At 36.6% G+C, this 144179-nt stretch overlaps 7 protein-coding genes and 1 long non-coding RNA gene across 8 annotated transcripts; 3 read left to right on the plus strand and 5 right to left on the minus strand.

Moving 5' to 3' along the window:
• Nucleotides 1–3536: 3536 nt before the first annotated feature.
• On the plus strand, nucleotides 3537–37214 carry LOC121734603 (actin-histidine N-methyltransferase). The gene is made up of 9 exons (XM_042125188.1): nucleotides 3537–3992; nucleotides 4224–4442; nucleotides 5332–5420; nucleotides 5642–5784; nucleotides 25091–25205; nucleotides 31630–31757; nucleotides 35201–35433; nucleotides 36227–36407; nucleotides 36983–37214. The coding sequence occupies exons 1-9, from the start codon at nucleotides 3698–3700 to the stop codon at nucleotides 37077–37079; spliced, it is 1500 nt and encodes a 499-aa protein (XP_041981122.1). The 5' UTR covers nucleotides 3537–3697; the 3' UTR covers nucleotides 37080–37214.
• On the minus strand, nucleotides 6215–19185 carry LOC121734595. Its single transcript, XM_042125176.1, has 5 exons — nucleotides 18858–19185; nucleotides 9124–9819; nucleotides 7748–9017; nucleotides 7045–7599; nucleotides 6215–6860 (listed from the first exon to the last, which is right to left on the minus strand). The coding sequence occupies exons 1-5, from the start codon at nucleotides 18999–19001 to the stop codon at nucleotides 6346–6348; spliced, it is 3180 nt and encodes a 1059-aa protein (XP_041981110.1). The 5' UTR covers nucleotides 19002–19185; the 3' UTR covers nucleotides 6215–6345.
• Nucleotides 37215–39230: 2016 nt separating the features above from the next.
• On the minus strand, nucleotides 39231–68212 carry LOC121735039. The gene is made up of 13 exons (XM_042125706.1): nucleotides 68157–68212; nucleotides 60654–60696; nucleotides 59856–59984; nucleotides 57689–57736; nucleotides 51060–51192; nucleotides 50596–50679; nucleotides 49392–49525; nucleotides 48855–48991; nucleotides 46769–46923; nucleotides 44250–44328; nucleotides 42993–43155; nucleotides 41821–41968; nucleotides 39231–39403 (listed from the first exon to the last, which is right to left on the minus strand). The coding sequence occupies exons 1-13, from the start codon at nucleotides 68210–68212 to the stop codon at nucleotides 39231–39233; spliced, it is 1482 nt and encodes a 493-aa protein (XP_041981640.1).
• An 8818-nt stretch (nucleotides 68213–77030) lies between these two features.
• On the minus strand, nucleotides 77031–83151 carry LOC121734883. The gene is made up of 5 exons (XM_042125517.1): nucleotides 82868–83151; nucleotides 82034–82147; nucleotides 79850–80007; nucleotides 78526–78632; nucleotides 77031–77089 (listed from the first exon to the last, which is right to left on the minus strand). Exons 1-4 carry the CDS (start codon nucleotides 83024–83026, stop codon nucleotides 78536–78538), a joined length of 528 nt encoding a protein of 175 aa, XP_041981451.1. The 5' UTR covers nucleotides 83027–83151; the 3' UTR covers nucleotides 77031–77089; nucleotides 78526–78535.
• Nucleotides 83152–92691: 9540 nt separating this feature from the next.
• LOC121734880 lies at nucleotides 92692–98040 on the minus strand. Its single transcript, XM_042125515.1, has 5 exons — nucleotides 97698–98040; nucleotides 96824–96996; nucleotides 96011–96185; nucleotides 95856–95939; nucleotides 92692–95719 (listed from the first exon to the last, which is right to left on the minus strand). The coding sequence occupies exons 1-5, from the start codon at nucleotides 97728–97730 to the stop codon at nucleotides 93440–93442; spliced, it is 2745 nt and encodes a 914-aa protein (XP_041981449.1). The 5' UTR covers nucleotides 97731–98040; the 3' UTR covers nucleotides 92692–93439.
• Nucleotides 98041–100521: 2481 nt separating this feature from the next.
• Nucleotides 100522–101540, plus strand: LOC121734886. The gene is made up of 3 exons (XR_006036796.1): nucleotides 100522–100744; nucleotides 100910–101058; nucleotides 101171–101540. It is a non-coding gene; the product is annotated as an uncharacterized LOC121734886 (long non-coding RNA).
• Nucleotides 101541–102592: 1052 nt separating this feature from the next.
• Nucleotides 102593–109435, plus strand: LOC121734879 (putative leucine-rich repeat-containing protein DDB_G0290503). Its single transcript, XM_042125514.1, has 6 exons — nucleotides 102593–103316; nucleotides 105962–106179; nucleotides 106318–106462; nucleotides 106545–106788; nucleotides 106882–107084; nucleotides 107306–109435. The coding sequence occupies exons 1-6, from the start codon at nucleotides 102702–102704 to the stop codon at nucleotides 109166–109168; spliced, it is 3288 nt and encodes a 1095-aa protein (XP_041981448.1). The 5' UTR covers nucleotides 102593–102701; the 3' UTR covers nucleotides 109169–109435.
• Nucleotides 109436–110524: 1089 nt separating this feature from the next.
• Nucleotides 110525–143240, minus strand: LOC121734882 (organic solute transporter alpha-like protein). The gene is made up of 7 exons (XM_042125516.1): nucleotides 142996–143240; nucleotides 135373–135521; nucleotides 126599–126747; nucleotides 125479–125565; nucleotides 114705–114801; nucleotides 111958–112204; nucleotides 110525–111112 (listed from the first exon to the last, which is right to left on the minus strand). Exons 1-7 carry the CDS (start codon nucleotides 143150–143152, stop codon nucleotides 110934–110936), a joined length of 1065 nt encoding a protein of 354 aa, XP_041981450.1. The 5' UTR covers nucleotides 143153–143240; the 3' UTR covers nucleotides 110525–110933.
• Between the last annotated feature and the right edge of the window lie 939 nt (nucleotides 143241–144179).

A 144179-nucleotide genomic window follows, 5' to 3' on the forward strand; every position in this document is an offset into this window, starting at 1 on the left:
AAAAAATAGCAAAAAAAGTACGTTTGTTGTATGGGAGCCCCCCTTAAATATTTAATATTTTACTTATTTTGTTTTTAGTATTTGTTATTATAGCGGCCACAGTTATATTACACATTACACAGTCTGTGAAAATTTCAGAAATCTAGCTATAGCCCTTCTCGAGATGTAAACCTGGAGACAGACAGACGGACAGACAGACATCGAAGACTTAGTAGTAGGGTGCCGTTCGTTTTTCATACTAATGAAAGAGAAGACATGACATTTTAACAAGCCATATTTATGTAATAACACATAGTAACTGACGTTGGTGAAATTGTGTCTTAGACTATAAATAATGATCCTTTTAGTACAACACAGTGTTTGTATGCAGTTGATATTTTTATTACTAGGGCCTAACTACAATAATGAACTGCCGCATTTAATTAGACGTCACTGGCGAAGCGTTAAATTCTGGTGTTGAAATATTACATCCAGTTATTCAAAGGGCAGCGGGCCGATCTGGGGCGCCTTCACGATTCTGGGAACCGCCACGCGTCTGCCAAGACCGCCATTGCCATTGCCAGATACAGTGGGGACAATAAACTGTGATACCTATCCGATGTTTTTATAGCAATATCTATAAACCCCACTTTAGTTTAGCTCAGTGGTAACTGGTAAATGGTAAGTACTGAAAGTAGCTCTAGATTTATGTGTAGGCAGTATTATAGGCCTATGGGCGGCAGGCGGCAGCATCCTAGGGCATTCTAGGATGGCGGCAGAGTTCGTACATAGGGGCGGCAAAATTAAAGTGGCCTTAGATACTCAAAAAAAATCCGGCCTTGGCTGAAAGTAGTTATAGTATTTAGTACGGTAAGGAGTCAAAGAACTTGTGTTACGCAGTACGCTCACTGGTACCAGAAAACGCTGATTGTTATTTTTTATTTTATTATTATAAAGTCCATAATAAAGATTAAAGATCCATTGACAATTTTTAACGCCTCAGTGTCTTCGGTGAGTTCGGAATTCGGATATAAATCCACGAACTCTGGCCCATATACAGGGGCGGATCTTGAATTTCTGGGGCTCTGGGCTAATACTGCTTAGGGGCCCTACCTAATTACTCAACTAATTGCCATTTAGACAAGAAACTGTTTTCTGTAAAGTGATGTAGGTATATCGTATCCCTAAGTAGTCTGTGGGTATATCTGTACTTATCTATACTTACTTAATATTATAAAGCGGAAGAGTTTGTTAGTTTGTTTGAACGCGCTAATTTCAGGAACTACTGGTCCGATTTAAAAAAATATTTCAGTTTTAGATAGTCAATTTATCGAAAAAGGCTATAGGCTATATTTTATCATGCTACGACTAATAGGAGCGAAGAAATAGAGGAAAATGTTGAAAAAACGGGAGGAAATTATTTGAAAGGGCTTATTTGAACGCGCTAATCTCAGTAACTACTGGACCGATTTGAAAAATTATTTCAGTGTTAGATAGTCCATTTATTGGCAAAGGCTATAAGCTATATATTTTTTTTTAATTTATTTATTTATATCAGGCTACTTAGGCCCATATAATATATACCTTAATGACTAACATACATATAAATTATATACACTTAATAACTACACTTTATCACGATGTTATAGGCGACGTGAGGCACGCTTCATTCCGGAGTCTCCCCCGGAATCACGATACGACTAATAGGGGCGAAGAAATAGAGGGAAATGTGGAAAAAACGGGAGAAATTATTTGAAAGGGCTTATCTCACGAACTACTGGAGGAATTTTTCTGTTATTTGGCACAAATAAGAAGTAGACCACGTAAAGGATCATAAGCTATTTTTTGTGGACTAATTAGTCTGTGAAAAGCGCGAAGCCGCGCGGAACGTATATTAAGTACAGGAAGAAAATAGGAAAACAAAATATTTAATTTATTTATATGGGTTATAGATAGTTATGTTATACTAGACGTTCCGCGCGGCTTCGCCCACGTAAATTAGATATTTCACAGACAAATAAGTCCACAAAAATAGCGTATGATCCTTCACGTGGTCTACTTCTTATTTGTGCCAAATAACAGAAAAATTGCTGCTCCAGTAGTTCGTGAGATAAGCCCTTTCAAGTTTTCAAGTTTTTCCATAATTTCCTCTATTTCTTATCTCCTATTAGTCTTAGCGTAATAAAATATAGCATATAGCCTTCCCCGATAAATGGTCTACCCAACACTGAAAGGATTTTTCAAATCGGACTAGTAGTTCCTGAGATTAGCGCGTTCAAATAAGCCCTGTCAAATAATAATTTCTCCCCGTTTTTTCCACATTTTCCTCTATTTCTTCGCTCCTATTAGTCTTAGCGTGATAAAATATAGCCTATAGCCTTCCTCGATAAATGGGCTATCTAACACTGAAAGAATTTTTCAATTCCCGAGATTAGCGCGTTCAAACTAACAAACAAACTGCAAATTATTTTATTTGGTCATCGCATTGTAGGTCCTTTGTTAAATCGAAATTTATCGAAAGAACTGATAATGAATGATGACATTGTTGTCCTGTATTTGTTTTCTATATACGACATTATGGAGAAAGAATGCTCTGCTCCCCGTGTATTATATTTCTCTATGGCTCTGCTTCACAGCTAGTGATCGGCATCGTTAAAAAATCTTTAAATAATGAAATAATAGCAGTTTGGGAAAACATCAATAAGTTTATTTTCATAAATAAGCCAAAAAATTTGACTGCAAGAGGTGAAAGACTTAGACTGCAGTAAATAAGATTTTAACAGAATGCACTCATTCACTAAATGTTCGTCTACGGCATTAGGATAATGCGCCAACCTTATGATCGGATTTTTTAAAATTCTATATAATTTTTATTATTGACAATATCGTCTATTGGTTTCAGTTCGGTTGGGGGCCCTTTGTATTCGCGGGGCCCTGGGCTGCAGCCCAAAAAGCCTTATAGTAGATCCGCCCCTGCCCATATATAATAAAGTACTCTGTGCTCTGGCCTGAGCTGAGCCTGCGGCACTGAGCCACTAAGGCCTTGTAATAATTTTTAATACCAAATTAGTTGAGATGTACCATTATAAATTATTACAGCGAATGCATAAAACTATGTCAACATTAAAATAAAGTTAGCAACGTGCGTGTAGTATTTCTGTATTTTACTACGATTTCACTTTACTACATAATAAATACAATGCCATCTAGCGAAGAATAATTGCACCAGCTCATAAAATGTCAACGTGCAGTACGGTAAAAGTGTTTCCAATTTAATTTAGCTAGTCCCCAAGTAGTGAGGATGAATAGTTTTTATTATTCGTAGGGTGAAAATATGGTTTTAGCATTCGTCATATCTACTTTTAATAACATGATGGGTGTGGATAAACATTAATTTATTAATATTTACAATAATATTTGTATTGACTTCGTCAATTTTAGAAAAATAATGGTATTCTTTTTTTAGTATTTTAGGGAGAAAGGTATATTTGAAAAATAGCAACACCGTTCTATGTGTCAAATACTTGTCACTTTTGACATTGATGTGAGATGTCAAATGTGGTATCTGGTGATCGTACAATGCTGAGAAATAGTTTTTGAGATATTTATACTTTTACTAATTCCCACGCTGGTTTTTCCTGAATCTATAACCGTGGTTACAACCTAATCGAAACAAGGAATCAAGTGACGAAGGCTGTATATAAGATAAAAGTGAAAAATGGATCAAAAAGCGAAATCAAAACAGACTGAGCGCAACAATAAGAAAGCGAATAGATTTTATCAGCAAAAACAAAAGGAATTAATGAATTTAACTAGCAAATTAACCAGTATTATCAATGAATGTAATGTAAACGGCAATATTACCGTTTGGGAATGTCATTTACAGTTGCAGTCAATTATAAATGAGATTATAGAAATAGAAAGTACACTGACCAAAAGTAAACCAAATTCACGAAAGTTAAATTTAGAGAAGTATGTTACTTGGCTCCGTGAGAATAAGGCTGAATTTGAAGGTAAGGCTTGTAATTTGATCTTCTAGTATAAGTGTTTAAAAGTGGAGTAAACACTTTAAAATACTTTATTGTTTTAATTTATAATTCACTGCACTTTCCTTAAATACTATTGAATTTGAATAACTATTGAAATGAATATATTTTCCTTTGTAGTATAGTATATTAATTTAAAAATTCAGTTAATTATTTACCAATGTAATTTTTGTAATTTTTTTCTTTCTCGTGTTTCAGGCATAGAAGTATGTGAATTTGAAGGCTACGAGCTTGGACTAAAAGCAACAAAAGAATTTACAGAGGGTTCACTGATGCTAACTGTACCTCGTAAACTGATGATGAGTGTGTCAAACGCAGAGCAGTCTGAACTGTCACAGTTCCTAGAAATAGATCCATTGAAAGTTATGCCAAATTATATACTCGCTTTTTACTTACTTCTAGAAAAACAGAATCCAGGTAAAAAGATGTTTGTTACTACTAATATAAAAATATATATGTCTGTTTGTTACCTTTTAACACTTAATCCTTCAAACGTTGTAAAACCAGACACAATAGCTAAATCTATTGTTATCGCGGTGCAGGCGCTGCTTGGGAGTTGAAGCATTAAACAGTGAAACTAATTAAGTTTATTGTAATTAATGAAATAATTACTCAGGATAGTTTTGTTGCAAATGAATGGCTCCCATGCAAAAAACTGAATTCCGTACAATTGGAAATGAATGAAATGAAAATTAAAAAAGGGTTTATTCAAAAAAACAAATACAGCTACACATACATTTTTGTATCTGCCAAACTGTACAAAAGTTTGTAGGCAGTTAGTTACAAGCTTCATCTATACTCCACTCGTGCTAACTTGTCGCTAGCGGTCATTAACTCCCTGTCAAAAAGTTGTCATTTTCCATATAAAACCACGATTTACAATATCTGACACTTCATTGTCAATCGCGGTTTATACCCGAGTGGAGTACAGTGTTATTAACACTTCAACTCCCAAGCGGCCACATGTGGCAGCGAGAATATACGATCAAAGGATTAAGTTATACTTTATAGTTATTTTAGTATGTTAAGGGCTTGTTTCACCACTTCCTGATAAGTGCCGAATAGGCTATCCACCACTTAACCTCTTTCTTAATCTGACAAAAAAGCTGTGAAAAGCCTATTCGGCACTTTTAAATCAGTAAGTAGTGAAACAGGCTCAAATATTGTCTCTGCTTATAATATGATTTATGATTTTTTTAATAAAAATGTTTGTAAAAGCACTACACAATAGTTATTTAATTTAATTGTAACGAGCCAAGCGAAGCGCAAGGGCAATATCTATCTTTTCTCGAAATAATCATTTCAGATTCGTTTTGGAAACCATACATAGATGTTTTACCTGAGAAATATACCACAATTCTTTATTTTACTCCAGAAGAGCTGGCTGAATTAAGGGTAAATATGACAATTATTACACTATTGTAAATAGTCTGTCTGTCTGATCTGTCTGGCTGAACCTACAAAGATGTATTTGGTATGCGGATATGCTCAGGTTGAAGAGTACTAGAATATTGTGCTTGAACAGTTTTGAAAGGAAGAAGCTTCTATGACAGATAGTGTTTTAGAAATCTTTCATTTATATTATTTCTTTATAATAAAGCCTATTATATTTTTAGCCATCGCCTGTTTATGTGCATTCACTGAAACTATACCAAAGCCTTGTGAGATGGTATGCATATTTTTACAAAAGAATCAATACTATGGAACACTTACCCGTGATGAAAAAGCTGAAAGAAGTTTTTACATTTGAAAACTACAGGTAGTGTAAAGTTAATAAATAAAACAGTTTTGGCTGGACTATGATACATATTTATTTAATTAAATAAATAAAAAGCATGAATTCATTTTTGCTAATAGAATTTACAGTTTCATGATAGCTTTTTATTAAAATTTGCTTAGTCCAGCTAAACACAACATTGTGTTTTTAAATAAAATGTTGTGGGTATAGTTTGTAATACTAACAATACTGAAAAGCTTATGAAATAGAACATAATATTACACCTCCAAAATCAACTTAGTATATTAGACAGTATATAGTAACAATACTGAAAAGCTTATGAAATAGAACATAATATTACACCTCCAAAATCAACTTAGTATATTAGACAGTATTTCACACATATACATACTTTACAGTAATAGACATGAAAATGATCTTTTTATTTTCGTGGAGCAGGAATTCTGCAACACAAAACTACAACAGTAAATCTATCAGTAACTCAGGTCACAGTTTAAAAATAATAGTCTATTTAATATTAAGAATAAATTAGAGAACTTTACAAATAATTTCAGTCTAAGTCCTTAACTATATGAACTAATATTATTGGAATGGTTTTCTCAAACTGTCCCACATGTATTCAGGTGATTCATTCCCTTTATGCGTGTCCAAGGAGTCTATAGCGTAAATATTTGAGTTTGACAGCATCGGGCTCTTGCTTCGGGTGCTGCTATTCAGTTTTTGTCCCTTTCTATTCTCGAAAACGGGTGTCGGTACGTCTTCGGTTCTTCTACAGGAGTTATTTCTCATTATCTTTGCGTCCTGCTTCCACTTTAGTATACTATATGTGAGCAGGAAAAGGACAAGAGATAATCCAATAATAGAGGCCGTGGCTACCGTGACAGATTTGGTTGTGCTCATGTAGCTAGATTCTACTGTATTTAGCACTTCAATGCTGTCGTTTTCTTGGTATAGATTTAAGGCCTCGTTACTTTTAGATTTCGGTACCATGGGTCCTTCCAAATTGTTGGTTAAGTATTGCAAGTCTTGAAGAATGTCCAGTTTGTCGTCAAGCGAATCGTCACTCGCTTTAAAGCTCACTCTTTCCGTTGGGATTTCTGGAATTTAATGGTCAATGTTATTAGTATGTTTAATTAGTCGTTTACAAAAAAAATTATACTAGCTCTGGCACTTATTTAGTTTTACATTTAGCTAGTATTTAAACAATGTTATCAAATGGAATAATAATATTATGTAAGTTAGCTATAAAGTTTATTGCTTACAAATTATGATAATGCTTACCATATTCGATCGCCGTTGTAGTAGGCACAGTTTCGTTCTTTTCTTTATGCATGAAGTTGATTATTTCATTCCAAGTAATCAATGGCTTGTCAGCTTCTAAAGCTCGGCCTTCCCTAGGCTCAGAGATACTTTGTTTCTTCATACTCGGTGTAGTTGCTTTCTCTTCTTCCTTTTTCATTTCTTTATTTAAATAGTTTTTGGTAAAGTTCTGAAACAGTGACATGATACCCATATTTTCACTGTTCTCGTTAACATTATTACCAAAGTCCATGACTATTGGTTTGTTTCTATAATCTATCTGGTCTATTACAGGATCAGTTGTTGTTTTTGGATCATATTGGTTTGCTTCCAGTAGTGCTCGCAACGGATACGTCTCTCTAGATATAGGTTCTAGGAGAGATTTGGATAGGAAGGGCTCGGGTGGATTCGGTTCTCTCGATGCGTTGTGGAATATGTCTGCCAAATGCACATGACTCGAGCCACGTTCTCTTTGCTCGAACAACTCGTTCAAAGTCATGTTTCTCTCCTTCAGAATCCTTGATAGACGTTCACTAGCTGTAACATAAGAAATTGTATATGTACTTATAGTTAATATTTAAAAAAATCGAAATGATAGAGAAAAAATACTAAGTGCTTGATTTTACAAAAAAAATTGATGTTAATTACTACAGCATTCCAAATTGAGAATTAAATGTCTACTTACTTGTGGTGTCGTTAAGAATCTCCTGTATTTCGATCTTAGCAGTTACCTCTGTTGTGATGTGTGACTTTGGAGTGCTAGAAACACTGAAATTGCGATTGAAATTGCGTTTCCTTGATTTATTTCTTCTTCGTGTTACAGATGAGGACTCGGTAGTCAAAAAGTCTTCCAATGTGGTGAAATCGTCATCATCGGCCGCAGTAGTTTTAGTTTTAGTTATAAATTCTGACGCTGGTACTAAATTAGGAAAATTAAATATATCTTTCGTTTCAAAGTCTATAGGAGTTTCTGTGGTAGTTCTTTGTTTTGTTCTTTTACGGTTGAACCTATTGTCTAAGGTTTGTCGTCGGATATTTACAGCTGTAGTTGTAGGATAATTTTCTGTTGGCGCTTCTGTAGTACTTGTGTAAAATGTTTCTGGATCTAACTCAAAAACTAAAGCTGTGGTGGTTTCTTTGTTATCACAGTCCGTTTGCCTAATATTTGGTGTGTTTGAGTCTGCTGTATTTAATGTTTCTTGATCATCATTCTCACTTACAACATTCGTATCTCTAAAATATGTGATGGTAGTTAGTTCGTCTATTTGTTCATCAAATGTAGTTCTTGTTACTATTTCGTCTGGAATGAATGTCGTCGAGTCCGTTTCAGATTCTGTGGTATCAAAAACAAGAGGCTCGTTTCTTTCCGTTTTTGGTGACATCAATTCCTTAAAGTTTCTAAATCTGGTTGAATTTCGATTATTGTGATATTTCATAGAAGATAGTGTAATTAAGTCTCTACTGAGCTGTGCTTTGTAAGTATTGCTTAATACTGGTCTCATTCGCAACTTTCTTCTTATTGTTGGAAATCTTCGCCTCATATTTGTGTTGGATGCTTCCTTTCTATTGGAATTATTCGTGACAAATCTGTACCTTTCGTTTGATTCATTTACTTTTGTTTCCTCTTTCTTTTCATTCAAATGTTTTGGTTCTGCCGTTACATGAGGAGCTTCAACTTTTTTGTCTCTAATTATAGCCCTACTTTCATAATTTCTGTTAGGTCCTTGAGGGTTATGTTGTGGTATGTGTAGCTCAGGTATTTTCGGAATCTCTGTTGAAGTGATAGGTTCTTGGCTCTGCGGTAAATCTTCTTTCTTCAGAATTGAAACTGCTTGCTCTTTTCCGCTCAGTAGGTCCGATAAAGATAAATTATTTTGCTGTAGTATTTCACTTAAACTTTTGCCTTTCGATTTTTTTAATAGTGCCTTCAAAGCGAGTGGATCTATCTTTTTATTCTGTAATGAAAAATACCAATAATATAAATATCATTATTAACGTTACAAACTAACACATAATATTAATGATATAAATTATATATCTAAATTAAGAAGGTACAATTACCTGTTCGGGGATTTCATTTATTTCCTTTCCTTCCTTCTTTGTCCCTAAATTATTTGAGCTAAGTTTGTCTATGTTGTCATTTCTTTCAGTGCTGATATCTGGCTCGTAACTTTTCTCGTTATTAATAAAATGCGATTGATTTGTCTCTTCCGCTGGTTCTTTATTCTCGACTACGAAACGATTCTCTTCAGTTTTAACTTCCATTATATCTGTGTCGCCAAATTCCTCTTGAGCATTATTAGAGTAGGACGGGCGGTCTTCATTATTTATTTCTACATGTTCGTTTACTTGGTTTTGCTGTCCATAATCCGGTTCACCTACTTCTGCCCAAGGTTGAACGATAGGACGTTTTCTTCTTTGGCCTTTCCTTCGTCTATGGGGTCTCTCAATACTTTCATCTCTGCTAGTGTACAAATGTCTACTGGGGTCATCCTGAGAATGATCGACGTGATCGATCTTCTTTCGCCGCCTTCTCGGTGCTTCTGTGTTACGGTCGTACTCTTCTTGAAGCGATGCTGGAACTTCTGGGTTCGCTACTGGTTCAGAAAACTCGATATCTTCTAGAGACGGTACTTGAGGCCGACGCTTTCGTTTTCTTCCCATTCGTCGACGTCTCAGGGGTTCATTCGCCAGACTGTCGTGCCAATTATCTGCTTTTTCCGGCTGGATGTGCTCGACGTTTGTATCTCGCCATGGCTGAAAAACACGAAAGCTAACGTTATACAGAGAACATAGTATCAAGCTTTATTTCATATGTCTCGGAATTCTTACGAATATCATATTATGTGCGAAAGTGTATGTAAGATACATGTTACATCAAACGAAATATTTCGGCGCAACGAAGATCCGAGTAACATCTAATGTTGCTGTCTGTCACTATATTTTATTATGCTACTATCTTTGAAACTACGCAACATATTGGATGCATACAATATACATACATAGTATAGTAGAGAAACTAAATATTTTTGAAGTTTTATCAGGCCAAACATGGCCGGATCTGCCATATGGCTATTTGGGTTTAAGCCCAGGGACCCATGAGTTCAAGGGCCTCCGCCCCCAACTAAGTCAAGTCAAAAATAGACGATAATGCGAAATAATTCATAATGTTATTAAATTTTTGTCGGTATCCCTGAGAGTCCTACGATCAAGGTTTATGATACAATTTAGGTGTTGGTACTACGAACTGACAGTTAAAATGTTGTGGCCCTAAGTAGTTTCAGCCCAGGGCCTCGTAAGGTCACGGTCCGGCCCTGAGGCCAAAGATTTCGCGGGCAAGACGCGCAGATCAGCCAGTTAATACTTGATGGTAAATGGTAAATATAAGTTACCATTTCAATTGGATTGAGTTGGAGTAAAACATTACATAATATTTGCTTTACTAATATAATAATCTATTTGTCTGTTACCCCTTCAAGCCCAAATCGCTGAACCAATTTTTCTGAAATTTGGTACGTACTTTAAGTCCCTGGTAAGGGCATAGCCCATAGGATACTTTTTATTCCGGAAAAATGCACGGTAAGTGAATTTTGGCGCAAGAATTACGGGTGTTATCTAGTATTATGTAATGGCATTACTAGTATTGCGAATTGATTATATTACGAGTTGACCGTGTGACGTTCATTATCTCATCTGCCGAGTGCCGAGGAAAGCTGTTACACCATAATGGACGAAAGTTGAAAGCGGTGTGACCGGTTCTAGCGTTTGTCTTAGCGTAAATATTATAGCGTAGCTTCTGACTTCCGCGTCAGGTGGCTTATTGAATGGTCTGTTTTAGTAACCTCGTTGTGGTTTGGTTCTTGAATTAGGTTCGTTTCTTGAACTATAACCCGGCTACGTGAAAAATACGATTTTAGTTGTAGGTCCAGAGGGTGTATACTCATACTTATAATAAGTATGAGAAAAAGACAGGTTTAGAGTTTAGACTGACAATTAATACAGTTGATAGCGCATGGCATAGAAGATAATATGGAAATAGAAAATATAAATAAATAATACAGAAATTGTCTTTAGCGCAAAAAAAAACTTACACTCTCGGTACCTACCATCATTAATACTAACTAGTAACTCCTGACACCTTTTTTGCTAAAATAAGACCAGTAGTTAGGCTCTACGAGGCTTCATACCTTTATGCATAATTATACTAAGCTTGGCAAAATCCTTTTACCCTTCGCCAAAGTTCTGTAAAAATCAAAGACTTTTTCTTCTTTGTGTCTAAACACACCAGGCCGAAGTTACGCGGCGTAAATTCCGTATGATTACGCCCGCCCGTATTTTAAATTACCGATGACACACTATTACGTCGCGTTCCGTCCGTATTTTGTATGCGTTTGACATTGCGGGCGTAATCATGCGGAATTTACGCCGCGTAACTTCGGCCTAGTGTGTTTAGACACAAAGAAGAAAAAATCTTTTATTTTTACCGAACTTTGGCGAAAGGTAAAGGGTTTTGACAAGCTTAGTATATTATTATATGAATTAAAGGTATGTAGCCTCGTAGAGCTTAACTACTGGTCTTATTTTAGCAAACAAGGTCTCAATAGATAGTCAATAGTACTGAGATTGTAAGTTTTTGTTTTTAACTTTTTCTTTAAACACTTTACCTAATTCATGAGAGCTAAAGGTATTGAACAACTGTCTACTATACATAAACCACAAAAATTAATTAATTTGGGTATATCCTATGCAAAAAGGTTTACTAAATTAATATACGATTCTCGTATATATTTTAGGTTGAATGCAGCTCAGCCCAGGTAAAACGATTTCCCTGTTAGCGCGTATTATCGCATTGAAAGTGTTTTCGGTTTTTTGTTTGCAATCATTTTAACGGTGTGCGAACATGTAATAGTACGGAACACTAGCACCAATACGAGAAATTAAAAAGTATTAAATTGTTCTAGTACACGCAGCTTTATCCGATAATAATAATATTAATTGACTAACTGCCGCACTATGAGACGAATATTAAATATCAAAATATGAAGAGTTTCGACCATCATCTAGTATTATACAGGATGTAACAAAACTAAGTGATAATACTTTAGAGTGTGTATGTGTTCCTTGTAGAGAGTTCACTGTGAAAGTAGCAGTGCTGAAAGACTAATTTTTTTTTTCACTTTTGTAACTCATACAAAAGTCGAAGCCAAAAGCAGCGTCACGAGTTTCCCATATACAAAAGAAAAAAATAATCTTCTGTTTAATCATCTGAAATAATTAGGAGACATGGGTGTTCAGAAAAATAAAATAAAATCGGCCAAGTGCGAGTTGGACTCGCGCACGAAGGGTTCTGTACCACAATAGCGCAAAAATACGCTGAAAATTGTGTTTTATTGTATGGGAGCCCCCCTTGATTATTAAATTTATCGAGCAAAAAATAGCAAAAAATCACGTTTGTTGTATGTTTAATTTATTTTGTTTTTAACCCCCGACAAAAAAGAGGGGTGTTATAAGTTTGACGTGTCTGTCTGTCGGTCTGTCTGTCTGTCTGTCTGTCTGTCTGTCCAAACGGGTGGACCGATTTTGATCTAGTTTTTTTTGTTTGAAAGCTGACTTCATTGAGAGTGTTCTTAGCTATAGTTCATCATCTTCAGGCTGATGCCTGCTCCGTGCTGAAAAATCGCTGTTCATCTGGTTCGTGGAGGGCCGATTAGCAACTTGCAGTCGTTTGGTGGGCTTTATTGCATTCTAGTTCGTGACATTTATGAATATTTATACATTAATGGAAAGTTGACCTGGTGCTGCAGCATCACCTGGTAATCAATAGGATACCCAACTCCTCACCAACTTAGAGCAACGGTTTCGTGTTTGGGCTCATTTGAATTGCGACAACTAGGAAGACGTAGATAACCAATAAATTTTTGCATGCTGCTGCTGCAGCATCACCTGGATTCTATAGGAGCCGAGCTCCATATGAACCCAAAGTGGAGGTTTCATGTTTGGACTCATATTGACGCGTGACGGCCTCATCCAAAAGGACATTCCTAGATGGTATTCATTGGTATATATTATATATAATATTATGATCCTGTTGATAGGAATTATTTTGCACTATAACCAACACAAGTTTAAAAAGCATGAAATAAAATTAAATTAAGAAATTCAAAAAAAAACCCCTGCCAAACAACTTTAAAAAGTAATGAAATAATATATTTTACTGACTTTAAGTTTAAATAATTCCTAAGTGTAAAGTGATATTTTAGTCCATAATTGTTGTCAAGGTGTGTCGGGGGACCGTTAATGTAGATTTTTGATTTCACAAAACATTATAGTATCGAGACAATCAGTGACATGGCGATACAAGATGTAAAAGACACTGTTGGCGGTCCCCCGACACACCGTGACAACAATTATGGACTAAAATATCACTTTACACTTAGGAATTATTTAAACTTAAAGTCTGTAAAATATATTATTTCATTACTTTTTAAAGTTGTTTGGCGGGGGTTTTTTTAAATTTCTTAATTTAATTTTATTAGTATTTGTTGTTATAGCGGCAACAGATATACACAATCTGTGAAAATTTCAAAAGTTTTCATAGCGGTTCTTGAGTTACAGCCTGGAAACACACAGACAGACAGACGGACAGACATCAAAGTCTTAGTAATAGGGTCCCCTTTTTACCCCTTGGGTACGGAACCCTAAAAATGGTTTGTATATTCGAAGTGTATGTAATTTATTCTTAGAAACTCTCCACGACACAGGGAATCCTAGTGTGGAGAGCAGTGTTTGTTTAGGATTAGCGTGTAAAATTCTTCTTGAGTGAAATAAAGATTTGTTTGTCTGTTTAAACAACATGAACTTCAAATGTTTAACACAGAGCCTGCTAACATCTTAGAAAAAAGATCTCTAGGTTTTACTGAATTTAGACTACAGTTTGGCCATAAATAGGATCCTTTTTATGTCAATTATGCAATAATAAAGTTGACCTCGTATCAAATCCACAACCCAATAATGTAAGCTTCCGTCATATAATTTGTCTTAATGTAGACATTTACTGAAATGAAAGTGTTCTGTCATGCTGCGCGTGCGCATTGAAATTCTGCGAATCATTCAATCCGTAAAATTCGGAATAAGATATTACCACTCATTATAAATTCATTTTTTATTACGCGTTTTAGGGTTCCGCAGTAAACAGTCACATTTTTTGAACTGGTTTGTGTGTAAACGATTTATTTTAACTCTTAAATATATACGCGAATTTAAACATTGCGAGATTTTTTGTTCGGATGTGCTGCCAAAGTTTTACCAATTTAAGATATTGCAACTTTGGCAGCTGAAATCTTCGAAATTTGACACTTTACGTGGTTTTGCCCAAGATTATTTTTTGTTTATATGGATGTTAGCTATCCATTTTTGAAAAAAATATTCGTGAACGCGGAAAAACACAATGCAGGTGGTCGGCCAGGTTCCATATAAAATCTTCATACCCCTATCACGAGAATATTCCTACTGGCCCCACAGGACAGGCTATGCCTAGTGTGAGGATTTGTCATTATCTGAACTTGTATGTTGTATTTTTCATGAAATAAATTATTTGTATTGTATTTATATTAATTTTTGGAAAGGTCGTAGGTATTCGTACTAAATTAAATACTTTTTTAACTGTAAGACTTGGTCGTTAATTTCCAAAAATTTTATGTCGAACTATGTTTATTGTATGTATTTAAATATAATAAACAGTATATAAAGCGACGCTTCCTACCAAGCGTAAGCACTATTTACTATACTTACTTATTTTATAACGCCTCCGTGGTCTAGTGGTACGGAGCGCGGCTCTTGACGTCGTGGGTCGTCGTCGTCGTGGGTTCGATTCCCGCGTTGGAAACATGTTATTTCCAAGTTTGGTTAGGACAGTGCAGGCTGATCACCTGATTGTTTGACAAGTAAAATGATCCATGCGTCGGATGGGCATGTAAAAAGTGGGTCCTGCGCCTGATCTCTCGCCGGTCGTGTCGGTCTTCCGTCCCACTGGGTTATGAGAGTAAAGGAATAGAGAGTGCTCTTGTGTACTGCGCACACACTTGGGCACTATAAAAATTACTCCTGCGTAGCTGGCCTGGTTTCAATGAAACCGGCCACCGTCACCGAAACCGGTGTGGGAGCTATTATTATTTTATAAAAAATCGTTAAATTATAGAGCCGTTAGGTATGTTTTAAAATTTACTCTCTTAGTTGATAATTGTATTTAATCCACTTTAAATTATTGTACAAAAACTAGCATAAAGAAAATTCTACACGACTCGCACTTGGCTAGTTTTAACGTAATATGTCGTGTTCATACAGCAGCGCTTTCACAATCCATATTATCGCTGTTTTCTTGTCTTGTTCTTATTGTATAAGATTTTATAGCTTTTCTTTCAATTTTATATAACTTCTTTATCGATGCTGGAAAGGCAAGCCGTAGTAATCGGCAATATGGGGTCTTCCACTGCCGGACTGTTTATCGCGCGGGAACTGTACATTTTCCGGGATAAAAAGTATCCTATGTCCTTTCTCCGGGACTCAAAGTAGAAAGTATGGATGTTAAGGACTTAAGAATGCACCTGACCCTAACTTGACTACATACATATTTTGAGATCTAGGTCTCAAAATATGTAAGGTCTAGAAAACTGATTTTTTGACACAAGTAACTTCACTTCATGAAGATTAAATGCACAAGACGAAAACACGATTACTGAAAAAATGCTCGATAGTTTATTTTTTACAAAAATGAAAAAACCTTGTTTTAGACACATTTTCGCTTGGATCTTCGAAGTTTGATGTTTTTTCTTTAATATTTTATAATATCTAAAAAGGCATTGATAAAACCTAAATTTACTCAAAACACTTTTTTCATAATCATTATAGGTCTTTTATTCAAGTAAAACTAAGTTGGCGATGATTCCGCGCCGTCCTTTTTCACCTGGCATTTGAAAGACCACATGATATGAGTGTGAAGAAGGACGATGTTTGATTTTTTTGGGTCAGGAGCGCTCTTAAATAAAATTGTGGACATTTATAAGTATCGATAGAAACTATCGCGTTAGAAAATATGGGTGTTGTGCGAATTGGAGCGTGACCTAATATGCCGGGTATAATATTGACGACTCGTAATTGATACCTATTAAATCATTATCTCTCCATTCATAACATGTTAAAACTTTGACATCCGTAGTGGAATTTGAATAGTGTCGGCTATCTATCCTCTGAACTGCAATCTGTACCTAACTCTTATGTATCTGTAACCAACTATGAACGTCCGTCTGGGCCTGCCTATGTAAACATCTTATCAGTTCTAACTGATGCAATCGGTAGCGTCATGCCGATTGGACGATAGGAAGGATGGTGTATGGCCAGCATTACATCTGTACGGTGGCCTAAGACCCTACAGAATTCTGAAATAGTCAGCCTAGTTAAGAGAGGAATGACTGGTTAATACGTCTTCTGGAGCCTTTCTTGCGGATTTTCACGTAATATATTCGAGATTCATGCGTAACATTAATACAAGTAAGATTATAAAAATTAGATCCAAGTATATTAGAGGTTTGAGGAAATGTATATTGTATAGGTTCCTATGTCGCATAATTTATGCTATTCTGAATTTGTTTAGTCACAATACTATCATGACTAAACTTTTTAAATAAAAAGAACAAGACAGATAATAAGATGATACTCCAATTTCAACTAAGGAATAACTAGAACCCAGATCTACAATAGTAGGCTTACATTGCATTAACTGTAAACATTGCCACGCGGAATTTCCGCGACGGAACTGTGACTATTCCGTCAACGAGTAGGTTTTGTTGATTGTATTTTAACAATATGAATATCTATAATAATAATTAAATGTCACATATTTTATAATATTTACGCTATTTAATTTTTGTTCTTGTTGGTTGTAGGATAGAGAGTTTGAAAATTATAGTCCCATTTTTTCAGTCAAAAGTTAGTAAACTAACTTTTGACTGAAAAGTAAACCTGGTAAAACTGGCGTTTTCAAAGGAGCTATTTACAGACTACAGAGCAATGAAAGAAGTACCTATATCGCGTAATAGAGATTAAAGTTCATACTTCTAAGCCACTGGCGCAGATCTGGGTTAAACATTTCATTAAATATCATGACGTTATCTTTCTCGTCCTTCGTATTCATAAAGAGATAACAATACTTAAAGTTAACCCAGGTTTACTTTAATCCAAAACCGTGTAAGTGGGCCTAAAAGTCACGACTCTCACTCTCTGGCTCTATCAAGAGATTTACATCAATTTCTTTGGATCACGACCTATAGATCAAATTCGTGAGCTTATGTTATGACTTATGATGCTCCTTAGAACTTTCTGAATAGTAGAAACATCTTTACTAATATTATAAGTGCGAAAGTGCATTTGTTTATTTGTCTGTCTGAAGCGATTTTCATGAGTTATAGTTATGTGATTCCCACTCCGGGAATCACAAACAAAGAGTGGAGTTAAAACACCATTTCTTAAATAAGCCTTAAATTTGCTTCTAGATTATTTGATAAGTAAAATGTTAATTAACCTTACCTGGTTTGTACACCTACACGATCTTCTCAATCTCTAATAGACAATTCGATAAACAAAAGGTTAACTGGAAGAGATTGCTCATTAGCATTTAGCAATAAGTTCGCCTTTTGTGCATCATCAATTCATCATACATGTTGTTTTTATGTAAAATTGTTTAATTTTGTATTTTCTTTGGTGTGCAATAAAGTGTTTTTGTATTGTATTGTTTTTAGCATGGAAATACACGCCAAGTGACGACAAATTGTATTATAATTTCTTATTCACACTCTACGATTAACAAAATTTAGAGAGTATGGTATGCTTTAATATAAAGAAATTAGATGTTGATGCATGAATAATTTACTTGTAAGGCTTATGCAAATCAGACAATTTTCATATTTGCTCCAATCCACGACCACGACTATAGTAAAAAAATGCTGGTATGTCTTTTGTTAAATATAGATATTTTTAATTAGTAACTATTTTGCTACTCATTAATAAATTGCAAATATATTTTTTTCGATAACAACATTGCAAAGTGATAACAACTATTACCAGTTGATTAATTACTATTACATAAAACAGCATTACGATTATTAATAACCAGTTATCAATTGAGTTAATTACATAAAGTCGTCCAAATAGGGGAAACGAGGAACAACGTGTATTTCAACGATTTAACGAAAATAATTGCGTAACCGTACACGCCAATACGTAGAAAGTAAAGCAACAAAAGTGATTGGTAATGGTCTAAATTACCAAAATTTGACTAATTAACTCCTAAAATAATTATATGCCCATAAGTATTTTTAACTGACGAAAAAAGCAAAGATTCTCAAGTCAATTTGTAGGAAAGTTTTGATAAGTTCGTGATTATTAAAATATCAGCTTATGTATACGCTATATATTTTTTTGGAAATAAAGGAAATAAGCAGATACAAATTACGACCCCAAAAATGTTTAATGATGTCTGACAGAACTATATCTTACAAATTATAACTTACACACACGCTAATTTACACCATAACTAGAAGTTAGGTGTTTTGCGCGGTAAACGTACATTTTGCCCAATTTGTCTGTATGTATGTATCTTAGGTCGTTCCTTGTAGCTGTACCTTTTGTCTTTGCCAAACTTAATTAAAATTGACCCATTACTTTCGGAGCCTAATCATCACTAACTATTCCTCTTCATAATAATTAGTAGTACTTACTTAAAGCTATTAAAAGCCACCTACCTGTTCATAGCTCACAGGAGACGTGTCCAGAGCCCTCGGCCGGTAGTCTCGATAGTCCGGCTCGAAATTCTCCTCCGCGGAGTGCACAATAATAACCAGAGCTGCCAAAGTACTTAGGAGCGGCATTTTCCCCAATCTACTCATATTACACCAGAACAGAAGCACAACACAACACTAGAAGGAGAAGAGAAGAAAAGGGTCCAACGTTTCCCCCGTTCTCTTTTGTTTTCCACACAACACAGCGTCGCTTGAATAACTGAGCGAGGAAAATGCGAGGTTTCTCGATGTTTTCCCCCTATATTTTTTTTTCGTGCGTGAAAGTGAGCGCAAGCGTTAGCTCGCTTCTGATCGCCGCGATTGAGTGACGAGCCATGAGAAATTTACTAAAATGAGTGCCATAATCTTATGTAATATTTGCAGTTCACGAGTTAAAGTGATTTACTTAGCGTATTAGTTATATATTCAGCGTTTATGTCGTAATTATATAAATTACTTTTATTGCTGGATGTTTGCCTCTTACTTTGTCGTGATTGTTAATCGTCGCTTAAAGTACCTAATGGGCAATTAAATAATTTTTATTAACAGAACTTTAACTATATCCTCAATATTATTATGTTTGCTGACAGCCTATTTATGTTTGTTTCACAGGGCCTAAACAAGTGATCCGATTTTTATGAATGAGGAATTCATAAAAATTGGATCAGTTTGGTCAAGTGGATCAAGATTATTGGAAATAATAAAAAAAAAATTCCAATAATTACTCTTAATTTTATTTTGCACCTACGAGCCTTATACGGCCGACGCAAGGCTCAGCTTTATCGTAATAATGCGTAGGATACAGTTGGGTTAGGACTCAGGTTAGGTTCAAATTTTCATCATCTGCACTATTAATACTCTGTGAGTATAATTGCCTACAATATAATAGGATCACGACGTAATGACCCCTACGTACTCGACGTAGGACTCCCATTGCCCACAATATAACTTACAAAAAGCTTACGATTCCTCCTATGTACAAAAAAGTAAAGTTTTAAGCTTACTATTAACCAGGTAACTTTTACCAGGTTTTATTACTCCGATAATGGTATCCTTTGCGTTGTATTAATGGAAGACTTTGCTCTCTGAGTCCCATCTCTCGTGCTACGAATTTATTGGTGGATTCTCAATCCAACTTTATTATAGCTCCGTGGTCCAAACTGAGTATGTTTCGGGGATGTTCGGGAGATGCTATCCCACTCGCGCGATTAGGATTTTGAGGCTATTCTTCTAAAAATATTTACCGTGAAAAAGTGATCTTTGTATGAAATTATATGAAACCTCGCACATTCGTCCGCACCGTACGCGCCGAATTTCGTGAACTATGCGGTGCATTCGGCGCATACGGTGCTGACAAATACCCTTTCCTCTAGTCTTGCCTCTATTATCATCGATGCTGCCATGAAATAATATGATAATATCTAATATTTCCATGCGTATCGCCATTCGACACGTGAAACGGTATGTGCACGCGCGGCGTAGCGTGCAGTATGCGACGACTACATTATAGCCCATCATTTTCCACTTTTTGTCTTGTCCATTTGATAAAGAAATATGTCTAGTAATATGGTATTCGAAAATGTTCGTTTTCTGTTCTGTTGCAACTTGCATATTAGTTTAGATAGTTTAGTTTAATATTATTTACATTTTTTTATTATCTTTATACTTAGCCGATTTTTATAGCAAGATATAATAGCCTCAAATTAAAAGTGCAATAACCGTGATTCAATATTTAATCCATGTTTATATTATGTATGTATGATTGTAGCTTTTGTTGGCTGTTCCTAGCAAATAAATAAATAAATTATTCTTAGTGATTAAGAAATATAAACGCTTGTGAATAGCAGCGGAAATGTTTCTTAGTTTCTAAAGGTGGGTTGCACCAACTAACTTTAACTGTAACTACAATGCAAAATGTCAAATCTTTGGTTAAAGTTAAAAATGGACGCCATCAAGACGCCATATTTAACCATAACCATAGAGCTCGACAAGGTTTTAAATGCACGTGGCGAAAAAAGGAACTAACGCTGTCATCATACAAAAACGGCATTTTTGACAGTTCTCCTTTACCAGCAGCGTCCCCGCCCACGTTCATTTATAACCTTGTGGGACCAGCTGTCATCTGTCAATTTCTCCGGTCAAAGTTAAGGTTAAAGTTAAATTTGCTTTAACTATAACCATAACTTTAACTTTAACCACGCCTCTGGTGCAACCCACCCTAAGACTCAGTTGCGTTATAAGTTCGAATAGAATATAATAAATTGATAAAATATAAGGATGACTTGAAGATCGCCTGTTTTATTACCAGAAAACATGATAGGCGAAATTATTTATAGGCTTTCTTACATTCAAGACTAGATATTATGTAGTAGTTAGAAATACATTATATCTAATACCAGCCCTGTACTAAAAAGTAATAACTAATATTAATATTTAAAGAGCCGATTACTATTAAAATACCTATTTTTGTCTATCTTTTCTAATAGACGACAGAGTAAAGACTTAAGTTTTCATAAAACAAGTAGCTTTTCAAAGTTTTTATCACTTTGCATCTCTGATCTCACGCATCTAACGAACTCCTATTGTGGATAATTATACAGAGCAAAAAGAGAAAATGCAACAAAGAGCGCATAATAGTGGCTAATCAATTATTTATGTTCGTCAGTTAATTTAAACAAATAGTGAAAGTGTTATGCAAGTTTTCATTGACATTGGAATAAATCATTTGAAGTAATTAATCGTGATTATGTGCATATAGGTTAGGCGGACTTCGCAGTTATAGTAAACTAGATGACAGCCGCAAGTCTTTTGCGCCCAAACTCGTTTGGGAACCGTACAGTTTTCCGGGGACTAAAAGTATCTCCATGACAAATTTCAGCAAAATCGGGTCAGTGGTTTGGGCGTGAAGAGGTAACAGACAGACGGACAGACAGACACACTTTCGCATTTATTATATTAGTATGGATCTTAAGAATTTTTATAATACTTCTTTACCATTTAAGTATGTTGTATAATATCAAGACAGCTTATAGCCCAAGTTAAACATGACCGTCAGAACTCGGAAATTGTAATACTTACATAAGTACTATCAGGAATATTTGATCGAAGCATACTATTAACTATACATACTACAAGCGCCAGACAAGCCATACCACAGAATATATATTACCATACTAATATTTTAAATGCAAAAGTGAGTCTGTATGTCTTTCTGTTTGTCTCTGTTACCTCTTCACGCCCAAACCGCTGAAACGATTTTGCTTAAATTTGTTATGGAGATACATTGAGTTCTGGAAAAGGACATGTGATACGGTTCCCGCGCGATAATATATAATTAATAGAATTTTTGAGCAGCCGTGTCATCTAGTAAGGAGTCACGATAGGTCCTTATGGGTCGCAGTGACTCAGGGCTACGCGACCTGCCTTCTTTAAAAAAAAGATCATCTAGTAGATTAGTGATTACAAGTTACAACTTATAAGTACTAGATGACTTCAGCAACTCCGTTGCGCCAACATTCCTTTATCCTATGTCTTTTCCCATCTCTTAAAGTATATCGATACCAATTTTATCTAAATCGGTTCTGTGGTTTAAACGAGAAGAGGTAACAAATGGTTTATCAGGTGCTTCTCCTGTGTAATCAATACCATAGAACGACGAGTGTTAAAAAGTCAATTATCATGTTAAGTGTCGTATAACCAGGTTTCCCATGTGTGTGATGGTTTTTGCGACCGCGAAGTACAAACTCGATCTTGTCTGTTATGTCTTTGTTTATTTTTCACACACTCTTACTTTCCTCGATAATCACATAACAGATAAAAACTATCGTTATACTTCCATTTACTACGAAATTATATCGCTTCCAAGATTTGTAAGTGATGGATATAAAATGGTGGAAACCATAATGCACGACAAATGCGTAGAAAACATTAAACTAGTTGTGAGCAAAATTACTCGCCACTACTACAAAAAAAACACTAAAATACTCAAAATTTTAGTAGGTATGTTATTTTTTTAGTAAGTAATGTTCCGCGAAATAAACCTCAACCTGTAAGTAAATGAGTGAGTGTACGCATAGGCATGCGTACGGCACCTCCTCGTCCCACACTGCCTATGCGTACACTCGCATGCAAGAACCTGCAAACACCACCACACAAACAATAATGTTAGCAAATACGTGTAGGGCCCCTCACCACCATGCAGGTTGAAAACCTCACGCCCGTTTCGACCCAACACCGAAGCATCCTCAGGACTCTACGAACAAGTAGAGTTCGGGCGTTGTTCGTAGAGTCAACTTCCTACTGTGTCACCCTCGTCAGTCCTCTGGCAGTCAAATTCAAAAAAATCGAAATATTTTAATAACTACTCTAAAAAGTGACTGACCCGATTTGCAACAATATATTCCTTATACTACCCATCTTATAAACCCAAACTTGTCTTTTACCATAAAAATTACAGTAAATCAAATATCCCTAAAAGTTACCCAACTTCTGTAGAACCACCCACCCATATGACAGACTTTATAGTAAAGCATATGAACAATGCCTTACTAAAAATTGAATCGGATTTAACAGTCACTAAACAGTTACTAATAAATATGGAATAAGTAATGAGTAAAATGCTGATATTACGCAACATAATTTGCGGCTTACATAATTTTATCCTAAGCATTATTAACTTTCATTCCGCTTATAGAAATGTATTATTCGCGTAAAACCACAACGGTCGCTTTCACTACAAAATTCGTGTTTACAAATCCCTGTTATAGTGCGAAGATGGAGCAAGATAAAACCATTGTGTGCTTTCCGCGCCATAGCAATTACGATTACGGCATAATTCCTATTAGGTACCTACTGTAGCAGAAAAACGTGTAATAGTCACAAATGAAAACTGTTTAGAAATTGTGTGTAGAGTTGTGAATAGAGCTTGCCATAAAATGCGACACAATATTATAATGTTATATTGTTAAGAGGATACAGCAGGGGCTAGAGAAATGAAAAAAAAAGTACGTGTAATATCTATAGCTGTCTCCCTTACCTCAAGCCTATACCGCGGAACGGGATAGAGGCAACTGCAGAAAATCAACGATTCGTTGTCCCCTGATTCCTTCTCCAAAACTTAACCGATTTAAGTACTTTTTTCATTAAAGATTAAAGAAAGGCTTGAGCTGTGTTCCTATGTTTTATTCTAGCCAAATCTGTTTTCTGGATGTTTGAACAGAGCGGAAAATCCGGCCATTTTTTTGGGTTTTTAAAAGTTAAAAAAAAACATAGGGACATTGTATTAGTGGCTGTAGATATTCAGGAAAAAAATTATAATTCTACTAGCATTATCCAGGGAGGAAACAGGGGACAACGTTTGTATGGAAAAAAGGGCGGTGTGGACTCCTCTTAAGGAACCCACAAAGCTATAACGCATGATATACGCGCCAACTCTTATACAATTGAAGTTGATTAGCACTTACATTGCTAACAGTGAAGACACATACAATATTAGCTACACATATTATGCTTAGTAAATGGTTGTAACTTACATTAGCGTAAAAACTGGGTAACATAGCTGACTCTTATCAAACTATTGTGGCTTCAATGTGTACAAATTATTATTTTAATAATGTGACTTTTCGTGGTCTCTATCTACAAAATATACAGTAGAGACGCCTCCGTGGTCTAGTGGTTAATAGAGTGGCTCTCGACTCGGAGGTCGTGGGTTCGATTCGTTGGAAACGACGATGCAGGCTGATCACCTGATTGTCTGACAAGTAATATGATCCTTGCGTCGGATGTGCATGTAAAAAGTCGGTCCTGCGCCTGATCTCTCGCCAGTCGTGTCGGTCTTCCGTCCCACTGGGTTATGAGAGTGAATGAATAGAGAGTGCTTTTGTGTACTGCGAACACACTTGAGCACTATAAAATGACTCATGCGTACCTGGCCTAGTTTCAATGAAACTGGCCACGGTCATTGTAATCGGTGTGGGGAGTATTATTATTATTATTTAGTAGAGAGTAGACCATCCCCATACTATACTTCGAAAATCGGGCATATGCATTACGCACACATTAGCGTGATTTCAGATTTACGCACACATTAGAGAACTTGACGCACGTGTTAAACTTTCCTTTCTATAAGCTAGTTATTTCGAGAACATTAGATAATTACTCAACAGTACAATATTTACAACATACTACGTTTTCTTCAGATGGGCGATATCATCAGTGATGACTCGTCAGAACAACATCCCGGCGGCGCAGGAGGGCCGCGACGATACCGCCTTCATACCGCTGTGGGACATGTGCAACCATGAGGACGGCACGGTAAATACTTTCTATTTATGTTATGTAAATAAGAATTAACACCTCCATCGTGGGTATCGCAGGCACAATAGATTTTGGGCTAGAGTCAGTTTGGGAAATGGGAGGTTATAAGGGTACCAAACGAAATGTCTTTACATTGCGCGACGTATGTATTACGAGCTTTTGCCCGCAGCTTCGCTCGCGTTAAGAAGTATTATTATATACAAACTTTCATCCCCTACTTGAACCCCTTGAGGTTGGAATTTATCAAAATCCTTTCTTAGCGGACGCCTACGTTATAACATCTACCTGCATGCCAAATTTCAGCCCGATCCGTAAAGTGGTTTGGGCTGTGCGTTGATAGATCACTATGTCAATCTGTCAGTCAGTCCTTTGAGTTTTATATATATAGATGCAGATATACCGTTTCTGACATCCACGGCAACGAGGATAGTTGTTAGATGTTAAACATAATGCATGCCAATTGCCATCTGTGATAAAATGTAGCAACGTGTTAGTGTATTGTAACTTTTTTTGACATAAAAACAATATTCTGTGTTTCTTTATTAGGACACAAAGTACTTATTTCCATACTGGTTTTCATGCAACTCGGTTTGGCGGGGAACGCTTCGGCCACACCTGCGCGTCTGTAACGCGGGACGCGATGCGGGAACGTCTGTAGCGCGAAACTGGCGTGCACACCTGCGTGACTACGGTGCGAACCGTAGATCATTTCTGCTCTGCCGACGCGAACGCGCGCGTTGCATACTGTTAGCGGATGTCAATGGACAAGCTACATGATATTATATTTATTTATTTAAATCGGTATATTATGTTAGTCACTATATATAATTTTAATAAGTGATTATTATATTTTAAATATTAATAAGTAAGGTACTTGATTTTGACAATTAGTTAGTTATAAATGGGCGGGAGGATTATTTACTTCCGTTATAACTTCCTCTTCTCATATTATCTAAAATATGAGAAGTACATTAATTAATATTTAGAATTATGTAGGTACTTAACTTATTCTTAGCCATTCTTAATTTTAATGTATTTCTTTATGATTTTGCTATATTTGAATTGTCAACGGAAGTTCGTTTCTTTTGTGTAAAATGGTATAAAAGCCAGCCATATTGCATTGATTGATTCATTCTGTAATTAACTTCGAGACATGTAAGGTGAAACTCTGCTCGAATAAATATCGCTCAATGTATAATTCAAGACTTTTATTATTCTCTAACATCTCAGAAGTGGGATTATTTCAAAAATGTCCGGTCCTTATGCTGCGGGACTTGGCAACCGGAGAAGAACGCCCAGACTTGCTCAGACTCTCTGCGATTGACAGCGAAGAAAGTGATTTTTTTTTTCTTTTTTTTGAACATAAACAACAGTGATTGTGATATGTGAACCAGTGATAAAACGACGCAGAATTACTCAAGCTGATGCAGAAGTGATACCAAAGTTTGAACCAGAAGACGACGCTTGTAATGTAGCTACATGGCTGCATAAAATCGACCACCTAGAAGAGGTTTACGGAACAGTACCTACCGATCGACAGTTCATCATGCAAATGCGTTTACGTGGGTCCGCTAGACAATGACTGCCTTGAAGCTATGATGATTCAAACGAAGACTGAAAGCGGGCTGCGGGCCGATGACCAAATATTAACGATAAGTCTCTCTGCTTAAGAAATGCAACATCCAGGGCGAGCATGCAATATCTTGCGTCATAAGAGGGTTACCGAATGAACTACAAGCCAATGCGAAAGTCTACTTGGAGGAAAGGTGCAAGTGATGGAAAATCGACAGCAGCTCTCCAGCCAAGAATAAACGCTGCTACAATTGTCGAACTTTTCAACGCCTCTGTCATGCGGCGGCTAACTGCTGGTTCGCGAGTACAGCAGGAACAACTCGGCAACCGCAGATTTCAACACAAGTAAGTAACACTTTTTATACTTCAAGTAATATCTTAGTAAATAATAATATTTGCAAAAAAAAAATGTGGGTAGGAGCCAATGAACAAGAATAATGAAAATGAAATCTAAAGTTGACTATAAAATAGAGCAAGTGTGTCTTAGTGACCATGTAGAGACTGTTCAACAACTGCCAAGTGACATAGACTTAATTATTGGCCAATCAATGATCAACCAGCTTGGTATTAGTTACTACAGCAAATTCTGCCACTTTTACTGAGACTTATAATTTGTTTGACAGTTACAAACAGCTGACAAATATAAGTGATAGATTTTGGTGATAGATATAACTAAAATGTTTTGCTGAAACATGATACAATTTCACCTAAAAATAGTTGCTGTAATATTGATGTAATTGTAGATATCGATCCAAATGAGAAACAATTCAATGGAACAAATCCAGTTTATGTACTATATAATTCCTATATTTGTGTTATATAATTCCTGGAGGAGCTGTCATTTAAAGGTTATAAATATTGATGTAATTGAAATAACTTGGCCTGCAATATACGTTAATTGCCCGGGCTGAAATTATTAATATTATCGACTCGAATACCTCTACTGAAAATATGACTTTATCGATTGAAACACAAATAGCATTGAATCGGGAATTAGAGGGTTTAGGTAAGGTAATTGGTGAAAGTTTAGACAAAAAAAAGATGATGATATTAGATAGACAAAAACATTTATTTACTAGGGATACAAAAGATTTAGGGTACACAGATTTATTACAAATAAAAATAAAAACTAATAAAGTCGTACTTGGTTAGCTCTATAGGATATGTCTTAAAAAGAAAATGCAATAGTTGATGAAAATATTAACGATCTTTTGGAAGCTGTTATCATACGTCGCTCTATATCTGAATATGCTAGTCCAGTGATTCTAGTTAAAAAAAAGGTGAAGGTTACAGGCTGTGCATTGATTACCGAAATTTAAATTCAGACTCTCAAAGATACTCATATTGAGGACCAAGTGACAAAATTGTGTGGCTGTGGTCTCCAGGTTAACACGGATGCTAGAAAACTAGGCTTAGGGGGTATACTAATACAAATACAGCAGGCCGGCACATTTAAACCTACAGCCTATTTTGGTAGTCACATCTAAAGAACGGTTTTACTATAGTTCGAGTTAAAAACATTAGCTGTTGTGGAATCTTCGGAATTTGCAGCGTTATGCACAATCCTTAGCAAAAGATCTTGCTCCTTGTATTGCTCTATGGTGGCTTATCATACAAGATTATGACCTGCAAATTGAGTATCATCCAGGGAATAGAATGAGACATGTAGACGCTCTTAGTAGGAATCCCGGTCACGAAACAGTATACTTACGTCATTAAGGAAACTGATTGGTAACTAACATTTGGATATTAATTTACAAAATATTATTTCTCAGTTAAAGGGATACGAACCGATACCCTGATAATATAGTGATTAATTTTTAGGTAATTAAAGAGGATATACTGTTCCGAAAAAACTCAAATGGAGAACGATTTGTTGTTCCCAAATTGGCAAAATATGGCTTATTGCAGAAGTATGACCCCTGACATGAAAGACCATAGAATTAGAACGTATTTTGATATCGTTGTGAATGACACCCTGGGTTCGACATTTTTGGTTTCCTAAAATGACCCGATATAATAAGGAAATTCATCAATTCCTGTATTCAATGTGCTTTCGGTAAGGGAAAGTATGGAAAATCTGGAGGAGAAAATTTACATCCTATAGGAAAAGTACCTGTACCTATGCACACCGTTTATGCCGACCACTTAGGATCATTTGTAAGACTAGGACAGCTGTGTGATCAAATTCATAGTAATATTATTATCTATAAAGGATGGCTGTGTGATCAAATCCTAAAAATCAACACAATAATAATATTATCTATAGGATGGCTGTGTGATCAAATCCATAGTAATATTATTATCTCTTTAGGAGGGCTGTGTGATCAAATCCTAAAATCAACACAATAATATTATTATCTATAGGATGGCTGTGTGATCAAATCCTTAAATCAACATAGAATCTATAGGATGGCTGTGTGATCAAATCCTAAAATCAACACAATAATAATATTATCTATAGGATGGCTGTGTGATCAAATCCATAGTAATATTATTATCTATATAAGATCAAGAATGGCTGTGTGATCAAATCCTAAGATCAACACAATAATATTATCTATAGGATGGCTGTGTGATCAAATCCATAGTAATATTATTATCTATATAGGATGGCTGTGTGATCAAATCCTAAAATCAACACAATAATAATATTATCTATAGGATGGCTGTGTGATCAAATCCATAGTAATATTATTATCTATATAAGATGGCTGTGTGATCAAATCATAAATTCAACACAATAATATTAGGCTTTAGAGAAACCCAGTCCGCATAATAACATAGACTCAAAGCATATCTTATCCGATACCTTAACCAATTTGCAGAAGACATGCAACTAAAACACTTTCTTAACGCTATAGCTAGTCCCAGATCAAATGTCTAAATATGAAACTGTTTCGGTTGGTCTACTACTTCCTTCCTTTCAGCTTTCGTTTAAACTTATGTTTAGCTATGATAGCTCTAAATTACCAGCTATTCCATCCAGTGGTCCTAGTGACCATACTTCGCAACGACAGGCATTAACTGAATGAAGGGCAACAGCAACACTCCGAATTGATAGATATTATATGACTGTTACGAAAAATAGACAAAACTCACAAGAAATGTAGGAAATATTCAGTCGGTGATCTTGTATTGTGGAAAGGGGGAGCTACTAACGACCCCAATGCCAAAGTGTCCCAAAAATTGAAAAGTAAGAAGTAAGGGGTGAGGTATTAAGGCCTTATAAATCAGTGACTTCTGATACTGCTCAACTAGCGATGCTGAAGTAGACACGGATGATCTAATTGATTGACTTATAATTTTTGTAATAAAACTAATGCGATTAGAGATAGTAATTTAATATGTATCATGTGTACAGAAAACAAATTTTATTGATATTAAATTTTAATTTTGCAATGGTTTTACAAAATCGAATAGGTACTTTTATACAAATTTAATAACTATTTTATAATAATCACACTTTAGCTTTTCTACTTCTATAATCTTAACAATTGATATTAATAAGAAACTGGTTCCGTAGCTGCACCTAAAAGAAAAAAAATATTAACATAATTCAAGTCTCTGTGACCAAACAGTTACAAAAATATTAAAAACATAGTCAAAGCATCAGTTCAGTTCTAAATTAAAATAAAGTCTATGTGACTGGTGTCTATGTGACTGGTGTCTATGTGACTGGCGTCTATGTGACTGGCGTCTATGTGACTGGCGTCTATGTGACTGGCGTCTATGTGACTGGCGTCTATGTGACTGGCGTCTACGTGACTGGCGTCTACGTGACTGGCTACGTGACTGACGTCTACGTGACTGACGTCTACGTGGCCGACGTCTACGTGACCGACGTCTACGTGACGGACGTCTACGTGGCGGACGTCTACGTGACCGATGTCTACGTGACCTACTAAGTCTATGTGACCTTACAAATATTCTAAAATTGAACTAAATTTAATTACTACAATAGTAAAGTTGTCTGCGTGACAAAATATTATGTAACCGATAACAATACAACAAAAATAAAAATGCATAAATTACCTTTAGGCTTCAGAAATGCCACGTGTTGGCTGGAGATGAGATGTGATACTAGTAGATTTTTCTGAGATCAATGTATTATATTTTACTTCTTTTTTACAAAATACTGTTTCGATGTCTTCCGCTGTTTCAGACCACTGGCAGTTCTGGCACTGGTACAGCACAGGGGAGCAAACCATGGGAACGTCGTGGGACACTCCTAATGCAGGATGGCCGAGTGTTAGCGGATGTCAATGGACAAGCTACATGATATTATATTTATTTATTTAAATCGGTATATTATGTTAGTCACTATATATAATTTTAATAAGTGATTATTATATTTTAAATATTAATAAGTAAGGTACTTGATTTTGACAATTAGTTAGTTATAAATGGGCGGGAGGATTATTTACTTCCGTTATAACTTCCTCTTCTCATATTATCTAAAATATGAGAAGTACATTAATTAATATTTAGAATTATGTAGGTACTTAACTTATTCTTAGCCATTCTTAATTTTAATGTATTTCTTTATGATTTTGCTATATTTGAATTGTCAACGGAAGTTCGTTTCTTTTGTGTAAAATGGTATAAAAGCCAGCCATATTGCATTGATTGATTCATTCTGTAATTAACTTCGAGACATGTAAGGTGAAACTCTGCTCGAATAAATATCGCTCAATGTATAATTCAAGACTTTTATTATTCTCTAACAATACGTTCCCGCATCGCGTCCCGCGTTACTGACGCGCAAGTTTGGCCGAAGCTTAAAGCGTAACAGACATACAGACATACCTTCGTATTTATAACATAAGTACTTAATTATAATTTCCAGATAACAACAGACTACAACAAGGACTTGGACCGCAGCGAGTGTTACGCGCTTCGCGAATTCCGCGGTAACGAGCAGGTGTTCATATTCTACGGGCCCCGACCCAACTGCGATATGTTCCTGCATAACGGGTGAGTACGGTACCCGCGGGCTGAATTTGTTGACTCGATGTATAATAGCTAAATGTACGGTACCCGTGGCATGGCATTGTTGACAATAAATATAATACAGCTGTCCTACCTCCTTTTTGGAAGTCGGTCAAAAAGTGCGGTACCCGTGGCATGCCTTTGTTGACAATAAATATAATACAGCTGTCCTACCTTCTCCTTTTTGGAAGTCGGTTAAAAAGTACGGTACCAGTGGGCTTTTTTGATCGACAGAATAAAATAGTCCGACCATTTTATATTTGCCAGAAAGCGTACAACTTCAATGATTTTTGACTGTAATGGCTGGTTTACACGTATTAAGTTGATAAGTAGTTAACTAAAATTTAACTTAATTTGAAGTGCCTGCCCGAAATGTGTCAAGTGACAAGCCCCGCCTGCCAACTTAACAGAAAAAAGTCAAAATTCTAATTTCCTTGTTTAGTACTTAACTGAATTTTAACTTGCTACTTGCTACTAAATTTTGTGTTTACATGCAATAAATAACTTAAAATTTAGTTAACTACTTATCAATTTAACACGTGTAAACCAGCCATAAATATCTTCTCGAAAAAAGGTTAAAGTAACAAGTGAGTTGTGTTTCGACAACGAATGTGGCAAAATTTTGCAAACGGACGTCGCGAATGCGAAAAAGCTTTTGACTGATCCATAGTGCCTCAAACGTCAAAAATGGCAATGCATTATGTTGCATCTCTTTTTATCTCTTTGTTGAGGTTCGCGTCGTTTTTAAAAATAGTTTAAATAAGGAATAAAGACATATAATATTGTAGAAAACTTATGTATATTGTCAATTATGATTCGTGAGCCATCGGGGAAAGAAATTTTGCGTATAATTTTGTAATATTTTAAATACATCGTAACTTTATTGCTTGTAACCACTTTGTTTTAGAGTTATCGATTTTAGTTAAATCCATTAGGTAATAGCTACCTCTAGCAATAAGTCACTTGCCTGCCTCCCTCGTTACGTTACAATGGGTTATATCATCTGTTAAGACATATTGCGAACAGGAAAAACTTGCACTATAGTGATATAGTAATAGTGATATCTTTTTTTAACCGTTACCAAAAGAAAGAGTTTGTATGTTAGGCTGTGGATTGTTTTTTAAAATATTAACCCTCCGTGCACCACGTGGGGTATGACAAACCCCAGACGTACAAAAACATTCACAACTTTTTACAAATTCGTGTGATTTTATTGAGGATTTAAGTAGCTGGAGTTAGGACGTTGCCCTACCGTTTGATGGCAGTGGTTTAGCATTTGTGTCGCAGATGCAAAGAACAGACGTGCACGAAGTGCGCTGGCCGCTGGGGTCCCACAAACCCCACGTAGTTCAGGACGTCGTCAAAAAGTTACGTAGATGTAGTATTGTGGAATATGAAAAAATCTATATTTCAGGGATATTTGAATTTGTTTCGACTTAATTAGCATTTCTGGACAGGTTTAAGAACAAATTAAGTATAACTTTGATAGAAGAAGATTTGAAAATCGCAAGGATATAATTGATGGATACTGAGAGGTTCTCGTAAGCGTTTTCACAAATTTCTTGGCAAAACAACCCCTGGACCACCAAAAAAATTATCAAGATCAATAAAGAAGTATTCAAATTGTATCAGGAATATAAATTAAAAACTCAAATACGGTTGTGAGCACAATAATGTACCTATTTGCTTACACATACCGTGCCCTCTTTAATTGTAAAAAATGTACTGATTTCAACTTACCTGAATATCGTGTAGATTAATTATATTAAGTTAATATTATTAAATTTGTATTCTTTATAAAGTTAGTTTTAAAATTTTAAGCAGAATGGGAAATAAAAGATAACTTTTTAATTATAGGAGCTGACCCAAAGAAGAGTTTATGTTTTATTTGGTACAAGATTATTAAACTTTCATTTTTGGCTGTAAAATATAAAAAAAGGGGAGATATTTAACTTAGTATCGTTTTATATTACAATTAAATAGGCAAAAAATAGTTATTTGAAATAAAATAAAATAATTAATAATAATTACGCATTCCTTGCCCAGATAAGTCTTGGGGTTTGACAAACCCCACGTGAAGCACGGTGTAACTTTTATCCACGTGGTGCACGGAGGGTTAAATATAGCCAACTTGGAATTGTACTTTATCCTAAAAATTTATAAGATTAGCATTAACTGTGTATTGAAATATTGTGAGAGTTGTAAGAGTGTAGAAAAGACATGCAAAGGTTTTATTTTAAGAAATAAATGTACATTAGTTTTGAGGCCTAACATAGATGTACCATCAAAGAAATTGATTTAGGCAGTTGACGGACCTACGCCATTTACGGCCGTTCCCAATATTTGATCTATCTCTGGTTTTGCCCTACTAAAGATAGGAATATCTCACATTAGACGTTAGAGACATATATTTTATGTCAATTGTGAGCTATTCCTATCTCTAGTAGGGCAAAACCAGAGATAGATCATATATTGGGAATGGCCGTTAGTCGGCTTATGTCAATTCAATGTAAGCTGTGATTAGCTTTGTCCACACTTTGCCTTTTTCTGTTCGTCAAGGGCATGCGTTATAGCGCAGTCAACTGCAAACGTGAGGCATGCCCGCGACGCATGCCCTCTGACCGTATCCAAAACTTCAAAAATGACAATATTGGCGTTGCGTTCCTTGACGCATTCAATTATTGAATGCGCCAATATGAAAGTTTATGACGAAAATTGAAGATGAAAGTGCACAGTGTGGACATAGCTAATTGTGATCGGTTGGATGCATAAAGTTAATATACCTAGCTGAATAGAGCAACAATCTCTAGCTGTCAAACGAAACCTAAATTGGTTTACATCTGTGTGTAATAATATGTGTACGTATACACTTACACGAGCATGATTGAACATGAATTCTGTGAGATTAAATTGCCAACGTGCCGAAAAGTGCCATCTAGACGTCAAAAAAAGAGTTCTGCTGCATGTATCACACGTCTCTTTTTACCACGCAGTGTTACTGATAGTGACATCTCGCTTGCTCAGGCTTTGTTTCTCTATTCCGCTAGGTATATTACCTTTATGGTTGGATGGGTTTGACGTAACGCGACTAAATTACTAAGATCTGCCATCTGCCTATGAATCAACTTAACTGATAGTACTTGTAACTAAGAAAGATACTTGTAACTAAGAAAGACTAAGAAACTGTTGTTTCTAACCTTTTCAAACAATACTTTCATTAAACATTTCATGAGAATATAATTTTGTAGTTTGAAAGAAAACAAACTAGTAATAACAAGGAGTAAAGTATAAAAAATACATCGATTAGACATTTCATGAGAATATCGTTTCGTAGTTTGATAGGAAATTAACTCGATCGAACAAGAAAACAAAGAATTTAAATCCTAGAATAGAGTAACGTACATTAAGCTTCAGATTATCTTTTCCAGATTTGTCTACCCAAACAACAAGCACGACAGTCTTTCACTAGCGTTAGGCATCAGCTCGAAAGACCCGCTCAGGTTCGAAAGACTCGGTCTACTGAAGAAACTCGGTCAGGTCCAAGACAAAGACAAAGATGACAAGACAGATAATCAAGTGCTGAACTACAACTTGTATAGGATGCCTAACCCTATTAGTGCGGAGTTGCTGGCTTTCATACGGATATTTACTATGAAAGAAGGTAAATACTTTTGTTAATGAAGGTAAATAATTTACATGTGGGAGAGCCATGCTTCGGCACGAATGGGCCGGCTCGACCGGAGAAATACCACGGGTTCACAGAAAACCGGCGTGAAACAGCGCTTGCACTGTGTTTCGCCGAGTGAGTGACTTTACCGGAGATCTAATCCCCTCCCCTATTCCCTTCCCTACCCTCCCCTATAACCCTGTTCCCTCTTAAAAGGCCGGCAACGCACCTGCAGCTCTTCTGATGCTGTGAGTGTCAATGGGCGACGGAAGTTGCTTTCCATCAGGTGACCCGTTTGCTCGTTTGTCCCCTTTATTTCATTAAAAAAAAATGCTCGTTAAAAAGAGGATGAACAAACAAGACATTTGCTAATGTAGGTACTTCGTGTAATGTTCAAATTTTTGTTGAATAAATGTTCCTTTATTTATTTAATGTCTTGACATAAATACATTGGCTGTATGTAGAGATAATACACCCTAAACATTATTTGAAAACATCGTAATTATTATGACCAATAAATAATGTTTAGGCCGTATATTTTAAAAACTATAAACCCAGTCTAAACATATTTTAGCTGAAAATAACATCACTCTCTTCTTATACCTCTCGCCGTTAAAATTATTAAAATTAATTTATCTATGACAAATAAATTTAAGTTTACATCTTTACGGTAGAATTTATATTAGTGGCAAACAATAGCAACTAAATCGGTCGACATTGTTATAACTACAGTTACTGCACAGCGCTTGAAAAATTGTCACTCATATCAATTTGTTTATATTTGCAGAAGAGCTCAGGAAGATACAATCCAACGACGGTTTTGTATGGGAGCTAGTGTCGCCCGACGACGGTAATACCGCAGTGGACGCCGAGCTAGACCGCCGCGCGTATAACTACTTATTAACGCGATGTGCACTCATACGACGATCTTATAAGATAGAGGATAGTGATGAGTTATCGGAGCACAGGTTAGTTAATATAATCTGAAACTGTATTATGTTTTTGTTATTGAAACGGCGCCCATAGCTTCAAGGAGTAGAAATAGTTTGACGACAAACCGTGTTCAGTGTGAAAAGGGGCCAGAAATCCGCACTCAACGCTCTGTTGTTAAATTTGTGAGACAGGGCACGAAACGAAACGTTAACGTGGGAGAGCCATGCTTCGGCACGAATGGGCCGGCTCGACCGGAGAAATACCACGCCCTCACAGAAAACCGGCATGAAACAGCGCTTGCGCTATGTTTCGCCGAGTGAGTGAGTTAACCGGAGGCCCAATCCCCTACAATGTAATTGCAAATACGTGCAATAACTTACACATCTTTAAAAACAAAATATTACTAATGAATAGTTGGTTTCTTACAATGTCTAGCACCTGTAAGAAACCAACTTAAAGGGTTAAATTTAACAAAAATTAATTAGGTTAGGATATTCTATACTTATCCTAACCTAATTAATTTTACGAATAATAACGTTTTTAAGGCTAAGTAAATAATTTACCAAATCATCCCACAGTTTCTTAACCTTAAATTAATAATTTTTTCCAGGAAAAATGTGAAATTGCTTAAACAATCTGAAGTACAAATACTGGACGGTGCCATAGACTACCTAACACAGATCATAGACAAACTACCCGGAAAATAGAGGATACAATCCAAAGACTTATTTATTATAGATTTAAATAATTTTATGTACAAAAATTGTACAAAATGCTTACGATATCAAAATATTTACTATGTGTATTTGCTGTATGTTTACGAATTTACTTTAAAAAAATAGTTGATATTTAAAAAATACAATCAGAAAAAGTTTAAATTCAATCAAATTTTAATTAAGATTGCTTTATTGTTATGTATAAAAAATAATATAGTTTTAATTTACTTTGTAAGATAACTACAGTATTGCTTTGCTTTTTATATTGATGATTTTAAAATGTAACTTGTTTCTATTGTGTGTGTGAATATATAACTATTTTTACGTTTTTAAAATATTTTTATTACTTAATCATTGCCTTTTTTAACTATGAATAATAATCTGAATGTATAAGAAACTTTTAATTATGGTTGAATTAGACACAACATCTTTCTATAAATATTTATTATTTATTTTGTCTTGTACAAAAATATTAAATTATTATTTACAAACTTAAGGTTTTCTAGTTTATCTAGCGTATATCTAGTAAAAGTAAATCTACTCAATAAATAAAATTCGATTGCTCATAACAAATACTTTCGTACTCTCAAACTACTCATGTGGTTGATAAATTATGATGTAATCGAAGTCATAAAGCGATTTTAGTGAAATATATATTAATTTACCTTCTGTAGCTTCTATAATATTATATTTTCCAATTATATTTTCTCATAAACTATAGACCATGTAGGAAATAATTATGAAATATATACAGTATTGCTTATTGCATTCATTATACATTATAATAAATTGTGTTATATTCAGGGCTTATTTTTGTTATTAATTAATTATTTACCTTCTTACATCAAGAATGCTTTTAAATATTTAACATTGTTTTGTAAAGATAGTTTTTTTTTTCAAACTTTCACACGTGAAAATTTTTTGTCGATTGTTTTAATTCAAAATTATTATTAAAATGTTCGATTCTCCTTGTAATGTGTTTTAAAAATTAATCGTTTGTTACAAGAATACGAAAGTATTAGCTAAGTTGTCTTACAATATCACATGGCTTAATAGTACAGGCCAAAGTGGAGGAGGTACATTTTACATGAAAATACAAATCCTCACATTTTGTTCCTTTGTCTCTTAAATTATTCTTATTATTACTGAGTTTTGATACCTTAATAGTTAACAGTTCGTTTCTTTTTCTTGATTCTTAATATAATTAGTGAACGGCTATTTAAATACTAAATATTATTAATGAGGGTTAGAGACACTTGGCTTATAGTTAAATTATTATTGTTGATTGGTACAAAATAATCACATTGTAAATCTTTGTCATTGCAAACTTGAGTAAGACTTTATTTAATATATTATGTGATTTCTAACGTCTTTTATGAATGTTTTGACTATTGTATTCTTTCCTAAGGCACCATCGCAAGAATTAGGAAAGAATACAACAGTGCGACACTATAGTTTTCAAGGTGGCGTTGTTATAATATAGCGGCCGTGATATTTTATGTTTATGTTATAATTGTGGCAATAATCGCCCTCCAGGAAAAGCTAAAAACCGTCGTCGGAAAACAATACAGCGCGACACGAACACTGGTCAATCTAATGTGGTGGCGACATGTCAACAACACAACATGGCGGCGATGACGTCACACCATCAATCTAATGTGGCGGCTAGATGTCAGCAACAACATGGCGGCGATGACGTTAAACCATCAATCAGCAGCGAGATGTCAACATCACAACGTAGCAGCATGACGGCCCGATGTAACAGGGTGGCGATGACGTCACAGCGTCTATCTAATGTGGCGGCGAGATGTCAACAACGCAACATGGCGGCGATGACGTCACAGTGTCTGTCGACCCCGCGTTCCATTTAGCGTTAAAAACGACCAAAACGCTCAAAATGCCTCCTATTTTGAGCATTTTGATTGTTTTTAACGCTAAGTGGAGCGCGAGGCTAATGTGGCAGCGAGATGTCAACGACACAACATGGCGGTGACGTCACACCCCGCGTTCCATTTAGCGTTAAAAACGATCAAAACGCTCAAAATGCCTCCTATTTTGAGCGTTTTTAACGCTAAGTGGAGCGCGAGGCTATTGAGGCAGCAAGATGTCAACGACAACATGACCGCCATGACTTGACACCATTTATCTAATGCGGCCCCCGTGCGGCACATACGCGTGCGGTGCGGGGTCCGCATGTTTCCAGCGCCGCGCCGCCGCTAGTAGCGCGCCGAGAAGCGCCGCTACTAGGATGCCGCCAGACGCAAACATGGCTGATAATGCTGACGTCTTCATACACGTTTGACCTTCTAGTGCTCCTGGAAATAATTAAATTAAGTAAATATGGGTGTAAGTAAATATACAGTAGTATAACATTATGCGCGTGACCGAAATAGAAGCCGCAGATAATGTAAACACATGAGCAATCCTACTACAATCTTGTAGCGCTATCAGAACTAGCACCACCATCTTGTAAGGTGTCGTTTAACAGCCGTTCCCAATATTTGATCTATCTCTGGTTTTGCCCTACTAGAGATAGGAATAGCTCACAATTGACATAAAATAAATGTGTTGTTTTGATGGCGGTAGCGAACGGTCGCGCACCGCTCAGCAACACACGTAGCAAATATTAATAAAATTAATTAATATTTCGCGAGTCGCGCGGATCAAAGCCGCTGCACCGACACCATGGCGCTCGTATCCAACGAGCTGCTGGCGTTCGTACAACACGTCGTCAACACCATGGACGAAGATGGCATCGTGCAGCTGTGCAGGTCCACCTACACCAACGAGGAGATCTGCAAGGGCAGGCTCATGCTGTACGAAGCGCTCGGCAAGACAGCGCAGATGACGTCCCGGAGGAGAGACGGAAGCGAACGAAGCATGCAGGACATCATCTCCCTGCTCAAGCAGACTAATCCTGCGGAATTGCCGGTGTTTGTGGCCAAGCAGCTCCACAAACTGCCGGCGGTATCGACGGACCACGTCAACGTCTCCAGCCTGCTCCAGAAGTTCAACATCATGAGGGCAGAGCTGGATGAGATGCGAGGTAGATTGGATGCCTCGGAATCCACCATCAGTGAGTTACGTAGTGAATTATTACAATTAAAAAGTAATAATTCATTATGTAGGTCACCCGAGCATCCGATCGACTCGATAAATATGCGTCGCGGAGCTCAGCGTGACTCGCCGTTTTGCACGTCAGCGAAATCGAGTGGGTCAGCAACAGCCGCCGCCGTCAGCTCGCCGTCCGCGTCACCGCGTGTCGTAAACACAAAATTGAGGCCATCGACTCAATCGAAAAATTATGCAAGCGTCGCTGCTTGCCCCGCACCGCCCCTGCGGGCAAAGGCGAGGGGTGCAAAGGAGGGCCGCAAGGCATCTTCGACTCGACAGGGACGAGAGCAGGAGGTGCGATGAGGAGGGCTTCGTTCTGGTGGAGAAGAGGAAGAAGAGGAAGCCCACCGTCCGCAACCACCGCGGCACCGCACCTTATGTGCCCGAGCTGCGCCTGCGGAGCGAGGTGCCCGCGACGCCGCTCTACGTGTCGCGCCTGCACTGGTCCATGACGGTCGAAGCCGTCGTAAACTACATCCGCGAGAAGACCACCTACACCTTGAGGGTGGAGCGTCCGCACTCTCGCCACAAAGTGAATTTCAGTTCCTTTGTGGTGAGAGTGCCGACTCAATTTTTATCCATCTTCGAGGTGGAGGAGTTCTGGCCCGCCGGTGTAGTTTACCGGAGGTTCCGGGGGAGGCTCCCGAACGAAGCGCGCATCACGTCGCCGAAAGAGACTTTACGTGATAAAGTGTAGTGAGATTGTGTGTGTGAATGTGTAAATAATATATATTAGGATAAAATTGTTCGGCGTGCATCTGTTGTCTGATTGCCATAACACAAGTTTTTACTTAGCATGGGATTAGACGACGTGATGTACGCTACCTAGCTTTTATACTATTGTATATTATTGTATGCTTAATAAAGAATTTGAATTTGAAATATATGTCTCTAATGTCTAATCTGAGCTATTATATTATATAAAACCAGAGATAGATCAAATATTGGGAACGGCCGTAAGACAACTGTTTCACATCTACACACTACCAACTGCACAACCTGATTCGGGTGACTTTACAATTGCAGCATAATAATTCTCAATATCAATGTTTCAACTACAGCAACTCTTAGCACAATCAAGCAATCTCAAACGAACAAATTTACAACTCTGCGATTGGAAAACACACTGGAATTGTAATGTTCATCCACATCCCCATAATAATAATACCTCCCACACCGGTTTCGGTGACGGTGGCCGGTTTCATTGAAACCAGGCCAGTTATGCAGGAGTAATTTTATAGTGCCCAAGTGTGTGCGCAGTAACACGAGCACTCTCTATTCCTTTTTCTCTCATAATCCAGTGGGACGGAAGACCGACACGACTGGCGAGAGATCGGGTGCAGGACCGACTTTTTACATGCCCATCCGACGCATGGATCATCTTACTTGTCAGACAATCAGCTGATCAGCCTGCATTGTCCTAACCAAACTTGGAAATAACATGTTTCCAACGCAGGAATCGAACCCACAACCTACGAGTCAAGAGCCACGCTCTTAACCACTGTATCACGTTGGCAAAAGTCCCACATCCCCATGACACTATCATCAGAATGCCAAAAGATTGTTGTATATTCCTCACTATAGAGGTCAAATACCATACTGTACTCACTGTTCTCACCTGCTCTCGTCATCTCCTCCTCCTCTCCCTCCTGCAGCACTCGCAGCGACTGGAAGAGCGAGATGTTCTCCGACAGCCGCGGCGCGTCGGTGACTTCCGCCGACCGCCGCCGCACGCTCTTCATGTTGCGCCAGTGGCACGGCTGCGACTGAAATTCAAATTTGGAATTCATTCGACAGTTCTTAAAATGGCGGCCACAGGTGGAAGTCAAAATGGCGACGATTGGAAGCGGCCATTTTGAAATGGAATTTTATTTGCTCAAGAGGATAAAGGTTTGTATTAAACAGATAGGCTTTAAACAAGGTACCTACAAAAATACTATCTAGTTATTTGTGTCTTCTGGTAAAGGTTGCGTTTTTAGACTTTAAAGAAAATGTTACGCGTGTGCACTAGCCCTAAAGCCTCAAATGACTCGCTAATTGTCAAGTTTTAAACAGTATTTTTCAAAAGCCTTTGTTGCCCGTGAGAAGATCTGATATCTGCACGAGTTTACCATTCATTGAACAATTATCACTTGTAAAAACATTGAGGACCGGGGTTCGTAAAAACTGCTGACCTACTCAAGAAATTAACAAAGGGGCAATGACTGTTAACTATAATAGAGGAGGAAGTGATATCCAGTGGCATTGGTAATTACTAATTACTAATATCGAAGAAGACTTTAGCTACGAAAGACTACAACAACATCAAAATGGCACTACTTTAAAGTAGCCAGTACACAATGGCCCACGATGGCTCACTGCAGGTCAACATTTAACTCGCAGATTGCGCGTCACGTCTGGAAATCGTCCGCCATCATACACCATTACCTTCTCAATGGCGATAGCTTGTAGCATAGTAAAAGGAGGGGAAGTAAGTTGTCTTCATACAAAGGCACCGCGCGCGGCTTGTATGTGTGCGCCATAGTATCAATGCGTCGCCACGTACGGACACAACAAAATCTCGGCCAGTTTTACTAGGCTGGTACCGCCGAGATTTTGTTGTGTGCCGTAGGTACGTGGCGACGCATTGATACTATGGCGCACACATACAAGCCGCCCGCGGTGCCTTGTATGAAGATAACTTACTTCCTCTCCTTTTACTATGCTTGTAGTGGGCCACCATAGACCATTGTGAAGAGGCGCCTTTAGGTGGCTGAGTTTTGCGCCAAGACATGCCTTGTCCCTACTCACCGGGCATCGTCCATGGCACATGCGCACGTCGCACTCGATGTAGAGCGCGGGCGATCCGGTGAAGCGGAATGTCTTCATGTACGCGTACACCTGCGTCTCGAACACGCCCGCCTCCGACCACGAGCCGCGGAAACGAGAGATCAGTTTGTCGTCCACCGGACAACTGGAAAAAATATGAGCGCAATTAATAATAATAATTTTAAAAAAAGTGAAATGGCACACCGGAATGGCAGCGGCGAGGCGAGCACTTTTAGTGTCATGTGATTTTAAACTTTATCTACATTATTGTAATACATAGTATCGCTTGAGAAATTGCGGCCATGAGCGGCCACGGGCGGCCGTAAACTTATCAAGCGATACTATGTATTACAATAATGAAGATAAAGATTAAAATCGTATCTGAACTATCGTACTGAAAGTGCTCACCTCGCCGCTGCCATTCCGGTGTAGCGCGGCCCTAACTCTGTTCATTCCGAGGCATGATGCATTAAAAATGTAAAGAGAGAGAGAATTTCTACTGTTTTTATTGCTTTTAGAACTATCAAAAGTCAGAAAACCTAAGAGCTCTATGAAGTAAACTCTTTTGAATGCTACGAACTAAGTAACCTACGTGGTATTAAATTTCCCTTTGTTGTAGCATGTAGCTCAATTAAATAATAAACAAAAAGGGAATTCAACATAGGAATTATGTATAGGTACTTATTGCAAAGCATGTAGGTAACTCATAAAAGTAATATAGAAGAACTCTGAAGGTAATAGGGTTGATTCAGGCCACAACGCGACGCGTAGATGCATTTCTATATGGATTTGCATTTCTAAGGGTCAATTCAGACCGCAACGTGACGCGTAGATGCATTTCTAAATTAGTATGGATTTGACAGATTCGCAAGACGTCTCACGCTGACGAAATCTGTCAAATCCATACAAATTTAGGTCGCGTCGCGTCGCGCCTCGCCTCGTCACGTTGCAATCTGAATTGACCCTAAATTTATATGGATTTGACAGATTCGCAAGACTGTCAATCCATACTAATTTATGCCGCGCCGCGCCTTGCCTCGCCTCGTCGCGTTGCGGTCTGAATTGAAGGAACTCTACAACTACTATAGACTGTTAGTTACGAATTATGTACTTAAATTAAAATATATTTTTATGGAGCATATTATATGTAGAGAATTTTAGTTACTAAGTGCGTTATTTTTTGCTGCATAAATTGAATAAAAATAGTAGTAATAGTAAAAGAGATTGCAGTTTCCGTACCCGAATTCGTCGATGAGTTTTATCCTCTTGGCGGCTCCGTTGTGCGCGAAACAGTCGTTCACCACGATGTCGAATCCATCTGAAAAAAACATAGATACATTACAATATTAATTTTGCAGTAAAACCAAATTGTTTAAATAATCGGAGACTTCGCTATCTTTGCAAATTTCAATCGATGCCTTGAGGTCTAATATGTGTTGAGAGTCATTAAGCTATCTCAAATAATTGTTACTGTTGTTGTTTTTTTACACCTTCACAAATAACAGGGTTAGCTTAAATACTTATATTTAAACTATTTGTTTACAACAGGTACATTTAAAAGTCCAAGCCAAAAATATTTTCTACATAACGTTGCCTTTTATAATAAGATCTTCGTTCAATCTTTTTTTCATCAAATAATTATGTTACCAAAAGGGAATATCGTGGTTTAGATTGATAACACTTTACTGTAGCTAAACTACCGTTTACTTCAAACACCTTACATCATAAAGCGTTTGGAATACAAACGCGCAGTCAATTGCCCATACCGCGGCAACGCTCTAGAGAACAGCATTAAACGTCTGTCATCTTCACGTAAATCTTCTGACCCAGTTACTGTGTCAATGACATTCATGTGGAATCCGATCACCGGTAGATCACCTGACAGAATGGTGATGGAACACGCGATACACAGTTACAACACCCTGGCCGAAAATGAAATCGACTGATCGAAGTGCCCGTTATTAGAGCAATCTTAATTGCGGTATTTTCTCGACATTAACAATGTCTCGTAAATTGTCTTAGAAAAGTCTGTGCACATGTGATAAGGGCAGAAAGAAAACAAATTCACAATTTTAGGGAATTTTGGCGCAATTCGTGCATTTAGAATTTAAGTAATAAAATAGAGCCTAGAACTAGCTAGTTATGGCGAATACATTATATTCTCTCATTAATTAATAGGCTCTAAAACTACTGGGCTGCGACTATTTTAATTAAATATTTGAGATAGAGATTAGAGCGGAGAGAAAGAACACTATCTAGCTGGCCGCGTGCGACCCGCTGGGACTTTATCAGTGGCCAGCGTGATGTTAAACCATTTTGAAATTCACTCCCACCGGCAAAATAATGTAGTCGTCGTGATAGTAGTGAACTTTTTTCCACTTTTAAATCGTTAATTTTGAAAAACCTTATTTTTAACCCTAAAAAATTTTTGTTGCTGCCCGCATAGAATTAGAACGTAGTATTTTGATATCGTTGGCTGCCCGCGACACCAAGACCAAAACATGTTTGTGGCAGGGCCCTATCTAAGGGGGGGCGAGCCGGGCATTTGCCCAGAGCGGCAAAAATGAGGGGCGGCGAAATTGACTTATTCCTATCTTCCAACCTAGCCATTCATCACTTAAGTTTGAGAATTTTACCAGCTAACCTACCTTAAGTTTGCTAGTGGAAATATTTGAGTATTTTAGTTAAATATTCCTTCCTATTTTCCCCCAACAAATATGTTTCCTGTATATGTAAAGGGCGGCGGAAATGATCTTTGCCTGGAGCGGTTAAATGGCTAGATCGGGTCCTGGTTTGTGGCCCGTATGAAGAAAAGGTTGAGTAGGTACAACTGCTCTGATCTATAGAGTATAGAGCATTGTCATAGAATGTACCACGGGTAAGAACATAAATGATAATTAATGATACTTTAAATCGCGGAAAATTTTACGATTACCGCGGGGTACTGTTTTTACGCGAGTGGAGACTGGAGTTTCGCGCATCTTCTAGTTAATTATGCGGGTCCTCTACAGATCTCATAAGATATCTACTTAGGCTGAGCAGTGGGCACCTCAACATTGACACGGGGTCCTTTTAAAATACGCTACGCCACTGCATAAGACTTGATAGAATTTAAACAGATCAATCGATTGAATTTAAATCAAACGGCTATTATAATTTTATAGTTATATTTATGGGTGTTATGGCGTATTCGGTAAGATTTATTAGTCGTAAACATGTTACAGTAACTGGTTGAATTGTTATTGCAACAATTGTGTGGTGTTATGGTACGCTATGCCAAGTTTAACGGGTTTTTGGTTAAAAGATTTAAATGGAACAGTTCCATAACGACCCTCTGACGGTTATGTTTTTACTTTTTCGATAAAAAGATACAGGGGAATCATACACACCCTAAATTAATGAAATTAATTTAGGGTGTGTATGATTCCCCTGTATCTTTTACGGTAAATACTAGATACGCCCGCAACTCTGTTGCGCCAAAAATCGTTTATCGCGCGTCAACTGTACATTTTTTTAAAAATGAAATAAGGGGGCAAACGAGCAAACGGGTCACCTGATGGAAAGCAACTTCCGTCGCCCATGGACACTCGCAGCATCAGAAGAGCTGCAGGTGCGTTGCCTGCCTTATTAAGAGGGAATAGGGTAATAGGGGAGGGTAGGGATGGGAAGGGAATAGGGGAGGGTAGGGAAGGGAATAGGGTAGGGGATTGGGCCTCCAGAAATAATTTTGTTTTTTTACACCATGTATACAAGCTTACCGTACGAGCTCCGCATGTATATGAGCAGGGTCAGCGGGTCTCCGACTCTGACTGGTCCGGTGACCCGCGCGCCGGTCGCGCCGTATCCCGACCTGATCTCCATGTAGCATTCCGGCGGCTGAAGCGTGAACACCACCGGATTTCCCGTTGCTACCCTGCAAGAGATGACCTTGACATTGGTGCTCATCTAAGGGAATCAGATTCATCCAAATAGGGAATTTTTTGGGGTATCAGTATAGGGAATTCAGTGGGTTATAGCAATTTTGACGGGCCACGGCTTTACCATTTGTAGTACCACGTACTTAGTGGTCATCATATTTTAGTTATCACAATTTTATTTTTTGATTCTTCGCACAAATTATGTGAAAGAACACCTTTGATGTTAAAATAAAAAAAAAGTTTTCTGTGATGCTGTGGCATTTATTCGGTCCATCCGAAGAATAGCTCTCCCACGAAGGTACGAATATCCAATATTCGACCCTGGGGCCGTACCACGAAACCGTTTTGAGACTCAAACAATCGTACGAGAATGCCGCGTCCTATACATAACAAACGAGAAATTACGTTGTTAGAGCAGGACGCGGCATTCTCAGCCGATTGTTGGAGTCTCAAGACAGTTTCGTAGTAGGCCTACAGAACACACTTAGCAACCGATAGCATCAAATTTTTGCCCGATTGTTACTTTCACTGTGTAATTTTTCGTGAGGAAAACCAACAGTAATATTCATCGGTTAAAACTTTAAAATACCTTGCAATTTTACTGCGATTAGTTCCAACACAGATTTTTTCGCTATTGACCTCTGAACTCAAGATTATTATAGGCTCAAAAGTAGATCAGTAGAGCACATATTTATTTTGGGAATGTGGAAAATGCACAATTTTAGGACTCTCTTTCATTTATCTTTAAAACAGTTTTTGAGATTTCTTCAAGGACAGGTTTCTATTAATCCTTGAAAGCTTTCTTTTAAGGCGACGCCTTGATAATTTGGCTGTAGCGATGTCGATTTTTTTCAGCAATGACTAAAGCTAAGAAATGAAAGTTCATTGTCAGTATTCATCATGTCTTTGTCTTTGAATTACCCATAGCATAACACGATTGGTCAACTTTTATAACACAGAATAATCAATCAAAAAGACCTCTGTAAAAAAAGGGATTTTTATTTTGCCAACAGAGGAGAGTGATTTAAGCTTCCAAAAGCTGTACATAAATTGGTTCAAGCATACACTTTAATTTGCCCATAGCTTATTTGAAATGTATTTATAGTTTTTAAATAACGCGATAAAAACCATTTTGTCGCTACGCCCTTTCCATTTTTTGCTGTTCCATTGCTTGTTTTCTTTGAGAAGCCGGGCCGGCTTCTCATAGAAAACAAGTAATCTAAAACATATCCAACACGGTTTTTTACTTTAACGCGGCGTCACCTTAAGTCATTGGACTGTAATTCAGTTAATGATAAATAAATCAGTTAAAATATAAAAAAGAAATTAATATAATTTCTTAAATTGCAATCTAAGCTGCTTTAGATACAGATTAGATTTAGATACTGCCAAAAACGACTTTCGACGAGTACATTTCGACGAATTTACGCAAAAACTTTACATTCTAAACATAGCTCTAAATTGGCTTTTCAGTCCTCAAGACTTAAGAACATTTTGAGGCCTGCAAAACCTGACTTGAGATTTTCACGTTAATTTTAAGCGACATGTAGGCATAAACTACATATAACTTATATGTGTTGATTTAAGCGTTTTTTATATATAAAATAAGGGGACAAACGAAAAAACGGGTCAGCTGATAGATAGCAACTTTCGTCGCCCATTGGACACTCGCAACATTAGAAGAACTGCAGCTGCGTTATCAGCCTTTTAAAAGGAAATACGCTCTCTTCTTGAAGGTTTGCAGGTTTCTATGAAAGAACAGAGGGTGCAGCCAGGACGTTTTCTTTATCGATTTACGAAAATTGACATTAGAGACTCGAGCGTCAGCATTATCGAACGCTTATGTCAATTCCATACAATTTTGATCGGCAATTCTAGAAAGAAGCGATATAGAAAAGTCTTGGCTAAAGGGCCTGTGTTAACTCACTCGACGTCGAGGAATGGGAAGGTGACGGTCTTCCAGAAGTCGTAGCCGTACTCGCAGGTGACCTTAAAGTGCTCGTCCAACTCCTCCTCGATCAGCGGGTTGTACTGCACCGTGATGGTATTCCACATTAGGTTTTTCTACAAATAGTGGTGGGGATTAGAAAAATCTACATGAGTGTAATAGAAAATTTACCAAACTAGTATTAACATTGCGAAACTCTGTTTGTCGCTCTCACTGGCTGTTGGTCTATACTCTATCTATTCCTTTTCGTAACTACTTACTTTATACTTACGCAAATTACTAACGGCTAAACCGATTTTGATGATATTTTGTATGGCGATACATAGTTCCAATGTAACAACGAATTTCTGATGAAGAAGTACCTTACTTAGAAAGTTTAATTACGCTTTAAGACTTTTCTCTATATTTTATACAAGGCACCCAAAACTGTAGATAAACTGTAAACTGCTATAAATTTCGTCCAAGGAGTTCTGAATAAAGATCATAGTGAGAATATATTATATATTTACTACTCACAGTAGGATGTTTCCTGGTATCATCATGCTGGCTGTTACGGCCGAGCGTGCCGCAGCGGTTGAGCTGGATGTAGAACTCGTAGTAGTCCCGCCCAGAACCGTTTATGTACATGCAGTCCGGGTCGTACGAGTAGCCTGGAAATTGGTCGAGATTAGCCTGCATCGTACTGATAAAGGACAATGGTTAAAAATGTATGGAACCTGGAACCAACCCTAATCGAAGAGATTTAAATTGATTATTTTAAGCCATTTCATTAAAAAATATAATATAATTTCATTAAAAATTATTATAGTATAGCTTTGCTGTCTAGCAGTTTTAAACTGTGAGACATTGTTAAATCCAGCGCACTAATCCAATGATACCTACTTATGGAAAGAATGCCAGGCCTAAATGAGCTATTTTTTAGCGCTGATTACAATGATATGAGTTGCTGTAACTGAAACATGTTTACACTTTATATACAGCTAATAAAATTCATTAAGATTGGTACCTGCTACTGTAGTGCGTCAGCACTTATAAAATAACACTAAAGTCGTGTAAAACAAGTGAAACATTGACAGAAATCGAAAACGCTATCTCGCAAAAAGTGTAGGCCAGATTTCACTGAGCTTCCACTAAAAAGTAACAACAACTACGTCACCTCACGCATTTAAATGTCAATTGGAAAGTGAAAAAATGTGTCTGGCTTAACTTGTCATATCTGGGGTACAACCGTACAAGGTTGTCGAATTTGACATAGTGGATTTACCGCCTTTACCACTTTACCAACTGCTTTACCATAAATACCATGAGATGGTTAACGGATAAACAAATATTGTAAAAGGTGATGGACGAGTTAGGACTTCTTTTATAATGACGGGCATTAGCTACGGTTCGGCAAAAATATTTTAATTGTAGCTTGTTTATTGATGCTATTAATTCATATTTTTAACAACCATTTCATGGCAATATTTGATAATAACATTGACTTGTATCGCGAGTTTAAAAAAACAAATATATTTCACTAGAAAAAAAGAGAGACATCGCTATATCTTTGTTATTTGATACAAAACAGTTGTAAGTTATACAAGCACCTAAATTGTTAACTAACAGCAGGACTAACTAATCAATGTCATTGTCTCTCTTAAATTAGCATATCACTAAGATAAATATCCCATAATCGTTGTCAATAATAAAACTATAGAAATTATTTAATTGAACTCACCTGCAGAATAAACAAGACCACTGAAAGAGCCATTGAAGCCGACTCTGATCTTCATGAAGTCATCCTGACACTCCGCTTCTATGTCTGTTAAAAAGAATAATTTATAAAGATAAAACTATTAACAAGTAATAGGTAGTCAAAGTTGAAAAATATAACTCTACCAAAGTATATCATACCTATACGTTGCTAACGTTGGTAGAGTTATAAAGCCCCGATCGAACATCAAGTCTACTGTCTAGTAATACCTAATTTATTTATTAAATCCGATAGTTAAAGAGCTATAATTGAAGAAACAAACATACATAGATTGTTAAATTCATATTCTGATTTTAACAACAAAAATTATATTATCGTAATGTTTTGTTTAGTATGACTGACAAACGACAAACGAGCAAACGGGTCACCTGATGAAAAGCAACTACCTTCGCCAATGGTCGCTGGAATGGACTTGATGATATACTCACACTGGACCCTGCTGCCGTTGGTTCTCTGTCGGCGATACTCTCTCTCCCAGGCGGGCGGCTCGCGCCAGCTCTCCACAGGCGAGCGCGGCTTGATGCTTACAGGAATGTAGCTGTTCTTCTCTGATACGAACACCTGCATAGTGCAAAGAATTATTGGGTTTTAATAAAGGTGTTACAAGAGTAAACAATGGTTCAGACTGAACTTGATACAGCAAAAGAGAACAAGTGTTTGACAGGGACAAGATTAACCCTTAATCAAATTAAATAATTCTGAGGGGGAAGACAAGAGTAAAGGTTCAAAGACCGATTCAAGATGACATACGGTTAGGGGCGCCCACAGGCATGGATTGCTTAATTAAGACTACATGTCCTAATATTAAGTAGTCTTAATCCGTCACGGGTGTTTGAAGAAAATTGGAATAAGAACTTTCTTTTTATTATTCCCTCAAACTTTTGGATTTATAGTAATAGTTCTGGCACTGTTTCTGTACACAGCTCTATTTGAATCAGAGGAGCAGAAGAGTACTGCTCCTCTGATACAGACAGAGCTGTCCAATAGGACACGCTGAGATTACCCAATGCCTCGGCTAAGTGTCAGAAATTATGCACTCTGTGATAGTTCAACCTCTGCAACATTCATAACCTAAGAATGTTAGTCAATAAATTGTATTTACAGTGCTATTATAAGTCATAATGTATTATTCATTTTATGTAGCCTTTAAAGTAATAATTGCATAGCACAATCCCTACTTAAACCTTCCAGATAAAAATAATTAAGATAACGCTTCGTAAAAGTAAATGACCTAACCTCTACACAAATACTTACTAATTACATATATTAATAATCATATCAAAAATAAAACTAAGCATGAACTTAATTGCGTGTTAGTGCATAATGAAACAATTACAAAATGTTAGTCGGGCTGTAAATTTGAAGATTGTGGAATGGCTGATAGCCCTGAGATAACCAAACTACGTCCTTCCTGCCGCGTCGTCTTACAACTTCCTACACCTTGTAAATCATTAACATCATAATAAGAGATGAAATCATAATTAATTGCAGCCTTACGAACTGAAACAACACTTTAAGTGTAAAACGAACGTCGAAGTCTCGAGGCTCTGAACTATAGACTAACCTAACTGTAGACTTATTAGGATAATAAATAAATATAATAGGTAACTTAAACGTAATAGACTATCAATGCTACAAACGCTTCAATAAATGGTAACGAAAATTCGGTCACCATTTTAATATTCAAAATTGCATAAATCTAACTCATTACAGTAATGCACCATTTACCAGTCACGAAGCCGGGCCCCGGGGCTCGCACAAAAAAGACAAATAAGATCGAACTGTTTCAGCCGGTCTAAGTAAGTCGTTCGCACGCTTACACTCACTATAAGTAGAGTGCACGCATTTAAAAATTGGGCCACTAGACTACTTGTCAAGTGGCACTTAGCTCTCACAAATTGATTTTTAAATAAGAATTGTGATAATACATAATCAATTGTCGTCGTGACAGCATAAAATTATGAGTTGTGCGTTACCGCTCTGTGTTTGGGCACTTCGATAGTCGAATTAAAATAACTGTTCAATGTTGGAAACTTGCATGAGAGTAGAATTTACGTATTGCCTAAAGCCCTTCCCCTACGGAGATTCCGTAATTTACCGTATTTAGAGCCTTATAAACTTATAATTTGAAAGCTACAAAGCTATAATAAAAATACAGCAATAATCTTCAGTATATCAACATTTCTTTCCCTGTTTAAAATTTTCTATTTTTGTTATTGTACTATTTGATATTAGCTTCCAAAGCAATACCAATTTATTAAAATTGAAGCATACTTTCAGCATCTCCCTAGTATTTACAAATTACGTTTATTTGAAACACAAGAAAATAGATTGATAAATTCATTAACTACATATTTCCCGTTTAAATTTTTTATAGATCGATTTTGAACTAAGATGAGTAAAAAAATTGGATTTTTGTGCGATCTCGGCAACGCGTCAAATGTATGGTCAAGGTCGTTTGCTCGGGGGATGGCCTTTATTTTAAATTATAATAATTCAATACTAAATATAAAATAGAGAGTGATTACGGTTGATTTGGATACTTAAGAGTCTCAAACATTCAAATCTCGGACGCATTTAAAGATCAGAGATTTTAATATCATCTAAAGCTGAAGATAATAAAGGACATTAATCATTATTATTAATTGACGCGTATGTAAAATCATGTAAAATATATACTCCTGTTTCATCAGTTTCCATTGTATCTTAGAAATATAATGAAAACTGATGAAGATGATGCGTTGGATAATAATATGACTAACGCTGAAAATGTAAGACGCGTAGGACGGCTTATGTGGTAGTGGTACCATCTATTCAAGTGACAGACAGGTCAGGTGGTATCAGTATTCGCGATCCTTCCCACGATCCTTGCTAATCTCATAATAGAACATTTGTTCTAATGTAGGAAACATGACTGCGGCCGTTCTTGATAACGCTGTTTTCAGCAAACTGATCGGGCGTGACGCAGATTATATCCTACCAACATAAGCCAAAAATATGCCTGACAGGCTTGTCTATGAGCTATTTATGGCTAACGAAATTTTGTTTCCACTAGAACTTTGCCCTTGAGTAATTATAATTATAACCATTTATACATTTTCATAGCTGTTTGTTAGGTTCCTTACTAAGGTTCTAAATTAATACATCAGTGTACCATCAAAGAGGTATGTTATGTAAAAGCTGTGGTAAAAGTATTTTTTCATTGTCCTAACAATATTAAGCTCCTTAGCCTAACAAACCTACGAAAAATGTTTGAATGCTTATAATTACTTCAGGGCAACGTTTTAGTAAACAGAATATGTACACGAAGTTAGCTCTCTTCGTATTGGTCCACAGTATAGTGTTCTATATTTCGCTTCAGCCTTCTATAACACTTCCATAATCTGAAATCTAAATGATCATAATTTGCGATTTCACACGAAACTCATATTAATTAGGGGCAATTACAAGATGGCCGATAGCCAATCTGATGGAAAGCCCTTCATTGTACGTGTTGCAAGAGCCGGCCTTTCGTTGGTCTATGGATTGGGAAACGCGACATTGGACTATGTGGATCTCTTCTTTTGTTCGCGGTTGGTTTTGCATGTTTTTCTGAGGGCTTGTATGATGTATCATAATTTAGTTCGTGTATAATTGAAGGGATTTTTACAAAAATTACATAACTTTTACTTTCATTATTTTTCAGGAAATATAAAAAACTTATGCTGATGCAAAATAATGTTTTCTGAAATACCATATTCTGATATATTGCCACCACAGAGATATTTAAACATATGTTATAATAATTGTACATATAACTTTAGCCAGTTTTAAAAAAAATGAAAATTTATGGGTTGTACATATGTTGTTTTTGTAAATAATGAACAGTTTAGTTGTTTTTGTAACAAAACAAAATAGTTAACCTGTTTTTGCTAAAAGTTCTACATACAAAGGGGAAAGTTTTGTATTTTCACATGTGTGTATGTTTATAATGAAAAACTAAATTTGATGCTATATGCTAGGCACAAATACTAGCTAACACTTGAAATAAAACAAATTAGGGGAAAAAGCAATACTTTTATTTCTTTAATGCAAACAACATTACAAAGACTTTATTCTTCTCCACTACTATTGTCTTCATTTTCAATTTCAACATAACTGGAGCTTGGAGTTTCTTCAGCTTCACTTCCTGCTAAAATTTGATTATAGAAATCCAATTTCGAAGAATCACTAAGAAATGTTTTTAATCTTTTTAAATCAGCAGCCTTGTTTGGGTTGAGTGGTATTTTATTTTTGTATAATGGTTCAAGGATAGCATCATTAGGAAGCGCACGTTTTGTACGGATATGGATTTTTGTCCATTCACCAGTAAAGTTGTATTTAACAAATACAAAAGGACTTTCTTTTTTAATTTTTAACATTCGTACTTCTTTTATTCTCATGGCAGGTTTACTTTGCTTCAGGAAAAATGGCTCTAAAATTTTTTTCTTATCATAGAACGACATTCGTTTGACAGCTATCAGTGACGTTCTTTTTTTACAAAAACTGCTAAAATGCGTTCACATAAATTGTTTTTGTGAAAATCTAAAAAAGATTTGTAGTTCTTGCAAAAGTAGTCGTTTTTTAAAAGGCTATGACTTGTAAGATTGGTTGTTTTTTTAAAAACGACATACACTGTGTTATTCCATTTTTTTTAAGGAATCCAGTGTTGTCAAAATCTCGAAATCACAAAAAATGCTAGTTATGTAGTTTTTGTAAAAAACCCTTCAATTGAAGATAGTATTTCACTAGTTTTTTCTAGAAATGTGTTAATGAAACGAATGAGTTCTACCAGAATCTGATGGCAAATTTTGACGGCAGATTCAAAAAATATACTTGATCATGGGATAAATTTATATATTTGCATGTTTTCACACACAGAATCAGCCGCTATTAGGAAAAAAAAAAGAATCGAAATGTTTTATTCCAACTACCCCGGTATTGCTAGAATCAATTTAGTTTCTCACTTTTTGCCATCAGATTCTGGTAGACCTATAGGTATAGTAGGACCTAGTACCTACTACTAGTACTCGGATTGAAACGGGCCATGGAGTTGGTTAATTAAATAAACATGATGGACGACATTGTGACGACATAAAATTAGGTACACAGATGTTTCTTTTATTTTCCTGAGACATATTACAAAAACCAACGATAATTGAGAATTTGGAAAACCCCCAAAAATTCTTATTAAACTAAAAACATTCACTAAAAGCATGTAATTAGTACCATCTTCACAATTTTAGTTACTAGGTTTTGAAATATTTTAACCAACCTTTTCACACTAACACTCAATTATATCCAGAAACCATAATGGATTCCATTTTTTACTTCACAAAGGTATGTTATTATCGAATTAAGTCACTTACTGAAGCATTAGAAGTGAAAAATGCAGATAATTCGTATCTCGCCGCAGCACGGGGCACCAAGTGGTCATAATTTCACGACAATTGCTCTGACCCGCTGACATTGTTTCAATTTTTACATTTTCTAACTAATTTTGACTTAATAACATTAATGTGCCAATAGACAAAGTGACGAAGACCTAATACTGCGAATAATAAAAACTAAGGAAAAGTAACTCCGTCAAAAAACATGTTCTACAATACTTGTCAAAAAATATATGAAAATGTGTACCTAGGTACACCTTAGGTACACATTTTCATACATTTGCAATATTTAGGTGACCTTGAGCGGTATTAGGCTGACGTTACATGACAGCTCGAAAGGTACCAAAAACGTATGGGAGTTACGTTTCCTTAGTTTTTATTATTCGTAGACCTAATAGTTTATAAGAAAGCATCTAGATTCTAGACAATATGATTCTACAATCTACATTGCTACTCAAAGTCTGTAGTTAATATGGGATTGTGTTTGCGCACATAGAGTTTCCAGAAATCAGACATGTACCTAGTTGTATTTTGATTAAGCAAAATCATTAATTACATATTTATTTCTCAAGAAATAAATATGTAATCCTACTAATATTATAAAGGCGAAAATTTGTTTGGATATGGATGTATGGATGTATGGATGTGTGGATGTATGGATGTATGGATGTTTGTTACTCTTTCACGCAAAAACTACTGAACGGATTTTAATGAAATATAGCTTATACATCAGAATAACACATAGGCTACAATTTTAACCGACTTTCAAAATGGGGGAGGTGTTATGTTCGTTTTCTTATATTCAACGATTACTCCGCCGTTTGTTAACCGATTTTCAAAATTTTTCTTTTGGTATATAGGGTATCATCCCAATTTGGTATTATATTCACAAAAGTGGTGATCTGATGAAGGATCCATAAGTAATCGAGGGAACTCCTCAAAACTTATAGGGAAACATGTGGTGACTTTGGTTTCGTGAGAAGTATTCTAAACATATGCTACCAACAAGTAAGATTTTGCACCGAGATATACCTGGTATACCGTGGTTCGGAAGGTGCTGAGAGAACTCCTGATTCTTTACAGATACAAGTTTGGGAGTTTCGGCGTTGTTTTAAGAACAGAAAGCATATGCTACTATGCAAATTACATTCATCATCATCATCATCATCATCACTATCATATTATACCATTTCATAGTCTTTTAGATCGAGACTCGAGTTTGTCAAGCGATAGTTTAAAAAAATCTATACCTACCTAATATTATAAACCTGAAGAGTATGTTTGCTTGAACGCGTCAATCTCAGGAACTACAGGTCCGATTTAAAAACTTATCTCTGCAGTGTTAGATAGATCATTTATCGAGTAAGGCTATAGGCTATATTATATTATCACGCTAAGACTAATACGACCGAAGAAACTCAGGAAAATGTGGGAAAAACGGGGAAAATATTTTTTATGGGAAAATGTACGGTTTCTATAAAATTCCTAATTTACGCGGGCGACGCCGCGCGGGACATCTAGTTAATGAATATGAATAAATATACGTCTTAGGTTCAAACCTAAGACGTATAATAATATGTTAATCAATGGCTATTAATCAGCCATTAACAAATAATAATTAATAATAATATTATCTTGTCATAACTCACCGGATCTTGTTCGCTACCATCTGATTTCAGAGCTTCTTTTGTATTATTCTGAAAGAAAAACAATAGTTTAAAGATATGGATGTAATGCTGACTATTCATACCTACTGTTAATTTTGATAAGCATAGAAATACACCACAAAAATATTCTCGTGTCACAGTGTTTGTGCACCTTCGCCTTCAAAACGGCTCAACCGATTATAATTAAATTTTGTATGTACATTCGTTGGCCCTGAGAATAGGTTTTTATCTAGTTTTTATATTGATACTAGAAATAATTTATATAGCAAAACAACGTTTGCCGGGTCAACTAATATTTCTATAGATTCCAATATTAAACTTCCCAATTATTGTGGGTCGTACACAGATTTTTATAAAACTATTCATTCATAAGAAAGAAACGAACTCTCAGTAATTATTACGCAATACAAAATAACAGCAGTTGGATACCATAATGGTTTATATACAAAATCGTCCCGTTAGCTGCGAATTCGCATCGCATTGCATCGCAATGTCATTTTTGACCGACTTCCAAAAAGGAGGAGGTAATACGTTCGGGTGTATGTATTTTTTTTTATGTATGTTCAACGATTACTCAGCCGTTTGTGGTCCGATTTACAAAATTCTTTTTATGTTGTATAGGGTTTGACTCTAATTTGGTACCATGTTCATAAAAGTGGTGACCTGATGATGGGATCCATGAGTAATCGAGGGAACTCCTCAAAATTTATATGCAAACATATAGTGATTTCGATTTTTTCTGAAGTGTTTCAGGCATATACTACCAAAAAGTAAGATTTTGCACCAGGATCTGGTTCCGAAGGTACCCAACAGAACTTTTGAATCCTTATAGATACAAGTTCGAGGATTTTGGCTTTATTTAAACTACTCCAAGCAAAAGCCAATGAATCCTAATTTATTTCTGCTGAACATTGGCTAAATTTTATTTTGGAAAAAAATGGGTTTCGTAAGATATTTGGGTTTTTCGGACGCCAGGTGTAAAATCAACCAGAAAAGTTACTTATTTTGCGTACGCTGCCGAAACTATAAAAGATAGAACCATAAAATGTTGCAAGTAGTTGTAGGTCTTATAAATATCTACAAAAAAGTCCGCAACACACTATACTTATCTATGTCGAGTGAGGCACAATAACCATTTTTCTATTTAAAATCTTGAATTTTTTTGGACTACATTTAAACGCGTTTATTTTACTTATTCTATTAATCCTTATGAAAATAAATTATTTTATCACTGAGTACAGCTTATGTAGATAACATTTGGTCTTTGAATGATTAAAATTGGACGTTTAGTTTTGAAATTATGGCGAAATTACAATATAACGATAGTGAGCGTCACCAAGCGGCGGTGCGCGTGCGGGAGAAAGACAATCTGTGCAGTGTGCACTATCATGCACCCCTTGATATTATATGGATAATGACTGCGTCCGCGTCGTCGATGTCAGTGTTGGAGTCTGTGAATTGATCTGGGAATCATTTTGCTGACCGAGTCTTTCCTGGGTAGGCTTTTTGCAGCCGTAACCCTTATTGATATAACTATGACCGCTAGTAATAATATGTACACCTCTAAAACAACAAGCTATAATATAGCCTTGTGGTCTCATAGGTAACTAAAAAGGGTAAAATTATTATTTTTAACAAAAAATTAAAACCGACTTCCAAGGTAAAAACAAAAGTAATATTCTTAAAAATAATCTAAAAAGAATCAAATAATTACTATTCCTTATTACAGTGCCGTCTTCAGACTTCGCCTAAACCTCAACTATTTCTGTACTCAATCTTCATACTTTTGAAGTCGGTACCAGCTTACCTTAGCGTAAGTTCTATGTCAAGGATCTCAGAACTTTTCCGGGCTGGTAGCGACTTCAAAAGCATGAAGATTGAGTACAAAAATAGTTTAAGGTTTAGGCGAAGTCTGAAGACGGCACTGTAATAAGGAATAGTAATTATTTGATTCTTTTTAGATTATTTTTAAGAATATTACTTTTGTTTTTACCTTGGAAGTCGGTTTTAATTTTTTGTTAAAAAATAATAATTATTATGAATTTTGTCGCAGATATTTACGATGCGATGCAAATTCGCAGTTATGTATGGAAGCCCTAAACTAAAAGTATTAGTACTTGTTAAAAGTAAAAGAATTACTACTAATTACCTTTAATATTAAACTAGGGCCCGGTATATCCTCCCCAGAGCCCTCGTGCTCCGAGGACAGGGCTCCGATGATCTCTGTGGACAGCTCGGCCTCCGCCGACGTCTCCTGTAGACTGTGTAAGTTGGATTTCTGTAGATAAAATGATTTGTTAGTATTGGATTCAGTAATGCTTGAAATTTTTATCCTTGGTAATTAAATTGGTGTTTATTGTTTTCTCTCTCTCTCTCTGCTCTTTTCCTCTTCTAACTAATTAAAAAGAAAATCCTTAGGGCGGGTTTCACCAACTTACTTTGACTATAACAATATATCAAATGAACTGTCAAATTTCTAGTAAAAGACAATAAGGCTGCCTTTCCACCAGAGCTGAGCGGAGCTGTGTTGCGACATCGCTCAGCGCGGCGATGCTATTGGTTCTTAAAAACACATTCCTCGCAAGTCGCAACACAACTCCGCTCAGCTCTGGTGGAAACGCAGCCTTATAGACGCCATATTTGACGATAACCTTAAGCTGAACTATAACAACGCCTCTGATGCAACCCACCCTTAAAATTTCCTTCAACAATCTACTAGAACTTTCAGTTTAGTGGGACTATACCTCTCATAATAAGTTGTACAAATAAAGAATTTTCTATCTATCTATCATAGATAGAAAATTCTTTATTTGTACAACTTAACACTAAAACTTAGAAACACAATGTAGGAAAACTATGTACAAACAGGCGGTCTTACTGCTTAGAGCAGTTTCTGCCAGACAACCTAAACTTAACCTAAGGGTAAGAAAAAAAATCGTGTACTTACACAGGATATACTTAGGATGCACAAACTGCATATGAATACTGATCTGTAACAAAAGCAAAAAGTTTAATTTTGATATACATATTCCAACGAATTCTTAACTTAATATTGATCAACAACAAATAAAAATAATAGCTCCCACACCGGTTTCGGTGACGGTGGCCGGTGTCATTGAAACCAGGCCAGCTACGCAGGAGTAATTTTATAGTGCCCAAGAGTGTGCGCAGTACACAAGAGCACTCTCTATTCCTTTACTCTCATAACCCAGTGGGACGGACGACCGACACGACTGATCACGCAGGACCGACTTTTTACATGCCCATCCGACGTATGGATCATCTTACTTGTCATACAATCAGGTGATCAGCCTACATTGTCCTAACCAAACGTAGAAATAACATGTTTCCAACGCGGGAATCGAACCCACGACCTCCGAGTCAAGAGCCGTGCTCTATACCACTAGACCACGGAGGCGTTAACAATAAAATATTATTACGAATTCGCAGCGACGCATCATTGGTATTTTACATTTTGCTGATAACTCGTCTTAACGCCAATAGACTATAGTCTATAGCGTAATTGAAATTCAGTTACTCGCAACCATGAAACGACTGTGAGTAATAGTGATCAATCATGCCAACGAAACCATTAACATTCGTAGAACTAAAACAAAGCGGTGTGCCATATTCCGTCTAACGGAACAGACAAAAAAAAGAAAAAAATATTTCGAATGTAAATCGTGATAAATGGGAATAAATATAATAAACTCGTGACACGCTGTATTGTGCAAAAATTGAGTTATTTACTGACCTTTATGTCCAAGGTATTAGGTTCAATTTCCTGGTAAAATTATAGTGATGTCGGGTCAGATGACACGGCAGGGTAATGACAGGCTAGGGTAATAAGAGGGCAGGGTAATGCCAGGGAGTCAGGAATCAATATCGATTACCACAAATTGAGTAGTAAAATCGATTTTCAATTGGCGTTATTGAATCATAGAATGTGTTTAATTTACGATCAAAGACCTGTGAGTAAAGGTCATTGATTTAAAAAAACTTGGTGAGAATAACAACTTAAGACCACATTTAAAAACATTTCATAATAACTTAACTTTAATTTCATGAAGTATGGAGTTTATGTCAAATATAAATTATCAAAAAATTTAAAAACCGTTAAAATATGTCTCCGAATGCGGTAATTAGTATGTCTATAGAGGGAATAACTAATGTAAATCCTAATTCCCATCTGTTGACTCTACTTTCGATACAATAAGATATAGATAGGGATATAATGGAGTATGGACTACTAGATGTTGTCCACAACTTCTTTTATTTTTGGTTATAAACTATCATATAAACCTAAGAGCGTCCTAGGGTCCTAGCGTCCAAGGAGGCCCTACATATTACGTACATGGGGCGGCGGAAATAAAGTGGCCTACACTCATAAAAATATAAATTCGGCACTGCACTTTAACATTTATAAATTAGGAATACCTACTAGCAGCATGGTTGCAGGCATTACAGGTTAACAAAATTAACAGTACACGTAGGTACCATCGAGGAAATTGAATCCTAGGCAGTTGACGGACCTACGTCATGTGGTCAACTCATGTCAATTCAATGTTAGCTGTGATCGGTTGGATGGGTTTGACTTAACGCGACCATAAATTACTTAGGTCCGCCATCCACCCAGGAATCAACTTCTCTGATAGTACAAGTGTCTGTCTACTAGTTAGTTAGTACTGCTACTAGTACAAGAGGTCATGCGAGGTCAAGGTGTAGTCCTCATTTCCCACAACTGTTACGCGTTAAAGGAAGTCTGCGTAAGGGGATCTAGATCACGTACGTTTTATTATGTATTTGTCTTGGGGTCAAACACCGAAACCACTTTTTTGCGAGATTCTGACGAGATTGTATAAATATCGCCTACTGTTTTATGCTCCTTTGAATATGTGAAGTAGGTTACATTTCTGACAAAGAATATGTAAAACAAAAATTAAAAAATCGTTTATTGTCCCCGATATATACAAGTACAAATTTTATGAGAATATTATTACATAGATGATAATTTATTTATTGAGCAGCCCCTGCACTAAACTTTCTTGTGCTAGTTGTCTGCCAATAATAATTGATATACTATCAGAGAAGTTGATTCCTAGGCAGATGGGGGACCTACGTAGTTTGGTCGCATTACGTCGAACCCGGCCGACAGATCACACTTAAACATTGAATTGGCATGATCCGACCAAATGACGCTGGTCTGTCAACTGCGTAGGAATCTATTTCCTCGATGGTACATTTACAAAGAATTTCTTACATTATGAGGACATCGAAAAATAATGACAAATCTTTCTCGCATTTTAGGTATAAGCCTACATTATGGATCATTTGGAACGGTTCGAAATGATCCATACCAGCATTTCAGTTTACGTGATATAACATCACGTAATTCATATCTACAGGGTGTAACAAAAACAAGTGATAATACTTTAGGGTGTGTACGTGTTCCTGGTAGAGAGTTCACTGTGAAAGTAGCAGCGCTGAAAGACCAAAATTTTTTTTCACTTTTGTATGGGGAAACTCGTGACGCTCGGGCCCTTGCCCGTACAAAAGTGAAAAAAAATGTTCGTCTTTCAGAGCTGCTACTTTCACAGTGAAATCTCTACAAGTAACATGTACACACCCTAAAGTATTATCACTAGTTTTTGTTACACACTGTATATGGGCCAACTTATTTTGCATCTCAACATCACCATTTTTGGAAATTTGTTTAATGAAATTCTATTACTCGCTAACATCCTCATTTATCTTCCTGTTACTTGAAAGAAAATTAAAGCTAGTACCTTTTTCTTTTCGTAACCACAAGAAACTTCTCTGTGCGACATGTTGGAACGATGTCGGTTCTCATGGCGGTGAGTCGGTGACCGATTTTCCGCCAGTCGACCGCAGCCTGCGTGTCCTTGTCGAATATTTAATTATTTCATTCACATTGAAATCAATTCCGTGAGCATTCGGAACGATGATTTGATTTATTAGTTTATTCTAATGCTACTTTAGTAGATTGAGAAAGATAATACAGTGGGTTCTTAACTACTGTTATAATCCATTACCCGATCCACGAGAAAATTTAGGTTTTAAGAAGTATTTTTGTTAGAATTTGGAAAATAAATCGTTGCTTGAATTTAAAATGCAGGGATAATAATATAAGAAACTCATGAAAAATTTTACAGCCTAGATAGCCTAGCGGCTAGCCTACAAGATTTTCTCTAATAAGATTAGTAGAATCTACTCTTAATTATTTAGAAATAGCCCAACTAAAACTCGGAAACAATTATTGAAGACGTGTTTTGCATAAATGGAGGCTTTAAGACCAGGAAAATTATTTGAAATAAAAAAAATGTGGATTCTATGTATAGACAGATGGGCAGATGATGAAGTAGATAAGTTACAAAATTTGTTTACATTATAACGGAAAAAATAGTAAAATTGCTCTCATGTCGCAAAATGTTAGTTACCCGGTTCATCTTCAATTTTTTGGAAATAGCCCAACCAAGACTCGGAAACTCACGGTGAGCGACTGAGGGGGAATCAATGAGCGGCTCGTGACGGGTTAATTTCGATTCAATCAGAGCTGCGTGCGCGACGCCCCGTTATGCAGCTGCCTGATGCTGGGAGAACGGCTTTGTTTTAACCGACTACGAAAGAGGGTTTTGGCGGTGGACATTGCGAGTTTTTGTTAGGTTTGATATTTCATAAATCTCTATAGGAATCGAACACGAGTTTGCCACTGTAAAATATTAATGTCATTTTTATGAAGTAGGCATATTGTATTAAGTATAATTTAATTTTTTCCTGTGGTGCTTCCCCCCTTGTTCGGACATCAATGTTATTACAATTTGGCTGTCTCCCGCTTTGCTTGGGGAGGGAAATTGGATATCTCCTACTCCTCCTACATTTCTTCTAATAATTTCGTTGCGGGTCCCAAGACAGATTTAGCTTGTCCCTCGGGCATCCCTGAGATCATATCAAAGGGTTTTCGTGGTTGGTTACCACTGTTGATCCTGGCGACACAGGAGTTGCAGTGGTGGGGATGTGTGGTGGGCCTGTTGCCCGTGTTTTAATCTCTATAGGAAAAAAGTTTCTAGCCGTCCACGTAAGTTAGTGTGTCGTTTAAAGTAATTACTGGCTATCAATTCCATAGAAAAAGAAACACGTCAAAATGTGTTCGTATTGATAAGGTGCTAGCACTTTTTGTAACTACAGTCATACTGCACATGAATACTGAGAACTAATGACATTCACTTAATTGTAATATTATATATTAATAATAATTATAATATCTAATTAACTTAGATAATATTAGTCAAGAAATTGATATTTTACGTCTTAATTATTATACTTATGCTAAGTATTCATATACGGTTTTGCTCGATAGTTTTACTCCAAATCGAGCAATAACCACCCCGCAAAACTGACAGCTCGAAGGCTCGCTTCGAGCCGGCTCGATGGAAATAAATATGTCAAATATGTCATTTTCTTCGATTCGGAGTAAAACTATCGAGCAAAACCGTATATGAGTACTTAGCATAAGTATAATAATTAAGACGTAAAATATCAATTTCTTGACTAATATTATCTAAGTTAATTAGATATTATAAATTATATGTGGGTACTTAGCATAATGACTTCATTAATATAGCATCGCGCGCGTTTAACTCTTTTAAAGGCTACGCAAACTTCGTAGCACTAAGTTATCACGTCTTAATGACATCTCTAAACTTTTATTGCTAGGCTATTATTACTAATTTAAATATGAAAGTATGTCTGTCTTTAAAGTCTTCAGGCTTAAATGATGAACCAATTTATTATAATAGATATGATTTGGTATGAAAATACTTTGAAATGCGAGATAGCTTTTGTTGAAAAAAATACGGCTTTCCCACAATAAACAAATTTCAACATAACGAATAACGATGTTATGGGCGTCATCTTGTAAAGCGTAAATTATTGTTGCTAGGCTATTACTTATTAATCTTATATATAAAATTCTCGTGTCACAATATTAGTCCGCGTACTCCTCCGAAGCGGCTTTACTGATTTTAACCAAATTTTATATGCATATTCAGTGGGTCTGAGAATCGGCTACTGGGTACTTTTTATATTGATAAGTGTATTTGTTGAATAAATAATAGTAAATTATTACAACTCGAGACTGACGGCGACCATTTTTTGTGCGACGGGATAGCGATGGACGTTGCCATGGTGGTATACTTATTTAGTCACTTCAATAAAATAATATGTGCGAAATACCTTATGTGGCAAAGAAATGTTTGCCGGGACAGCTAGTATTAATATAATATCTATGGACGCTTCATACCACATCAGCCTGGCCCCGTGCTAATTAAGTACCTGAAGGACTTGTGTTACAGGTACCACACAACGGAAAAAAGTATATTTAATACTTTTATACTACACATATATTTGAGATGTTTATTATATGATATATGTACACAAATTTAATACACATCCATGACCCAGGAACTTCGAAAACTTTTTGTTCCGTCGGCGGGATTCGAACCTGCGACCCCCGGCTTGAGCTACCAACAGCCCACCAACTGAGCGACAAAGGTCGTCGTTAAACACTATTACAATTGTAATAATTTGAATACTACATAAGTATTTCGTGAGTGACCCTGCACTCTTCCTCGCATCTCTCGCGGCCTCATTGTCTTCCTCTGTTACCGACAAGGCTAATAATTACGCAATATGTGTATTATTAAATAATTATTATATATTAACCTGTTATAGTGTAGACGCGGAAGAATTTTTAGTGAATTTATAAGTTTACTTTTCTCCAGGCTGTATCTCAAGAGCCGCTATCGGTTCTTGAGATACAGCCTGGAGACAGACAGACGGACGGACAGACGGACGGACAGACGGACAGACAGATGGACAGACAGACGGACAGACAGACATCAAAGTACCCAAAGGGTAAAAACGGGACCCTATTACTAAGGTAACAGGGTCCCGTTTTTACCCTTTGGGTACGGAACCCTAAAAAGAACATCGCACATATTGTTGGGATAGTCAAAAGTCTGAAGGGTGTTTACTTGTTTAGTGTGACACGTACGGAGCGTGACGATACCGCGGCACCGTTACACCACGCCTGGCGACACAACGGGCGCTTTACACCTGATAGTAATTACACCGTTCCAAAATCTGATTATTTGTTACGTTTATAATTGCGACGATTAATAAGTCTGGGAGTTCTGGGACAGATGTTTAGGTCAAACTTTGTTTTAGACGGGGTTACTCAGTCTTATATGATAGCCATGGGCGTACCCAGGTTCTGGGCCAGGGGGGGCAAATCAGATTTTTTATAAGCTAGGTGTTTATAAAGATTAAAAAATTAATAATTTTAGTTGCAAAAATATTGTATTGCAAACAACAGGCAAAAATTAGTTTTACTAATTTTTAATTTTTATAGATAAATTTACTACTTAGATAAGATACTTAGTACGAACGTCAACATGATCCAGGGAGGGGGGGGGCATGATATTAAAAACAAGATGACGCCCGCAACTCCGTTGCGCCAAAAGTCGTTTATCGCGCGGGAACCATTTTTCCGGAATAAAAAAGTATGCTATGTCCTTTCCCGGGACCCGAAGTATCTCCATTCCCAGCAAAATCGGTTCAGCGGTTTGGACGTGCAGAGGTAACAGACAGATTGTTAAGAAAAATACTGTATTCTAAAGTTAATTTAAAATACTAGAGGCCTCAAATAAAATAGAGAGACGAACAATCAAACTTATATTACACACTTTTACAAAAATAACGGTCACAATGCGATAAACAAAGTAATTAGGTTCCTATCCCGAATTCAAGCGGAGAAAGAGGCCCCTGGCGTCTTCAACAGCCGTTAAATAGCTCCAGATCCTGTCAGTTGTCATCCGTCTCGATGACAGTTCCGTCAGCTGACAGCTGTCAACCTGAAGGTTGCCAACAAGATACACTTTCGCATTTAAAATATTAGTGTGTGCATCATTCTTTTTGTAGTAACATTACTTTGCTCTAAGGCAGTCTTTCCCAAAGACCAAAGTGGGAAAAGCCCCCTTGTGGACGTGTGCGCTGAAGGTCTAAAGGGGGGCGGTGTGGTGCCAGAAAAAAATGGGGGCGTTGTGTAGAGGCTTGGTGGGTGATTTATTTCATCTGGATGCATTTTAAATTGAAACAAGGGGGGCGCTAAAACATAATTTGTTCTCTAAGTGAGTGGTAGACAAAATAAGTTTGGGAACCCCTGCTCTAAGGTATCGCACGGGAGTTAAAAATTGGTTTAAATAAGTAAGTAAGTACTAAGTGTAGCTTCATTTCATCTGTGTCTCACATAACATTCCGAAAGCACAAATTTCATAGCACAGTTTCACAAATAGCAATGAGAATATTTGGATGCTATTTATTCCGATGAAGCGTAGCGGGGTCACAGAACTAGTACAAACATTTGACTTACAATCTTTTAATGTAAAGGTCTGTGCCACTTTCGACCTGGGAACGCTGGAGTGCCATATTTCGATACGAGTCTACGAACTGACTCGGCAGACATTGTTTTGACAAATACGGGTAAGATAGATACATATTGGCTGATTCTCGGACCTACCAGATAAGCACACAAAATTTCATCACAGTTTCGGAGGAATTCAGCAACTAGTACTGCGACAAGATTATAGACAAAATCTAAATTAATCGGGGTCTTACTATACGATATTATAATAAATTATTAAAATTGGTTTGATGTTTTCGTTCTAACGTGGAACAAACATAGTACATAAAATATGATAAAAAATTTAATACCCATTTGGCATTGCCGTAGTCGAGTAAAAGTGCAGCTTGAAACTTTTAATCTTTAAGCAGCTGGATAGTTAATTCCATTAAAATTATCTAAGTACAACAGAAAAAAACATCATATTAGGTATGCTCCCAAATTAATTGTCATGTTAACAAATTAATACACAAACAGAACTCTCAGTCCGACATCCATATACTTAATATTATAAATGTGAAAGTGTGTCTGTCTGTTTGTTACTTCTTTACGCCCAAACCACTGAACCGATTTTACTCAAATTTGGTATAGAAATACTTTGAGCCCCGAGAATGGACATAGGATACTTTTTGTCCCGGAAAATGTACGGTTCACGCGCGAGAAACGATTTTTGGCGCAACGGAGTTGCGGCCTTCATAAATTTTTACGTCATAATGTTTTAGGGTGTTTACTTGTTATGCACAATTTACTGTGTTTCGAGCTATAAGGGCCTGTATTCCCAGAAACGGACGATTTTCAAGATTTAAAAGTGACAGTAGACACAAAAATATAATAATTTAAATTCTGAAAAAAATATATGTGTTAGTTAAGGATCTAACACAGTGGACTTTATATTCCATTACACAATATCATGAACTTCACTCGATAGAAAAAAATCCCAAAGTTACCTCTTCTTTTAACGAATTTTCCATACTATGTCCAAATTATTTGGAATTTTCAGATAATTTTTGCACTGAATTAAAGACAAAGAATATATCTAGGGCGTTTCGTTTTTTGACTTGATTTAATTGATGTATAAAAAAACGACGATCAAAAAACTATAAAATAGCAGGCGCAAAGTGTGTGACTGAAAGCGTACCAGCCGAACCTTTGCCAAGCCAAACAAGCGTAATTTGTCAGTCGTGAGTCGCAGAATTTCTGCCGCGTAAATATCTTTTCATACAAATCATGACTCACAAAATACGCTCGTGTGAATCAGGACTTTTTTATGAAACTGAATGCAGCAGAATTTCTGCCAGCCGAAATTCTGCGACTCACAGCTCACAAATTACGCTTGTTTGGCTTCACCCTTAAAGCTCGAAACACAGTAAATTGTGCATAGAAATAACTAATTGCTTACGTAATAGCTCTTTAGTAAACAGCTTGCTAAAGAGCTATTACGTAAGCAAGTAGGTACCTAATGCCTGCTTAATTTATTAGGGCATAAAATAACAGCTTACCTACATTTGCAGCTTGAACCAATAACACTAATAACATGGGTATAATAATCTAGCCAGGTCATAGTATATTGATTATTGTAATACTATTTAATTGTCAATATTCATGTTATAGTCCCTGTTACTATTACACGTAAATAATACAAGTGATTAAGTACAACCGTAAGAGCTAATTAATTTATGTTGTAGCACGGTTTGATACTGATTATAGCTTACAGTTTGGTTATTAATAATTATTTAAAATATGAATATAACCTAAGTAAGCTTATGCCATGATTTTGTAACACGATAATTGAACGTGTTAGTTTTATACAAGGTGTAACAAAACTACCTGAGTAATAATACTTTGGGGTTTGTATGTGTCCCTTAAATATACAATAGAGTTCTCTATGAAAGTAGCACCACTGAAAGATCTTTTTTTTTGTGATTTGTATGGGCATTAGGCAAGCGCCCGGGCTTAATGAATTTCCTCATACAAAAGTAAAAAAATGTTATTCTTTCCGCCTAAAGTATTATAATTATAACTTAATGTTGTGACACTTGTATAAATGATATAATTCATAAACCCCTTGTCATAGATAGTAATAATATAATGAACAACAATTTTTTCGAACGTCCGTGCAAAAACCTCTTCAAACTTTAAGCTGTACTTAAACCGCTAAACCAATTTTGATGAAACTTGATATAAAGATTTTGAGTTTCGGATAAGAACATACCTACATTTCTTGCCGAAACCAATTTCTTCTTATCACACAATCGTAATCAATCTTAGGATAAGAGTTATAGCATTATCTTATAAGTCTGTAGGTAATTAATGCTTTGCAGCTACAATTTCAAATTAAACACTTCCAAAGACAGGAGGAGGTTCCATTTTCGGTTGTCTATATATTTTATTTTATTGTTAACGTTTTAGTGTGTAAAGTGCCTACTTTATATAGCCCAGTGGTACTCAACCTTTTTTGCTCTTGGTGTTACGGGCCCAAACCAAAATTGTTAGGGTTAAAAAAATAATGATCTTTAAAATTAACGATTTATTATTATTTTTAACAAAAAATTAAAACCGACTTCCAAGGTGAAAACAATAATAATGTGAACTAAAAAGTATTGAATAACTCTTACTCTTTAATATTCCCTTTTTCAGAATTCGTCTAAATCTCATCTATTTCTGTACATACTACATATATACAACAACACAAGAATTTTAAAAACCGGTCCACAAACAGCGAAACTATCATCAAAAACATCAGCTTCGATGCAAAATATCACGAAAGGTACTAATTGGGTCATAATGTGATGACAAATGGTATAATTATAATTGTGATGATGATGATTAATCATATTGATATATTAGCTTATGCTTTCAGTGGTTTAAGTAACGGAAAAATCCCTGAACATGTATCTATAGGGGTTGAAAAGTTCTGTTGGGTACCTTCGGATCCAGGGTAAATAACTTGGTGTAAAGTCTTACTTTTTGGTAGCATGTGCCTCGAATACTTCAGAAAAAATTTTAATCGCTATATGTTTCCATACAAATTTCAAGGAGTCCCCTCGATTCTTCAAGGATCCCATCATCAGATCACCACTTTTGAGAACATGGTACCAAATTCGAGTTAAACCCTATACAACACAAAAAGAATTTTGAAAATCGGACCACAAACGCCTGAGTAATCGTTGAAGATACAAAAAAAAAAGATACATACAGCCGAACGTATTACCTCCTCCTTTTTGGAAGTCGGAAACATTTTCACGACGTTTACGAAGACTCGACGACTTTGCACTATTTGGCCGGTGGGCGTGAATTTCAAAATACATAGTTTAACTTCACTGATAGAGTCCCGGCAGGCCGCAGGTTGAGTGGCTGTGCCTATAGCTAGCATAGCTAGCATTATAGCTAGCCTATAAGGCACAGGCTACTAGTATCCCCCTAGTAGTCTGTGAGGCTACTTCACTTACATATTTTAAGTGTAAACTGTTCCAAATCTTTACTTTATAGAATAGATCACAAATATCGCAAATATAAAGAATTTATAAATATGTAAATAAGTATAGATTAATGTTTTCATCACAGTTTTCATCATAAAAAATTCAGTAAAGCAGGAATATATCTCTCAATAAACAAACTAATATACCTAGTCATATTTATTATGTAACGATTTATGAAAACCGGCAATAGGCATGATGACTATTTTTTTTCTTATTGGCAATTGAAAGACCCTTAAAAATAGAAACATCGCTGAAAGAATGACTCTGATAGCTTAAAAATTCACCAAGATATGACAATTCAAATATCTCATAAAATAAACCTGCCCCAAACGCTCCATACAAAGTGCTACGAAAGTATGACGTAACTCTTTCGTAGTTTGTATGCATCAGGAGAGAAATTTGTTCGATAGGTATATTAAATATTGCGTTTATGACAGTGGTTTCATAACAAAAGTTGCTTTTAATGGCATAAATTATCGAATGGTATACAAATATTAGAAAAATTAATTGAATAAAAATTCGACTTGAATATCCAACTTTGAAGGCGCTTAACAAAAAAACACAAATGCTATCAAGCTGAAATTTTGGGAACACTTATTTTTTACCGTGATTTCTTTATTTTATTAATAAAATTTGCTAATCTTTGACCTTGTCATCATCCCTATTGTAGAAATATATTACTTATTAGTGGGGTCTCTCTGTATGTTAGAGATGGTATTTGTATAGAAATAGAAGCTATAATATAATAATATATCGTCTCTAGCTAGCTAAAGCTATTACTAAAACGGTATGTTTTTTTTTTACTGAAGTACTTTTACGTAGGTAATTTGTTTTGAAGTTGACTGAAAAATCAATGTGAAAAAAGAAAATGCATTTCACTTTAAATGCATTTCACTTTATTTCGCTGAAAACTAAGGGGGAATATTCTCAAAAATATTTACTCAACTAATTCTGGTGTTCAAACCTTCTTCAAATAAAAAAAATAAAAAAGCCGATTCCATTTTTAAACTCACCCTAAACTAAACATTTTCAAGAGCACGACACTACACTGAACACAACAACCGCGCGAACATTCGCGTTCGAATTTCAAACCGTAGCGCACAGAGGCCGACTGTGGAGTGAGCGCAGCCTCCGAGACGGCACAGCCTTACTGACCGTTCAAAATTGGTTTACCTCCAAATTCTTTAAATTGAACCTTATGTTGATGGCACACTAGAGTGGTGAACTAACACTTAATAGGTCACACTCAATCCGTCTTGAAATCAACCGGCAAATGAGATTGGGGTTCCTCCGCTAAAGAAACAGAACTCGAAGATTGGAACAATAAGTATAGATTTTCCAAGTTTTTAATCACTAATGCCTTTATTCCACGCTTTTATAATATAAAAACGTTGTTTACTAGAAATTAAATAAAATAACATTTTTAAGTTTGCAGTAGGTAAAAGATAAACAGGATTTTCGGACCAATAGGCGTCAAAAAATTTCGAGAATATCAATTTCCTGTTGGGCAGTTCCATGTAAAAGTCTACCATAAACTAAGAAAATAAATACCTGATTTTGGTATTAATTATACTTAATTGTAGTCACAACATTATGGTACTATTAAGATTTTATAGAAGCAACAATTTCTAAGCATTACTTTTCTAGCAAAGCTGCCATTTATGAGATGAGTGTGGTTTTGTGTGATGAAGTTCTGACTTACTTTTCACGTTATCTATTTTAAATTCTTGTCATATTTTGTTACACACTGATTGTTCACACAGTTAAATACCGATATAGCTTTTGAGATTCGGGAAAATTCATTTTAAAAAGATATAATAGGCTTGTAAGATCACAGTGTCGAGTTGTAGTGTCGGTCACATAAAAAACATTACTTTTGTCTTTAACTACAGTAAAATTACTTTTACATCAATAAAATTAGACACTTTCCTTCGTGACGCCGTTACTCAAATGATACTGACATCAAAAATTTGTCATTTTTTTTTATAACACCTAAACTCTAAAAAATATTTTTGTAGTGTCGGTCACATTATAGAGTTGATCACGCCCAAAAGTAGCGTTTTGGTTGTTAGTTTATTTTTTACTTATTTTATTTTTATTTTACTTATTTATTTATTTATTTACTTAAACAAAACAAATTTATATTACAAAATAACATGGATTACAAATATTATGGCTTAATGTTATTACAATAAGACATCGATAGCTACAAAAGTATGAAACTGCAGCGCAGCTAACAATGCCTCTTACAGTTGTAACAAAAACAGTACTTAACTTAAAATAAGTAACTTAAAATAAGTAATATAATGTATTATAATTTATATAGATAACAAGGCTATGGCTAATTACGGCTTACAAAATATAACAAATACGACATGTGACTGCCGTATATGTTATGTATGAGTTTAGGGGTTGGGGATTGTGGACTAAGATGGGGTTGAATATTTTAGATTCATTAGATGGAAACAAGTTTTTCTGTTTCTTCGTAATTTAATTGTTTTAGCCATTTTATTAAACACTTTTTTAGTTTGTATCTTGTTAAGGAAAATATATTTAGTATTTTATTTACTTTATTGTAGAGTATAGGGCTGATGTATTTAAAATGTCTTCTGGCAGCATCTGTATTACAAGGCAGTACCTCACAGACTTTATAGAAACGGCGTTTATTTAGGTAAGAGTATGGGTCGTATATGAGAAGTTTGTGTTTCTTTTGTATAGTACGAAGAATATACAGCTGTCTCGCTGATAATACTTGGCACATCGTAAAAAGATCTACAGTTGGGAAGAATAGCGGCTTTTTAGCGAGAACCTTCAGAACTGCCCTTTGTCCACGCTCAACTCTAAGCATTGTAGTCTTGTGTACGGCACCCCAAACTAATATACAGTATCCTATATGAGACTGCCCTAACGCTTGATAAATCATGATCAGGGTTTGGAAATCAATGACAGTTCTTAGTTTCCTAAAAACATATGTTAATTTCCTTAGACGGGCGGCGACAGAGTTGATGTGGGGCTTCCAACGCAAGTTATTATCAATGATTACTCCCAGATATTTGATGGACTCTACACGTTCGAGTGCAGCACAGTTACAGTTTGAGGCTGGAATCGAACTGTAACAATTATGGGCGTAGATATCAATAGGGATTTTTGGTTGACTGGCTTTGGTATATGAAAATGTGATAAATTTAGTTTTTCTTACATTCAATGTTAAGGTGTTTGCAACCAACCAGTGCATGACAAGTTTTAACGCTGTCTCAGCATTGCGACGAGTACTGTTCCAATCTTCTCCGTCCACTATGAGAGCTGTGTCATCCGCATAGGAAACAATTTTACAATGAGACAGTGGTAGTTGACACAGATCATTTACATATATTAGAAAGAGAGTTGGACCCAGCACACTACCCTGAGGGACACCGACGCTGACAGAATATTCTTTGCTTATGTGCATGCCTATTTTAACTAACTGCTTACGGTTGGTTAAGTAGCTTTTAAATAGCTGTAGAGCCAAGCCACGAACACCAATATGTTCTAATTTTATTAACAGTGCAGGAATCGAGATAGTGTCAAACGCCTTAGATAAATCTAGAAAAATGCCAATTGTTTTAAGTTTACTATTTAGATTATTATTTATTGTATCTGTTAATTCAAGGACAGCATCTTCGGTGGATGTTACATGTCTAAAGCCAAATTGATTATTAGATAGAATTTTGAATTTAGTAAGATATTTACTAAGTCTATTATTAATAACCTTTTAGGTTATTAATAATAGACTTAGGTTATTATAGTTTTGGTGATAGATGGCGAAAATAGCTATAGAAAGCAGAGAGAGAGAAGCAGAAAGCTAAATTATTATTTTAAAAACCTGCCAGACCACCTCAAAGTCAAATATAATCCACAATTTAGCGATGTCTGGAAATGGGAAGCAATTGTCACAAAAATTTGGCAGTAGAACATGAGATTCTTACAGATATCGCAAGAAAATAAGATAAAATTATTGATCTCTAAACTTTATTGAACGTAAGGTAGACCTGCAGAACTGGAAACCTTCTAAAGTAATAGCGACCGAAACTCCATAGTATCTGGTCGTTCTTGCCTCTATAGGGCTCATATAAAGGAACATTTTTAGCTTAAAAAAATGACGAAAGTCTACCTATCGCTGGCTCTTGGGTTATTATGTTAATAGTTTTTTAGAAGATTTCGTGTTGAGTTATTTTTTGACAAATTATTAGTGATTTCGTTTTTGTGATGTTAAAGTTCAAAAAAAAGCATTTTAATGAATTAACTAATTACTGATTTGCTTTCATATAATATTAGAGTTCATATTGTACGTGCTGAGATACATACATTTTAAGGTGTCATGTAAAACTACCGACTTTTACCTGCACAAAGTGAGTGTAGTGTCGGTCACGTTTTGGGCTGTAGTGTCGGTCACAATTTCTTTTGCTAATAATTTTTTTTTTAAATAACTTACAGGTTATAGGTAAATATTTTATATTAGTTTGTTTCATGCACTTTCCATAAAAATACAAAGTAGACTTATTTAGCACACAGAGAGGAAGATTATTGGTGTTTACAAACACTCTCTGAAACGACTTCCTTTTGCATGTAGTGTCGGTCACGTTTATGTTTGACTAAATAAATGCTATTTGAAAACAACAGTGTACACCATTTTTTCTGCATAAGTTAACTTGTTTAATCTGCTACAAAGCCATCTTAAAATTGATATTAACAACATGATAGTAACCATAATATATGACAAAATAAAACGCAAGTCGTATCAAATGTAGAGTCAGTCACATATGGAATTGCCCTGTTACCTGTAAGATGCGAATACAACAGGATCGAAAATGTATGAATGAATAAGATTTAAACAAGTGGATTTACATTCTTATATTATATGTTTAGCATAACTAGTAATATATGCTCATTTTAAAAATCTTTGTTAATAGGTACCTAAAATACCTACACCACCAAGAGAATATAACAAGAGTCACAGAACCCTCCTTCAGTATTATAATTCTGCTTTTCCGGTTAACAAATTGAAATTTACTTGTAAATCGGAAACAATTTAAGTACACTAAAACATTTGTCATTACTTTTCTTTCAATAAAGTTATTTTAAAATTATGTGAATGAGGGCAGCGTTGGTTTTCTTCGAAATAAACAAATGAATAACCGAGAGGAAAACTCTAACCGTCTTACCACAAAAGATTAAACATCTGTTGAACAATTGTTTTAAGACCATTTTGTACTGAATTTTTCTCTAATCAACTGTTCAACAGGTGTGTAAGACCGCGCCGTTTAGGTTGATGAAATAAAAGAACAAGCTTTAAATCAATTTTTATGTAATTTACAAACACAAATAATTTAAAAAAGGTATAAGCTATCAACCATGTCCATGTTTCGAAGTAATAATACCCGCACACTGAAATTGAAAATCTTTTATGTAGTTTATTCCCACAAAATTATTATGTCCGGGAAAAGTAGCCTGTGTGATCTTTTCTACCAAAAATCATCAATGTAGCTCAAGTGGTTTTCTTAAAACTCAATCAGATATTTTTCTCGTCTTTATTATTATTAGTAAATATACAGGGTGTAATAAAACTAAGTGATATTACTTAAGGGTGTGTACGTGTTCCTTGTAGAGAGTTTAGTGTGAAAGTAGTAGCTCTGAAAGACCAATTTTTTTCACTTTTGTATAGGCAAGCGCCCCAGTGTCGCCAGTTACCCCATATAAAAGTGAAAAAAAACCAGCCAAGTGCGAATGGGACTCGTGCACGAAGGGTTCCGTACTGTTATAGAGCATACATAGACCAAAAATTGTGTTTTGTATGGGAGTTCCCTTATTTTTTTATTTTATTTTAATATTACATATTCTTAAATATTGAAGTAGAGTGTAGACATATAATTAAGGCCTTTGTGAAAATACCAAGGGCCTACCTGTTGCCATTATTGATATCGAGCAAAAAAGGCCAAAAAAATCACGTTTGTTGTATGGGAGCCCCCCTTAAATATTAATTTTATTTTGTTTTTAGTATTTACCTCTCGTAATAGCGGCAATAGATAATAGATATAATACACAATCTGTGAAAATTTCAGAACTCTAACTATAGTGGTTCTTGAGATACATCCTGGAGACAGACAGACGGACACACATACATCGAAGTCTCATGAATAGGGTCCTGTTTTCACCCTCTGGCTACGGAACCCTAAAAGTTGGTCTTTCAACGCTGCTACTTTCACAGTGAGTTCTTTACGAGGAACACTTACACACCCTTAATTATTATCACTTTGTTTTGTTACTCCATGTAAATTAGATAAGCCCAAGCAATTAAAGTAAAAATACGCTACAATAAATAGGGAATATTTCGTAAAGGTCGATACTAGCACATACAGTAAACAATAGGACCCATAATCCGACATGTTGCACTAGTTATATCAGAATATTGACAAAAACGAAAAATTTTGACGTGGGAGAACCATGCTTGGGCACGAATTGGCCGGCTCGATCGGAGAAATACCACGGGCTCAAAGAAAACCGCGCTGTTTACCGCCGAGTGAGTGAGTTTACCGGAGGCCCAATCCCCTACCCTTTTCCCTTCCCTACCCTCCCCTATTACCCTATTCCCTCTTAAAAGGCCGGCAACGCACCTGCAGCTCTTCTGATGCTACGAGTGTCCATGGGCGACGGAAGTTGCTTTCCATCAGGTGACCCGTTTGCTCGTTTGCCCCCTTATTTCATTAAAAAAAAGAATCGTCAAACAAAATGTTTGTTTACTGTCTATGCTGGTGCTGCCACCACTGGTGTGATAACATTGCAGTTATAGTACTTATATCCTATTAGTAAAATTATATTATTACCTGACAGTATTTAATGAAAACACAACAGTCGTTCTATTTTCAAAAACAAGTTGAATGCGACCAGTAGCGACGTGGCTGTTATCACTCCTATTGTTACTTTCATGGGGCTGCGAAAAAAGTTACATGAGGTCAAAATGTTATCATCTTTTCACACAACTTTTAAAATATAAAGACAATAATATAATTGCTTTGTCGTTTACCATTGAACAAGTTATAAAAGGATTTCGTGAGAGGGTGCTAAACTATTATTATGCAAAATAACTAAGTATATACATATTGCTAAGTACCGCACTCGTACGTGAATAATAATAATAATATCTATGGACGCTTCACACCACGTCAGTCTGGCCCCGTGCTAAGTATCTGAAGGACTTGTGTTACAGGTACCTGATAACGGAAATATATTTAATACTTTTATACTATACATATTATATTTAAGATTTTTATTATATCACATACACATAATATTTAATCCACATCCAGATCCGGGAACATTGAAAACTTTTTGTTCCGTCAGCGGTATTCGAACCCGCGACCCCCGGCTTGAGCTGCCACACGTACTCAACCAATTGAGCCACAGAGGTCGAATAGATGTAGATTTTGTTCGATAATAATAGGGGCTTATGTCAAAATCTCAAATGCAGTTAAATTATTAATATTCGTCTCTGAATCTGACAGTAAAAGATCCATACTAATATTACAAATGGAAAAGTGTGTCTGTCCGTCTATCTGTTACCTCTTCACGCTCAAATCGCTGAACCGATTTTGTTAAAATTTGGTATGGGGATAATTTGAATCTCAGGAAAGGACATAGGATCTTTTTATTCTGGAAGGATGTACGGTTCCAACGGGATAAGAGAATTTTGACGCAGCAAAGTTGCCAGCGTCATTTAGTAGATCATAAGAGCTTTTAGCAAAATTTGAATACTAATTTGATAAAAAAAATAGGCCTTTACATCCGTTGTGAATGATTTATACAGTATTTTTCAGAGCGAAGTAATCACTCCTCAAATAGTGTAGTGCCTGGGACAAGATTTTGAAGCCCAAGCGCATACGGCATTCCCTCATCATAGTCGGCCTAGTCCAGAGGAAAGAACTAGTCAATACGTCTGGGACCAACTATGTGCGGGTTTCCTCACGATGTTTTCCTTCACCATACGAGCGTCCGCATATACTTGAGATCAGAAGATGTCTCATAGGTACACGCCTCCATCCGGGTTTAAACATAGAACCCTCCAGGTGTGTGAACCAAAGGTCTGCCCATTAGGCCACGGACGCTCTTAATTTGGTTAAACTTAGCAAAAAAAAAGTTGCAAGTATTTACCCATCAACATTATGGAAGTACACCACGCTTCGGAAGGTGACGTACAGTAGCTGGACGTAGAAGTACAGCACGTAGTAGGCGAGCAGCGCCGTCACCACCACAGACACCTGCAGCATACGGAACAGCTCCACCAGGAGACTCCAGAAGGTGTACGGGGGCTGGAAGTGTGGAAAATATTAAGAACTTTTATGAAATAAGGGGGCAAACGAGCAAACGGGTCACCTGATGGAAGGCAACTACCGTCGCCCATGGACACTCACAACATCAGAACTCAGAAGAGCTGCAGGTGCGTTGCCGGCATTTAAATTCATGAAGCCCCAAGCGGCCACATCCGGCCGCGATAACAATAGATAAGCTATAATTGTGTCTCGTTTTTCCGCGATCGAAAGGTTAAAAGGGAATAGGGGAGGGTAAGGAAGGGAATAGGGAAGGGTCGGGAAGGGAATAGGGTAGGGGATTGGGCCTCCGGTAAACTCACTCACTAGGCGAAACACAGCGCAAGCGCTGTTTCACGCCGGTTTTCTGTGAGCCCGTGGTATTTCTCCGGTCGAGCCGGCACATTCGTGTCGAAACATGGCTCTACCACGTGATAAACTGCAGTATTTACGGACCAATACGACCTGCAAACCTTCAAGAAGTGATCGTATTCCCTCTTATAAGGCTGGCAACGCACCTGCAGCTCTGATGTTGCGAGTGTCCATGGGCGACCCGTTTGCTCGTTTGCCGCCTTGTTTTATACAAAAAAAGAACGCCCCGTTGAACACCGTTGCGCCAAGATTCCTTTATCGCGCGGGAACCGTACATTTTTCCGAGATAAAAAGTTTACTATGTCCTTTCCCGGAACTCAAATTATTTCCATACCAAATTTCAGCAAAATCGGTTCAGCGGTATGGGCGTAAAGAGGTAACAGACAGACAGACGAACACACTTTCGCATATTTTGTTATATTAGTATATTATATTAGTTAGTATGGACTGTCATTTCTAGTTACTTTACAACGATTATTAGTGGCCAAAATTTAAAATTGGAACATTCGTAAATTTAAGAGAAGTTACGGAACTCTATACGCAGCCATGCACTTGATTTTTTCAAGTTTTATAAAAATCGCTAACACAACAGAAGGGCGATGCAACAATTATATAAGGCACAGTACAGTCGTAAAGTATTTCGTGTATCCGACCCGATACCATCTGTTTGGGTTAAGGTTACACACTGCACACCGCACACGTCCGCAACACTTCTCGGATTAGCGCGTATTATCCAAAATTATTTTGATGATGGTAAAGATATTATGATGAAAAGCCAGCACTTTATGAAACAGTGGAATTGAATCGATTTTTCTCCGTAGATACTTTGAGTCCCAGGAAAGGGCCTAATATAATAAGACACTTTTCATCGCGGAAAAATTATAACGTAAGAGAGACATGCTTCGGCACGAATGGGTCGGCTCGACCGGAGAAATACCACGTTCTCACAGAAAACCGGCGTGAAACAGCGCTTGCACTGTGTTTCGCCGAGTGAGTGAGTTTACCGGGGGCCCAATTCCCTTTCATACCCTCCCCTATTTTCTTCCCTTCCCTAATTCCTTACCCTCCCCTATTACCCTAGTCCCTCTTAAAAGGCCGGCAACACGCCTGCAGCTCTTCTGATGCTGCGAGTGTTCATGGGCGACGGAAGTTGCTCTCCATCAGGTGACAAGTTTGCTCGTTTGCCCCCTTATTTCATTTTAAAAAAATGTACAGTTGACGCGCGATAAACGATTTTTGGCGCAACAGAGTTGCGGGCATATCTAGTATTTGATAAATAGAAGCCCGGAAAATCTGCGACGTAAATGTTTAAAAAAACAACATAGAAAAGGACATTTCCCTATCACTAGGCGTTAAATGTCCAGCAGCAACATTTCAAAACGGGTGCGTGTTTTAAGAAAAGTCGTTAAAAATATCAGTCATGACGTAACGTAGGAGTATTATGTCCTCCAGGAACCGCCTGATAACCTGATAGTAGCCACTAGTCACGACCGTAACAGAGATTATCTCATTCTCTAAATCTCTACGTACTATGCTAAAACGAGATGGCCCGAGTACAGTGCCGACGGTGCCCGCGCTGCAGCTTGAGACTAAAATTACCCTTAGTATAACATAATTATATTAAATAACTCATAATTTAAATTGTTTTCAGAATTACCTCTTCAATGTCATCTATGTCCTTGGGTTCCTTAAAGGGTTCAATGGGATCTGGCCCCCAAATCCGATGCGGCTTTCCTTCTTGAGCGCAGTATACGGATATACAAGGGTATTTCTAGAAAATATATTATTATGTTTGTATGTTAATACCTCGATCGTGGGAATCGCAGACACGATGGATTTTCAATTTTTATGCGACAGCCGGGTGCCGCTTGGGGATTGATGGACTAATACTATATTTTTTGTTATAATACTATTATTTTTTCTTTGTAAAAAGAACAATTTTACCATCTTTTTAGTAAAAGATGGCCCCGTGCGAGTTTCTTACGCCGGTTCTTCTCGCCGGATTAGTTCCCGAACTGGTGGTTGGCCTCATGTAGACGTGCTAAATGTGTTAATTTTTAACCAATTTGGAAATAAAATGATTTTCATTTTTTTCAATATGTTTTCAGAGAATTATGTATAAAAGTTTGTGAAGACATCAAGCCCCTGAACATATCATATTTCAATTACATTATGTTCCCACAAACCATTTATATACTCCTAACTCCCTAACATTTAGTAACCCTAAAGTCGGCACTACATATAGGCGAACACGTTGACCGACGCGTTGGCCGGCGCGCTAGCCCAATGTGTAGAACAGGCGAAATACCTACCGTCAACGCGCGAACGCCCGTTCTACACATTGGGCCAGCGCGCCGGCCAACGCGTCGGCCAACGCGTTCGCCTATATGTAGTGCCGACATAAGGCTTAAGGACATAGAGTCACAGCACACGGCGTATTTTATAACACGTAGGAATCCCAGGACGCGTTTAAAATACAACACGAACGTACCGTGTCGGACACAACCAACTCATCCACACTCGGACTGGGTGGAGGCGGAGGAGGAGTGGGGAACCCGGCTAGAGCCTCCTTCAGCATATCGCTAGCACGGAGACACCCGCACCTCCGCCGCATGGCTTCAGCCTCCTCGGCCAGGTCTTGGTGTGACATGGCTGGATGCTTTAACTCTTTAGTTGAGAAGGTTATATGTAGACTGTAGATTATTTTTTAAATTGTATTGTGATCCCAGCAGTGTCGTTGGAAATTCGAACGTTGTTTTTTTACTGCTCTGAGGTTGGAATTCTGAAATAAAGCATTACAAAGACAAGTACAAAAACTGTTCATCAAGAAAAGTCGTTTATATTACAACTTTGATAAGAAATTATTAAGTACCTTAAAATTGATCAAAAGGAAAAGCAGCGGGACGCGGCTATTCATCGAAATATATTACTTTAACATTTATTTTTTAATCTAAAATAATAAAAAAACGTTAGGTTAGAAAAAATCCCAAAGACATAATAAATATGTCATTTGAAATAAACCATAGCTCAGTTGAACTCAAAAATATCCTTTAAATTATTGATGTCTTGCATATTATCTATGGTTACATTACCTCCCAAAGTTGTACCATTGACAGTATATATTAAGTCTATGCCATTGACAAAGATGCGCTACACGAGCAATAATTTCTCGGCGACATGAATGGACCGATCGGAGCAATTAGTGGAGCAATATGGAGCAATTTCAATAAATTGCGGCAATTATTTCGGCGATATTGCTTCTAATTGCTCCAGATATCATATCGCTCAATGTCGCAGATACGAATTGACGTTTAACCGATGGGCTTGGAAATTCCAAGCAATTGTATTGCGCAATATTGCTGCTTGTCGCCGCAAATTGCTTGATGTAGTCGTGACGCCATAGTTGAAGAGAATTGACTGGAATACTTATACATTGTCCTCAAATAAATGTTACTAAATTTTATAAAGGTGATTTTATACATAAAATTTATAATTCATTTCCTTTGCCAGGGTTTCTAAATTGTAGACTGCGGGCTGCGGAGAGCTTATAGTGTCGCTTTAATAATTAAAGAAATAAATGGTTTGGTAAAAAACATAAATATCTTCTTATTTTTTACTTTGGAAAAAGAATATTTTTTAAATGCCCATTCGAGGCGGTACTTTAAAATAGCCAATTACAGGCTAGAGCAGAGGCAATACGATAATAATACTAAACTTAAAAAGCCTAGAAAATGGTAACGCCAGCTCCAAACAAAGAGAAGTCTTCATAATTTGTTATCACGTTAATTAACGAGAGAATGACCATAAACAACTGTTTAACTTGGCGTTTGGAACTAATCGTGTAAAGAGGTTGTTATTGTGAGTTTTGTAGCCAGCTATGCCAGCAGCCAGCTAAGCGTCGCATTCAGTCGCATTACACAAAGAGAATATAATCACTATGGCATTACACAACTGCAGCTCACGGAAAACTGACGAACCATCAATAAATACAATGGATAATTGTTTTTAAATCAGGTTGAAAAGTGGCGCACTTTACTGTTTAAATTTCGTGTTTGCGTCGCTCTTAATTTGAGCTTAATTTCGAGGAAAATAAGATCTCGTTAACTTGCAACTAGTCCGTGACTATTGCAAAGTTTTTTTTTTAAATTTGCCCCCTCGGGCAAACGAACAAACGGGTCACCTGATGGAAAGCACCTTCCGTCGCCCATGGACACTCGCAGCATCAGAAGAGCTGCAAGTGCGTTGCCGGCCTTTTAAGAGGGAATAGGGTAATAGGGGAGGGTAGGGAAGGGAAGGGAATAGGGGAGGGTAGGGAAGGGAATAGGGTAGGGGATTGGGCCTCCGGTAAACTAACTCACTCGGCGAAACACAGCGCAAGCGCTGTTTCACGCCGGTTTTCTGTGAGAACGTGGTATTTCTCCGGTCGAGCCGGCCCATTCGTGCCGAAGCATGGCTCTCCCACGTATTTCTTTCTGAATATAGTTACGACTCCGCCAAATAATCTTGAGACTCGATTTTAATGAGCGTTTTTCGACTACCCGGCCCGGCACCGGCACCGGCGCTGGAGCTTCGTTTTTCCACTTGCGGTTTACGCCGGCGGCCGTTGAGTGGTACTCTCTCCCCCTACTCCGCATTATCCTCCGCGCACACACGCACACATAGGCAACGACTACACAACACATGCAGATTTGTCGGCCCGGCGCGCACCGGGTGGGAAGCTTGCTACCCCGGTGCCAGTAAGTGAAAAAGCGAGCCATACCTTTTTGCCGGTGCCGGGCCGGCTAGTCGAAAATCGCCCATTTGTACGTATTTTTGGAACAAAAGAAGTCACTGAAAATTTTAAAACTATACTGACATATCAGACAACAGGTGCAATCCAAAATACAGTAAAAAATTAGGTAAGTAATTTGTAAAATGGAAGTAAAAGGAGGAAGTTGCTCTACCTTGGAAAGCGATTAAAACCGGCTGATCGTATCCTATGATCTTTCAAAATTCAAAATGTTAACTTTAAAATATAGTATCAAGGAGAGACTCATCATTAGTTTAGACATCCATACTAATATTGTAAATTCAAAAGTGTGTCTGTCTGTTGCGAGTGTCCATGGGCGACGGTAGTTGCTTTCCATCAGGTGACCTATTTGCTCATTTTCCTCCGTATTTCTTAACTCCCATCCATTATCCGTAGGTCTTAACTCCCATAGGAATTCTATGGTGTGATGTGGTGTGACATGCATTCTCCATGGTGTGAACGTCCGACACGCGCCATATGGCGTATACCTAGTTCCAATTGGCGTGCCTCTGTAACGATCCCATGGCATCTCTTCACTTTCTATCTGGTAATAAGGTTATCGCCATCAAGGAAGTAAAGCTTATCTTTATTCTTAATAAAGATAAGCTTCCCTTCCTTAGACCTTTACTTTAGGGCCTGTTTCACCACTTCCTGATAAGTGACGAATAGGCTATCCAACAATTAACTTGACAGATCAAGAATGGAGAATCTGTCAAAAAAGTTGTGAATAGCCTATTCGGCACTTTATCAGAAAGTGGTGAAACCGACCCTTATACCTTTATTATACTTGCTGGTATAATAAATGCAAAAGAGTGTCTGCCTGTCGGTCTGTCTGTCTTTATGTTACCGCCAAAACGGCTGAATCGATTAAGATGAAATTTGGGAGCTGGAGAAGGAAGATAGTTTTGTAGTGGAAAAATGTACCGGTAACGAGTTGCGGGCGTTATTTAGTGAGTATACTATGTAATATACTGTATCATAATCCGTACATAAACCTACTTATGTACGACGGTAAAATATACCTAATGCTAAAATCGCTTTTTGCAAGTGTAGGTCATCAAGCTGCAAAAAAATAAGGCAACATACTTTCCCATCTGCATGAATCATTTTAGGGCTTAAACTCGAGAAATAGAGTCAAACATTGTCAACAAATGAAGCGAACGAGACCGCTTTGGTACCGAATTGTCGCACGAATTCGAAGGTTGAGGTCGGCAGTGCATTATGTCAGGCAATTCTCACGGCAGCCGAAATGTGAGCTTACCGCTACGCCAGTTGCACGCACGGCTCATAATGTGTTTCAGATTTTTCCCAACAATGAGGAATCTAATGGAGGATCTTAACCGCTAAGTTGCGGTAGCGACACTGATAAACTTAATGACTGAGAAGAAGGGACGCTTGAGCCATTTCCCGTGGTGAAATTAAATTACCTAGTTATCCATCTACGTTTAATTGTTTTGTCGCAGTTACCTATTTTCTTGGTATTGTTTATAAACATAACATGAACAATGTTGTTTATGTTTATATGAACATCTGGTTTACGAGTTTGATTGTTTACGATCAAAGGGGTTAGGGGAAGAAAACATCATTGCGGAACACAATGATAAGGAAACCCACATACCTACTTCCAGATGTGTTGAAGTCATCATTTGTTTTTGCACAAAAGTGAGATGCTTCAAAGTTCAACATCATAGGTGCCACAACCACGGCCACACAGAGAACCGGTGTAAAACAACGCTTGTTGTTCATAGAGTATGTGAGGTAACTGTACCTAAGTGTGGTAGGGATTTTAAGAATAAGGAATTAGGATCAGTAAATGAAAAAAAAAAAAATATTTATTTTTCTAAGCAGGTTAATAAAATTAACACTTTTAGAACGTCTACATGAAGCCTACCACCGGTCCGGGAACTAACCCGTCGAGAAGACTTTGGTGTTGCAAGTGGTAATCAGGAAATCCGTTTACGACTTTAGGTCTAGTCTTGTTCATATTATTCCTCAATTCCTAGTCCATGTCATAAAAAAGAAACAACACTTTCGGATTTTACAATCAATTGATATACCGAAGAACAAACAAAAATGTCCAACTTATATGGTTAACTTGGAACTACCGCAGCCGTAACCGAATTTAAACTTAAGGTTAAACAGCAGTTTACCCATGTAAATGAACCCACAATTACACTCATACATCTATCTCCAATCCAAGGTGAAATTGTACAAGATGTTCGAACAATACATCGGCCAAGGTTACTACACAATGGACGTATGATTTTGGAAAACTTTAGTGTTGTAAGAGATAAGCTGTTCCTCGTATAATCTATTTCACGCGTACTGACCACCGTATAAAGATTTAAAACGCAAAGGAACTGCAATGACGAGAAGTGTGCACTGTGCGTGTGTATGATGAAAGAGCGCTGCTTTAAGGAGTGAGCACACTATGACGGGCTGTGCCGGGGCTCATCGCAAAAATCCGCCTCCATACAATTTTGGAAGCTTAAATCACTCTCCTCTGTTGCGAAAATAGGAATCCCTTTTTTTACAGAGGTCCTTTTGATTGATTATTATGTTGTAAAAGTTGACCAATCGTGTTATGCTATGAGTAATTCAAATACAAAGACATGATGAATACTGACAATGAACTTTAATTTCTTAGCTTTAGTCGTTGCTGAGAAAAATCGATATCGGTACAGCCAAAATATCAAAGCGACGCCTTAAAGCTATTTTCGTACGCCTGATCCTAGCTATTCTTTCAGGATAAAAACTACATGTTCTTTCCCGGGACTTCAAAGTATAGGTAGATACAATATATTTATACCAAATTTCATTGAATCTGTTTAATCGTAAAGAGGCCACAGACAGACAGGTAGACACACTTTTGCATTTATTAATATGGGTATAAACTAGACAGACGTAAGAAAAAAATAATATCCTCTCGGTTTCAACAAGTCTCCTTATAAAGTTATATTTGCTATTCTTTCCTAAATCACAGTGAACTTTAGTATAATAGTTAAATATCTAATAATAAAACAGTTAATTCCTTTTTAAATATTTAATAAATAAACACGTTTACAATCGCTGAAGCTTACAAGGGACCAGCCTTAGCAGAGACAAAATAAACTTTAACAAGCAGATCTGGATTTCAATAAACAGAAAAATAATAACAAAAATGCATAATATCACTTCTAGGTACAGTCTCCAAAACCTTTTCGTGATACGCATAGTTTAACTGCACTTTTGCCCGGTTTCTGAGGACTTTGATTGGAGTTTATCTTTTCAATATCATTGTCAATTGGTTAAAGTTTTGACGTTAGCCAATCAAAAGCACTGCTAATCCTGCAAAAAACCTTAGAAACCGGGAGAAATTAAAATACATTAACTTTAAAAATTGTGTTGGTTCAAGATTTTTTGGAAGATTTTTTACATTGCATCCGTATCACGAATCACGATACACATCCGAACTCATAATTTCAATTACTTACAAACATCCTATCTATACACTCAATGATACAATAATAATTCAATCCGATTATAAGAAACTGAAGCCCACTAGCGCCAGTCAGGATTTAAGTTGATCCTAGAATAACCAAGGATTAACATCAACATCATGTTATCGCTCTCGACCTTTATACTGGAGAAAGAGAGGACATGATATTTTAACACTTAGCAATAACCCAGACTTGCTATATAAGTGGGCTTAAAAATGTTCTTTTTTCGTTTAAAGGAAATTCGACACCTCTGACTAGGTCTTTCTTTAAGTTACTTTCGTTCCAAAATTTTGACAAGAGTTTTTCAATGAAGTAAAATAAACATCTATTCACATCAAGTGATTTCATAAACGAAATGTCAAAATTGACCAATAACCACGTGTTCGTCGGCATGTTTTTCAAAGTTCGTCAAAATCATGTCATGTCAACCAAATATAAACAACTAGTTTGTTACGTTGACATGACATGATGATGATTAGATTTGACATTATGCATTGCATTAAATGTTTTGTTTATTAAAAACACAGCCGTTATTGGTCAATTTTGACATTTCGCTAGTTAAATCGAATCACAAAAGTTGTGAAAGACCTATAATAACAAACTAAAAAGATTTAACATGAAAATAACATTATGCACTCTATAATTTATGGCATATCAATCGTTGGGAGTAGTGATCACAATATCAAATTAAAATATCAAAAATATAATAAACTAAAAAATATACACAATACAGAGTACCTTAGGGTGGGTTGCACCAGAGGCGTGGTTAAAGATAAAGTTATGGACAATGTTATGGTTATAGTTAAGGCTAACTTTAACTTTAACCTTAACTTTGAGTACAGAATTTGACAGATGACAGCTGGTCCGACAAGGCTTGAAATTAATGTGGGCGGGAACGCTGCTGGTAAAGGAGAACTGTCAAAAATGGCGCTTTTGTATGATGACAACGGTAGTTCCTTTTTTCGCCACGTCCATTCAAAGCCTTGTCGAGCTCAAGGTTATGGTTAAATACGGCGTCCATTTTTGACTTTAACCAAAGAATTAAAATTTTGCATTTAGTTATAGTTAAAGTTACAGTTATAGCTAAAGTAGGTTGGTGCAACCCACCCTTACAGTCTATAAATAAACCAATTCATAGACTAAAATATATAAATTTCTTAATAGGAAATATTACGCTGCGGTCGGAGCAGAGGGCGCTACTAGCACATACGGTTAATAATCCGACCAAAATCCGACATGTTGCACACGTCACATCAGAATATTGACAGAAACGTTGACCAAAACTTTTTATATACTGTCGGTGCCGGTGTTGCCTCTAGCAGGGCCCCCGCTACCATATGTGCAATGTGTGCAATGCACACGGGCGCCATCCTCTAGGGGCGCCAAATCGTCATCTTAGGGGCGCCAAAACCAAGGACCCAAAAAATTTGCCTAAAGGGGCGAAAAAATCGTTTTTTGCACACAGGCACCAGTAGCCCCTATGGGTGCCCTGGCCTCTAGCGTAAAAACATTGCAGTAATATATCCTATTCATTTGCCATAATATGGCAAATAACATATTATGTTCATTTTTGCTCTTCATGCGTTCATTTTTGCTCTTTTTTATGTTACTTACTTAACAATTTTGTCAAGGAATGTACTCAAGTACAGTTTGTAACCTAGTAAGTAGTAACCTAACCATAAAAATCACAAACTCAAAAGACGCAATAAAATCACAATAATCAATACAAAAATTAAAAACAACTATGTACGTTTAAAGTAATATAAACCTAGAATTGTGCTCAAGTATTACTAGTGTGGCAAATATTTATTCTAAAAGCAAACATTACTCTTCAGATTAAAAAATATACTCCATTCTAGCAGTTACAGATAAATAACTCCTCACAAAACACACATCTTACTGATAAAAATATTAACCCAATGAAAATCTTAGGGTCAATTTGTACCGCCGTGGAATGGAACGGAATAGACTTTTTGCAACGAAATTAAGACACAAATTAAATGCGAACCAAAATGTTTGGACTCGCGTCTTCCGCAGAATTCTCGAGAACTTTCCGGTACCAATTTCCTCGCATGAGGTGAAATTGACGCTGCCATGCCGTTCCATTCCGCAGCGGTATAAATTGAGCCTTAGGGTGGGTTGCACCAGAGGCGTAGTTAGTCAAGGTTAAGGTTATCGTCAAATATGGCGTCCATTATGGACTTTTACTAGGGACTTGACAGTTCATTTGACATTTTGTTATGGTTAAAGTTATAGTTATAGTAAGTTGATGCAACCCACCCTTAAACTTCTCCGTCCTTGTCTCATATATTAAGTCACTTAACAGATAAGGACAGGAAAGTATAAGCTATCTTTGGAGTTAATATTTCCATAGTTAAGGAGATAATTCAATACTGTATTAAAATATTTAGATATACATTTTTGGTGACAGCAGAAGCGATATTTGTTTTTTTATCGACGGAATCATTATAATATGTGATTACAGAGAATTGTAAGCCGATTTATAATTTACTCTGTATAGTTAAAGCACTCCTAATGATCCGATGTGATGCTTAAAATGTAATCCTCCTTTACCGAGTCGGGTAAAAATGTGGCGGACCACTAGCGCCGCAAACCTGCATCGCGCTATCGAAGTTTTCTGAATACGGCAGTATATATATATATATATATAGCTCCCAAAATTTTCAAAGGTATAATATATCAATACGTTTCTAATTTTTAACCGACTTCCAAAAAGGAGGAGGTTATATGTTCGGCTGTGGAGTTTTTTTTTTTCCTATTTTGTCAGATGTGATAACACTCACTCAAAATTCGTAAGTAAGTGATGGTTGCATGAAGCAAAAATCAAGATATTATCCAGATTTTTGTCAATCAACTTCATGCAACCGTCCGTCACGCTCTTACATAGGTTATCCATCAGTTACAGCCATGACTGTGGTGAAACTGACGGCAAAACCTACCGTGTAATGGATGCCTTAGGATGTGTCGGCTGGGTTTGAAATAACACGATCAAATTACGTAGGTCCCTAATCTACCTATGAATCAACTTCTCTGATAGTACATGCCACTAGCCAGTACAATGCTTTTCTGATTCTAGAATTTTCCCTGTCTATTTAAAAACAATTTACGTCACAAAATAAATCTCACAAGTTACTGCGTGATCTTGACGTCCTATAGTCATTAATTACACATTTTATAAACGCAATAAAAAAACTCGTTTATGTAACGTAAAATCACCATTCATTTACTAAAATAGTTCTCTGGGTCGGCCACTTGAAAGTCAATTTAATTTCGTTTAATTTAACAATCTATTTGCACAAAGGACGGAAGCTGTATAGTAAATTAAATTTGTAAAGCTACATTTTATTTCACCGAACGTTTTCATGCGAGGCAAATTATTGTAAAACTGTGACCTACAATAAACCTACATCTCAGAATTCTAATTAAAGCATTTACCCCCAATTTCAACAAAAATATTTAGGGCCTGTTTCACCACTTCCTGATAAGTGCCGGATAGGCTATCCACCACTTAACTTTACCGATTGAGTATGGAGAATCTGTCAAAAATGTTGTGGATAGCCTATCCGGCACTTTATCAGGAAGTAGTGAAACAGGCCCTTACTCTATTTCTCACTCCTATCAATGTTGTCTTTGTATTATATTATGTTAGAAGAGCCACTTGACGGATCATTACAGTAACATCGTATGAACTATAACGCACAGAGTTAATACTTTTAGGACCTGTTTCACCACTTTCTGCAAAGTGCCGGATAGTCTATCCTCAACTTATCTGACAGATAGAGTATCTTTACTCTGTCAGATAAGTAGTAAGTGGTGAAACAGGTATTAGTAAGGTTTTATTCATTTTAAGCACTAGATCGGATCATATAAATTTCATAAAAAATATATTATAGGATCAATAGACGAACGAAGCTTTGTGCTAGATAATTTTGTACATACGTGAATTTAACCTCGATGTATCACATAATAGACATACCTACTTTATGTCGTATAATACTGCGTCAATTTGAATCTATGCTACACTTTATTACATCAATGGCAGCCTTATCACTTAGTGTATTCTAAGAAAACGACCGATACTTAGAATTAGGTGATAAATAGCATGGTGGGCTAACTTTAGAAATAACTTGTAAATATCTGCAGATTTGTTAACTAAAGATCTCGTTAAGCCCAGTAAAGCTTCGGTTACTAAGGCAAGCCATAAACGAATTTAGGAACGATAGCTAATGACTTTAAGCTAAGTGGAAATGTATTTGACACTTAATTCAAACATTCACAACTGAGTCGACGCCAGACCTAACTTACTTGTTTGCCCTTAGATATCCCTTTCTCTTTTCTGTCAATATGCTAGACTGAGAAAGCCTTATTAGGATACCAAAATATCCAAACATTTAAGCCAAATATGGCGCCGATGACACATCTGGAAACACTAATGCTCGTACAGACTAGTAGCTCATACATAATGTAATATCTAACACCGAACTGACAACGGTTACACCTATCGTCACATATAATTTCAGAGCAGTGAATTTTCTTGGTGTTGGAATGTGTCGAAGTTTCTAGAAAGTTTCTTCAAAGTTATTGTAATTTGCAGTGACTTTCCTGACTAAAATTTCACTTCAATTACACTGAAATTTCTTAATCTATTCTTCTTGATAGGTTGTCAGGAACTAATGCAAAATTATGACGATACAACCGAAAAAAATCACTGCTCCGCAACGGCTACTCGAGACACATACAAATATAAAAATATGGAATGTCGCTCCTTTGGAATTTATACATCAGTCTCAGTCTTGCTGCTTGTGCGGCGACTCCTGGCAGAGGAACTAGGGTTGGCCCAGTACGGTCCGCTCAGGAGAAACTTCTTCACGTTGTATTCCATCCGCGCCAGATCTTCCGGCGATATTCGCTTATCACCCTTCTGAGTGCTCAAAACTTCGCGTATATCCTTAGCTATGTCGCTCTCTGTCACGCTATTAGGCGAGGTGTACTTATTGTTCACTTCTGTCACCGTTTTCTCATCGCTTTCTACGGGAAATATGGTCTCTTTTACAACGTTTGCTATCTTTGCGTTCGGTTTGTGCTTGTCCTGCGAAAGATTGTGCACCCAATTTGTGCGAGCGTCCCTGGAGTAGGATTTGGAGAATTTGCTGACTGGATGAGGCATGTTTAGGGCTAGCTCATTCAGGGTTTCGGTTAGTCTATTTATTTTGCTTTCTCTCCTTGCTATGCGTGTGGAGTAAGAACTTTCCTCTTCCAAAGGATCGTTTATATTGCTCTGTTCTAGATTCTTCTCGACCCATTCTGCCACTCTAAGTAGCTGCTGCTTCTGTAACATCGCTGCGCTATCGTCGCTAGATAGGGAACTAGTGCTCTGCTCATTCGTGAATACTTTCTTAGTTTCGTTTACTTTCAAATGCGTCTGAGTCAAGTTGGGATATACGTTTACTATGTTCGCAGTGGACGGCTTCGGCAAAACGTTATTTTCAATGTCAGCACCCAGAGGCGGGCAATCTTTGGATATTTTTGTGTTTTCAATGGAATGTAGTTTGGACATGTCTATCTTTTTCAGGGGCCTAGCGAATTGACTATCTACTTTGCTTTGCTCATATCTATCGAAGTTAAATATTTTTATTTCCTGATTATCGTTTGGAGTTGGAACCTCTTCTGGCTTAGCTATTTCATTTGTTTCGTTACTGTCTGGTGTTATTTTAGGTGGGGCTATCAAGTCACTGAGTAGAGTATCAATCTCAGATACATTTTCTGGATTCCCGACTTGCGTGTTATTATTACATTCCGTACTATTGAGGAAATTGTGCGTTTTCAACGGCTGCAGAGGCGATGAAGAGACATTCAGTAGAATAGGATTAATCGTACCATTTTTCACTTCGGAACTAACCTCCTTATTGTTACTATCCACATGTACATCGATCAATGTACTCTCAACGACAACATTATCATTTTTATTCTCATCCTTACTATCGTCATTTCTATCTAAGTCGATAAAATTGTCGAGGCCGTCGGTTAGATCTTTAAATATATTGTTTTCGTGGCACTTGCTCTGGCGTCTATACAGCACGGGCGGCACATCTGGTTCGGCGTTGTCTAGTAGAATATTTTTGGAGCCGGCCTGCATACGTAAGTGACAAAATCTTGGCCCGGGACCAACTTGCGTATTAGATTTATGAGTGCTTACGGTCGACTTAGCTATGGACGACGTACGACTCGCGACGCCCATTGAACCTAATGAACCCTTTCTTATAGATTTATTGGTGTCCGGCAGTAAGTATTGAGCTTCCGGTTTTACGTCTTTATCGTTAGGAAGTTCTTTAACGTGCAAGTCATGATGAGGGGCACCTTGGATGCTACTTTTCTTACTAGAAATAGAGTTCCTTGTTCTATCGCAAAGCTTATGATGTATAGATGGTTCCAGAGATATAGGCGGAGGTGCTACGACTTTCTTAACGTTAATATCTTCATTGATTTTCAAAACGTTATCTTTGGGACCGTTTAGATCGAATCTAATCTTTTCATCAGGCTTCAATAGCTCATTTATGACATCATTCGGTGTCATAATTTCATTAATTTCATGATCAACATTATTGTTTACTTTAGGAGTTTCGTCGTGCGGGAGTATGTATAAACCTGTGTTGATAGTTTTCTCGTTAACCAATGTTATTTTATGAGGGGAATCACTTCTAATACTTAGGATCGAGTTCATGGATTTTATTTCGGTGTTGCAGTGAGAGCATAGAGGTGCTTGGAATTCCCCTGTCATGAGTGTTTGAGTTGCTACAGTGTAATAGCTTTCGTTGTAACAGAACGGCTTGCTTTGAGTTTTCGAACAAGTGCACGTATCGCAGTGCTTTGTTACAGAATCTTGAATGCTGTCCTCGAGGATTTTGGACATAAGTGAAGCAGAAATATTGAATTCGTACTCACTCGCGTCGAAAGTGTCAATATCGTTACCATTCTTTGATTGGTTTGAACTGGTAGCTTTGGGTGTTTTGGACATCACATATTGGGAAACTCTCGCTTGAGTGTCAACTGGAAGCTGCAACAAATTCATAAAATATTCATACACATCTTTCTTTTGAGTCACTTTTTGAAATCTGGGGGAGTAAGGGACCTTATTATGTTTTAGGTAAAGTTTGTAAAAGTTTGTTAGTAGATATTAACTATGCACTTACATTATCCAGTTTTTGAGAAACAAAGTTGTCTGGTTTGCACTGTAGTAGTTGTATTGCTAAGTTCATGTCATTTTTATACCTCTCCTGAAAGAAAAAACAAAAATTATTTAAGTCAGCACACAAGATATGGATGAATAATTTATGAGGCAACATACATTCTCCTTTTGAAGCATGCTATAATTATGTTTGGATTCCGCTAGTCGCACTGATAATGTTGCTATGTCTTTGGTGAGTTGACTTTTTTCACCTTTCATCTTGTCAACCATTTGCAGCAACTTATCTTCGAGTACTTGGTTGAGTTTCTGGACCCTCTTGTGGGAATCATATAACCTGAAACATATTTACATTACATTATTTGTAACTTCCGAAATACCATGAACAAAACATTGAATAAACAAACACAGAGAAAATAATATTTTGACACATATTATGCAGTATACTCCATTCATGTACCTACTACCAAAGAAAAAAATTAAAATACTTACTGTAAATAATATACCGTACATATTATTTCAATATACCAACTTACAAAAAATTAATTTTTTGTAAGTTGGTTAGAATATCATGACAAACATTGACTTGACAAAACTCAACCAATTTACATTGGCTAATGTAGGCATTGGCCTACAACATACAATACCTACGTAAGTACCAAAATAATTAACAATACAACAAGGTAAAGGTATAAATCTACAAATAATAAAAACTAAGGAATCGTAACTCCCATACTATTACCGTTTTAAATTTGGTTTCTTTTGATCTGTCATGTAACGTCAGCCTAGTACCGTTCAAGGTCGCCTAAATATTGCAAATGTATTAAATGTGTACACTTTTTTGACAAGTATTGTGGAGCATGTTTTTTGACAGAGTTACTTTTCCTTAGTTTTTATTATTTTTCGTAGGTATAAATCTTATAATTTACAAGACTTGTATGTTTTAAAAATGTTTTGTTTAGTGTTTCCACTTACCTTTCGTACTTCTCTCTCCAATGTCCCACTTGCTCTTCTAAGTCATTGGTGCGTTTTGTGTATTTCAGGAACTCTGTCTCGAGTGCTATGACATGTGTATCACGCTCCGCTAAGTGTTCCCGTAAGAGTTCTACTTCTTTAAATATCACCGTACCTGCACGGTTTCTGCAAACCTAATATAAATCATAGGATAAATCTAACTATATGAAAAGCTATTTGAAAATATTAAAATAAATCATGGCCATAATGTACAACAGTATTTAACCCGTTGATCGTGGAAAAACGAGACACAATAGAATTTCTATTGTGTCTCGGTCACCCGTGACCGTATGGGGCTTGATGAATTAATGAGGAAAACACTTTTAGCATCACATTTTTACTGAAATGTTGAATTCTAGCAATGATCTTTAATTCTATTTATGTAGAAACTAGAAAAACACAAACATAAATGAAGTATAAGCCACTAACTTCTAAAAAACAAAGAGAGTAGCAAAATAAAGAAAAGAAGCATAGTGCACTTGCAAGTCTCATTCGATAAGAAAGGTCTAACTACATAAACTAAATATTACTTATATTATTATGTTGAGATACTAGCTCTTTTTTAATAAACTGATAAAATTTCTTACATAATGCCATCTATTTTTAATTCATTAATTTATTTTTCAAAAATGAATGTATACCTCCCCTTGAAGCAGTTTTAAAAATAAAGAAATTATTAGTAAGGGTTTTGATGGCTTTTTTCATCAGTAAAAAAGTCTACAGTAGAAAAACTATGGAAGATTAGTAGACACTTATTATGTATGATCTACCAATATCAATATTGTAAAGTCAGTATTATAATATGATATCTACAAATACATTGTTGCATTTTTACCTCACAAGGGGAGTTCTTTTTGCTTTCATCCATCACAACAAATAATTCCTATTTCACATTATTATATTGTGTCCGATTTGTATCTTAGCACAGCCACGTCACACACAAAGTGATTTAAAATAGCTATTATTAACAATAAAGCCACTGTTTAAAATAAAAAAAAATCAATGGGGACAATTCTCTTATATTTACTTCGATTAAAGTAACAGAGATTTAAACAGATTTTTAGCATGTAAAATATTAGGTTGGCATTTTTACACGTAGAAAATATTAATTTGCTTTAATTTTTGTAGCAAAAACCTCAAAAATATTTAGAAACGCGAATCAATCACTATCGCTTTTTCCATTTTCTCCAATCTTGTTTGACATTACAAATAATGTTGCCAGACGCAAATATCAATCAATAAATCGAGATACCAGCAGAGAAATTTCTCTGCCTTAAGTTCCTTACCCATTAGGATCAAAACGGGAGTCGCGTCGGGACCCTATTCAATGTCTGTCCGTCTGTTTGTTCGCCTGTCTCTCGGTCTCCGGACTGTGTCTCAAGAACCTATACAGCTAGACTTCTGAAATTTTCACAGATTGTGTATTTCTGTTGCCACTTGCCGCTATAACAACGAATAATATTATGTACTTACTAAAAAAATAAAATAAAAGGCTTGCCTAAAGGTACGCTTATACGGGCAACTAAAATTGCTCCACTCCAGTCAATTCGCGTCAACTTTGACGTCACGACTACATCCAGCAATTTTCGGCAACAAGCAGCAATATTGCGCAATACATCGCAATACAATTGAGCGATATGGCGCAACTTCATCATAGTTACTAGGCAATACTGTCATATACACGAGCCCATCGGATATTCGTCAATTCGTATCGGCGATATTGAGCGATATGAAATATCTGGAGCAATATCGCCGAAATAACTGTCGCAATTAATTGAAATTGCTCCATATTGCTCCACTAATTGCTCCAGATCGATCCATTCGTGTCGCCGGGCAATTATTGCCGCAATTGTTGCCCGTGTTTAAGCGCTTCTTAAGAGGAGTCCACACCGCCGTTTTTCCATACAAACGTTGTCCCCTGTTTCCTCCCTGGATAATGCCGGTAGAGTTATGATTTTTTTCCTGAATATCTATGGCCACTATTTGCATGTCCCTATGTTTTCTTTTTTTTCATAATTTTATTATTAAAAAAGATAAGAACGTCCAAAAACTCAAAAAAATGTCCAGATTTTCCTCTGTGTTCAAACACGAAACTGGCTAAAATATATAAAAAAAATAAAACATAGGAACACAGCTCAGGCCTTGCTTTAATTCTTAATGTAAAAAGTACTTAAATCGGTTAAGTTTTGGAGAAGGAATCAGCGGACAACGAATCGAAGATTTTCTGTTCTATTATTAGAACTTTTGTCGTGTTGTCTTTATCGCGCTCTGCGGTGGGAGACTTGAGATTGGTGAGACAGCAATACATTTTCAAATACCTATTTTCAATTTCTCTCGCCCCTGGTGTATCCTCTTAAGGGCACGTGTCGGCGGCACGTGTCGGCGGGCGCCCGGCGCGGCGGCAGCAGTCGACGGCAGCCGTTGACAGTTTATGACGCTTGCAGAGGGTCTACCACGACCTTTCCTTAAACTATCATGTTTCCGGAACACTTTGTTGTAAGATTGTAAGATTACAATATTACATTACCGTACTCACTTTTTGAAATATAATTTTACTAAAAAACACTACAAACTGCAAAACCTGTGGTAGGCCCCCAGCCCCCAGTTGTCAGTTGTGACGTACCGCCTAAAGGTAAGCGTCCACAGGTCGGTATCTTACGCATCGGACAGCTCGCATCAAACGGATAATTTTTTTACACTACGTCCGCTGAATCGGCAGCGTACGGATTACCGACTAGCCTAGTAAATGAATGCTCAAAATGGTGAAAAAGTCGAAAGCAGAAATTTTGATTTAGGAACTTTGTTTGGATTAATTTGAAAATAAACATACTGGGTAGTCGGTAATCCGCTGCTGATACAGTGGACGTACTGAAAAAAATATCCGTTTGCGAGACGTCCGTTGCGCACGATACCGACCGTGGACGCTTACCTTTACGCGTTACGTCACAACTGCAAGTGTGATAAACTGTCGACGGCTGCCGTCGACTGCCACCGACTGCCAACGACACGTGCCGCCGACTGCCGTCTACTACCGCCGACACGTGCCAACGTCTGCCGTCGACTGCCGCCGACGCGTGCCGCCGACATGTGCCGTTCGTCTGTAAGCGCTCTGGATGTTTAACGCCTCTATAGTCTGCCGACGCTGCGAACTGCGAAAACCTAACTAACTAAACTATTTTATCCCTTTGGGGGTAGAATAATTGATCAAAATCCTTTCGTAGCGGATGCTTACGTCATAACATCTACCTGCGAGCCAAATTTTAGGCCGAACCGTCCAGTGCAGTGGCTTAATGGGCTGTGCCGTGTGCGTCTCATCCGCATTGACATAAGAAACTTAAGGTGACGCCGCGTTAAAGTAAGTTTCTATGAGAGGCCGGGCCGGCTTCTATAAGAGGCCGGCCCGGCCTCTCATAGAAACTTACTTTAAGCCCAATATAGATACATCCTTAACACTGTGGGGGCACTGATATAAAACCACAATTTTTCGCCTACTATCGCTCTTTAACTGTAGGTACGTACCCTTCGTGCGCGAGTTCAACTCGCACTTAGCGGCAACCGATATACACAATCTGTGATAATTTCTGAAGTCTAGCTTATAGGTAGCGGTTTTTGAGACAGACGGGCGGGCAGACGGACAGACAACGAAGTATAGTAATGGGGAAGATTTCATAGTCAGAGGGCGCCACGCGTATGATCTATTTACATTCTATGGTTCAGAGCGGTTCATACGAAATATTTTTGTATAACGTTTACCTGTGCCACGTTTACCTGTCTGATGTTTACCTGTGCAATGTATTGTACCTGGAAATTAAATCAGCTCAAAGAAGAATTAAAGAAGAGGGGTGCTTCCTGTAGTGGAAGAAAGGCAGACCTTGTAGAGAGGTTAGCAAATAAAAGTAAATAAATTACTACAGTACTTTATATTTTCTTGGTGAATGTTTTTACTGATTAACATTAAACTCTTGACCATAATTCTATGAACCTTTATTCACTTCGTTTATTATTGTTTGTGAAAAACAAGTTCTAAGCTATCTTCTGCTTTTGTAGGTTTAAGAAGCGTATGATAGAAATTTTAACTTCACTGATAAATCATGTCCCTCAGAACCAGTACAAACCGAAGTTATGGTCATACCAAAAGACGATTATTATAAAGATATAAACAGCAATAAACATCAAATACAAGAGTATTTTGGAGAGTGAGTATATTAATTCATTTAATAAACTTTTTGTACCTATAAAAGATCATTTTTCATAATCAGGAAAAAAGTTTGCTGTGTTACTCTACTTACTTAATTTTAATTCTTTCAGATGCAGTCAATCATTAATAAAGGGGAAAAGTTTATACGAGAATAGATACCTTCTTATATTAAGAGCTGTCTCGATAAATGATTTTACATAATATATAAAAGGTTTTTGTAAAGCAGCAATGAAAAAAACTCAGTATGAGGTTAATATTAAATTATACAAAAATGGTATATTAGAAGAGACTAATTGTGAATGAACAGCCGGATCTGGAGTTAATTCACATTGCAAGCATGTTGCTACTGTGTTGTTTGGTACAGTTGATATGATTGAACATAAAACTGTAGTATTAGAGGAAGTGTCCACTCAAAAGCTATAGAGTTTTCATCGCCCGAAGAAAAAATATTCTTCCTCACCTCTGAAAGCACAAAATTTACCATACAAAAAAATTAGAAGAAAAGTTTTATAATAATTTTCTGTAAAATGATGTCCACAAAATCGTAAATATGAAGATTGCGATTTCGCCAATTCTGGCCGTTTTATTGCTTTAGCCCACAACCTTTTCCTATTTTTATCTTTTGGGAACAAAAGATAACCATTTTCCTTGCATCCCGGCACTGCACACTTTGTCATTTATTATAAAAACGTCAAAAAGATCTCAAATGTAACGATGCACAGATAGGCATAGTGGATCATAGGAATCGCGACACCTAGCGGAGAAAAATGGCAAAAATCTTCCCCATAGGGTCTCGTTTTTGACCTTTGGGTACGAAACCACCCGGCCCCGGCCGGCCGCTCTAGGCTACGAGCACAAAAATAGGCTACGAGTGATATTAGGGCGCTTCAAAAAATTATCCTTGGACGGCTTACGAAATCAGTCTTGTAAGCTTCATTCATCTGGTAAAACTTCGTGTTGTCGATCCCCATTGCCACACGTTTTCCTATGGGGATTATTTATTTGTTTTTAACACATTCGTATAGCCTTATATCAGAGCGAGCGAAGCGAGCCCTAGTAAGTATATCCCACATCCTGAACATTTTGTGGTACACTTTACGAAAAAACTATCACGCCTATAATTGATTTGTGCTTTAACATAGTATTTTTTATTTATATGTAGATGTGTTATCATCAATTCAGTCAGTCAAGGTGTGACGACGCGAGCCCTCACAAAGCTCGGCTTTTAGCTAGTTTTTACCGTCTTCTAGGCTGTAATAAACAATTGCTGCATCCTCTAAGTGCCTACTGAATTTCATTATTGTACTATCCCTTTGATTCATATTTCTAATGAAAAATGTCAAAACAAAATCGTGTACAAAAACATGCAATCGACTGCCCTGCATATTCCGTAAACTGAAAGCGTATTTTTAGCATATTTTAAATAGCATTAAAATAAAAAAAGAGTCAGAACCACTGAATATCATAAAGCGAATATGTTGCGCATACTTTTAACGTCGCATGTCTGGGCTGACGGGGCGGCTATTTCGGGATCCCGATTCCACACTGACGCCGATCGAAATTCACTTCAGTTCTTTGTCTTAGCACGGTGTACTTGCCCACCTTTTATACGTAGCGTGTTGTTTACGAAATTATTCCAAAATGGGAAACGTATTTGGTGGTCCGACGGTAGAGAACAGTTTAACTCCAAACGTGAACGTGAACGGTGACAGTGAAATGGGAGATCCTCGCGATGATGACAATGAAGATTTTTATGATACCGTCGAAGACTATCAAGACGCTCGCAATAGGAGGAAAGAGGAGCAGCTCAATGAATTCAAGAAGCAGCTAGATATTAAGCGCGAGCAGAGACGAAACATTTTAGACAGACATAGAGCCGAGAAGAAGAATTTGGAGGAAGATTTAAATGAAGAAAGGAAGTCCAAGTTGGAACTGTTGAAGCAAAACAAAATCCTACAGGATCTACTTCAAGCAAATAACATCGAAATACCAGAATCGTGTCGGGCTTCCACAGAATACGAGGACTTTTTGAAAATTATTGAGAAAATGAATGAAGATGTTGAAGTGCTAAAAACAAACAATAATAGACTGAGGTCTGACTTGGCGAATTCTAATAAGGCTCTTCAGGAAGCAAATTCTGATATAGCATCACTCAGTGCACAGAATACAGAGTCTATTAAACAAATAAACGCGCTAAAAGAAGTTATCGCGGTAACTAAAACAATGATGAATTTGCGCGAAAATCAGTTATTAGAGGTAAGATTTGCTACATTAATATTATTTATTAATGATGTTTTACAGTTTCATAACTATTACGTATTTAAACTGTTAGTATTATACTTAGCCACATAATATACCTATGCCAGTTGCTCTTTGAAGGCGATTGAAGGCGATTTTAACACCTGCTTGCTTACCGTGTCGGAATAAGATATAACATTAGGTAATCTTAAAATATACATTTTTAAGTATTGGAATCAAAACAACCCTACTTTTTGACAACTACCTAAGTTCTAAATTGTTTTAGCACCTAAATTCCAATTCGTATTAGATCGAACATACACTACGCACGTATTTACCTAGGCCAGATATATTTTTATTCAGGATTTGATGCTTTGTCAAATCCTTGCTCAATAGTGACCAAACAAGGGAATATATTTTATAACTAGGACCTAGGATCTACTATCTAGGACCTAGCCAATTTGGTAACAAAATTATCTCTATGTATACTTCATAGACACTTCCTGACGTGTGCTCCAATTTCCATCCAAACCGTGGAATAATAAACAAGAAGTGATTAATTATCCATTGGAAAGTGTTTACAAGCCAACGACCGCATGCAAGTGCGAATAAGTTGGTCGGTCAGGGACCCATATGACTGCACGTCAGCCATTGCCAAGCCAAGTTGATGCGTTGCCAAATTGATTAGGCAATTACTAGCGTCATATTATGTGTACTAGGTACCGAGAAATTGTAATACATACATAATAGGTAGGTGTTTCAAAGAATGGGAAGTCGAAACACTTCCGGGAAGGTGTCGTCGTTTATTTATAGGAATCTGTGTCATGTCCCATGGGTGATGGGTGTCTTGCGAAACACTACGCGAAACAGATGATGATTTATATGGGTGTCCAGAAAAAGTCGGATATAATTTTAATATCGTTCAATTATGTGTTTTATATTTTGTTTATTAGTTACTTTGAGCATGACATTTTCAGTATTAATGTAAACATAACGCCCAATTCATGGGGTATTCTTTATTTTCTATGAGAATTTGTGAAATTCTCTATTAGTAAGATCACTGTCAATACCTAAAAAAATATCTTAGGTTCAGTACAGGAAACGGACAATTTCTTGGCATCGAGATTAATATGGCCAAACCTGGCAAATGCAGAACGGGCATAGATGTTTGGTCCACAAACAAACATGCCCGTTCTGCATTTGCCAATAAACAAGAAATTATAACTAAGTAAGTACAAAATATGTTAAACAGCATGACTGGTGAGACATGTTCAATAGGTACTCAAGGACGTGATATTTGGCTATTAGGTATATTAGACGAAAAAAAATAATATAAAAAATAATATCAATTGATCACTGAGTAAATGTAGCTTAAACTTTAAAGTTAAATAATTATTATTTACCCAACACATGGACACCGCGCGGGAAGGGCAGCGGCACGGTGTTTCTTTGATGGCGCACGCCGCCGCACCGCCCACCGGCCGCATAGGTTGTTAAACTAATATGTATTCTGTGGCATAGGCATAGGTATATGCCTACTTGCCTAGCCGCGTAATTTACTTCGTGTCCATGATTAATTTATGTAAAGGGCAATTTGGTAAAAAATTAAGTTATAATTTTATTACTTACATACTTATTTATAATGAGAATCGAGTACCAAGTAGGGTAGACTGGGTACGGTTGTGCCAGGGAACGGTTGTGACAGTCGTCATAACAGCGAAACCAGAGTAGACAGAATGATAGAGTATACCGACTTAGAACTGATGTTGAAATTTTTAAATTTGACGTATTATGACGAAAATCGTCGCTAGGGTTGTTAACTTGTCACCTACGAATTTAAAACTATGACATATTCGATGGACGTGTTCCTCTTTGGTCGTATTGTTGTTTGTGTTTTGGCACATGTGATTAAAATTGTCAGAATCCAATTTTGAAATCTTTATTTTAAATATTTAAAAATAAATTATATCAGCCAGCGCGAGGCACAATCCATTCATAATCCTAGTGAAACCCGACGAATTTGACAGATATTGAAACCTGTCCGTTTCTTTGCAGTCGAACTACTGGTCGTTATGTCTATTGTGGCGAAACTATACGGAGTATGGGGATGGGTGCTAAGAGAGAAAGACGCTGTTGTGACAATTTCCCTCCTTCTTTTAAATTTGATTCCATGACTAATACATCGTATTTTAGCATGATATAAGTATTAGTATTTTTATGTAGACAAATAAATAAACTATGGTTTGTGATAAAATTTTCATAGCTAGGTGTAAAATTAACAAAATTATTGCCCTCCAAACCAAAATTGTCACAATCGTACCCAGTCTACTCTACTCTCCTTAAGTATTGCACATGTCTCACTAGTCATGATGTATATTATGATAAATCAATAAAAAGTATGTTAGCTGGATAAAGAGATGTTTAAATCCATTGATCTATGACTGAGTGAACTGTAAGGAAACTGCATGGAAGTGACAAAGGTCACGTTGATACAGGTCCAGGGTCTCTTTCATACGCGCTCGAAAATATATCTCGTTTTCACCATGCTATGTAAGCCGAATACTACATTTTCAAAACTTGTGAAAAAATGTCAATGGACAAAATTGGCTCTATTCAGCAACAGGACTTTATTATTATACTTAACATTTCTTGATACCTTCCAGCTCAAAAATAAATTGAATGAAATCGAACAATCACTCGCAGATAGAGAAGCTAGCATGCTCTCTACAGATCTAAGACAAGAATATGAACGGCAGCTTAACAATATCAGAACATTACGTGGGCTATATGAGGAAAGAGCGAGGTTAGCAGAAGTAACTAAACAAGCCCTGGTACGAGATTTAGAGCAACAGAAAGGACTACTGCAAGCTGAAGTTTCAAAGTAAGTTTATTATACCTTTTCCTATGTCTAAGCAAGATGTTTGAATAACGAATTTTATCACGTGGAGGAGGGAGAATATAATATTGTTTATAATTAAGTTATTTTCTGTTCTAAATCAATCAATTAATTGTATCGTAGGAACGAAGATCTAAACAACAAGGTTCAAGAACTCGAAAATAAAGTTGACGTACTTGAAGATACAGTTAACGACAAAAATAGTTCAATAGCAACCTTCAAAGAGGAGTGCCGTGGGCTGCAAAGTGAAATGACGGTTGTAAATAAGGTAAAAGCTGTTTAATATTTTGTAAAGCTGTATACAAAATATTTTTTGGATGTTCAACTGATACACGTTTTTATTTTTTTAGCTCTTCTCTCAGGTCTTACTTGGTTATAAGTCCAAAAAAGACTTGGATAAGCTTGTAACAAGACTTGAGGAAAATCATGGTATATTGACGCATATGGTCGAACAAGAAAATGGTTCGGAAGGTTCATCAGCCTTACCAAAGATGTTGTTGGAATTAGTAGGTCAAATTGAAGATAATGATGTAGGATACACCGAAAAATGTCAAGATACTGACGCAAATGATGATGAAGGAAATGCATCAACTGGTAAGAAACCTTGATATTATCTAAATTAATGTTTTGTAAGGATTTAACAATTTAAGTTAACACATAATTACAAAATATTTGTTACATTTGCAGAAAAAGAAGCTACAGTTGGAAAAGCTGAGGAGATTGTTCAAAATCTACCTAAAGTGTGGCGCGTCCTAATGGAGCTTCTTAGTCATCAAAGTGAAGCTGAAACCAATTCTTCTGAAAGAGTCACTACTTGCTACAAACCAGTTCAAACGAAATCTGGAACAGTATTAGTTCCCAGTGTTAGTCAGACCTATATTAGACTAAAGGTACCATAATATTATTCTTTTTATTATGATTCATAGTTCGTCACATAATATAGCAAAATATTTAAAGCATAATATATTGCAATTTACATAAAATTTAAAAATACACTGTCTGATTTTGATATGCTGCCAAATCATGAAAGCATTGTTGGAAGCAAGTCATAAATCATTTTAACTTTATAATGCAAGTACGCAAATAATGAAATGACATCTTTTATTTGCAGGATTTAATTCTAGAAAAGTTGGCTCTTATTAAAGAAGTAAATCGTATGAAGCAATTAAATACTCATTTAGAGTCACGCTTGCAAGAACAAGAGAAGCGACTGTGTTCAGTTACAAATGAGTTAAGCAAAACATGGCATGTTGTGGGCAGGCTTAGAAGACATCATCAACAATTACACACGCACGAAAAAATCTTAAAATACGAATTACAACAAAAAAGGAAACTTTTGAACGAGCTTAAAGAGGAATTAGAATATTGCAGAGAAAAATGGGAGCAAGCTCGCGAAAAGAACACACAATCTGAAAAGGATTGGAAAAAGCTACGAATGGAATTTTCTAACAGAAAGCTAGACTCAATGTCGTTCAATAATTCGGCTGAAAGTGGATACAGTGATGAGAGACCATCGGACGAATCGTCTGAATCAAACGATGAAAGCGAATATATCAAAGAACCAAAACTTAAATTTAAGAAGAAATTGAAAAAATCTTTTGAGACCGTCATTGATTCGAGCACTGATATAAACCTGGTAGCAGAAAGAGATGATCCTGTTAGTGATATGTTAGACGTCGCTGATATCTCTCTTGATACTCAAGAAGATAACATGGATACATTTGACCATTCCGACTCATGTACGAGTGAAAATGTACAAAGGAATGAAAGAGTTGTAGAAACAGAAGATGAATGTCCTGATATATCTCACGATTTAAGTTCACACGAGACTGATCTCCAAGAACAATGTGATGATAGTGACTGTTCAGTTATTCCAGTGTGTTCAAATGAAATAAGTGAGTCTTGCGGTAGCTCAAAAACCTCTCAAGATAATCATGCAGTTATAGGGTCTACAAATGGGGATTTATCAGTTAATGAACCAAAAACGTCAAATTCTTCAACTTCAGAGGTAGCTGTAGCTGGCTCATCACGGATCGAAAAACCAATCTTAGCACCAACAGTAGAAGTCGATTTTAAAGCGATTCTGGAAAGTGTTAAGCAACAAGACAAAAGATTGCGATTAAAAGATGAAAGACTAGAAAACTTGGAGTATTCTGCTTCTGTCGTTGTTTCAGATTTAACGTCTACATTAGAAGCAGAAGAATGTATGCTGACGAGATTAGATGAACTTAACGCTTTACACAATAAAGAACGTTCAGACACAGAATGTTCTAAAGAAGAAACACTATATCAGACTCTAAAAGGTGAAGAAGAAGTAGATGTTCCAGATAAAAACATTGCAAAAAGTGAACCTTCTACATCAAATGAAACTTTACAAATAAACACTTCCAAGCCCTCAACTAGTAAAACAGAAGCAGAGTCAGTCTCGGACAAAGCCATTGTTGAAGTTGATTTCAAGGCAATTTTAGGTAACGTGAGACGACAGGAGGAGAAACTACGCGAAAAGGACAAACGGCTGCATACTTTGGAAGAAGGATGCTCAAACGTTGTATCCAATTTGACTACTACATTACATACAGGCGACACTATGATTTCTAAATTAGACACGCTCAAATCGGAACGTAAACAAGAAACTGTCGAAGACTGGAGTTCGAATTTGGAAAATACTGGCTTAGAAAAAGAAGACGAAACCATAAACGATGTAGTCGATGTAGAAAACGAACCGTCGACATCGAGTGAAATCGATCATGAGGCTCGATTCGCAGCTCGTGACATTCGACTTAAACGATTGGAGGAGCAGACAAAATCACTCGTAAACAGAGTCAACAAAACAGCCACGAAGGGTGTAAAAATACATTACAAGCTGGAAGAGCTTCAAAATATTTATTCTTCTGACAATTCTCGATCGGGAACACCATCTGATGACACAGAAGACATATCGCAAAAGACAGATGATGGCTCTCAAGAGGAATAATGCCCTGTTTCTTAGGTTTTTTGACGGGAGTTTATCTATCCAACGGCGATTTCGATTGGTTAATATTATAACGTTAGCCAATCAAAAATTCTAGTGAACATCTATTTCTGAGCTTTCTCAGAAACCGGATATAACTCCTCCCCATCTTTTCTTTATATACGACCCGGCTTTATGTATCTCTGGATATTTATTTGTTAAAATTATTGTATAATGCACTAGATTATTCGATACACATAATTTTTCATGTATTAAAGGTGTGCAATTATATTCTATGTTATTCATTTCAAAACTTACTTGCAAGGAGTAATTAAAACCAAATGTCAGTTTTAAGGTGCGTTTATTTTAAACAACTTTGACGTTAATTTAATTAACGGTAACGATATCTCAATCACATAGACATTGGACACAATATAATAACATCCACACGAATATCAATTCGAATTTAAATCACAAATTAAATGTCTGTTAACCGCCGCACTCAGAGACTTGAAGGGCCTGTTACACTACTTCCTGATAAAGTGCCAGATAGGCGATCCACAACTTATTTGACAGATTCTCCATACTCTAACTGTCAAATTAAGTGGTGGTTATTATGGTCGTGGTAATTATAACTAACTACTCTAAGTACGCACAGTTTACATTCTTTTATTCATATTTCAATATCATTAATTACCTAACAACCCTTAGAGAGCGTCCATCATTATTCAATATCCACATAAGGTACATGAGTAATAATAATTATTTATCTTAACTAAGACTCGTGTAGTATAAAAATAATTAATTATAAAAATATTCGATTGTGGTATTCATGTCCTTATAATAAAACATATTTTAATATCTTACAGCCTCTTCAAATTAAAATAAACCTAATTAAAAATAAATCAGATCTAAAAATGTATCACAAAATAGATACTGCAAAGTAAAGTCGCCAACTTATCCTGTGTTCCACATTAAACCTTGTTGCAAAGGTAAAAATTGGTACCATCGATCAAATTTATTCAGGCAACATGTCCGTGAACTCATGGACCTGCGTAATTTGGTTGAGTTATGTCTATTCAATATAAGCCTTGATCTGTCGGCTGGGTTTGACGCCACCAACTTACGTTGGTCCGCCAACTGCTTATAAATCAACTTCTCTGATAGTACATCCTGTTGCAAAACTAAGAGGTAACATAAATGTAACAAATATAAAATATTGTAATGAACAAAGTATGTACTATCAGAGAAGTTGATTCCTATGCAAATCGGGGACCTAAGTGGTTGCGTTACGTCAAACCCAGCTGACAGATCACAATATTAACATTGAATTGACATATTCGACCAAATAACGTTGGTCTGTCAATTGCATAGGAATCAACTTCCTCGATGGTACCTACATTATACATATTATTATATGTGTAAGAAACGAATGTAGCTGACTCTACATTTTTCTTCCATTCTTCTACCCTTTAGCACAATTCGTACGATCATAATATTCGTTGCCTTGGGTACAAAAAAACATTTTCCATATTTTTTAAATCCAAAAAAGGGCCCATTTTTTCCCAGTGTATTCAAAAGTAATAACTAATAAGGGATCATCAACCATTAGCGTCCACAGCAGCCTCCAAAAATCTAAGAAGAATTTCTTCTTACATTTAATTATGGTTAAAAATTAATTTCCGCTTTTAAATATTTTGATACTGGGACCCTTTGAATTCTTAGCTAAAGTTAAAAATCTAATACCGCTTATAAATATTTCGATAGGAACAGAATCTCTCGAACGTCGTCAACGCTCCTCACTCTTATCTGCTATCTCTTTCTCCGTGGAACTCACACTATCATCTAGCACTGCTACGACAATCCTGTTCATCTTCTCTACATTCTTGGTCGGGGGTATCTTGTACAGTCTCCAGGCACACAGCGATAGGAGCAGCATCTCAAAAATTGTGACTATATTTTGGACCACTGCAACAATAATAATAATAGTTTTAAAAACACGCTTTTTTTAAAAAAAGTTTAACAGTATATTTTATTGTCATTAGCTCTAAAGAGGCCCATTCACGGCAGGACTGCATGGCATGTGAATGGGCCTCTTTATACGTTTGCAAAGTTTTTTAATTTATGAGACTACTGGACATAGGTAAAAATCGTGCTCAAAGACTCCGTTACATACATACAGCCCTAGCTTATAAAAGTTAAATTAATTAAATTTTAGGTATCTTTCTAGACTATTTCCAGCAATGATTTATATTAGCAGCTAAGATTTTCCATTCTCAATTTCAGCTGCTCAATCAAATTGGATTTGATAATTTCGACATGTAGTTTAATGTCAAAAATTATAAGATTTAACTAAGCTGCCGCAACATTTGTAAGATAGTGTCACAAAAAATTCGCAATGCTTGAAGTGAAGTCCAGTTACATTAGCATTTTTTGCGAAACCACGCAATGGGGTACCACAACCGACAAGTGACAACGCATACTAATGACTCTACAAAACAATTCACTACTTTTGCGTTCTTATGCTGCGTTTACACGGGTAACTATAACCGCCACACTTTCAAGATTTTTAGCAGATAAAAAAATTTGTTATAATGAAGCTACTCACAAAAAATTTGCTTATAGTAAGTAATAAAAAAAAATGTTCTAGGGCTCCCGTACTAGTAGTTTAGTCGAGTCGAGAGAGAAACCCAGCCGATAGATTGCGACTTAGGTATATTGAATTGACAAATGACATAATCTAACCAAATGACGTAGATCCGTCAACTGCCTATGAATCATTTTTTTCGATGGTACATAATAATCATACTTACAGTTCACAAACACTGATGGATTCATCGCCATTATACAAGGCATGGAGACCATGCCAGGTAAGGACTTGGCGATGCCAAATTGCAGTTTCACGATGATGAGTACGAGCTGCAGTACCAGGAATCTCGCGCGGGGACTCAAACCCACTGACTCTGCGGCCTTCAACGACATTATGATGCCCCACACGCCTGACAGAATTGAGGCGGCAACGAACGGTTGGATGTACACCATACTCCTTGAGTATAATTCCTGAGAAAAGAAAAATAAAAAAAATATATTCTGTCATTAAAATTAGTAATGTACTATCGAAAAAAAATATTCATAGGCAGTCGACGGACCTATGTCATTTGGTTGGATTATGTCAATTCAATGGTCGTGATCTGTCGGCTGGGATTGACATAACTCGACCAAACTTCGTAGGTCCGCCATTTGCCTATTAATCAACTTGTCTGATATTACATAACATAGAATTATAAAGGGGTGACAGACGTGCGAGTAAGTACGCGGACTTATGGCTCGACGATCTTAATCGCCTGTGTGTCAGCAAAGAGCCGCAAGCCGCGGGCCGCGAGCCGCGAGCCTGGGGGCATGGTAATCCAGTGTGAGCGATCCTCGTGTGTCACCGACGCGATCCGAGTAAGTTCACGAACTGCAAACCCGCGTGCTTTAAGTTCGTACGTCTATCAGGCCTTATAGGTTTGGGTCAAGAGTAACTCGCAGTATGATTTTGACGTTTTCAATTTCATATTTCTGTAATTGCTCTAAAAGAAGATCCTCTCCGGTTCCGTACTTCTGCTTTTAACTACCATATCGTGACTACATGAAAACTCAATGACAAATAAGAATAATTTAAGGATAAAGAATTGTTAAGCAAGTCCAACTTACGTCGTTATTAATAATTTTCTGCGAATTGCTTGCTCAAAAACGAGTCAATAAACATCTTGAGTATTGCTTAATAAGTGAAAGTGGTTCTCTTTCCTGTCACCCGTCTAAACCTCGACCTACAATGTCGTTCCGGTTGATGACAATTAGTGAAATTAGTAATTACCCAAAACTCTTCACACTAATCCACGAATTGACCTTGAGAGATGGGGTTCGAAAAGTAGAGTGTATGTGGATAGAATACGCGGAAATGACGTCATAATATCACTACTTTTGTATGGCAAGATGAACCGACGTGCGGTGTAACAAATTTGAACTATTTATATTTTATAATAAATTATTATGACGCAGTCCTAAGTCAATTATAATATTTTTGAACTTTTTAAAACTAAACTTAAACTCAGTTAAGAAATTTGAACAAATTTAAGTTTAAGAACTTTGCTGATATGGAGAGTTCTCTACCCTTAATTGTCCATATTATCATTATGAGCTTTAATGTTGACCTTGAGGTCAGAAATGGTGATCGATAATGGAAGTGAGGGTAGCATTTTGGCTAGCGTCATGTTGCTAGGGTAACATTTAGCTAACATTATATTAATGACTCTTGTGCCTCGTAAATCACACTATAATTATTATAGTTTTGGCGGCTGATTATTATTTCATGTCGTTCAATGGTCCATACTTATTTTCTGAAAAAATGGGTATCGTGATTCGTTTACATACATAGGGTCCACTATACCTACCTACTTGTTGAGTAATACAACAAACAGTAATACATACAAAGTATACTTACTATATTTTATAAAATTTCGAGACTGTTCTAAAATAAATATTTGCTTAAAATTTGTTATAGTCAGCTAGGAAAGTATTAAATTTATTAAAGGTATTAAAAATATTTTCTCGACACTTAAGCCGCTCCTTTATCTTATAGGTTGCGAAAACCATTTTAAATACACTCAACATGGATACCTACCTAAGATTTAGGGTGGGTTGCACCAGAGGCGTGGTTCAAGTTAAAGTTATGGTTATAGTTAAGGCAGGGGCGTAGCGTACCTTGGCGGGGCCCCATACAAAAATTTGTTTGGGGGCCCTTAGGAAGGGTAAAGATTTCTCAAAAAAGAAAAAAATGTTTGCATATAATTAAAAGATATATTTATTCATCATCATAATTATCTATCTGTCACATTTTTAAAAACAATTCAAATTAAATATTAACTATCCTTGCTTTTTTTTCGGCAAACTGATTAATTAAATCATTCATAGCTGATGATGACTTTAGTTTTTCTAAAGTATCTGCCTCTATGGACAACAGTGACAGGTCTGACAGGCGTTTCTGTCCCATAGAAGCACAATATATACGCACCTTGGGCGCCCTCGTAGGCCGGGGGCCCCGTATAATTGATACGGCTGATACGGCGGTAGCTACGCCCCTGAGTTAAGGCTAACTTTAACTTTGACCACAGAATTTGACAGATGACAGCTGGTCCGACAAGGCTTGAAATGAACGTGGGCGGGGGCGCTGCTGGTAAAGGAGAACTGTCAAAAATGGCGTTTTGTATGCTAACAGCGTTAGTTCCTTTTTTCGCCACGTTCATTCAAAGCCTTGTCGAGCTCAAGGTTATGGTTAAATATGGCGTCCATTTTTTACAAAGATTTGACATTTTGCATTGTAGTTATAGTTAAAGTTATATTTATAGTTAAAGTTATAGTTAAAGTAAGTTGGTGCACCCCACCCTAACAGTGGAGGAAATATTAATAGGTCACTATAGGGGAAACACTAGTGATACCTACAATAAAGCTCAACAGAAGGCAGGTATATCATGGTTTAAATGTTTTAGAACCGCTGGAAGAATCTAGAGACACTTACCATAGCCTCTGCCCGTAGCACCAACACAATGAAGAACAGTATGCCCTGGATGATCGGCACTTGCAGCACCAAGTATCTCATCCATGTCAAACTCTTTCTGAAAAACAAATTAAAAAATATTATGTATTAATGTAGAACACATTTGTAGATCTTTTTAACCGACTTCCACAAAGAAGGAGGCGAAATTATGTTCGTTTGTTAGTGTTTTGTTTTTTTTTTCGTTTTCGTCATTCATTGAGTCAAAATTATTACCTATAATACCGGGACTCAAAGTATCCATAGAAATTTTTTTATCAAATAGGTTCAGCGGTTTGAGCATGAAAATGTAACTGACAAACAGACAGATACTCTTTCGTATTTATAACATTAGTAAGTTGGGATATAATGGCTATTGTTTGAAAATTACTCATTAAGTATACATCTTTACTTTAAGGTTAAATCAATAGGTTTGCAATGCCAATTTTAATTTGCTGAAATTGCTATTTTTAAAGACAATTATTTGTAAGGACAATGTAATTAAAAGTGTACTTAAATAAATTGTTTTTTTTACCGACTTCCAAAAAGAAGGAGGTTATATGTTCGGCTGTGGAGATTTTTTGATATTTTTTTTTGTATATTCAACGATTACTCCGCCGTTTGTGAACCGATTTTCGAAATTTTTTGCAATGCCTTTTATAGAATAAACTCGCTTGGTGTAGACAATTATAGTCTAAAGTGTTAATAAATGTTCAAACTTCTAAGATAGTCTTTAAATATTTAGGTACTCATGACTAATAAATTACGTCAAGAGCCTAAATTAAGTCTCTCTAAATTAGAGAAGCTAGACTTTAGAAGTTTAGGCCCTAGACGACTCTAGAAAACAGATGTTTTATTTAGGAAGCTACTAAGTTAACAATCCACTTGTTAACTCTAGAAAGCGTAATGTTGCGGATCGACCTTTACCTATGTGATCTTTGACATTTTAACATCTGGGGGCACGGAGCTTATAGGCCAAGAGTGACAAGACAAACCAAGCGATATTATTATATTATGAATTTTGAATTTGCAGTCAGATTAAATTCGGCTTGGATACTTGGCTATATACACTTTTTTATTCTTCAAATGTTTAGCTAAAACTAAAGTAAAATCCTTTTTCAAACTTTTAAGTATATTTTTATGCAAAAAAAAACAAGGAGTAAAAGACAGTTTCATTACGCTAGAGTCTAGACTCTCCCCCCGCGACCTCCGAACGGTTAACATCGCCTGACGTGCGCTCCGGGATCAAAAATATTTTTCAGTGGTTTTAAATCGATAAATGCGTGCTGAGTGTGTGTAAATAGCTAGGTAAAGGTGCAATCTACATTTACTGTAAGTTTTTTGAAACACATTTGCCCGTATTTTGTTGGATTTAACTTGGTAAGTAAATTTCATTGTTCATTTTTTGTTGACGACTGAAGGTAGACAAAATATTGTGAGTGCCGGTACCGCGCGCGCAGCGCAGCGCCGGCCGAACAGGTTGAACAGCTGATCATTATCACCTATTACAGATTACATTTTATTCAAATTCAACAAATAGTGTGAATCTTGCTGTTTTTAACTCCGACTTGACACAATGTCGAGCCATAACAATATTCCACCAGATAAGGACACTAACCCATTCGCTAGAAGTGACATAATAACTCGCTCACCGCCCACTTTGTCTAGTAAACGTTTATTGTCGGAATTATCACCTTCTCCGTTATCACCTGTCGAGAAGCGACATCAACCCACTAGGGACGACCCACAGCTGTCCCCCGTAATATCACTGCTAGACACAAGCCGCGCATCCGATGATTCATGCAATTACTATGAATTAGTTAGGGAAGCTTCCTCGTACCTAGCTAAAATAAATGAGTTTGCCAATGACACCGTATCACGTCGCAACAATTTCACCAATAAAGCTGAAATAATGAACATGACACAAAAATTAACTACCATTATTTCGCTTTTGGCACTTAAAAATTCGTCACTAGAAAATAAAGTCGCAAATATTGAGCGAGACTTGATAGCAGCTAAAAACGCATCTCACGCCATGCAATAAGCCCCCGCAGCAAAAAATGCCTCTTATGCCGACGCGTTAAAGCTCAAACTCGCAAAGTCGATACCACCAGTCGAGACGCGTAAACCGCTCCCTTGCGTCATAACCAGTGATCGGAGTAGGTAGATTGATTTTTGCTACTTGCATCATAAATGTTCATAGAAAGGATAACGTGGATAAACCATTATTCGGAAAGTCATTCCAGTATTTCCGGACTCAATCAAAGATGGTTTATGTTGGTAATCCATACTATACTAAGATTATAAATGCGAAAGTGTGTCTGTCTGTCTGTTACCTCTTCACGCCCAAACCGCTGAACCGATTTTGCTGAAATTTGGTATGGAGATACTTTGAGTCCCGAGAAAGGACATAGGATACTTTTTTTCCCAGGAAAATGTACAGTTCCCGCGTGATAAACGAGTTTTGGCGCAGCGGAGTTGCGGGCATCATCTAGTTTACCATAATTTTAATGATTTATGGATGAAATCGACGTAATTAAAAGTCTTATTTTTGAAAATTATACAGCTACTTACTAATTTAAATTTCGGTTTAAAATATTAACGAAGTCCGAGATTTCGAGGGAATGTCCATATTGTTATGTACGTTTCGGATCGTTGACCTCATTTCAATCTACCTACTCCGATCACTGGTCATAACTCATAGCATATCCGACGCAGGAAAAATCGGCCGAACAAAAATTATCAACTGAAACAAAACAGGCATTAATGAAAGCTATTAATCCCTCGGACGGCTTTCAAATTCACGGCGTGAAAAAACCGCAAACTCGGGCGTCATCTTACGTTTAACTAGTGAGTCACAAATAAAAAAATTAAAATCAGTCGACGCACTAAAATCTGCCGGCCTGCGCCTCGAAACTCCTAAAGGCCGTAGCCCGCGTATCTTAATTAAAGATGTACCGCAACATATGTCTGACGAAAATTTTCTAATGGCATTATATAATCAGAATATTAAGGGCGAAATTAATGTGTCTCTTCATCTTCATGAATTTAAGAGTACGACAAAAATTATTAGGCGTCGTCTTATCAATAATAATTATAATAGAAAATTGATGGGCCTCGAATTGCAACCAAAAGTTCGTAAACATTTAATCGATACGAAAGAAAAACTATTTATAGGTTGGGACTTGGGCCATGTGTCGTTTTGTCGATGACGTTGAACTAGTGCGCTGTCTCAACTGTCAACAGTTCGGCCACACTTCAAAATTCTGCCGCGAGTCCGACCCGTGCTGCCAACATTGCGCAAATTAACACCAATCGAGCGACTGCCCTAATAAAGACCTAGAAGAAAGGTAGCTGCACCCGTTACAAGAAGCCTAGCGATCACCCCACGGGCTCCTCTGACTGTCCAACTTATAAGGCAAAAATGGAGCAATTAATTTTAACAACTCACTATGAATAGACTAATCATAGGACAGCTGAACCTCCATAACAATAAGCACGCGACGTTAGAATTGAAAAAATTGGTGTCGGATTATAATTAAGACTTGGTTCTCATACAAGAACAATACGAAGTAAGTCGCTACGGCCGAAAGTCGTACAAACTGACAACCTAGCGCGAGCCGGCATATACACACCTCAGTCTAAATTCTCAGTTACGGCCCTAACAAACCTGTCGACGTCTCACTGCGCGGTGGCGGAGGTCTCGTGTCGATACTTCAGACTGTACGTAGTTAGTTGTTATTTCCAATATTCCGACCCAGTAGGTCCCCACTTACACCAGCTACGACGCGTCCTGCAATCTCTCGCGGGGAAAAATATAGTATAGGTGCCGACGTCAATGCCTCGTCTCCCTTATGGCACGGCAAACTTAGAATCAGACGATTACTACGTTTCTTGTTTAGCCGACCTTAGGGCTTCAAGGTCGTGTTATCGCGCCGCCGCCGTCGTGTTGACGAAAAATAATATGTTACGTAACGCCGCCAACAGACTAGATAGGGAGGGCCCGTGGTCCTCTTTATATCGAGAATTAAAACCTAACAATACTACAGCTCCACAATATAAAAATTAATAATTAATTTACTCACAGCTTAGAGGACACAGCTAATGCCTACTTAGACGTACTGATCCCTGACGATGAGCCGGACTTGGACGACGATCATCACCGTGAAATTCGACACCGACTATTTGACCCCGTAAACACCCCGGTTTCCGACTTGCCTACCCTCGATGAGTTTATTAAAGCCGTACTCAAACTCAAACTCAAACTCAAAAATTTTTATTCAGAATAAATTTTTTCAAATATTCTCTGAACGTCGGGGCTACACAGATGCCTACCACCGGTTCGGGAACTAACCCGGCGAGAAGAACCGGCGTAAGAAACTCGCACGGGGCCATCTTTTCCTAAAAAGATGGAAAATTACAAAAAATATATTATTATAAAATAACAGTGTCATTATGACTAAATAAAATACAACGAATGTACAATTATTATACATATTATAATGAAACAGCTCTGCAGGGGGCGACCTTATTCCCATGGTGTACTATCATTCATGAAATCAGTAACTTTATAGTACGCTTTGGTACACAAACGTTCTTTAACAACTTTTTTAAATCTATTAATTGAGAGATTTTGAACGCTTTCTGGGATCTTATTATAAAGGCGTATACATTGACCCTTAAAAGAATTTTTGACTTTAGTAAGTCTAGTCACCGGAATTTCAAGCTTATGTTTATTACGAGTATTTCTCCCATGGGTATCACATTTTTTCGTGAATTGATATATATTCTTTTTAACATATAATACATTTGATAGGACATATTGAGAAGCAACAGTTAAGATTCCAGTTTCCTTAAATTTTTCTCTAAGTGAAGTATTACGGGCCAACTTGTAGATTGCCCGCACAGCTCGCTTCTGCAGCACAAAAATTGTATTTATATCTGCAGCATTGCCCCACAGCAAAATGCCGTAGGACATAATACTATGAAAGTAACTAAAATACACTAGACGTGCTGTTGTTTCATCTGAAAATTGTCTAATCTTACTTACTGCATATGCTGCTGAACTGAGTCTGTCGGCCAACCCAGCAATATGAGGGCCCCACTGAAGCTTGGAGTCTAGTGTAATACCTAAAAATACAGCTGTATCCACTAGCTCCATAACATCACCATTTAAAAGCACATTGGTTTCCGTTTGCCTTACATTGGGCAATTTGAATTTAATACATTTTGTTTTTTTACTATTAAGTAAAAGATTATTAACACTAAACCAATGTACAATCTTTGAGAGAGCATTATTTACTTCGTCATAACACGCATTAAGCCGTTTGATATTGAATGTAAGAGATGTATCATCAGCAAATAATACTATCCCATGTTTATCTTTAATTAAGAATGGCAGGTCATTTATATAAATAAGAAACAGGAAGGGTCCTAATATAGACCCCTGTGGGACCCCCATTTCAATTTTTGCACCAGCAGATTTTTTACCATTTATCTCAACCCTCTGAGTTCTATTTGCCAAGTACGATTTTAGGAGGGCGAGTGCTGTGCCTTTTATGCCATAGTGACAGAGTTTCCTGACCAATGTTTTGTGTTGCACGCAATCAAAGGCCTTTGAGAGATCGCAAAAAACTCCTAGAGCATCCTGCGACGTCTCCCAGGCATTAAAAATACTACTGATCAATTCAACGCCTGCGTCTGTAGTAGATCGTCCCTTTGTAAATCCAAATTGTTTATTATGTAAAATATTATTTATATTAAAGTGCGTTAGTAATTGATTCAGTATTAAATTTTTTCAAATTGGACTTTTTTGTATGTAAAAAAGTAAATTTATTACATACAAAAAAGTCCGCCGGCGAGGACAACATTTCTAACATTACGATTAAGCAGGCTTGTCTAACGGCCGGACCAGCAATTTTAGAAGTTTTCAATAAATGTATCGCAGAAGGCACGTTCCCAAAAATTTGGCGAATCGGCACAATTAAATTAATTCCAAAAGCCGGTGATAAGCCACCCGATGACCCGAAATCTTACCGGCCTATAACACTTTTACCATGCTAAGGTAAAATATTAGAACGGCTGATTGTGCCCCGCCTTTTACCAGGCGGGCTAAAGTTTAATAAACAGCAATTTGGATTTACCGCCAGAAAATCGACAATCGATGCGGCAATCGAAGTCAGAAAAATAGTGAACTCATCTGAATTTAAATACGTGGTAGGTATATATTTGGATATCGCAGGAGCTTTTGATAATACCTGGTGGCCGATGCTACTAATAAAGCTACGGAACAGAGGATGCTACCGCAATATTTATTATTTACTACAATCGTATTTTCGTCACGGCGTAATTAAACTACGACTCGGTCACTACATCTATATCAAAGATCTAACCCGCGGCTGCCCACAGGGGTCGGTGCTATCGTCATACCTGTGGAATATAAGTTTTGACGATTTGCTGTGTATTCCTTTACCGCCTCTCTATTATCTAGTAGGCTATACTGACGACGGGTTCCTCCTTGTTAAAGAAAATACGCGAACTGAAATAGAGAACAAAGCTAACAAGTGCCTAAGCGTAATTGCAAGTTGGGGTCACAGAAATCGTTTGGAATTTGCGGCACAAAAAACTTATCAAATTCTTTTAAAAGGCTCTCTTATGTCAACTCCTCGCATTAAACTTAACGAAACAAGTGTCAAACATAAACAGTCACTATGTTATCTTGGACTGATTTAAGAAAACAAATTCACATTCTTAGAACATATCATAAAACCGGGTGAGAAAGCAAAAATAAATTTCTATAGTTTTACTAAAATATCGACATCTACATGGGGTCTCTCGTTCAAAATGTTAAAAACTATATATACAGCCACGTACTTAGGCAGAATATGCTACGGCTCACCGGTCTGGGCAGATAGAGCTACGATTGGCCCAGCCCGGCGTAAACTTTTACAAAGCCAACGTCTCGCATTAATATTCCTATGTAAGGCATATAGAACAGTCAGTACTGAAGCACTTCCTGTCCTGTCGGGTGTTTTGCCTATAGACTTAAATACAACGCCGAGCTGCTTTATATTACAAAAATAAAAATATTACGACCCCTGATTTCTTAAATATGAGAGACAGTAATAAAGTGAATAGACTATTTGAACCACTAGACTTTACACTACAAAATCTTATATCTGAGTGGCAGGAACGGCGGGATAACTCGATCAAAGGTCGTCACCTGTACAATTTCTTTCCTTCGGTTCGTGAACGACTTGGCATGCATTGGATAGAAATAGATCATTGCGTCGCACAATTACTAACTGGTCACGGCAATTTTAAAGCTAAACTTCATGGATTTAAGTTAGTTCTATCTCCTCTTTGCGAGTGCTCGACCGAAGACAGCCCGCAAGAACAAACTGCTCATCACGTACTCTGGGAGTGCGGTCTCTGGCATGAGGAAAGAACCGATCTGTTAAACAGCTTCCAATGTGTCTCTGGAGTCGTATATTACGATGACCTCGTAGGCAGCGCAAAGAATTTCCGTGCTTTCAAACGTTTTTGTCATAAATACTATTGGAAACAATCGAACACAAGTTTGCCATTTTAAATAAATGTCATTATTTTTTATGAAGTAGGCATATTGTATTAAGTATAACAATTTTTTTTCCCGTGGTGCTTCCCCCTTTGTTTGAACATCAATGTCATTACAATTTGGCTGTCTCCCGCTTTGCTTGGGGAGGGAAATTGGATATCTCCTACTCCTCCTACATTTCTTCTGATTAATTTCGTTGCGGGTCCCAAGACAGATTTAGCTTGTCTTGTTTCGTGGTTGGTTACCACTGTTGATCCTGGCGACACAGGAGTTGCAGTGGTGGGAATGTGTGGTGGTGTCCTTTTGCCCGTTTAAAAAAAAAATGTAGTCTAGACCTATGTATAATCCAGACTTATATAATATAAACTAAAAACAATCGCCAAGTACGAGTCAGACTCGCGCACGAGGGGCTCCTTACCAATATAGAGCAAAATTAGGGCAAAATTGTGTTTTTTGTATAGGAGCCTCCCTTAAATATTATTTTTATTTTGTTTATAGTACTTGTTGTTATAGCGGCAATTAATATATACATAATCTGTGAAAACTTCAACTCTCTAGCTATTACTGTTCTTGAGTTACAGCCTGGAGACAGACAGACAGACAACGTAGTCTTAGAAATAGGGTCCCGTTTTTACCCTTTGTGTACGCAACCCTAAAAAATACACCTTAACTAATATAGCTTTAGTATAATTTAGTTATTGTGTCCTACCGATAATTTGAAACCCATTTCAATTTATTTCCCAATGTTTGTTCAATGAAAATAATGACTTAATGACACACTGTTGGCTGTTAAGTGATTATTAGGCCGTGTTCAAACCAAACTGACCGTAAACCGCCGAATGTGAGCAGGCTCACTGTGAGCCTCAGTGCGAACGTGAAAATAAACGGTATTCTTCGTTGACAGTATGCCGACAGGCGACAATACGCTAAAGCACGTAGCTATACGTAGCCCAGCATCCGCGGAGCGTAGATACGTGCTGTATTAGGGTCAATTCAGACAGCAACGCGACGCGTAGATGCATTTCTAAATTAGTATGGATTTGACAGGTTCGCTAGACGTCTCACGCTGACGACATCTGTCAAATCCATACAAATTTAGGTCGAGTCGCGTCGCGCCTCGCCTCGTCACGTTGTGGTCTGAATAGGCATGATGACTATTTTTTTTTCTTATCGGTAATTGAAAGACACTTAAAAAATAGAAACATCGTTGAAAGAATGACTCTGATAGCTTAAAAATTCACCAAGATATGACAATTCAAATATCTCATAAAAAAGACCTGCCCGAAACGCTCCATACAAAGTGCTACGAAAGTATGACGTCAGTCTTTCGTAGTTTGTACGCATCGGGAGACAACTTTGTTCGACAGGCATATTAAATATTGCGTTTATGAAAGTGGTTTCATAACAAAAGTTACTTTTAATTGCATAAGTTATCGAATTGTATACAAATATTAAGAAATTTAATTGAAAAAAAAAATCGACTTGAATATCCAACTTTGAAGGCGCATGACATAAAAAATACAAATGTTATCAAGCTGAAATTTTGGGAACACTTATTTTTTACCGTGATTTCTTTATTTTATTAACAAAATTTGCTAATCTTTGACCTTGTCATCATACCTATTGACCCTTAATCGGCCGCCGCCGAATGTCCGCGCCTACGCCTAGCGTAATAACGTATTATCGGTTAGGTGTGAACGAAAAAGTGAATACTGAATACCTATGCATGGAATACAATAAACTGCGTAACGTTCACTCACATTAGGCGGACAGTTTGGTTTGAACACAGCCTTATTATCATCGCGTCGGTATAAAAGCGTTATAAAGCCATTTACGAAGGTGTCACCTTGAGCACCCCTCAAAAGCTAATAAAATGGTGCCACTAATTAAGTTTGACAAGCCATTAATTATATCCCCACCCTTTTTAATTGGGATGATTAAAATAATGACTGTAATCATAATAGTTATCAGATAACTAAGTTAACTACAGTTTTTAGGGTTCCGTAGTCAACAAGGAACCATTATAGTTTCGGTCTGTCCGTCCGTTTGTCTGTCCATCTGTCTGTCTCTGTCCGTCTGCGGTTTTTCTCAGAGATTATAGGACCTACAAAGCTGTATTTTTGGCATGAATGCACATATTAATGATGCCGACAAAATACATGGCAGGTACATGAAATCTTAAAAAAAAAAAAATATGGTACCTTCCCTACACATCAAGCGGGGATGAATTTTTTTTTCGCATTAACCCGTCGTCTGTGGTGTCGTTGGATAGGTTTTTTAAACATATTATGAGTATTCATAGATTATTTTCCAATTTAGGAATTCGTTTGTGAAATATTAAGTTTTAAAGAGGAAAAAATCGTTAGAGTCTAGTGTACCAGCTAAACGGCCGCTTCTGAAAATGTGAAAAAATTCACGGGAGTAGGAAATGTTCTGAATTTAAAAGGAAAACTATCACGACTAAGAAGACTTCATAAGTTATTGGGTACGAGTAATAAATAGTATTTCAACGAAAAAAATTTATTCGGCGAAGTATAAAGGAACTTTTCGTTTAAATTCCTATGAAAGTAACTGAGATGATGTTGTTAGTAGTATAAAACACGTTATAAAATTAATATACATTTATTGACCATACAAAAATTTAAAAAAACTCGGTACTACGGAACCCTATATTACGCGTGGCCCGACACGCACTTGGCCGGTTTTTTTTATAATATAATATAATAGTCTCATCATATTAATCCAGGTCGTTTAAAATTGAACACAAAACTTTGTAAAGCTTAATAAAGAAATTATGTTTTTAACTTTTAATTTTATTTTCAAAACGAAACATTGGGTAAACAATGGTTTAGGACCAATAGTTTTAAAGCAAAATATTATTTTTATGTTTCAGATACCACAATACAATATCAGGATTCAGGAATGAAGATATTATTAGTAAATAATCTTCTGTCGTTAGAAAACCAGTTTAAGAGTTTTGTAATGATTGGTATAGTTATTTCGGAATAAAATTATTATGTGTGTGGTGAAAACCATTAAACTTTGTACATATTATGTTATCAGCTTTTATAAAGATTTATACGATGTCTCACGTTTTTATCCGACTTCCAAAAAATGAGGTCCTATTTTTGGCTGTGGATATTTATTTACAAGTACCCAATTATTATCTATAGTACTACTTACTTGTGAACCTGCGGCCGGGGTAGTATACAGCAGGGCCAGCAGCAACATGGCAAAGTTCTCGTTTCTAGCTGAGCACCAGCTGATCTTCTGGAATTAAAAAAAATACGTGGATACGTTTTTCTCATTAAAAAAAAGTGATAATGTTTGGAAAGAACTGAAATGGGGCTAAAGTCACTCTAATCCGTTTTCATGGCAACAAAACCAGGAAGACCGATTTGCATACTCTGACGAGCTGACTGGGCAAGGTGCCAAATATATTGATTTTTGACGCGTACCGAATCTATATGAACCACAATTTCGTTGCGTACAGTCTTCAATTCATATTTTTTCTTCATTCAGAACATACAGTCCATAATATACCTATTCCAAGCCTCTTTTCTACATTACTAATTAGTATGCTACTGTCTCGTCTCAACTCTCAGGTTCCCCTTTCCCATTTCATGATTAGACGATACTGTTTAATGTTTATACCTTTATTATAAAGACACCGAATAAAAGTCCATAAATAGTAAAAAAATGTTGCAGGTAAATGTTAGTTTGTTTCTTGTATGTAAATTGCCCTTCTTCTTTTTCTGTGATATTTCCATCAAAGTCCATTCACTTATTCCCAATCACACACTTTAGGGTGTCCATGAGTTCCCTGTATTTGAGTTCACTGTGACAGTAGCAGCGCTGAAAGAGTAACTTTTTTTGGAACGAAGTTCCCTATCGCGCGTTGCGACAGACAGAAAAATTAAGACGAAAAGTTGTAACGGCACGACACAAAAGTGTCGTTACAACCGCACGTCTTACAACTATAGCAGAAATCTACGAATAATAAAAACTAAGGAATCGTAACTCACATACTATTACCGTTTTAAATTTGGTTCCTTTTGATCTGTCATGTAACGTCAGCCTAGTACCGCTCAAGGTCACCTAAATATTGCAAATGTATTGAAATGTGTACCTAAGGTACACTTTTTTGACAAGTATTGTGGAGCATGTTTTTTGTCGGAGTTACTTTTCCTTAGTTTTTATTATTCGTAGGCAGAAATGCTATAGTTGTAAGCCGTGCGGTAGCGCGTGTTTCTCTCTCTCTCTCTATTAATCATTGTATAAGTTATAGAATGTATAAACTCACGCTATCAGCTGGTTAACCCCCCCGCACTCCGCGATGACCAGGTTAAAGAAGTGGTAGAGTGCCACCATCACGATCTCCTGAGAGATCGCCTCGCACAGTATCCGCGTCCGCGGCAGTATTGTTACTAGAAGGGCAAGAGCGGCTACTAGCTGAAAATAGAATAAAATTAGTAATTACTATGATATCATAGGAGCCGTTAAGGTTTCGGTAATTTAAGGTACCAGTAGCTCTACCATGAGTTTGAAGCTATAGTATTTATCGATACTCGATACCGACTACGTAAATTTTTAGTATGAATGAATGAATTAATTAAAATTGTGACGTGGGAGAGCCATGCTTCGGCACGAATGGGCCGGCTCGACCGGAGAGATACCACGTCCTCACAGAAAACCGGCGTGAAACAGCGCTTCCGCTGTGTTTCGCCGAGTAAGTGAGTTTACCGGAGGCCCAATCCCCTACCCTTTTCCTTTCCCTACCCTCCCCTATTTCCTCCCGTACCCTCCCCTATTCCCTTCCCTACCCTCCCCTATTACCCCGTAGAAGGCCGGCAACGCACCTGCAGCTCTTCTGATGCTGCGAGTGTCCATGGGCGACGGAAGTTGCTTTCCATCAGGTGACCCGTTTGCTCGTTTGCCCCCTTATTTCATAAAAAAAAAAAAAAAACTTTATTGCACCAAAACAAACATGACATACAATACTTAAGAACTATAAGAGTAAAAAGTACAAAAGGCGGCCTTATCGCTACAAGCGATTTCTTCCAGACAACCCTTATTGTAAAGCTATAAAGTAACAGTAGTAATAGATGGTAGGTGACTACATAGACAACTTAAGAGTAAACTTTTTAAAATATATAAATATATTACAAATACATACATACACTAGCTATTTGACCGAGCTTTGCTCGGTATTCGATAAAACACGAATAAAATTACATTTTCTAAAAATGATTCCTAGCTAGATCGATTTATCGCCCCCGAAACCCCCTATATACTAAACTAGAGATCGCCCAATGGTCGAAATTCGACCTTAGTTTTAACTACATTAGGACTACTACCTACCTATATTTTGTAAAAAATATTGACTATCATATTTTTTTTCAACTCTTGTCTCTGGGACTTAGCTGATCTCAGACTGGCCGTGTAAGCATTGTCTAATAGTATCTTCTAAGATTCAATATAAAAACTATAATCCATTTTCAATTTGTCAACTTGTTGTCAACAGACACCATAAATAAAAGAGTATAATTCGTATGTATAGGCTTGTCACTCAAAAACCTGTCATTTCTCATGTGTGTGTGTTGTAGTGTGTGTAATGTTTTATTTGTTAAAAAAATGTATGATAAAAGCATAATTTCAAAATAATATTAGTTCGATGCACTCCTTCACCATATAAACTATAACTGTGCAAAATTTCATGCACCTACGTTTCCCCATTTTTCGTAAAAAGGGTTACAAAGTTTTTCGTTCGCGTATTAATATTATGATACAAGAATTACTCGTTTAAAGATATAAGATATATAATATATATACATACATACATACTAAATAATACATACAAATAATAAATAAATAGAAATAATACAATATAGGTAATTATTAGTTAATATGAACTAATTGTGACAAAAAATTTTTCTTCACGCCATTTTTAAAAACGTATGAGGACTGAGCACGTCTCAAAGATGTGGGTAATTTGTTCCACAGACTGACAGCACGAGCTGTGAATGAAGAGTCATAAAATTTTGTATTACGAGTGGGTGGTATTAGTGACAAATTAGTGTTTCGAAATGTTTTAACATTGTCATCTAAAAATGTAAACCTTTCTTTTAAGTAGGGTGGTGTCTTAGGGTCATATAAAATACTGTATAAACAAGACAGTATATGTATAGTATGGCAAATTTTACAGCGCCTCTAGTTCCGCAAGTGACCGACTTGCGGAACTAAGCTTTAAGCTCATTGTAGAGCTGTAGTAGGCTTAGCATGGCCACAGTATAAATGCGAAAGAACAGAAACGCTGACAGTTTTTGCGCACAAACAAACAGATTTCCGTTGTTACGAGTAATTCATCACTATATCTACTTTACCATAAGAATCAATCCTCCTATGGTGGTCATGCTAAGCCTGCTGGAAGACAAAGCTCGGAGTTGGGAAATAAAAAAAATATAATTATTTATAGCGAATTTTTTTTATAATAATTTATTGCAAACAAATCTTCTAGCTTTCTTTAAAACACTTAACATGGTGTTCGTAAAAACCGTGCATTTTTGGCCTGGTATATAATCATCATTTCCTTACTTATTAGAATAGGAGAAATCATCGCATTTGCAATGCTATTTTCTGAGGAAAAACAAGTTATGTACCGGATATCCGGTTGTTGGTGATACCAGATCAGTGAGAGATTACTCAATGGTTACGTAACCTTCACGTAAGGCGAAACGAAGTCATGGGCCCACGACAACCAATGTTGAAATTCACTCGATGTTACATATGGGTATGTCCATATTACACTTACATTATAAGTCTACTAAGAGATTCCAATTTGGAATAAGTAGTACCTTTGTACTAAAATGTATCTCTAGTTTTAAGTTTTCTATGTATACTGGTTATGTGTACATAAATTATTAAATAAATAACTAAATAAGTGTGTCTGTTCTGCCTGTGACCGCTTCACGCCCAAACCACTGAACCGAATTTGGTGAAATTTGGTATGAAGATACTTTGCTGATACCTATCGGAACAATGTACGGTACCCTCACGATAAACGAACTGTGGTGCAACGGAGGTGTGGGCGTCATTTGTATAAGTAGTTTAAGTAATATTTTATTGTTGTGATTTTTTTCTTGGGTCGAAAGTGTTAATAAAAAAAATCGGCCAAGAGCGAGTCGGACTCGCGCACGAAGGGTGGCATGGTGGAGTGGACTACGAGCAAAAAAGGCCAAAAAAAAATACATTTCTTGTATGGGAACCCACCTTAAATATTAACTTTATTTCATTTTTAGTACCTATTTGTTATTATAACGGCAACAGAAATACACAATCTGTGAAAATTTCAGAAGTCTATGGTGGTTTTTGAAATACAGCCTGGAGACAGACGGACCGACATCAAAGTCTCAGTAATAGGGTTATCATCGTTTTTACCCTTTGGGTACGGAACCCTAATTATTAAACATATTACAGTTAAGTAGATATGGGTCAAACTCGTTTTTTTAACAAATTGCAAAACTATTTTGATAAAATTTATTTCATAATTTTGATGTCTCAAAGCATATCCAAAAGATTGATGAAAATTAAATGACTTGCATTCCTCATACAACCTACGACCTAACCGTTACTTAACCTACATGTTACTTCACACTTACCAACACATTCATACTAATATAATAGATAGAACTGACCCGGCAACGTTGTTTTGCCGTATAAATTATTTCGAGTATCAATATAAAAAGTAGATAAAAACCTATTCTCATGCCTAACGAATGAACGTACAAAATTTCATTAGAATCGGTTGAGTCGTTTTGGAGGAGTCCGCTCTTTATATATCAGACTAGCTGTTGCCCGTGACTTCGTCCGCGTCAGCAAAATGTGATAACAAAGATAATAAAAAGAATTTTTTCCCCTTTTTAACGTTCCTTACCTAAATAGCAAAAATGGGAACTTATTACAAAGACTTTGAAGCCTGTCTGTCTGTGTTTCTCCAGGCTGTATCTCAAGAACTGCGCTAGCTTCCTCCTTCTTTTCGGAAGTCGGTTAAAAAGTAGCCTAAGTTATTCCTTACTACATCACCTATCTGCCTAAAAAAGTCCCGTCAAAATCGCTCCAGCTACTTCAGAGATTAGCCGGAACAAACAGACAGACAGACAGACAGACATACAGACAAAAATTGTAAAAAAAATTGTTTTGATGTATGTAGCGCAATAAACATTCATATGCATGTAGAAAAAAACAGTTCTTTCAATATTACAAACAAACACTCCAGTTTTATTTATATGTAGTATATAGATGTATAGATATGTATAGATGTATAGATGTATAGATATGTATAGATGTATATATCTTGTATATATCTTGCCGTTCTCCGAAACTTGGATAGCGCGATGCAGGATTGTTAGGCGAATTGTGGGTACCGCCACAGATTATTATTATAGATCTCTTCACGCCCAAATCGTTGAACCAATTTTGCTGAATATGGAAATACCTTGAGTCCCGGGAAAGGACATAGGATACTTTTACTCCGCAAAAAAGTGTGGTTCCCGCACGATAAACAAATTTTGGCCCAACGGAGTTACGGGCGTCATGTAATCTTTTATAACCCGACCAATAAACTTTTATGAGGTAATATAACCGATAGGTGTACAAGTCTCAAAGTAGTTAGAAGTTATTGATTTGACGACAGTGGTTCAATAGTTTAGGCACGGACGCTTACGCCTGAGGTCGTGAGTTCGAATCGCGCCGGGAAAAAAAGACAAAGGGTAAATCGTCGATAAATATTATTGTTATTATTTATTATCTTCAACATGCGATTTGTGCATTTCTAACTAGTGACTAATTCCCACGAGTTTTTACAATTTGTTTCTCGTAACTATTAAATAGTTTTGTCCTTTATTATCTACGCTATTAACATAAATAATTGATTTCTTTGTTTGCATTGAATAAGCTCTAGAAGTACTATACCGATTTTTATGTAATGGAGCAACAAATAAGTTCGTTAATTGTATTATACAAACCGTACATTTTTAAACTATATAAATTATTATCTTTCCTTACCCGGTACCCAAAGTAGGGGTAACAGACAGACAAACACATGACACTTTCTTGTAACTTAGGATGTCAGTATGAAATATGGATGGTATCAAGTATCAACCATGAATTATGTCGTGGGAAAAGAGAGGTTTTTAATTACAAAATTGCATGATTTCCATGGGATATTTCTATGTGCAGTAAAGGGAAATATACAGTATGCTGTTGCGAAAACACTCTACTAACAATAATATTGTTAGTAATTACAATTCAAGACGTGTGTGGAAGAACCATGTGAGTCGGAGTGAGTAAATGGAGCCTCCATTTATGCAAAAAAAGGGCTGAAATGATTATGTGTAGCCAGATATATTAGGTAGGTGATGAAGTAGATAAGTTATAAGGTTTATTAAAATAATAAGGAAAAAAATTAGTTATGGTCCGTATGTTACGAAATGTTACTTATTTGATTCTTCCACTCACGTCTTCAATTATTATGTGAAGTAAGATAGTAGGCAAGCCTATTAAATATGGTACATTCTGTATTATAACGTAATAATTATTATGCATAGTTCACAACAATAAATATTAAGGTTTTATTATAATTACAAGTTCGTGATATAATAAAAATAATGTTGAAAACCTTCGTGAGCTACATTTTAAAACAAGCCTATATTTGGGCACAATTTAAACTTAAATATAATTTATATTACTAAAACTTGTTTTAGAGGCAATACAATAGTTTTAAGTAGTTATTTTACAGTATCTTAATATACGTAAATTAAATTTGTTTTCTGTAAGCAAATGGTAAACAAAGTATACTACTTCGATCGCGGATTCTTGGAAAAGCTATTGTTGTCGCGATCGCCGGTGCTCTTATGGGGCTTGAAGGTATATTGACAGAAAAAACATTACAAAAGGGTAAAAAATAAAAATCTAATCTATTGCATTTGGTTTGATATCTGGAATCATATCATGGAATGAGTCGCTGAATGTGTTGCTAAGCGCAAAACTCGAGAACGGTTGGACCGATTTTGCTAATTCTTTTTTTTAATATTCCTTGAAGTACGAGGATGGTTCTTACGGAGAGAAAAATTCTAAAAAAAAAATAAATTTCCTGAAAAAGTCTAAAAACAACACTTTTCTATACCTACTCCCATACAAAAGTTAAAGAATCGACTGTTAGGCGATACGAAGTTCGCCGGGTCAGCTAGTAAATAATAATTATACTGACGCGTGACGTAACCAAAGCATTTCGAAGCCTCTACGCCGTAGCTCTAGTGCTACGGCGTAGCGTCAAATTGCGCAGATCTATTATTAATACCTCAATTATTATTAATATTATACTGCTATTTAAAAACTTGCTGCAGCGTCGCGTCGTTCCTTACTCGATCTAGTTTATTTCTTATCCAACATTAAATTAGTTTTCTCATATTAACCCATCGATCGTGGAATAACGAGACACAATAGCTTATCTATTGTTATCGCGGCCGGATGCGTCCGCTTAGGGCTTCATGAATTAAACATTATTAGCCTAAATATTTATTTGAAAACAATACCATAAGACTGTCTTTTATTTAGGCGCGAATTATAATAATAATTAATATATATCTCATATTAGGTTAAGAAAAAATGCTATGCAAATTGCAATAGCTTTACCGCGGCAGTGCCCGAGTGCCACAGGTTTTTTTTTTAACACTTATGGTGAAACATGACTTTCTATCCGTTTAGGACTAAAATATAAATAGTAGGAGCTCGATTATCCGGACTAATTGTTGTCGTACGGAAAGAACCGTACATTTTTCCGGCATAAAAAGTATCCTTTGTCTTTTCCCGGGACACAAAATAGTATATATATACCTAATTTTAGCAACTTCAAGAGGTAACAGACAGACAGACACACTTTCGCATTTATAATATAAGTACGGATACATGTTCCAGTGGCGGTCCGGATAATCACGAATTCGTATAACTAAGGGCCGGACAATCGAGTTTCTTCTATACATCTTATATCTTTAAACGAGCAATGGGGATTGTCCATTTTTTTTAATTTTGCTCATTACAAAAACATTTCGAGGAATAAGGTCAGTGATCGTTTTTCTGTATATAAACGAAAAAAATACCCATTAGTTACTTATATTTTTGAACAAATATGTTTAACCTTTGTTTGACCTTCAATGGCGTTAAATTAGCAATAAATTCGACCAACATTACGTTTCAAACTTTTGGTAAGCTTCTCGTATCAGCTTTCACATAATGAGAACTTGCATTTGACGAACCAGCCATTATAAATAAGATTGAAAGGAAATTTAAAACATACTACAGAGGTCAAATGCGGCCGATGATGACGTCAGAGCGAAACTTTAAAAAATTATTGAGAAAAAACTAGCCAACGAATTTCAAAATTATTTAATTTATATTCTTAAAATATCCTATTTTAAGGAAAAAAAATATAAAAAGTACATGCGATTTTTTTTGGACAATGCCCATTCTTGTATATCTATATATAATTGGAATCTCGGAATCGGCTCCAACGATTTTCATGAAATTTAGTAGGTATTTAGGGGGTTTCGGGGGCGATAAATCGATCTAGCTAGGAATCATTTTCAGAAAATGTCTTTTTATTCGTGTTTTATCGATAATCGATAAACTGAAAAATATCACTCTTCCTACACATCTATTGGCGAATAACAATACTATTTTATTAGCAGCTAATTGTTTTAACGACCAGCAGATGGCGTTATTAAGTAACACGAAGTCAATGAGTGTTTGCTATACCGAGCAAAGCTCGGTCATCCAGGTACTAAGAATTAAACGAGTGTAATTTTCTGCAAGTGCAATATCCAGTGTAACCTTGATGGAGGATAGCGTATACCGTGTTGTGTTGCAAGCGACGTCGCCGCGTCGGTTTGTGCAACGCTTAATAGCATCCAAACCTACTAACACACTTGTACTCCGTAATATGAGTTCGCGGTAAGTGTGATTGGTGTGATTATACTCGTACCTACCAGGTAGATGTTCGTCGTAACTTTGTAAACAATTTCTACATCTGAATTCTGCGCGAACACGCCGCTATTTAGGTACCATCGAGGAAGTTAATTCCTATGCAGTTGCAATTGAAAGACCAACGTTATTTGGTCGAATATGTCAATTCAATGTTAATTGTGATCTGTCAGCTGGGTTTGACGTAACGCAACCAAACTACTTAGGTCCCCGATTTGCATAGGAATCAACTTCTCTAATAGTACATCGTTACATACATTGCCTTGTGATCTCATTGATGTGATGATGTGAGACAAGGGCGTACCTAGGATTTCAGCTAGGGGGGGGGGGGGACTCATACCTGTTTCAAGAAGGTCGGTTTGATATATTTAAACAAAAAATCTAAATATCCGACTGAAAAGATAATTTGTTTCCAACACTTCATTTTGAGCACAGCCAGGAAAATTATTGACGTTTATCTTCGAAGGGGGGGGGGGGGGGGGCAGTATATGCCATCTCGCTGTTTATTAACCGACTTCAAAAAAGGTAATATAATATGTACTTATGTATGTTTTTATGTTTGTGTACGCATATTTCCAGAACTGCAAGTCCGATTTAAGTGTTTTTTTTTTTGTTGTACTAGGTAATATTCAACTTAGGGAATACTGCAAGTTTCATTAAAATCCGCTCAGTAGTTTTTGAGATCAGGAATTTTAATTCTAAACTAAATTTTAAGGTGAGGGTCCCGACGCATCATCTACCGACCTTCGAGAAGGAAGAGTTCTGGCCGATTGGAGTCGTCTGCAGAAGGTTCCGAGGATGATTTCCGAACACGTCGCGCCCCACATCGCAGACAATACGTGTTTAGTGCTTAGTGTTAGTTTTAGTATAATTGTATGTATGTTAGTCTATAAGGTATATATGGGCCAAGATGCCTGATTTAAATAAATAAATATGTAAATAAAATAAACTAAGTACGTACAATTTAAAGTCGGTTTTATCTTTTCAAAATACTATTATTATGTTATTACTATTAATGTTTATCAAAAACTTTACACTCACAGGATAAACAGACAGCACAATAGCCACACTGAGCGCGCTGTCCCGCCATATCCTTAACGCAGCTCGTAGTGTGACCACGTACATCACGCATATCGCCAGGACAGCCATGCCACCGCAGCTCCAGATCACCCAGGCATATGGCTGGAGACCTGAGGAAGAGGTAGAGATCAGATGAAAAAAAAAAGATAAATGTAGAGAACGAGAAAAATGACGATTTAGGAAATAAAAATAGATTTCGAAGTTTTTAATTTTACAAAGTTAGAACAGCGTTGTCACTTTAACCCAACTTTAGTATCTCGACTAAGAGCTTAAGCTATTATTGTTATTTTCCACTTTTTTGGTAAAAGGTGGCCCGTGCGAGTTTCTTACGCCGGTTCTTTTCGCCGGGTTAGTTCCCGAACCGGTGGTATGCCTTATGTAGACTAGGAATAAAATATTTTCATTTAATGTCATAAAGTGTGCGTTCTCCCATTTTGACGCTTAGCGTGGAAGCCGGGACAGCTAGTACATCTCTAAAATATATACTCTATATTTTAGAGATGTACTAGCTGTCCCGGCAAACGTTGTTTTGCTATATAAAATATTTTGCCCATATTATTTTATTGAAGTGACTAAATAAGTAAGGCACCATGGCAACGTCCATCGCTATCCCGTCGCACAAACAATGGTCGCCGTCAGTCTCGAGTTGTAATAATTTACTATTATTTATTCAGCAAATGCACTTATCAATATAAAAAGTAGTCAGTAGCCGATTCTCAGACCTACTGAATATGCATATAAAATTTGGTAAAAATCAGTAAAGCCGTTCGGAGGAGTACGGTAACTAACATTGTGAATTAGTTATAAAGACGTGTCTAGGCAACTATTACTAATACTTTATGGTAAACTTTGTTTATTACAATGGCTTGCCTGCTCATTTTTCCATTCAAAGTTTCGACTAAAAGACTAAAGACTCTACTATTGCTATCTTTGTTTATTTCAGATTGAAGATAAAACATTACCAAGTGCGCCAAGACTTTAATTCCCATAATGGCTTTCAATGCCGACAATTAGTTAATTAATTTTGTGAGAGCATTTAATTGGTCAAGGACCGGGTTGAATTAGTTAAGACAATACCTACATTACCATTAAATAAGTCCTAGATTTATCATTAAATACTATGTCTAGGTCCTAGGCTAGGCTCTGTGCTAATTACATGACAATAACACGCAAAATCCTAAACTCACGGGATCTTCAATTATGTATAATCAAAGGCTACGTTAATCACAAGCAGTTAAGGCCTCTGTATTGAATAGAACTTTATGGGTGGGTTGCACCAGAGGCATGGTTAAAGTTATGACTTTGACCACAGAATTTGACAGAATTTGGTCGGCAAAGGCTTCAAATGAACGTGGGCGGGGGCGCTGCTGGTAAAGGAGAACTGTCAAAAATGGCGTTTTTGTATGATGACAGCGTTAGTTCCATTTTTTGCCACGTTCATTCAAAGCCTTGTCGAGCTCAAGGTTATGGTTAAATAAGGCGTCCATTTTTTACTTTAAGAGGATTCCACACCGCCATTTTTTCCATACAAACGTTGTCCCCTGTTTCCTCCCTGGATAATGCTAGTAGAGTTATAATTTTTTTCCTGAATATCTACGGCCACTAATACAATGTCCCTATGTTTTCTTTTTTTTCATAATTTAATTATTAAATAAGATATGAACGTTCAAAAACCCAAAAAAATGGCCAGATTTTCCACTGTGTTCAAACGTCCAGAAAACAGATTTGGATAGATTACCTATACAAAAAAACAAAACATAAGAACACAGCTCAAGCCTTTTTTTAATCTTTAATGAAAAAAGTACTTAAATCGGTTAAGTTTTGGAGAAGGAATCAGGGGACAACGAATCGTTGATTTTCTGGATTTTCTGCAGTTGTCTCTATTGCGTTCTGCGGTATAGGCTTGAGGTAAGGGAGACAGCTATAGATATTACACGTACTTTTTTTTCATTTCTCTAGCCGCTGTGGTATCCTCTTAACCAAAGATTTGACATTTTGCATTGTAGTTATAGTTAAAGTTACAGTTAAGTATAGCTAAAGTAAGTTGGTGTAACCCACCCTACCTGTTTTAAGGTTTCTTTAATAAAATTATTAGATTTTTTAAGGCAGTAAATAGTAATATAAGTTTATTATAGTTCATTTATTTTTCTATCTGGGTAAAACTAAAATTGGACGATGCCTTCTTGTAAGTTGTAAGTCTGCAATTATATTTCTATTTCTTCATAGTCGACCTTTACAGTAGACAGAAATTATTATTGAAGATTTCTTATACGTAAATAAAAATACCTAGTATTGACAATTTATATAACCTAGATTTACTTCTGAAAAAGGATGTAAAATCATAGCAATCTTACGCTGGCTATAATTACCAATAACTATGCTTGTTGGGTCCATTATGACTATTATGACATAAACCTATGTATAGTGCAATAGGACGGGGAAAGACCTTGATAGTTGATACACGTTACTTGTGATATACTAGCGTTTTATTATGCACCTAGCCTATTCTTATATTACCTGTTACTACCAAGACCAATATAGAGTAAAATAAAATGTAGCCTTAGATTTAATAGGTAAAAGCTTACTGGAAATAGTACTATGATAATATATATAATTGTTTATTCCCTCATACATAGTCTACTTCTCAACTTTTATTTTAGACTAGATAACGCCCGCAAATACGTTGCAACAAAAATCGTTTATCGCGCGGGAACCGTACATTTTTCCGGGATAAAAAGTATCCTATGTCCTTTCCCGGGACTCAGAGTATCTCCATACCAAATTTCAGCAAAATCGGTTCAGCGGTTTGGGCGTGAAGGGGTAATAGACAGAGAGACACACACTTTCGCATTTATAATATTAATTATAATAATAATAAAATTCTTTATTGCACACCAAAATACACACACAATATGAATTATAAATTAATTATAAATATTATAACTTATTGATGTACAAAAGGCGAACTTATTGCTACTAAGCAATCTCTACCAGTCAACCTTTTGTAGACAAGATTTTAAATAAAGATAAAAGAAAATAGTGTAGGTGCACAAACTAAACTTATCTTAGCGTTTACACTAGAACTAGGATAATATAATATATAGTATTAATAATAATCGGCAATTAACTATGTTGATGGTCACAAAACAACGATATAAAAGTAATGAACTAGGACATATTAAGGAAATAAAATTTAAGTACGTTTAAAAATATTAATTAAACCGGCTTGACGAATATCAGGCCAAGAGTTCCAGAGAGTAGCAGCACGCACAGCAAAAGATTTGGAATATAAGGAAGTAGAGTGCAGAGGGATCTCGAGGGTGAGATTGCTTGAAGAGATGTTTGTTGGTGATTGTCATGCAAAAATTTAAAACTATTTTTAAGGTAAGAAGGAGAGGATGGAACTAACAGGATGGAAGGATCAAATTGATACCAATCGGTACGGGTACGGCTGGTAGTCTAGGTTGTTATTGATACTATCAATAACAACCTAGACTCTACCAGCCGTACCCGTCTGTCTCTACCACATATGGTATTGCGTGCACAATATAAATTATGATTTCACGTTGACATAACAGCACCTTGGCCGACATTTTTATTAATATTTGTTTTAAACAATATTAACCAAGAGTTTTTACGAATTTCGTTGACTAGCACACATTGGTGTGCCTTGTATTTTATGTACCATCGAGGAAGTTGATTCCTATGCAATTGACAGACCAACGTTATTTGGTCGAATATGTCAATTCAATGTTAATTGTGATCTGTCAGCTGGGTTTGACGTAACGCAACCAAACTACTTAGGTCCCCGATTTGCATAGGAATCAACTTCTCTGATAGTACATTGTACACTGGTTTTGCGTGAAAAAATAACTAACAAACACACATAGAAAGTTTATCTCTTATAATGTTATTGTAACAATGTACAATCTATTAGTAGGTTGTTGGATTTTCTTAGGCATCTTTTAAAAGTTTCATTTTATAACATACCTACCTCGCCGATTAAAATCGGTGCGGTACATGTATAAAAATATTTTTTTGATTTCCTAAACACGTTGCCTATTTGCTGCTGCGGAACCCTTCATGGGCGATTCCAACTCGCACTTGGCCGCTTTTTTACGTTAGGGAAGTTTTTACGTTAGCCCTTATCAAAGCTATAAATGCTCCTGTGTGCATGGGTGAGCGGGAAAAAGCCTTAATCTCTCATAAAAAATATGAATTCGACACTGTATTTCATGTAAGGTTGTAAGCAACTTCCAGTTACTTGATTGGTTAAACATTTGGCACTGAATGATTACTGGCACTTTAAAGAACGAAATAAACCCTCAAACTTAATTAAATAAGTCCTTTTTAAAGCGTTCTGTTCCCGCGCTATCTTTTATCTGCGCCCTAGGACGATTCTGGGTTCACAGCAGTTGTCTAAGGTCGGACGAAGTGGTGGTTAGGGGATAGCTAGAAATTTCCTTTTATTATTTAGCACGATTTTGAGATTTTTCAATTTTACCTTAGATTTTGGGGGGGGGTCATGTCCCCTGTGACCCCCCTCTTCGGACCGCGCCTGCTATTATCGAATTTCTAGGTAGGTACTGAAGTAATAAAATTATTGCAGACAACATCTTTAAAATTAAAATAATTTTAAAGATGTTGTCTGCAATAATTTTTGAAAATAGAACACACTACAAAATACACAGTACTAAAATACGGAAGGTCTGACTGCTTGGATAAGTGAAAACCATGCGTTAGAAATATGAAAAAAGCAAAAAAACTGACCCGGCAAAGTTGTTTTGCTATGCACGTTGTAGGAATAATGTAAGATCTTTCGACGGAGTGAGTAGCTCTTATTTCAGACGTTTTATTTTATCATACATCTTAGAAACTTCGATAGCGCGTCGGATTGTCCACCGTATAGTTCGTTACAACGTTATTTTGGGTATGAAAAATAGATCGCAGCTTTTTCATAAGCCTGCGGGCTCTGTCCGATAAGCACAAACAACGCGATCGGTTTTGAAGGAGTTTATCCGGATAAGAGTTATAGTAAACATTGGATTACAACTACTAATCCAGACTTAGAAGTTTATAGGAATTTGTCTATAGTGTAGTCTATTGTTTCATAATAATAATATCGTAATAATATCAAAGTTCATACGAATTCCGAATATAATTATTGTGTTGCTGCCAAGTACGAACGTAGATAAAGTACAGTCAGAAAAAATATAATTGGAGTATTTTCGTCATCAGATTTTGATCTTGTTGCTTATAAAATAAGGTCCAGATTCCAGAATGCAAATTTACAAAGGTGCATTATATTTTCATCCAGTTAATAATATTTTAAATCTATTTCTTAAGTTCTCGCATGGGTAAATCATAATATTGTACTTACGGGGCGTCCATTAATTGCGTTAGGCATTTTTGAGGACTTTTTGACCCCCTCTCCACGTTTGGTGAGATTTTGTAAGATTTTCCCCAATCCGCTATGCTCATCTCACGCGAGATTTCCCCCCCCCCCCCCCCCCCTCGGTACGCCCATGTTATTATGTGATGATCTCCAGATTTAACCATATTCTAGAAATATTTTTTTACACAATTTAACAGTTTTTTGCTGGAAAAAATTACGTGATACGGTACATATTTGTTGCGGCCCCCTCTCTCCCCTAAGTGAGATTTGGAAAGATTTAGCTTGACCCCCTCTCCAGTCCCCCCCTAGAACCCTCACGTAATTAATGGACTTCCCCTGTTATTATATACATTATATTATAATAATAACTTTAACTGAATCTGGCCTTAAAGATTTTATCTTGTTTTGGTGTTAATTAAGAAAATATTCAAGTAAGTAAGTAATTATAACAAGTAAAATGATAATCATATTCATAAATTTATTAAAGAAAAATAAAATACTTACTTGATATTAAAATATGTTTATCAAGTCTACATTAAATATCACATTTTTGGATACGAAATGCAAGAAAAACCAAAATATTTAATTCAAAATTATGGATTAACTTACAAAATATAAATTAAAGATACTTTTAATTCCCTCTAAGTCATAAATCAATTTTGAAAACAAAAGGAATTTATAAAATCGTCATTATCATTTACCTATGATTGCTGTCCACTAACCACTGATGAACATTACATAATATTCATTCATGATTTAATTTGCTTTCTTTGCATACCTTACTGTTTGTTTATTGAAAACAAATCAGTTTATTATTAAAGAAGCATTTATAATATAGCAAGCTACCACAATATTTTGTTAGTTAATAGCTAAATAATATCTAAACTATTGATATTTGTAGGTCACGTACCTACCTATAGATAGATTTTATGGTTAAAGATATTATAGTAACGTAAACTTAATACAAAATACAGAACTTATAATAATTATCAAAAATATATAAAAAGAAATACCGTACTCATCTTTCTTAGTCCTTCTAAAAATTCTGCGTTATGTATTATTTTTGTGTTTTTTTTCTTATTTTCTTACGTTACTGGAATGAAAAGTGGATAAAAAGATTAGAGGCGTCCACAAATTACGTGAGGGGGTCGAGTCAAATCTCATCTAATCTTACGTTGGAGAGAGGTCTCGGCAAATCTCACGTATTTTTTTTTCTCATTGTTACAAAAATAATTATACCATTTTGGACCATTTCATCCAGATTGTACGTATGCTTAAGATTTAATCGTAAGCGTAATCGTAATACGATTAAGATCATTCACTAATCCGTTCAAAAGAAAATAATTTCATTCATAATTACTGTGCCACCGGTCACCACATCATACTGTCAAACAATCCAACGCGTTTACGTAAGAAACCCACATTTTGAAAAATCTCACGTTAGATTGGGGTGGGGGAGGGGGTTGAATAACATCTCACGAAATCTCACCAGGGGGAAGGTAATGTAAGTAGGTACTGAGTAGGTACTGACTACTTGACGATGGGTAGGTAGGTGTGGAACGTATCTAAACATTTCAGTGGCAAAGCACTTGTAGTACAAATTAAAATATCGGTATTTTCAGGTATTTTGGCACAAGGGTGAATTTTTGAAATGGGCATAATATTATATATATGTAGGCGAAATCAAAAACTATAAAGGATATAGCCAATCCAAACTTTTTATAAGAGTAAAACTTTTTTTGATACTTACTTCAATTTCCTTCCCAAAAAGGGAACCAAAAAAGACATAAGAGAGAAATTTAAATTATGTGATTAAATATATTTTCGCCACAAGTCTAGGCTTAAAGTAACTTTTTATCTTTTAATAATGAATAAAAATATTATGAACATAATTCTCACTTTCCCCTATCGATGATACAAGTAGGGGCTACTACATAAAACATTCATGAATTGACTGCCCCTCATGTATTCCATGGTCCATACAAAATACTCTAATAACAAGCTACATAAAAATAATAACAAGCTGAAGGTTTTTTTTACCTAACATAAACTATAGTTTATAGAATAAAAACAACCATACCTCCTACCTAGATAATCGCCAATTTGTAAAATACAACTAATGCCTAATTCGCTAAAATTATTAAATAATTATGTAACACGTCCTAAAGCTACTTTTACTATGCTTTTACCTGCTAAGTATGTAAAAAAATCCGGTTGAATATCATGACTGTTGCATATAAACGTTGCGTTGATGGAATTCTCTTCGGGAAGTGATTTGCCACTGATGTGTCTCGCTGTGAGCACCCTCCCGTTGCTCGGTTCACTCATAAGATCCATGTTTGACATGTTTTGATACGTTTATAGTAAAAATACTCGAAACATAGTTACGCGGTTACGAAATGTGCCGGTCGCGAGCGCGACAGCTGCAAACAGAGCTCTCTACTACACTGATCGCGGCTCGCGCGCTCACTTTCTTTCGACACCGACTACGTAACGCGGTGTGTAATATCCATAATATCCATTGACTAATCCGCTTTATCATGACCTATACAGCTGGTTATGTGGTTAGATAGTGGATACGGTATCTCCAGATAGAAAAGTTTGAGAGAATGAGTCACATCCTAAATCTTATTTTTTTTTTTTATGAAATAAGGGGGCAAATGAGCAAACGGGTCACCTGATGGAAAGCAACTTCCGTCGCCCATGGACAGTCGCAGCATCAGAAGAGCTGCAAGTGCGTTGCCGGCCTTTTAAGAGGGAATAGGGTAATAGGGGAGGGTAGGGAAGGGAAGGGAAGGGAATAGTTGAGGGTAGGGAAGGGAATAGGGTAGGGGTTAGGGGATTGGGCCTCCGGTAAACTCACTCACTCGGCGAAACACAGCGCAAGCGCTGTTTCACGCTGGTTTTCTGTGAGAACGTGGTATTTATCCGGTCGAGCCGGCCCATTCGTGCCGAAGCATGGCTCTCCCACGTATGGCGTTATTCGCTAGGAAAATCCCAAAATCGGGCCGTTCACTGGTTCACACCACAAATTTTCACACCGCGGTTCAAAACAGTGAAGAACTGTTTTAGAATTGCCAGATTCATACCTATTTCATACCGCGATGATTGGAGTGGTGTGAAGCCACTAATTATTTGGTTGGTGGTTTGGTATGGGTGGATTCGAACTAGGAAGCTATTATTATTTTTAACAAAAAATTAAAACCGACTTCCAAGGTAAAAACAATAATAACATCCTTATAATATGAACTAAACAGTATTAAATAATTTTTCCTATATTCTAATAGTGCCTTTTTCCGAATTCGGCTAAACCTCAACTATTCCTGTACTCAATCTTCATCATTCGGTCGATACTAGATAGCAGAATCTTCAG

This window comes from Aricia agestis, chromosome 16 (assembly GCF_905147365.1).
Source record: "Aricia agestis chromosome 16, ilAriAges1.1, whole genome shotgun sequence".
NCBI lineage: Eukaryota > Metazoa > Arthropoda > Insecta > Lepidoptera > Lycaenidae > Aricia > Aricia agestis.

Excerpts from the sequence above, each read along its gene's own strand:
- LOC121734603 (XM_042125188.1), top strand. The coding sequence starts at position 3,698 with ATGGATCAAAAAGCGAAATCAAAACAGACTGAGCGCAACAATAAGAAA. Across the intron at positions 25,206-31,629 it reads GCAACCATGAGGACGGCACG|ATAACAACAGACTACAACAA; the intron begins GTAAATACTTTC and ends TATAATTTCCAG. Across the intron at positions 36,408-36,982 it reads GATGAGTTATCGGAGCACAG|GAAAAATGTGAAATTGCTTA; the intron begins GTTAGTTAATAT and ends AATTTTTTCCAG.
- LOC121734595 (XM_042125176.1), bottom strand. The coding sequence starts at position 19,001 with ATGAGTAGATTGGGGAAAATGCCGCTCCTAAGTACTTTGGCAGCTCTG. Across the intron at positions 7,600-7,747 it reads GATTCTTAACGACACCACAA|CTAGTGAACGTCTATCAAGG; the intron begins GTAAGTAGACAT and ends CTTATGTTACAG. Across the intron at positions 6,861-7,044 it reads TACAACGGCGATCGAATATG|AAATCCCAACGGAAAGAGTG; the intron begins GTAAGCATTATC and ends ATTAAATTCCAG.
- LOC121735039 (XM_042125706.1), bottom strand. The coding sequence starts at position 68,212 with ATGGCACTCCAGCGTTCCCAGGTCGAAAGTGGCACAGACCTTTACATT. Across the intron at positions 50,680-51,059 it reads CAACGGCAGCAGGGTCCAGT|ACATAGAAGCGGAGTGTCAG; the intron begins GTGAGTATATCA and ends TCTTTTTAACAG. Across the intron at positions 43,156-44,249 it reads AAACTCATCGACGAATTCGG|TTGTCCGGTGGACGACAAAC; the intron begins GTACGGAAACTG and ends TATTTTTTCCAG.
- LOC121734883 (XM_042125517.1), bottom strand. The coding sequence starts at position 83,026 with ATGTCACACCAAGACCTGGCCGAGGAGGCTGAAGCCATGCGGCGGAGG. Across the intron at positions 82,148-82,867 it reads AGTTGGTTGTGTCCGACACG|AAATACCCTTGTATATCCGT; the intron begins GTACGTTCGTGT and ends TATATTTTCTAG. Across the intron at positions 80,008-82,033 it reads ACATAGATGACATTGAAGAG|CCCCCGTACACCTTCTGGAG; the intron begins GTAATTCTGAAA and ends CCACACTTCCAG.
- LOC121734880 (XM_042125515.1), bottom strand. The coding sequence starts at position 97,730 with ATGGATGAAAGCAAAAAGAACTCCCCTTGTGAG. Across the intron at positions 96,186-96,823 it reads TGGAGAGAGAAGTACGAAAG|GTTATATGATTCCCACAAGA; the intron begins GTAAGTGGAAAC and ends AATATGTTTCAG. Across the intron at positions 95,720-95,855 it reads TTTCTCAAAAACTGGATAAT|CTTCCAGTTGACACTCAAGC; the intron begins GTAAGTGCATAG and ends AATTTGTTGCAG.
- LOC121734879 (XM_042125514.1), top strand. The coding sequence starts at position 102,702 with ATGGGAAACGTATTTGGTGGTCCGACGGTAGAGAACAGTTTAACTCCA. Across the intron at positions 106,180-106,317 it reads CTGCAAGCTGAAGTTTCAAA|GAACGAAGATCTAAACAACA; the intron begins GTAAGTTTATTA and ends ATTGTATCGTAG. Across the intron at positions 106,789-106,881 it reads TGAAGGAAATGCATCAACTG|AAAAAGAAGCTACAGTTGGA; the intron begins GTAAGAAACCTT and ends TTACATTTGCAG.
- LOC121734882 (XM_042125516.1), bottom strand. The coding sequence starts at position 143,152 with ATGTCAAACATGGATCTTATGAGTGAACCGAGCAACGGGAGGGTGCTC. Across the intron at positions 135,522-142,995 it reads TTTTTTTACATACTTAGCAG|GTCTCCAGCCATATGCCTGG; the intron begins GTAAAAGCATAG and ends CCTCTTCCTCAG. Across the intron at positions 112,205-114,704 it reads TGCTACGGGCAGAGGCTATG|GAATTATACTCAAGGAGTAT; the intron begins GTAAGTGTCTCT and ends TTCTTTTCTCAG.